Source organism: Filicampus tigris, chromosome 9, assembly GCF_054856515.1.
Source record: "Filicampus tigris isolate MCC_2025a chromosome 9, RoL_Ftig_1.0, whole genome shotgun sequence".
Lineage (NCBI taxonomy): Eukaryota > Metazoa > Chordata > Actinopteri > Syngnathiformes > Syngnathidae > Filicampus > Filicampus tigris.
The window spans coordinates 8,863,157-8,982,131 of record NC_141225.1 but is presented as its reverse complement, the minus strand read 5'-3'; the positions used below and the strand labels follow the sequence as shown (position 1 = coordinate 8,982,131).

At 40.1% G+C, this 118,975-nt stretch overlaps 1 protein-coding gene across 2 annotated transcripts; it reads right to left on the bottom strand.

The window, feature by feature from the left end:
* Positions 1–7,080: 7,080 nt before the first annotated feature.
* On the bottom strand, positions 7,081–118,527 carry tox2 (TOX high mobility group box family member 2). 2 transcript variants are annotated; one of them, XM_086041538.1, is made up of 10 exons: positions 118,394–118,527; positions 88,999–89,091; positions 69,262–69,321; positions 46,030–46,356; positions 24,349–24,654; positions 22,697–22,927; positions 15,350–15,430; positions 10,370–10,780; positions 10,144–10,301; positions 7,081–9,535 (listed from the first exon to the last, which is right to left on the bottom strand). In XM_086041538.1, the coding sequence occupies exons 1-10, from the start codon at positions 118,484–118,486 to the stop codon at positions 9,493–9,495; spliced, it is 1,803 nt and encodes a 600-aa protein (XP_085897664.1). In that variant the 5' UTR covers positions 118,487–118,527; the 3' UTR covers positions 7,081–9,492. The 2 variants fall into 2 exon arrangements, with proteins under 2 accessions (XP_085897664.1, XP_085897665.1); XM_086041539.1 differs by lacking the exon at positions 24,349–24,654.
* Positions 118,528–118,975: the final 448 nt, after the last annotated feature.

The following is a 118,975-nucleotide window of genomic DNA, read 5'->3' as shown; positions in this document are numbered from 1 at the left end:
TAACTTTCTGTTAACCCCCCACCATCCCCCGCCCACGCCCCCGCCTACAATTACAGACTGTAGCTTGACATTTTTGCCTGTTCCCCATCTAGTCTATTCCTTAGGATTGTTACTACTCCTGTGTGTCTTATAGGGAGCGGCTTGTTAAATATGCCAAAGCAAATTGTATTTTCGCACAAGTAAGCTCCTTGGAAATATTCCATCAGGGCACCCCCATAACCCCCCCCCACCCCCACCCACCTCACCCTCTAAATGTAGTTATGAATTTTAAAGTAGACTTGTATTACTGCAGCAGAGAGGTGTGTGTGATCGGAATACTGAGCACAAAGCGCCAGATTGGAATTCCTTGTTCTTGGGGCGGCTTTGAAGGGGCCGAGTGTGGTTGTGGTGGTGGTGGTGGGGGGGGGGGCTGTCAACATGGAAGGTGGAGTAAGAAAAAAAGGTGGAGGTTAATATTGGCTGCCAGGATGACAAGAACACTATTGTTCTTACTTCCGACAAGGAGGCGAAGTTTTAGGGTTATTAGTGTGTAAGTACAGACAGTGGTGTGAAAAAGGGGGCGGGGGGTTGGATGGAGAGAAGGCGGGAACTCAGGCATCCACCTGAGGTGGGGGTATCCACTCACCCACATTGAAGAAAAATGTTGAATGGGCAGCAAAATGACTTGGGTCAATACAGCAGACACGTGTATCGACAGCAAATGGACCCATTTTCCGTCCTCACCCCCTTGTCAACGAAAGTATTTTGTGGGGCAACGGCTTGATGCTGACAGGAATTTTCAAAATCTCTATCTAGTATACTTTAAAAGTATACAGTAATGTCATAATGAAATGCAATGTAAAGAAATTAAAAAGGTTTTGCCAGAGTTTTTGCCTCAATTCAATGGACATCCTTTTGGTATGCACGCCTTGAACAAAATGGCGGCAGTATGCCACCATAATAATATACTGCACATGAAGATGGTCTCAGCTCCTCAGTTAGCTCCAGTCAGGGCTGGACTGGCCATCTGGCTTTGAGGACAGATGCCCGGTGGGCCAGCTTTTTGGGGACGATGTGGTGCCATTTAATTATTTTTTCCTCCAATCCTTCCCTAAGTGACGGGCCCACAATTTAGAAGCAGCCCATTAATCCATTCACAATGTAGAAAGCAAACTGAACCAATCTATGGCGAATAAATAGATTTTTTTTGTGTCAGTCCACCCCTGGCTGCAGTAATTAGGCATTCACAACCTTGTGAGTATTTCTTTATTATATTGTTTTATTATAGTTCTACACGTGTTGCTTCACCATTTGTTTTCAAATGTCCTCTGCTTGAAAGATTTGGTGTATTGTCAGTCCATTCTTACGAAATGATTATCCATAAACCTGGCAGAAGGCATTCAGTTGTTTTTAACTTTAATTTTCCACTATTTGTGTCATGTAAGTCATTGTAAATCACCTTGATGTGCGCTCGTGATTAAAAAGAAGCGGTTAAAGAAACGAGCGAGTGAGGAGGCGTTTTAAAGGGCCAAAGCAAAGCCCATTTCACGCCTCTCACGCATACTTTCATACTTACTTAACTTTGCATAACATCATAGCCACATTGAGATATATTCACACTTTGCTTTCTGTTTCTATCCAGGGCTATTCATGAGCATATGTTCCCGTGTGAATTCCCCCTTCAATAAATATGCGCAGCCTTAATTGTTCGCCTTCGTAATTAGACGGCAGTTCTGTTCTTTTTGGCTCAGGTGTATTTTGAAAACGGCCTTCTTTTGTCTCTGTTTTCTGGGCTTTTGGCAGCTTCTGACAATTTCCATGGTAATAAGATAGATAGAGAGAGAGGGGTGAAAAACAGAGGCCCATCTCAATGTGAATGGCTTATTAATAGAGCCGCTCTCAGGCAAACAGATGGCAGCTGCCAAACACAAACACAGAAAATCACACACGCCACAGACACTAATTCAATTAGACAGGAATAGACATTCCTCAGCGCCGTTTCCATTCATTTGATTAATCCGCAAATAAAATCAAAATGTGACCCTACCCCCCGCCAAAAAATTTGAAAAATAAAAATGGGCCTTCTCCAGAATGTTTAACAGTGACAAGCGCAGAAACAAAGTCGGCGTGGGCGTGAGAGGAAAACGGGATTTCAGTCATTAGCGGCGAGCGGTTAACGAATGCAATTAGTGCACTAATGAGCGATTGGATTGATTTGAATTGATGCTAATGCTGTGAAGAGTTTATCACCGCACCGCTTTTGCTGTTTTGCAGCATCAGAGCTTGAAAGAAAAAGGCGCCATACGGGGCCGGTAAGATCTTTTGAATGGACAGACAGTAAGTACACTTCTTTGATGGATCAGCTGTATTCCATTGCAGTATTTTAGACGTAATAGCTGTCAACAAAAGTAAACCTTTCACTTATATACTTTAACAATAAATGAATCACTGACTAGTATTTAGTTTTGTAGAGACACACACACCTTTATACAAACTGACCCTTTTGCCTAAATGGAAAGTACATTAAATAACTTTCATTGAAGTAAAAATTGCCTTGGCGAGTAACAAATAAAAGTCTCAAAGTATCTGACATTTTCTGTATTTAAAGTGGAAGTCAACCCAAACATATTTTTTTCAATAATATGTTCTATGCAAGCCCACTAGTTGAAACGAGGCATTCTGATAAATATTGCGTTGATATTATATATTGTGGATTAAGAGTTCATCCACTCATTTTCAGCCATCTCTGGGGGCGGCCATTTTTTCACTTCTGTCGACTGAAAATGACATCACAGCTGCTCTGGGTTCAGATAACGACCAGTCATGGCTCATCTTCAGAAGGCAGGTGAGCTGTGATTGGTTGTTACCTGAGCCCTGAGTATTTGTGATGTCATTTTCAGTCGACAGAAGTGACAAAATGGACGCCCCCAGAGATGGCTGAAAAGGGGTGGATTTTGCTGCTTAACTCATATTCCACCAATGCAATATTAATCAGAATTCCGTGTTTCAACTAGTGGGCCTGCTGGGAGCAAAAAAAATATGTTTGGTTTGATTTCCCCCTTTAAGTACCAACATCATTTTCTGATCTTACCCTCTTCCCAGCCAGCCATTTTCAAAGCCGAGTTCACGATACAGTCAGCTGTTTTAGAGCATTTTGATTTCTCAACCTGCCAATGATACAGCACAAATGGATCGTCTGAAGCATTTAAAATGGGGGTGCTCCCTTATTTGTGACTTTCACATGGTGGTGGCGACTTGAATAGAGCTCTCCATTTGACTCATCTCCACTTGACGTCAACAAGTGCTGAGAGACAGAAAAGCTTGAGGCTCTATCATTTTCATTTTTACGCAGACAGACCTCACAGCAACTGGTGCTGTTCACTTTCTTACCCGAGATGTGGCCCCAGACTCCATGAGACATATGCTGAGAGAGAGTTCTCAAGTGCAATTAGCATTTGCATCTTGACGATATTTCCCGTTTCCACTGAAATTACTTTAAAACAATGCCGCAACAGCAGACCGCAGACGGTAAAATTCATTTTATTTCTTTTCAAAGCCACAGATCGGTAAAGAGGTCATCAGGCCGCAACTTCAACAGAAATGCGAGTCATACTGGAGCAGACGAATACATGTCGACTGAGAAAATGAAGTTGCACTTTACATCCAGTATCTGCATTTTTGAGCTTGGGAAAGAGGAGGCATATTTATTTATTATTATTATATTATATATATAATATATATAAATACATAATTACATTATTTTATTCGAGAAATATTTTTCATTTAAATCTTTATTTAGCATTTTTATGTATAAAATATGAACATTAATACGGCACTGAGGATGTATTCATTCTATTATCGTGTATTATTACAGTCATTTTATTAAAAATAAAAAATATAAAAAAATAAAGATATCAATCAGAATCAATGTCATGAATAAATAACCTAATCAATGTCATGATAAAAAATTTAATCCAGATCTTTTTTTATTTTAAGTATGGATTTAAAATGTCTTTTTTTTATGTATGCGATTTTTCATTCATATTTTATGTGTTATACCTTTTTAGTATTTTTAAAAAAATATAACTTCATCCAAAATTACTTAAAAGAATATGAATAATTTAGAAATAAATACTGTTTTTTTTTGTAATTCCTGCTTGTGCAACTTTAGTTAGTGAGGTTTAAAAAAAAAAGATTTGATATGCAGATACTCTCCTTGTCGTGTTCTTTATCTTCCTGAAACAAAGAATATAAATTGGTATTGAGGAAAATGCAGTCATAGAGAGAAAATTGTCTAAACCGCCTCATATAGTATATTATATTAACTTGAATATGTAAAATAGCATCCTGCTTGTCTCAAAAGACAAAAGCATCTACTTAAGACATTGCATGCAGTAGCTCGAATAGCCCAAAAGCATCAAATGGGACAATATTGAAATTGCTGTGTAGCACGTGCGGGAGGTTACGTCAAATGAGGAGATGCGAAACCACAAATGTGCTTTGAGCCTCGCATCTTACATCCTGTCCTCCGGTACATTTTGTCACCCCCTCAATGTAAGATGCAACTGCAACAAATGCTGCAAAAACATATCAAACATCACTTCATTATCATATTTTGGGAATTTCCTGCTACCAGATTAGTAACACAATAACAGATTGACAATGTGAGCTTTGTTCAAAATTTACCGTGCACACAAAAGTGCAACCTTTTTTCTTGTCAAAGCCGCCAGTATTTCCGTCTGCATGACGCTCTCACCGCAGAGGCACCAAAGACGCAACTGGAACAGTTTTGCCTGCTGCAGTCCTTCAAGGCGACACCCATGTGAAAGGGAACAACTTTATCTCTTCTCACGCTTAAACACTCAAATGATTTCAAGTTAGAGAAACATTTCACAAGTGCAGCATTTCATATACAGTAGTTACTGTTTGCCCTCTTTTGGACACAATAAATTCAGGTATGAATGACCTGAATACCTTTTTTTTTTTTTTTACACAGAATGAAAAAAACGTATAGTGATGCCTTCCACTAAATTGATATTTGGAGATTAAAAAATCCCAAACCAGTAAAATATACTCCAGAAATAAGAAAATCATATAGATTATTTTTTAGGGGTACCATTCTCCTTGGTAAATAAAGTGACTTCAATATTAATTGAATTTTAATTGTACAGAATTAAAATTGTACAGAATTAAAATTGATGACTGAGAAACAATTACGAAGTCCAGGATATTGGAATTCCAATGCAAGATGAGTAATTTATTAGGAAAATGAAATAATACGCGGCACGGTGGCCGACTAGTTAGCACGTCCGCTTCACAGTTCAGAGGTCGTGGGTTCGATCCTGGCTCCAGCCTCCCTGTGTGGAGTTTGCATGTTCTCCCCGTGCCTGCGTGGGTTTTCCCCGGGTACTCCGGTTTCCTCCCACATTCCAAAAACATGCATGGTAAGTCGATTGGACTCTCTAAATTGCTCCTAGGTGTGATTGTGAGTGCGGATGTTTGTCTTTGTGTGCCCTGCGATTGGCTGGCAACCAATTCAGGGTGTCCCCCGCCCACTGCCCGAAGACAGCTGGGATAGGCTCCAGCACGCCCCGCGACCCTTGTGAGGATAAGCGGTGTCGCTAATGGATGGATGGATGAAATAATAGACATTAATAATTATTTTAGAAATAGTGAAGAGTCTGCAAATGTTGTTTTAGGCGACATGTTACTGCTTTCTCTTCATGGAAAATGAAGCTCACAAATGCTAATGAACAAAGAATAAAGAGAAAGAATTTTTGATGAAGGTAACATACTTAATGAAAAATTGAATGTTTTGTCATCAAAGCAGGAGGAGTTGGCCAATTTGAGAGAAAATCAATTAATAAAATAATAAAAAGTTATGATTGTAAGAAAACAAACTGGATGAAAAATGATCATACATTTTCTAAGCCTTCAATCTAAAAAATATTCAAAAAGAATATGTCTTATGGTTACATCCTTGAAACATTTTACCAACACCAGTCTGATATTATAAATAAAATGGAAAACTACTTTAAAAAATGTACAGAATAAGTTGGTTTGCTGTTCAGCGGTTTCGTGCCGTCTTTGAATGGTCATTTATATTCAAGAGAGCCCTTTGGACTAGAAAAGATTTCAACAGAATGTGGTTATTTGTTGTTTGCTTCAAACCCTTTGTTGTTGGATTAGGATCGTTGATCTTTTATACATGCATTGAGAAATGTATTACGACAAAATGAAACACATTAAGAGCACAAATTGTGTCCATATTCAAAGTGTCATTTTTGTCATACGCCTGTTTCGGAATTACATGGCCCTCTGAGGCACTCCGGTAGCCGTGATGAAAAATTGTGGCCTCCTCCAGAATTTTTCCCACCCCTGATCTGCTTCAATTAGAGTTGTTAACTTACTAAACACTTGGACTTGCAGTATATAAAGCATTCACAATGACAACTTCACAAAACTCTATCAAAGACGATCTAGCTAATCAGCCATATTGGCATGTAGATTGACCAATCACTTGCATGAACAATGACTAATAAATACTACCAAAAGGAGAACATTTTCAAGGAAAACAGCTCACCCTAAACAATATTAAAAAAAAACAGCTGGGCAAGGAAATGGAACCTAAAGTGATACCTTGGTCACAACAAAATGGAAGAATACATGCAGACTAAAGTCATGAATTTTCAAAATTTGGCCACAAGCTCCAAAGTTTTCCTCAGAGGAGACCCACTGAAAAAGAGCTGTGAAAAGAGAATCTTAAGAGAAATCTGAATTTGAGCATAATGAAACAATATGTGCTGAATGTAGCGACACTGGTCACCCCAATTTTGTTCATTGCAAAACCTGAAAAGATGCCAGCCAATTTCTGTGGGGCGGGTTTTTTTTTTCTTCAGTTTGTGTTTGGCAGTGTTGTGACACACCCCAACATGAACCACTTACACAAGACAAGCCTCTCTCTCAGAAGTCTTTTTTTTTTTTTTTTTAGCTAGCAGTGGAAGAGCCTACCTAGCCCATAGCGCTTAATATACCCTAATCAAATCAATTCTAAGATTAGACAAGAACATAAATGAAAAAAAGTCAGGTGAGTCAAGTCAGTCAATTTTCAACATTTTTATTATCATCATCTTCATAATGCAGGTTGGAAAATAAAAAGAAGCATTGTGACACTAAAGAGATGCTGCAGCAGCTACAAATGTACAAAAGAAAGAAAAAGAAACATTTCGCTTAGGGCAAACCTCATGTCGGGGAGCATTAAAAATTCAAAACAAACAAACAAAAACAAAAATCAAACAAAAATAAAATAAAAAACATTAAAATACAATGAAACAAAAAATTTTAAGCAACAAAATGATAAGAATAAAATAAAGTGAATAAAAATCAAGATCACATAATGCATATTAAAATAAACTAAAATAACATAAAATAAAAACAAACAAATAAAAACAAATAAAAACCAAATTAAACAATACAAAATGAAAGTACAAAACAAAAAGATAAACCTTAAAACAAACCTAATAAAATACACCCCAAAATAATAAAACAAAATGTAAAACCATAAAACAAAATAGAATAAAACTATCAAAATACTAAAAAGTAAAATAAAACAAAACAAAATCAAATCAAATTAAACACAAAATGAAACTAAATAAACTGGAAAAAAAAAATACTACAAAATGTGTAAAAAGTAAAACAAATAAAACAAAAAATAAAACCCAAGAAAAGAACACAAAGAAAAATGAAAACAGAATGACGCCTATTTTAAACTGAGAAAAAAAAGTCATTGAATTTGTTCATAAATAAAATTCATAATTGGCTGATGGACAATTGGCAAATAAAGTTGACCATTTAAAATATTTATCATTACTGACTTTACAAATAATATATCCACAATCGGTTTTTTTGTCTTTATTATTATTTATTTAACTTTTTTTTTTTTTACACAACTTAAAATGGTCAGGGGATTAAAAAAATGTTTTTCAGTAAAATGCATTTAATGTCCATCACACAGGCGATAAAAAATATCAACACAACCAGAAACCTATAAAAAATAAAGAAAATAAAAATACTGTAAATTCTAAAATTGACTTCACGGGAGACAAAATATTTTTTTTTTCCCATATGAATTACTTGAGACAATGCATTATTAAGTTATTATTATTATTAATATTGTTATTTTTATGTCCTTCCATATAATGAAATCCGTGTTCAGTGAATTTAGTTTAAAAAAATAAAAAATAAAACAAATGCGCGCACACACACGCCCACTCCCATACACACACTCTCAATGACGTACATGTATTTTTTTTTTTTTAAAGACAAAGAACCCTACGTGAACGTCCTCATTTGATACCATAAAAGTTGTATTTACAATCACACTGTGTGACAGCTCATTGGACCTACACAGGTCTTTAATATTTAAAAATAATGATAAAAATATAAAAAAAAGACACATGATCTTTTTTGTAACAATTTGCAGGCCCTTAAAGGAGACATATTATGCATTTCCCCCCCACAATCTTAAAACGGTTCTCAGGTGTACCCCAAAAATGGACAATTCTAAGCTTTTCTTTAAATCTTTCATTACAGATTTTTACAACACATTTTTATTACAGCATATTTCTTGCCATGCTATGTACACTCTTCAAACAGCTGGGTTAAAGGTAAACCAAATCCAATCCTCAACCCAATCAGCTGAGTCAAAACCATTAACCCAACTTTGGGTACAATGAACCCAACCAGCTCAAAATTCACAGCTACCCATCGAGTGTGTTAGGAAACAAGTCCGCATTTTCTTAGGGTGTAAGAAGGTAATGTGTGCTAATGCTAATCTGCTACATCATTGGTGGATACATGTGGGGGCGGTTTTTATGCAAATTCGCTCCTGTTGTGACATCACAGTGGGGAAGACGTGCTTAAGGGCTCGCCCATGCAGATTTTCGAAAATAGGTAGATAATTAAGACTCACTTGCTCGTTTAATTTCACACTTGGTGCGTGGACAGGCACTCTAGAGACCCAACTATTTGTAATACAACCATTGAAAGTAAAATATGGCCACAATATGTCCCCTTTAAGCAAAAACAAATGTAGAAGTGGGAGTAGATATCTTCTGAGAGCAGAGGTGGGGGAAAAGCAAGGCAGAAATAAATAAAACGAGTAACAACAACAACAACAACAACAACAAGAACGAAGTTTCTCGAATTAAAGCTGGATGGGGTCCCTGAGGGGACAAAAAGGACGAGCGCTCCACAACCCGTCCTCGCCTGCCACGCAAGTTGGGGACGGGGGCCTCGTAAGTGCTGATACATGACGTCGCCCCTCCCCGTCGCCCCGCCCCTCACCCGGTCCCTCCCAAAAAGTCCCATCACGAGAGGAAACGATGGCGTGGAGTGGCATGTTTGTATGTTTAAGTACACGTAGTATGTACACGTATGTAAGGGAGAGGGAAGGGAGAGAGGAGACGGTCGGTCGAGCCGATTGGTGGCCGCTTTTGACATCCCGGTGGGGGCTCAGGTGAGGTAGAGGGGCTTGTCCCTGCCTATCATGCTGCCGCTGCAAAAGACATCATAAGCCAAAAAAATTAGACCGATTGACACAAATAAAAACAGGACAAGTCTCAAGAACACAAAGGCAGGAGCACAAGTGATTTGGGATTTTGCTGGATCAAAACTTACAAGCATATTTTCTTGATCCTCTGTGAAGACTGACTAATATTATTGCGGCTTTCTATTGAGAGACTGAAACTGTCTCCGTATATCCGTGTGTCAGTGCTATGCGGCCAGGTGGCCAAGGCAGGCACACCAGAAGGGGCAGCCCAATGTCCAGTGAATTGAAGCAAAACAGTGTCAAAAACAGATGAATTTCTTTACCGTCTATTTACTGATGTCATTTATGCACGTTTTTATAAAGTACGATATTACAGGGTGCTATTTAAAACACATTAGAAACATTTTTTCATCAATTACTTGTGGATATTCACTATTTGCTTCCTATCGCCTGTGAATAGTGGGGAACCACTGTGTACCGAATAGATTATGCAAGAACCCTATTAACCCTAACCTGACTAAAACTACAATACTGATAATCAGAGCAAGAAGTTGGGGCGTCACTCCTCAACAAACGATGAATTCTCCCAAATTGTTCCGCCCGTTTGCACTTACCTGCAGTGGTTGCCGCACTCCCGATTGCAGTATTCCCCATCCCAGTCATGGCCCGGAGCAACACCCGGACCTGGACCGGGACCGGGACCCCCGGGCCCTCCTGGAGACTGCGGCCCCCCGATGCTCTTCTGATACTCGGACTGGAGGTGGGGAAAGCCCTAAGGAAGATGGAAATTGCTGAATATACATCTGGGGACATTTGAGGTAAGAGCCAACCGATTGCTACCTGCTGGCCCGGAGGCGGGGAGTGAAGGGAGGCCTGCAGGCCCATCTGGTGAGAGATGATTGGTTGGGACTGGACTTGCTGCATGCGGATTGGTTGGTTGAGCAGCGAGCTCTGGTGCAGGGACAGCTGCTGGTGGGGGTGGAGCGGCGGGCTGATCTGGAAGGAGGAGGGCGGAGAGGCACTAATGCTGGGCAGCATCTGCGATTGGCTGAGCGTCTGCGAGAGGGCGTGGCGGGGGGCGTGGCCGGCGTAGCTCTGCAGATCGGCGAGGGGGAAGGCCCCCGGTCCCAGGTATGGGGAAGAAGGCTGGGGAGGGGGCGGAACGCTGTACAGGGAGGGGTTGGCGGGCAGCATGTGAGGAGACGCTTGGCTTGTTTGGGCACTTTTTGGCTCCACGGGGTCGTTGTATGTCTGCGGAGGACAACAACGACAGCACTAGGAATTGCTTGCTTTTCTTCATCATAAGTGCAGCTCATACTGTAGCATGTCCGTGAGTATTGTAATCGCTGTTTGTATGCGTTGCTTCACACACCTGAGGCACGCATGCACACACCTGATTCAAATGATCACGATTGTTATCCAGTTTGTGCAGACTTTGCTGACCTGCCCTCGTGGAACACGATTGGAATGTCTATGGCATTTCACATCATACGTTAGCGTTAAGCTAGCAGACTTTCCTTCGAAAAAATGATACCGTTTTCGTGAACGTTTTGGTTTTTAAATTACAATTTTTCATTTTCGGTGCTCGCAGATTGTTACTGCGTTTATATGGACAGCATTTCTTTAATCCGATCAGAGTTCGGATGAAAATTAAGATCGGATGCACTGTTTTCATGGGCGATAAAAATATTCGATTAGGACTTGCTTGTTCATTCATCACACTTTTGATCAGAACAAATTATTTTGACATGCGCAGATTGAAGAAATATACCTAACCACCCCTCTCGTTCTGAATAAAATCTTGATTGGAATGGGCTTGATCGGGTCAGATTATTCCGAATGGGGTGTGTAAATGAAACATTTCTATTCCGATCAGGTTTTTAATCTGAATAGATGTGTCCATAGAAACGTATAGCCAGTTTCACTTAGCAACATGAAATATGGAAGACACGTCTATCATAAACAGACCTACTAAAATTTCTCAAGAATATATGCTTGAAAATGCAAAGGAAGTCAGTAATTTCAATTTGATTTTAGGGTCATTTTTCAGGCATCCTTCAAAGGCAAACTCGTTTAATGATTTTGTCAGATTGCTGCTAAATTTGGATGCTAAATAACGCAAACAATTTGAAATTTGGCAATTGGTGTTGGCGGAGCATTGAAGCGAATTTTGATGACTCACCATAGAACATGAAACGCTAATAACGTCACTCCAAAATTCCACTTTGGGTTACGTGCTAACTATGACTGCTATTTTGAACTGTTCATAATTCCTTCCTCTCTGACTGAATCCTCGGAAGGCTGACTTCTGAGATGTTTTAGGAGGCCTTTCCTGACTTTTTTTTTTTCGCTTTCTAGTAGAAGCCTAGAGGTTTTGTGCTAACACTGACTGTTATTACGCTGGTTAGATGTTTTCTTTGGTGTCATTTACTGTTCATTTGTACAACAAAAAGGTGATTGACAACCACATGTCTGTTTCATTCTGTGAGCAGATGCTACAGTATATATTGTCTTTTCACTGTTCCATCAGGGCTTTTGTTTTTTTTCAGATGGCCGTTCATAGGTGCTTTTGTCACATTTGAGGATAGCCTTGTATATTTTGCAAGCGATTGTGCGACTGGCCTTATTTTTAGTAAAATATTGCCACATGCTTGAGGCACCGCTGCGAGTTTGCCGCAATAACAAATGACGATGAACTGAAATTAAACTATAATCATCATTGCGCAGTGGTAACGTTAAAGGCATCGACTAGTCGATTAGTCCGTCCAACTCCTTCGATTAGTCCGTCCAACTCCTTCAGTTGACCCACAGAAACATCTCACAGTCACACAGGAAGAAACCATTTTAGAGACATTTTCCGAGGGTCCTTCAAAGACGAACTTGTCCTTGAAGTTTGATGATGCTCCATAAAACACAAAACTGTAATACCTCAACTCCACAAGGTGAGAGCTTGATCAATTGTCTTTTGTGTCTCCCCCTTACAAAGTGTAGATGCAACAATTCTGCATCTGATGCTCAGACTTGCTTGCTAGTCTCTATGCAGTCTTTAAGGCTATTTTGCAACTCTGGCCTCTTCTACACAGCCCGTTCAAGTCCAAGTCAGTAGATCATGCGAGCCAAAACTATCTTAGTGTGTGATATTGTAACAGCAAAGTTTCAACGGTGTGAAATATGCCAGCGTGAGGCAGCGTGCCAGCATAAGGCGACTAAGCGCGACCAACAGCACGCTCCATTGTTCCAACAAACAATCACGTCTCTCTGCCAGCGTTATTACTGCTCGCCTCGTTTTTTTCTCCTTTCTATACATACACAAAACTAAAGCATACAACGCCCACATTCACTCACTGGATGAAACATTTCTACTGTAATATATTTACTTTGCAATAGTGCGCCTGGTAATTGAGTTAAGTATGGAACCGATCACGAGATGTATGTTCAAATAATTAAGTCATCATATACTGTATTTCCTTTGCTAATTTTTGCTTAAGCAATATATTTAAATAAGGGTTAGGGTCAAAATACAAATTCATCCCAACCTTGTAGCGAACTGATAAAAATAACAATAACATATTGTTAATTATACTACTAATAACAATAAAATGGTAAAAAGTAAATAAATAAATAATACAGTTTTACGGTGGCGCAGTGGTCGACTGGTTAGCACGTCCGTCTCACAGTTCAGAGGTTGTGGGTTTGATTCCGGACCCGGCCTCCCTGTGTGGAGTTTGCATGTTCTCCCCGTGCCTGTGTGGGTTTTCTCCAGGTACTCCGGTTTCCTCCCACATTCCAAAAACATGGATGGTAGGTTGATCGATCACTCTAAATTGCCCAAAGGTGTGATTGTGAGTGCGGATGTTTGTCTCTGTGTGCCCTGCGATTGGCTGGCAACCAGTTCAGGGTGTCCCCCGCCTACTGCCCAAAGACAGCTGGGATAGGCTGCAGCACTCCCCGCGACCCTCGTGAGGATAAGCAGTATAGATAATGGATGGATGGATGGATACAGTTTTCATTAAAAGGTCTTCGTCAAAACTGCATTAAAAATAATGTTACTTAAAAAAAAAATTAAAATACAATCAAAATTTAAAATGACAATAATTAATAATGATAATAATAATAATAATAATAATGCATAACTTTCAATAATTGGCCTTTGTAAAACTGCATTAAAAATCAAAAATAAATTTTGTTTTATAAAATGAAAATAGGAACTAAACTAAAGCTTTGCAATAATTTGCAAGTGTACCAAGTATTACAAAGAGCTATTCTTTTTTATTTTTATTTTTTTTATTTTAAACATTAATAATACCAAACAATAATAGCGTATATTGATTAATTGATTCACAATAAGAGCAAATAGAAAGCATCAACATTTATTCTAATGGTACAGCAAATTTGTATGTGATGTGATCATGATAAAAAGATGCCAAGCTGACTTTCTACTGAGAGATGAATGAACGAACAGCTCTGCGAACACACAAGCAAATGTGTGTTCATCCTTCTCTATTCCTTCAAACCTTCCGTGTGTGTGTGCGTATGACATACAAGCACTCCTTCTCATTAAATGTCAAGCGGTGTTGGAGTGATGTACACCCTACACCATTCCCTCGGAATAATCAATGCAAAGGCATGAAGGGATGGATGGATGGACAGGTGATGGCAGGGCCAAATGGAAAATGAAATAGTGACTTAAGAAATATGGCGAGAGGAATTTTTACTTAAAGGAGGATCGGTCATTCAATCGATTTCCAATTTATCCGGGGAAAACCATCCGAGGCTGAGAGTCATTTTTAAACCAGTGATGGTGAAAAGACTTTTCCCTCTGGATTCCTCGCACCAGAGAGCAGTTAGCGACATTTGTTGACGAAACAAAAAAAAAAAAAAAAGGCAACAGGTGCACGGCGAGGATGCGCAGCCACGATTACCTCCATATCCACTTAGAGTCAAAAGACTCATTTCAATCATCCCGCCATTTGATTGGCTGACAAAGTTTTTATTTTTGACTGGCAATCTTGTCAATGTATAGCGTCAATCAAGACGTAATTGATCTTAGGCAAGCAGCTCTGAGTCGAAAGCGCACCCGGCGTCAAGAGGCTGATGAATGGACTATTCATGCCTCAATCAAGGTGCTTGTTTCGGGGGAAAGGAAACGAGGCGCGCCGCGGACGGGTGGGGCTTAGTATGGAAATGTCACTTGGAGTCGCGTTTGAAAAGAAAACAATGCAGGAAGAACGTGGAGAAATGGAAGGTTTGAAAATGTTTCGTGAGGAAGTCACAAGTGGAAACGAAGATGAAAAAAACGGATTATGATGCATCGCATGTGATTATTTTCGGGGGGAAAAAAAATCTCTTTCCAAGATGTAAACAAATATATACATACAGATATATTAACATAAATGTGTATATTTATGTTCATTCGTTATTCAGTATATGTGGTCATTATACAGTATTCATTTAACTAACTTGCTAAGTAACAACTAACTATGTATTTACAAAATTACTAATAAAATGACAAATCTAAAGAAATAATGTTTGTATTTATTGCTGTTCATGGTTTTAACTGATTAGATTATTTACACCGTCGTACGTGGAAACATGGAGAAAGACGTTTATTTTCTGAAATGGTGTGGCGAGCAGAAGATGAACAAACAACAAACACCTGTATGTCCCATCACACACAAATACAAATGCCTCAGTGCAGCAAATGCTTCCTTTTCTTTCTCATGGTCTAATTTATCATCCTTTACATCACTGCTGACCCATGTATATCAAAGATATGACCTACACAGTCACACTTACAAACACATGCACACACTCAGTTACCTTGGAAACCAGACTGGCTCTGTAGGCAGCCAAGGCTTTCAGGTACTCCTTTTTAGCCGCCTCTGTTTTCCTCTTGTAGTTCTGTGAGAACAAACAACAACAACAGTGGCAGCTGATTATAAGGTGGACACACATCAAGAGGTCAATACGTGCTCAGACACAATTACGATGTCCCGTATGTATCATAATTAGGGTTGGGCATCGATAACCGGGAATCGTGTGGAACCGGGACCATTGTTCCAGTTCTCCCGGAATTGTTCAGATTTTAGAATGTTGATGCAAAATTTCGATTCCTAATTAGCCGCGCGGAAGAAACACGAACCAATTAGGACGGATAAAAAACGGCGCGCAGCCCCTCCTGCTGCCGAAGCTGCGGTGTGGGTGCAGCTCGCCCCCACTGGCTGCTCCTCTCGGTCAGACCCCTCTACCCGCTCCATAACGGCGAGCGCGGGCCGCGGTGGTGACTCTGGACTTTCGCCAGGCCTTTCCCGCGGATCTCCCGAGCTGCGGCGGTCGCTGGGACCCCGGGTTGGCAGCAGTCGCCCTTCACGGGTTCGATGATCCTGCCTGGGCCGGCCCCGTGGGCTGCCTCGGGCGGCGCATAGCCTTTGAACTGGTGCAGCTCCGGACCCAAAGTCATGATTGGCTAATTATGTCTAATGCCAACATTGAGCCAATAAGTAAAACTGGAACTAAAACAGAGAGTCAACACAAAAATGGACATACCTAGCTAATATTTAGATTATAGCATACACGGATGCAGCATATACATAGGTACATACATAATATACACATACAGCATATGGTGACATAGACTACATAGATTAAGATATATTTTCCTTGCTTGCCCTTAAAATGCAGCGTTGTGTTTGTCATATATATTTTTTCTTTCTACATAAAAAATATTTGGTGAGCCCATCAATCTGTGTACAGTAAAATGCTTTAAACTACCAATCACGGCTACCCTGTTTTCTGAAGATGAGCCGTGATTGGTCGTTACCTGAGCCCTGAGCAGTGGTGATGTCATTTTCAGTCGACAGAAGTGGCAAAGTGACCGCCCCCAGAGATGGCTAAAAACGGGTGGATTAACTCATATTCCACAAACGCAATATTAACCAGAATGCTGTTTTTCAACCAATGGGCCTGTTGGGAACATATTCCTGAAAAAAATATGATTGGGTTGATTTCCACTTTAAGTAATTGCTGCATTATTGTATTTTCTTGAGCTTTTCAAAAATAGCTAGCTAAACTAAACTAATGATGAGCTCAGACTACACGGTTGAAGCCCTATTTGTAACCGACAGACACGTTGCATACAAACGGTCGATTTTTTTTTGTTAGGAGTTGCGAAACAAGCAATGTTACTTCGTGTGGTGTGACATGATCCAAGACTGCTGATTTGACTCACTAAGAGACTATATAACTCTTCAAAGTTTCTCACTTCCTGCATGTAGTATGTCTGAATGTTGTTTCTAAGATTCCTGTCACAAAATGTTTTAAATAACGTGAGCAATAGTGGTAAATGAAAAGACCTTTTGATAAAATTGCATCCAAATCTCTTTTTTTCAGTGTGGTTCCATGTAGTGAAGTTGTCACGGGTAAGTAGTGATTCTACTCCGGAGCGCTGCGTGCGGCGGGGGGTCATTTTCTTTCCAAGAGGTGGTCTCGAATAACCATTAAGCATTCATGCGCTACGACTGCACGTCGTGTATGCTGTCAGCCACTACTAACACGGAAACAAACACGCACAGACACACTCCAACAAACAAGATGGATACAATCTCCCGCAAAACAGCTGATGTTTATCCTCTCACTCGGCTCTATTTACAACATGACTCTTTACCTTCCATGACATATGCACAGAATGTGACTATTTTTGGGAAAGACATTTGATTAAAGAAAAAATGATACCCTCCGATCACAAAATTGTCTAATCGAATTGCAATAATGTTAATATTTATCCGTAGTTTGCATACCTAACATTGAGAAATGATCATTATTTATTGATTAAGTTACTTAGTTATTTGAAGACACACACAAACAACAACAAAATTTTTATTCATCAAAGATTTTAAATTTCAATTTTAAAATACATTTTTTTAAAATTCTACTGGAATTTATATTCAAGACATTTTAAGTAACTCGAAAAAAAAAAAAAAAAAAAAAAAAAAAAAAAATATATATATATATATATATATATATATATATATATATATATATATATATTGTATCAACTCAACTCAACCTCCGTCCTTATTCATAAATTTATCATCCTCCGTCCCCGTCCATCCTTGTCCTTTTAAAGCACTTCCGTCCTTACATTTCAGCACCCCCCCCCCCCCCCCCCGATCCCCAGAGGACAAAAATAGAATAAATAAATAAACTGTCCGTGCATGACGACGTGGGAGAGAGGCTAACGGCAGAGGTCTCATAATTCATAAACATTATTTTAAGCTCATTAGCTGGCTAATGGCTCTATAAACCTCTGTGCACATTTTCTACTAGTGATGTTTAAAATAAATAAATAAATAAATGGGAACTCGTTTTCTTAAAGTAGAAAGCAACTGTAATATATTTATCTCACTCCCGCACATGTGCGCAAATGTTCACAAGTGTTTCAACAATGTTTAAAATGTTATTTTCTTATCAAACATATCCTAATATTTTGAATTAATAACATATTTTTACAAATTAGAAGTTGTTTTGTCAGTTTTAATTCTGCTGCTTTTTCTGCTTTTAGATTTTTGTCGAGGTACCGTTTCGGTACTGGCATCAAGGTATTCTTTCACAATTTTGGTATCGTGACAACGTACAGAAAGTATTCAGACCCTTTGAATTTTTCACTTTCTGTGTAATTGCAGCCATTTGCCCAGATCAAAAAAAGTTCATTTTATTTCTCATTAATGTGCACTCAGCACCCCATCTTGACAGAAAAAAAACAGAAATGTAGAAATGTTTGCAAATTTATAAAAAAAAGAAGCTGTAAATATATGTACATAACATGGATGTACCAGCCAGGACATTTTTCCTTGTGCTATCACTAGCATCAGTGTTAATGTTACAGCTTAACGTTGTTGGTATTAGAGACAAAATGATATTAAAGTTAACATACAGGCACGATGTGTCCATTTATATTTACCACAATGTAAATGACACTTCGCATCTGTAGGTGGACCGTAGGAGTGAATTTTTTCCCCCCGGCCACTTAAAATGAACGTCTCTCATGACTCCCAGCAGCTTTCGTTTCAAATTAATTTCAACACCGCAACGATTTGCACAGCGACACTGACTTTTTAAATAAATTACCCTTGCCTAAGGATGTCTAATTACCACAAAAAGAGCGGATTCATTAGCCGACGTCGGGAGGCTGCAGGTCAGCGCGAATTAAAGCCGCGAGAGGCGAACGTACGCCACCGTCGCCACCCCGACACAGAGGAGCACCGCTCGAATTAGCCTCTTAATTGTAGCTTAATGAAATGCGCTTGTTTGATAAGCACTTAATTACAGGAGACAATAACGTTGCACCCTGCTGACAGCCAGCTGAGTGATGAGCCCTGGGCATGAAGAAGAAACAACCTCAACTAACGATTAAAGCTGTGATGAACAAGCGCTCACACCTGCTTTTCCTTGGCGAATCATCAAGTGACATAAGCAAAAACTTTATAATTCAGCACATTCCATCTGTCTAGGATTTCTGCTTCCAATTGGGGCTAATTTTGGCAAATTTCCTATTTGGAGTTTGTCAAAGAATTGAATGGGGCCTGATCAATTCATTAGCTGGCACACACGCTTATCACAGTGTTCAATTTTTGAGCATGTTGAGGACCCGAAATGGGGGTAATAACCCGATATAAGCAGATAAAGAGCTTACAGAAAACAGATCCAGTATGACATTTAATAATAATATTTATCCTTCACCTTCACAATACTTCAGTAGCCACATTCTTTCCTGTGCTTCAAAAATAATGAAAACGTATCTTAACCCCAAACAAAAGAAAGTGCTTTAGTGCTTCTGGGGCGGTTTTAACATGACATCACCTTGAGGACAAAAACAACCCAAATAATTCATTGATCTCGCACTGCAAAGCCTCTGGGAATTAAAAGGAAGAAAGTATGGTGTTTTAACAATAATAAAAAGGCAAGTATAAACATAAACATGCTTAAAAGAAAACCCAAGGACAACACTGTCGACTACACAATCGCAAATCGAAAAAGGCCACAACAAAGAAACTTTTGTCATGGTTGAAAGAAAATAACAGCCCGCTGCAGCTAATTGGAAAGTGCTGTTAACACAGAGCAATTGACAGTGTCCTTGAACGCACCAAATAGCTACATTGGTAGCAAATGGAGCTGATTTAATTATTTACCATTGATTCATTCACTGTGGCTTTATTTATTACAATACATATGTTATCCTTTTAATTAAACAAAAACATTTGCATTTCCGTTAGGATTATTTGTGGGCTGTAGGTTCCGAACAGCTGTGTTGTCCAATAGTGGTGTTGTTCTCTATTAGGGGTGTGCATCTCTCCAATAAAAGATACATTGATACGTATCTCGATAGATAAGGGGTGATACAACTGAAAGACGGCTCAATTTGAATGTAGAACGATTTGATTTGGTTCGATTCAGTGGAATTTTGAATACATTCGATATGGTAGGTCACATTTCGAGGCGGTATGTTGCAATGAGTTTCTTCTTGTCGTTTTACATACATATGAATTAACTTGGCAGTACAGCAAATGTGGCATTTCCTTCAAAGACATCTCTGTCCAGTAAAATATGATTCGATATATATCTCGATATATTTTAAGTGGAAAGATTTAATCAATCTATCTATCTATCTATCTATCTATCTATCTATCTATCTATCTATCTATCTATCTATCTATCTATCTATCTATCTATCTATCTATCTATCTATATGCATCCATCCATCCATCCATCCATCCATCTATCCATTTAATAAGGATCATTTATGGGTATAAGTTTTAGCTTTTATGGCTCATGCCATAATCATTTGTCATGTTGGAATTTGCACTGCTGGACAGAATTCTTTTATGCTCTATTGTGATTTATTAATTCAAATGATTTACCTATTAGTCAGCTCTGGAAAGAGAGCAATCAGCACAACGATGGCCGAGGCACTTTCTCGCCATAATAACGCCATTAGTACAATGATGAGGTGACACATTTGATTAAACTGACAAATGAGCAAACAAAATGGGAAAAAAAAACTATCAGCGAAATGGCAGGTTTGTCCTTCTTTTCTCTCTCTCTTCCCAGGCAACGCCGTGAATGTTTTTGGAAGCATCCGGCAAGTGGCGGGTTAAGCATGGTGGCAAAACAATAACATTTTAGCAGCAGATGTCCTTGAGGCCAAACCAAGGACACGGATGCAATTGCTAATCTCGTATTCCCCGGCGTGATCAAATCACCCAGCAACACATATAAATAAAAGGACAGGAAATGAGGAATTCACATTCAGGGGTGTCAGACGCCCAAATGAAGATTCATGGCAAGGAGAAGCAATGGAGGCGGCAAAAATTAACTGCGAATAAAAGCGACGGACAGCCTCCAAAGTCCGGCACCTCGATGGTGTTTGGTCATACACAAATTTGTATTTGTGTACCACCAACTTGAGGTCTTTTGAGAGCTTTTACTCAAACTACAACTAAAAAATCTGTCAACAAGTAAAATCATCAGTTATGTTTTCTTCAGGATTTTTTCTCCCTTTTTTGTGAGTTTACTCATGATAGTCGTCAAACTAAATTTAATATGCTCAAGGATACATGCTTCGGGGGCCAAATGATGTTTTATAATGAGTCATCAAACTTCACCTCCATTTACCTGTAAATGGCAAAAATAATCCTAATAAGGTCGCTTCCAACCGAAATTCTCATGTCTTATCTAGCATGAGTCTTGAGACTTTTTTTGTGGGTCTACTCATGATGCAAGGTTCAAATTTGGACCCTATAGATGGCCATAATGGCAAACGTTCATTATGTTGTCGGACATAGTTGCTTCAGACTTTTTTGTGGGTCTGCTAATGACAAACATGCCAAACAAATTTAACGTGGCTAAAAGATACATGTTTTATAAGTCATCAAACTCACAATGGCAAAAACAAGTGTTGAAGAACAACCGGGAATTGCCAAAAACACCTTAAATTGGGTACCAATAGTTCAATTGAGGGCGGCGCGGTGGTTAGCACGTCCGCCTCACAGTTCAGAGGTCGTGGGTTCGATCCCGGCCCCGGCCTCCCTGTGTGGAGTTTGCATGTTCTCCCCGTGCCTGTGTGGCTTTTGGTTTGAACACACAGGAAATATTTATATAAATATATATAATATATACGCCCTGCAATTGGCTGGCAACCAATTCAGGGTGTCCCCCGCCTACTGCCCTAAGGCTCCCCGCGACCCTTGTGAGGGTAAGCTGTATAGATAATCCAGCGATAAGATTGTTATTATTTTTTTTTATTATTATATTCTTGGGCGGCACGGTGGTCGACTGGTTAGCACGTCCGCCTCACAGTTCAGAGGTCGTGGGTTCGATCCCGGCTCCGGCCTCCCTGTGTGGAGTTTGCATGTTCTCCCCGTGCCCGCGTGGGTTTTCTCCGGGCACTCCGGTTTCCTCCCACATTCCAAAAACATGCATGGTAAGTTGATTGGACACTCTAAATTGCCCCTATGTGTGATTGTCAGTGTGGATGTTTGTCTCTGTGTGCCCTGCGTTTGGCTGGCAACCAATTCAGGGTGTCCCCCGCCTACTGCCGGAAGACAGCTGGGATAGGCTCCAGCACGCCCCGCGACCCTTGTGAGGAGAAGCGGTATCGATAATGGATGGATGGATGTTTCAATTGATAGCAAATGGACTAAGTGCCTTGGTTCAAGTTGTTTATGAAAGACCCCTGGAAAAGGCCAAAGTCCCCCTTGAAATGCCAATGCAAACAAAAATGGTTGACTACCTGTGTCTTTTCGGGTATGGCTTCTTGAGACTTTTTGTGGGTTTACATGTCAACCAAATTTCCATTGCCAAAAGGATACAGGCTTTGCGGACTGAATTTTGAGAAAAAAAAGGCCAAAATTCCTCATGAAATGGACGCTGAAAAACAGATCGGTTGACTTCCTACATCTTTTCAGGCACGGCTTCTTGGGACTTTTTTGTGGGTCTACTCATGATAGACATTCCTACCAAATTCCAACTTGCTAAGTGAAACTAGTTTTGGGGGCTGAATTTTCAAAAATAATTCCAAGGTGAAGCGCCCAAACCAATTCTGGAGTGCTACACGGTTACATTTTCTGTTACCGTTGAGTAGTGCTGCTTTATCGTTCCAAGACAGCGTACCTGTTTTTGCTCCTCTCCGAGGCCGTCCCACATGGAAGCGACGATCTTGGACACGTCCCCAAACGTGGCGTTGGGATTCTGCCCCTTGATGGCCGCTTGGGTGTCCCTGAAGAAGAGCGCGTACGCCGACACGGGCTTGGTGGGTTCGTTGGGGTCCTTCTTCTTCTTCTTCTTCTGCGGTTTGGGCTTGGGCTTCATCATCTCGGAGGATGGCCGTTTTTCGCCCGTCATCTGGAAAAAAAAGAAAAACAAGGCGAATGAAAGCGCAGTTAAAAAAACCCACCTCCTCATCCACTATGTTCTGAAGAACTCTGAAGAGAAGCACTTGCCTATTGCTATACCAGCATGACGCAATAGCCAATTCCATTAAATCTTTTTCAACAAGTTATAAAAAAAATAAAAAATTGGACATTTCTGGGCAAGAGGAATTTTAAATCACCTGCTGGATCTGCTCCAGCTTTGATGGTGGTCTCACAAGCGAAGTGGAGAGTGCAAATGGAATTACTTACCGATAGCGAGCGCAAGAGAGATGCTAATCATTTTTATTCGCACACGCAGAGAAGGGGATAATATTCTGCGATAGTCTGCTCTTCTAATATCTAATAGTGCTAAGAGCGCCAAAGCGCTCATTTGCATCCAGCCATGTATGTGTAGCTCAGCGTGTTCTCTGATGAAAACAAAAGCGCATTCACTCACACACGTTGGCCAATAGGCAATTTACGACAACAGGTTTACAATTTAGCATTTGAATGAATGCAAAAAAAAAAGCACCCTTCGAGGTAACCCTTTCGATATGCAAAATACATATCAAGTTCTCCATCTGGGCCCATTATTATATTATGAGGATTTGCATTATCCGTCCATCCATTTTTCTTAGTAAAAGAAGCGGACGGGTTGACAATCAATCACAGGGTCCCTCCATCCATTTATTATACGACTTGTTCTCATTAGTGTTACAGCTGAGCTGGAGACTATTGCAGCTGACTTTTGATGAGAGAAGTGGCGGACACCCTTGACTGGTCGCGTGAATGGCAGGGCACATCGCAGACAAACAACCATTCCCACTCACATTCAACTGTATGGCTAATAAGAGTCTTCAATTAAGGAGCATCTGTTTGCAGTAGCAGGAAAACATACAAACTCAAACGCGGAACCTCTGACTGCGAGGCAGAAGCGCGAAACACACACTATTGTGCTGCTTGGAATGACATCGTAAATATGTATATCTGACTCATACACAACCACTTTCCTTTTACAAACACGTCATTATCAAACAGCCGTAGTGACATCAGGTTACCATTTCAGCAGCGAGGCACCTTGCAGTCAACAGTAAAAGCTGTGGATTTTGGCGGCGTCGAGCAGGATAAAAATACATCAAGTTGAAGTTGCTATTTGAAAACGTAAAATAATTGAACTCTTGACATAAAAAGATTGTACACGTTTTTGTTACGATAAATGCGGCATTTTCAATGGGATGTTCTTTTGTGTGCAGCCTTGCCCAATTTTAACGATGATGAATAACTTCTGCCGAACTGGACCTTTAATTCATTCGACAGATCCAAAATGCCTTGAACCCCCCCTGCCCAAAGATTGAATCGGACAAAAAGTCCCGACGACATCTTCAGGTTTGCTACCGCGAGCCACGTCAGTACCTTTGAATGAGGATCAGTCTCCTCCTCCTGATTGGAGCTGGAGGGGGAGGGCGTGGCCGATTTGCTTCCGGGAGGTGAGGGGGAACCGTGGGGAAGCACGCTGCGGCCCACCTGAGGGTTCAGCTGGGACAGCGCGCTCATTGGGTTGGCCAGTATTGTGGGCGAGCGGTTAATCAGGGCGTGGTTACGGGCGGGGTCGTAACGAACGGCGTCCGGGTGGTGCTGCTGGTGGTGGTGGTGATGGTGTTGTTGCTGTTGTTGGTGGAGGTGGTGGTGGTGGTGATGGTGCATAGCCATCTCGTGCATCTGGGGTGAGAGAAGAAGACCAGCTTTACTACAGTATCATCTTCTCTGCAGCCCAAGAATATGCAAATGCCAATCAGCCAAATATGCAAATCGACGAGGAAATGGCATTTGTCAATTTGTGAGAGGCTGGATAATGAATATGACAAAAGAATGTGAGCGTAAGGAGGGAAAAAAAAACCCTCTTACGGTACTGTAAGTGTGTCGCTGAACAGAGGCTGTGGGGTGCTGTTGGCATTTTTTTCCATTGACCTTCACATCAGGACAAAGTACTAATCTGGGGATATGGTAATTAATGTAGTAATTATCCCTAATGCTGTCTTTGAAGAGACTAAAATTGCAAATGCTGATACCTATCCCAGATAGTAACCAGCAGAGGTGGAAGAGTACACTGAAAATGTACACTGTATCTTCGGTTTTATGCCTGTGAATATTTTCCATTCATCAAGTTCATTGTATTCTCACGGCATTGAAATCGCCCCCCGAAAATTACAGTTGGCGACCCTGTTTTCCAGACCCTGTACCGGGTTTTGAGGTTCAACATACAATATGGACTGTATTATTTTTAACTGAACCACAAACACGTGGCGCGATTATCAAGGAAGAAGCGGATTGCCACAAAGAGAGGAAACGGGCAACAATAAAGGAGATAGTGTGAATATTTTTAAGAGGCCGTTGACAATGATTAATCGCCCCATTCGCTGGCTGCAATCGTGCTTTTCGGAGACAGAGACTCTCTACGCTTTGCTGTCTAAACACAAGGACGCATGAAAATATAAATCTAAGTATGACTGTAAAACACAGTAAATAGCTACACTATATTGTAATGGTCTGGTTAGGTAGGGTTAACTTCACTTTTTGTGAAAGCGTATGCATTTTTGATTGTCTGTTACATCGGCAACATTACTCTTCACAAGCGATTACAATTTTGAATCGCAGCAAAACCAGTGCGCTGACGAAAGCCCTGCAGACTGCGCATCAATTCAGTCGGGTTGGGCAGCATCGCTCAGTCCACACCTTGAACTTAAGCACAACAAAGAATGTTCTTCAGCCTCCATTTTTCCTTCAAGGGTGTCACAGAAGACTCTCACCGCGTCGTGCTCTTAGCGCTTTTAAAAGACCCCGAACAATAAGCACATCAAAAGCGTTTCTTGGAGATGCGTCGAGACAGAACGGCAGAGGGATGCTTTTAATGCGGCCATAAATGGGGAAACGTTTGGCAATTTACTCGATCAGAAAGTGATGAGCCAGCATTTGTAAGCGCTTTTTAGTTTTTTTTTTTTTTTTAAACATTTATGACTTAAATAATACATTGCACATTAGCGCCGGAGCTGGAAAAGATCAAATCGAAAGGCCGCTGCGTATATGAGGTCTTGATAAACACGAGTAGAGGTTTAAAGATGAAGGCTCTCTAATCATAATAGGCCTCCAGCGTATTGCCTGAGTAAAAAAAAAAAAAAAAAAAAAAAAGCACAACAACAAAGTGATGCCGCATGAGGCTCAAAGTCATCATTTTCTGTGTTTGCCGCCATGAACAAAGACATTCCTTTTGCATTTCGAATAACTTCCAATCATAATTCAAAACACTTTTTTTCAGCATGGTGAAATAGCCTCATGAAAATAAGTGAATAAAAGAGTAAAGGGGGGAGTAGGAAATAGAAACCCATTAATTTTCCATTTTTCATGGGCTTGCTCTTTATGGGTCCTCACAAGCCAAGAAGCGTTGAAAAACCAATTAATCAAACATGAATGGCCTATCATAGCCGCCGCGCTTCTATTTCCATAGCAACAGCCTCCTGGCGCACACAGAAAAAAATGGTCACCTTTTAATGGGTGCCACCATGTTTAATGTAAACAACAAGATCAGCTACTTGGAATAGAACAAACCAGCGTTACCGCACATTCACGTTGGCATAATTGTTCTTTCAGCAAATGTGTTTGACGTCGGAATTACTTTTGATTGGCTTCGATATATTCTCCATGCAGAAAGCAGAACAAACCCGCTCACTGTGCTGCTGCTGGTTTGTGAATCGCACATACATACATTTTTTTCCCTCCCCCCTCCCGCCATCATCATTCATGCTGGTTCTCATAGCTCACAGCATTCACTGTTTTTACATTCCAGTTGAGAGTCGTGCCCCATGACTAATGAAGCGGTTAGTCGTCGTGAAACTGAAAAAACAAGACTTTTGTGTGCGTGTCACACGCACGTCTGTGAGTCAAATAGCGGTAGAGGAATAAAGGAGAATGCAAGAACTGTATGCAGTTGCACTTTCCCTTTAAAATTCACTGAAAGGGTCAGCTTTACAGGTGCCATGTATGCTGTGCAGATGGTTTGTGTGGTGGAAAAGATGAGAAAAAGTCGAAAAAAAAGTCGGCTATATTTTTGTTTATGTTGAGGAGTTGCATTTATATTTTTTACATATATGTACACACTCAACCGCCCCTCCCCATACACACACAAATAATGAGCACTTTCTCCGCTTTAAATGTCAGCTTTACAGATGCCACACCTGCAGTGCAGCTGGTGTGTGTTGTGGTAGAGTTAAAAAAAAAAAAAAGTAAGAACAATTCCGGTTTGATGGCCAGTAAAGCTCATTGTTGTAATTGTGACATTGCCTCTATAAATATAGTAGTACTAGCTCTGAAAACCCATCTGTAGACATCATCTTGCCTTGCATGCAGTGAGTGTAGTTGTCAAGACTATCAAAGGTTTGTGCCTTTTAGTGTGCATTCACAAAGCTGTTGAGGTTTCCGGTATTTGGATAATTAGATGCGTGGTGACATCAGCGCTTTCAATTGCTTTCGACACAAACGGGCATGGGGCGGTGAGTCTTGAATGTTAGATGTATGGTATATTTTGGGGAAAATTAATTAATTTATTTATATATTTATAAGTTTGGCAAAGCAAAGAAGCCCAAAATAAACTGCCACCATTGGTTTTTCCCCCCGATAAGAAAGAAGGTACGGTTTGCTTCCAGTGTGAAAACACTGGTACACAGACACCTCAAATTCCCAACAACCTCCCGTCAGGTCATGTAATTGCGATAGATCTGGTGGATGGCTAATCAAGTTCATGTTTTTACTGAAAACTTACAGTCTTTATTTTGCAAACATGGCAAGCAGCCAGCCAGATTCCATTTGCTATATGTGCTCAGAAACATGATGGAAATACTCAGTTAGATTTTAGGGTAAAAACATACATACTCACAATAAGAGCCTTGTGGAACTCCCCAATTTGTCAACTCAACTCTGCCTGGCAAGTTGTTTGTTGCTTTTTGGTCTGTTGGGTCAGTGCCAATTTAGAAGACAGGACAACAGTGGTCCGTCTTTGTGTAATACATCATCACGAGTCATTACATTTAGCCAGAGACTTAAAAATCACTGTCACATTGTGATTAATTCATTAAAAGAATCTGCATTTAATTACTTTAAAATGAAAGGTGCATCATTATAAATCGGCGGCATTGAGCGGCAGCCATTTCAAGCCAGTCACAGACGACTGTACAAACATTATGAAAGACTGAGACAGAGGTTGCCAGTTGCCATAGGTACTGTATGCTAATTCATAATGGCATGGTTTTATTTCTGAGCGAGGAGACGAGGGAGAACATTGAGTTACAGGAATTTATCGGTCAGCGCGCTCTCTGCTTTTAGCATGAATGACTCTCTGGCACTGAGATGATTTCGCTCATAGCGGAAGCAAATGTCCCACAATGAAGCTGGCCCCTTTCAGCAGAGCTTTGAATACATTTCTATTGACATACATCAAATAAAAATCCATGAACAGCACCCTGCAAAGGCTTAAGCTACTGTGAAATCAGTGAATAATGGATAGAATAAGAAATGGAAGTTGAATTCCGATCCAGAACCGGTGAACACATTGTAAAAATAATTAGAGGTGCAACAATTAATCGACAATCAACTTAATCAACAACAATTTTGATCAATTACTCTTTTAGGGACGGAATTTCAGTCTCGCATTGCTGTAGTCCTACATGGAAGTGGACTGATTATCGTTGTGTTTAATCAAAATGACATTTTCAAACATTTCTGCTTTTACTTTGGAAAACAATGATCAACATTTTTGCCTCTTTTCTGATCTCTTACAGACCAAACCAGAAACTGAATGATAGACAATTTGTTTGTGCATTTTCTGCATTTTCTGTAATTTCAGGGAAATTACAAAGGTTTTTCTTTGAGTAAAACAATGCCTGAAAAACAATGCTACACAACAAATTAAAACCTGATCTGAGGGGGTATCAGCCTCTCAGCATGTTAAATTGGAGTCAAATTTGGAGCAGTCTTAATTCAATATAGTTGAAGTTTGCACTACACTGAAATTGGTTCAGAGTTGCTAGTTTTGTTCAACCTTTCATTTGACAATAGTATATTTTCTAAAACATTTTTTTTGCCTGAAAACACAAATGTTGAAAAACATGGATCGAGTGTTTGTTTACAAAGAGACATTGCTACCTACTGGCCTGGCATGCATATTACAGGATATTCTGTTACTAGTTAAGTAAACCATGTAACTAAATATTTGTTCAAATACATTCAATACATTTTGGTAAACGGATTTAAAACGTTATTTAAATCCCACTTAACTACTTTAACTTTTTTTCTTTTTTCATGATTGAAGACGATCTACTAACTAAGACTAAAACTGAGATTAGACTAAGACTATCTTTGTATCCCTTTAGGGTATATTCAATATATGGATTTTTTTTTGTTTTTCGTTTTTTTACCAAAATGTAATCTTTGTGGGAAAATAATTCATAGCTAAAAACCAAGGTTGATATAACCGAAAGACTAGGCACAAATAAACCCACAATCAAAACCCAACTTCCTCGACAGAGGTTTCATTCAATGGAAGAGAGAGTAGCCAAAGTACTCAGAAAAATTACCCAAAAATGACCGCATGACGTCAAATCCATCCTCCAAAGATAGTGAGCTAGGTAAATCGTTTGTCTATTGCGGTGGCGAGCGTCCAAGCGCGGCTAAACATGTGATGTAAAGGCAGGAAATGGGCGGTGAGCACGCTTCTCCTCCTCCGCCCGCCGCCGTCTTTACGCCTGTCGTGTTTGCATTCTTGCCTTGTACATCACAGTCAAATGGGAGTCAAATAACAAAAGGCTTTCCAATTATGTGCAGCACGTTGGGGGCCCGAGATGGAATATCACAAAGGCATTGTTCCCTTTTGCTCCGCGCCCGACCTCACCTCCAATTGCCTGCACCATTTGATTTAGCTAAGGGGATTTGACCAGCAGCACTGAGATGAGATGGCGGGGTGCAGGGTGCTATTCAGATACAAGGGGCTGAAAGATTTAAAGCAGAGTCTAAAACACCTCACCTTGGCGTGTCCTCCTGAGGAATAGCTTCTTCTCTTTATCCCCTCCCCCACAACTTATTAGCGTCATATATTTTTTATTCATTATTGACTGGAGTCCTTTCTGCCATGCCTCAATCAATCATCTTATTCCACATCAAACTGTAAAATGGGCGCTGAAAATGAAGTCCATTAATGATAAAACTACACATTATTCATTGTTTGGTCTGGTTTAATAAGCTCTGTCCAATTTTGTGTTGGTTTTTAATACACGGTGGTCATGTGACTATTCCCATGGATGTACCCGTCATATTTTGGTTAGAATATATACAACTGTGGGTAGTTTTACCAAAATAGGGTGGTAACAAAGAAAAAAAATACCAGTTGGAAATATACAAACAAATAAAATCACAACCAAAATGTTAACTTCCTTGGTGGAGGTTTCAGGTTTAATTATATGACAATATTGTAGTATATTATTAAAATGATGTGTGGAAAAAAAAATCAGTCCTCTTTGGCTACATCACCTCTAATTAGATTTTTAATAAATACCGCGCCAGAGGAAAAACAACCAATCAGAGACAGAAGGTGTGTCTGACATGGTGTCAATCAGTCCCATGAACTTGCAGGTACACTCACAGTGTGCAGAATCCCACAGCATCGCTCCGGTACCCATTACTTCTGGCTTGAGGAGCTTGGCCAAAACTGTCGCGGAATAGCCACCTCCGGTTTGGAACAAAATGCAAAATAAAGATTGGAGCTGGCTCTCCACAGGTATCTGAGAGGATTGAAAATCAACACTAAATTTGTAATCCTGCTTGTTAGGTAAGATGCCTTTCATGCAAATGGCGCGTATTTGATTCCTGCTCAGTGCACCAATACTGAACCACTACCGATTGCAAGCCCGGACATAAATGGATGGGTTGTGATTGTTCTACTGATAGCTTGAGCAGGTAGGTAAAGTGTTAAAGTGTATCATGGGAGTGTACAATGAAGTCCATTAATGACTCCACATTATTCACTGTTTGGACTGTTTTAATAAGCTCCGTCCCATCCTGCGTCTTTTTTGTATTTTTTTAAATACACGGTGATCATGTGACAGGGCGCACACAAACGCACACTCCGCCTCCTCCTGGCTGCTTGACTGGAGCCATCTTGTTTAGAGTGATGGCTCACTCGCGCAGGTTCACGGCCGCTATTGTAAAATCAGCCAGCGTTTAATTGAAACAAATGACTATAATAATAGAACATTATCCCTGCAGGCACCCAGCCGTGACAGCTTTAATTAGAGGAGCGCTCGGGAGCCATCCTTCAAAAAGCGCAGTAAACACGAGCCTGCGGGCTCAGGGGTTGTAGAGGGGAAGCTGTGCGCGTGTGTGGGGGTCCCTCGCAAGCTCCTCAAAGCTACTCGTCGTTTGCCCCCAGGGCACGGCGCGCTAACGATGTCAAGTCGCTGCCGCTGCCTCCTCATGCACCCTCTCCCCATCGTGTCTTTGCTTTATCAAGCTTTGCATGCCCACGGGGGTCATTTGCACTGAATTAATCTGCCAGCCGATTTATGAATCACACATTGGAAGCGAACGCTGCTTTTCCTTGTGACATCACGCAGATGCTGAGTCAAGACATACTGGTAGCTTAATTGGAGGCCATTTGAAGATGGATTTCAGTCCTACTGTATATATTAGGGCAATCAGCATTGAATATGATCCATGTTTCAGCCAAGTGGACTTCCATTTTCTTCCTTTATATTAAATAGTAGGGTTGTACTATATATATGGTATACATAACAGACGCTATAAATTTGGCCTATGATAGATTTGGACTCTACCAACCAATCGCAATAACGCTTGTTAGTGACATACGTCATCATATTTACTTCTGTGTGAAGATGTCTTCAACCACATCTGACAATGGAGCTGGAAGCACTGTTTTTAATCAACTAACATACACCTTAGCTTCAGAACTACCAAGGGAATGATAGATGCTAAGCTAACGTGCTGTGAGTCTGCACCACCTACAAGCTGTGGTTGGCTAGTTCGCGCGGCTAACACTGTCCTTTCACGGTGCGCAGCTGCCACTAAGCCTGGCCTTCATGGTGGCGGATAAGTTAGACTTATCACAAGTATCGTTATCAGTCAAGGAAGTAAGGGAGTAAGCAACAGGAGAAGAGGTAGAAGGCATGCTAACCGAGTTGCTAATGTGAAATGTAGACCACAATAAGTGCTTCGGTGGCACAATACACTTTTCAAAGAAGTCTGGGGAGGGTAATCAACTTTGAACAGCAAATCACCAGGTGAATTATTAAATCTCGAGAGAGAATGCTTTACAACAAGCTACACAGAAAACATAGACCTCCAAAAACCAAAATGAATCAATGTCAATGCTCATGTCAGCCAGGAGAGCTTCGCAATAACAAAACTGCATTCTATTTTTGGTTTTGTGTTTTTTTTTTCCAATTCATTTTTTATCAGTTAGGCTTTGTTAAGGGACTATATACTGCAACTCATTCAGAAAATACCTCCATTATAATTTTTACACTTAAGTTTATATTGCCATATATAGTGTACCGTTATCATGAAGGGATTTAGTTTATACCGCGATTACTGATGTACAATATGCAATTTCAGGCCATACAGCCGAGGCCTATTCCACAGTCAAAAATTGAGACAAGCAGCTAGGATTTTATTTTTCTTTATTTGGCTGCGTATCACGTGTGCAGCACCTGTGTGCGACGTATTACTGGTAAATCCAATTTCGACACCGTTTGGCTGACTCTGACCTGAAATACTGACGAAAGCTCACAGACGGACTAACGCACCGCCGAATGTCCACCTCTGGTACAATTAGAATCAATTATTTAACATATAATGCTTCACAAAGATAATGTGCCCTACAACCTGGTGTGCCTTATGTATGAAAATGTTTTAAAATAGTCCCGTTCATTCATATTGCACCTAATAATACGGTGCGCCTGGTAGTCTGAAAAGTACGGCACCTGTTACCCGTCGCTGTCTCACAGCTGTCTCCTCCATGTCCAGAAATGACTTTTTCAAATTTCTGATTGGCTGAAAAGGCCAAGGGTTATGCACTTGACACCCTGTCAACGTCAACACAAAATATAAATGATTTGGACTTTTTTTTTTTTTTTTAAATCAGCTTCTTACATGTGGACTGCAGTTCAGTTCAGTTCAACAGCCACAAGCAAAACAATAAAACACTTCTTGTACTCATGCTCAAATGTGATCACATGACATCATTCTGGCAGGCAAACAGAAATACCTCGCAAATGAGCAAAAACTGGACTGAATAGGCAATTTAGTCCAAGTATATCTCCAACTAGCCACACAGCTGAAATGGACCTTGACACAACAGTAGTCACAGCCAAGTCGATAACACGCCAACATTTTGTAAAAGACGGCTGGCTTTAAAGATGTGCCAGACACCCAAAAGCTGGTGTTTTTTTCTCGTTCTTTCTTTTTTTTTTCATCTTTTGTAGCTCTTGTACTGGTGGTTGTTTCGGTGTTGTGTCTGTTATGCTGTTTTTGCACAGGAGGCTGATGGTCACGGCTGTGATGAATGGCTTGTTTCATCCCGATGCAATGTTGTTATTACTAAAATGATTTTATTTCCTCCGCCAAGCTGGGTAACAACAAGAAAGAACGACTGTTTTGACTGCCATTTGTTAGGTTCATGCAAAACATGTACATTTTGGCACAAAGTTGGACGTAAAGCTTTAAATAATTGAGCTTTTTTAATTGTGCTTTTGTTGATATGAGTCACAAAGGACCTGTTGCACTGACACAAAATCACGCTTGTTAAATCGCAATGTTGATCTCCACAGACCAGGAAGTAAATAGTTACTGTGATGTAACAGTGGGGCTAATTTACAGGACATAACAACTGCCCCCACACCATGCATTGCCTCAGATGATGTGACCAGTTAGGCTGGGTGAAGATCCAAAGCCATTTTCAACTGTATGAAATACAATCATGAACAAACAACCCACAACCCCCACTGGTGTGACACCCTTGGTATTACGTCAAAGCCAAATGATAAGTAAAGCTGCATTGATTTTTTTTTGTTGGATGCACAGAGTAGCGTTTGCTAGCAGCATTAGCTTCTGATAAGTAGCACAAACTTGATTGCTTGTTGAAGTTGTCAACATGCCACGGTGGGCAATATTTGTGTTTGGTGTCATGTTCATGAGCTACATACATACGTACACAGCGTGTAGTGGCTGAAGTGCTGCCTCAAAGTGAAAACGCTTGTCTTTACGGGCACTTTTCTCCCGATTCTGGGCTCTGCTCCTGCAAGTACTGTATATGCCACCCTACTTGCAAAACTCAAGCTCTGCCCCTGGTCGTCATGACAACAAAACCCAGAGTATACAGTCGCTCACTTGCATGAGACAGCAGCCCCTAAAAGCCGGCTAATTTCAACCTGACAAAAATAAGTGTGTATAGCGTGCTATATTTCTTGATCCTTGGGTTATTATAACGAAGATATATCCCAGAAATGTTATTGACACACCTGGAGCCCTTTTTAAATAATTGTGAAAATGCATAATAGGTCTCCTTTAAATAGACTGATTGATTCCATGACTGATGTAGAATATGTCTCCAGGTGGTTATATCCAACCATCTAAGGACTTTAGGGGGTAGAGGGAGATGCTCAGGGCAACGTGACAACAAGGCAGGTAGTAATGTCATGATGTCCCCCTTGGCGACATCCTCCATGATGCTCATTACAGCTGATGTTAGAACCTCCTTATCTTTTATTTCTCTCTCCTCTTCCTCCCTTCCTTTCTTCTGTGCCCCCCCAAATCCCTCCCCCTGCCCGGGCGTGTCTCGGCACTCACCTCGCAAAAAGCGGGGCGCGCCTCCCGGAGAGAATCGCATGTCCCGTCTTACATGACAGTTGTGAGAAGGACGCACCAGCCCTGACAAGCAGACGGCACAAAAAGGATGCTCGGATAATGAGGCTCCTCACTGCCGTGTCAAACGCACTTTGAGTTTGACACCCCCTCACCATCACCCCTCAGATATAAACGGAAAAAATAAAAGTGAGCATAGATGCAGGAGTAATGAACAGGGAAAACAAAACAAAACAACAAAAAAAAGAGAGAAAAGTGCATCTAGATTCTTGCATAGAAGCAGAAGAGCTGATGTGATGCAGCTTTGGACATGTGCAATGACATACAAGCATGTATATTTCGTTCAAATTCACATAATTCAGGTTCCTGCCGATTTTCCGCCTGTCCATTCTCAGTTCCGCGGGGCCCCATTTTAGGGCCAAGCCTCAAAGTCAGAGGAAGTCTAACATTTTGATTCGAATGGCTGGTTGGATGATCACTACCTGCCCTCATTCAGGCTAGTGTCATCCTAACTAAGCCTTGTTGCGTGAACGGATGAAACCCGCTCGGATGAGAGGCGAAACGTCTTCTAAGACAATCAGAACATTCCAGTTGCGATCGCTTCAGTCAGAGGAGTTGAAAGTCTTCACATTCATTGCTTTTTAATCAAGTGTAAAAGTAATGGTTTCAAAACTACTGGAAGTATAAAAGCAAAAGAAATGCAAGGGGAAAATTGCATTAAGGACAAAAGCTTAGGCTATTGTGCACTACCCCAGCTCCCCACGCGTTTACCACTGAGCAGCAACGTGTTTCATGGAGTAGAAGATGTGATAACTAGTTACTTAAAATACTGTAATGGTACAAAATGTCAAACTTTAGCGGTGTGTTAACAATAATCTCTATTGGAAGGTAAGTGTGCATCCAAACTGTACTGCAGGAAACTGTGAGGCCCACAGACTTGAGATGACCACTGGCCAAAAGTAATGGAGATGGAAGAGATGAAGTAAAACGTAGGCTGAAAAATAAACACTCTAGTAAAGTATACTGTAAATACGCCAAATTTCAACTTAAGTAAGGTATACATTTTAGTTACTTGACACCTCTGGATTCAATGCCCTGAGAATGAAATGCCCTGGATAAATGAGTATTCACCCGCATGGACTGGAATTAAGGAGGATTTCTCCAAAATGTACATCTTGGTTACATAAATCATGTTGTACCTTGGGGCAGACTGAGTGTGTCCTCGAGATGACGGTTTGGTGGCACAGTAGGGGGTAGTAGAAGCTAGTAGCAGAGGTTGGTGGGCAGAGCGGCGCTCATTTCTGAGTGAGATGACATGGGCCGGCTATTCACCACCACCGGGGGCAGAATATTCCCGCTGATGAAAGCGGAATGAGGCGATAGGCCACAGTGCAATATGGACATGATTTCATGGCATGATAACACCCAGCAGGGGCCCTCGGCGGGCTCCAATATGAGACGCCTTATCTGCGCCATGTATCTGCCTCATAATGCCGGCGATCTGCCGCGGCCGCATCTGTTTCTTCTTCACTTGAGTGCCGCCGTTGATCACATCTGCGGCACGGAATGAAGATGGTGACGACGACGACAAAAACAACAACAACAACAGGTGTGCGGTAGCTCATCTTTCGCAACGTTGTTTTTGAAATGTGATGTGATGAATTATCTAAATTGAACATTTTCTTCCACAGAGATTATCCGCGATGGCCCAGATAAGCAACATTATTGCAAGTGCTTTTTTTTGGAGTGGTGCTAACATATTGAAGCCCGTGTTTGTACATAGGTTGAAATTACACTTGCGATGTGAAGGGAATGCAATTTAAAAGTTGGTTTCCTGCTTAATTTAATACGGCCTCTTTAGAATTTCTGATTAAAATGGAAGAAATGAAGTCAGGGCCCATATCCTCTGATTGCCTTAAGACATTAATTGACTTTTATAACACAAAAAAAGATGAGCCGCCAACCTAAGCGGCAATAAATATCCCTTTAAAATGATGAGAATGGAAAATAACCGCTATTTCTTAATGTACAACTACAGTTTCATATCACACTGCCGGGAAGAAGAAGAAGAAAAAAAAATAAGCCACTTTCTCCTGGGAGATGAGAAAAGAATTGAATTCTTCCTTATCGGTCATCTATTTTTCCACAGAATGCTATTACTCGCTGCCTGCCGTCGCTAGGCAACAGGACATATTAATAGGAGCCTTTTATTAGCCAGGCTTTACCAGTGCAGTACTAAAATGAGGAAGTGAAAAACATGAATGTGTTACATAAATCTAGGGATCCTTTCTTGGTTTGTACAATTTCTGTCTTTGGCCATTCAGGCTTCATATATGGGGGACGGACATGCAAAAATAAATAATCAAATATTTAATACGTCATACAATATCATCTATAACACAATACAATTTATAATACGTAGATAGACATACAGACATAACCATACATTTACATCATATAATTTCTATGGCACCTCGTCTAATCTTGAATGTAAGATTCTGATCTAATCTAACATAATAGATTAGTAGTATAGCATAATGTAAATAAAATCATATACTATCATACAATACAATACATTAGTAATATATGATATATCCATCCATCCATTATCTGAGTCGCTTATCCTCACGAGGGTAATCTTATAATAATATGTACAAAATAAAATGTACAATATTACAATAATGTACAGTCGACCCTTGCGCAGTCACAGTTTGGCACATACAGATTTGCAAATTCGCTGATTAAAAAAACATTTTTTTTTTCAATGTTTTAAAAATATTTTGGAGTGTTTTTTTGGGGGGGGCGTACCCCCCCACCCCCCAATATACATGGAAAGAAAGAATAGAATATTTATCAGAATTTTTTGCTGATTTTTATCGGGTTTTGAAGTTTCCCCCCCCCCACAATTATATGCAGATTTTCGCTATTTGGGGGTTGGGCCCTACCCTGGCGAATAGCCAGGTTAGACTGTAATGAATTATAAGGTAGTACAATACGAAATAATAAATATAATATAATACAATATAATATAATATAATATAATATAATATAATATAATATAATATAATATAATATAATATAATATAATATAATATAATATAATATAATATAATATCATATAATATCATATAATATAATATCATATAATATAATACAATACAATATAATATAATATAATATAATATAATATAATATAATATAATATAATATAATATAATATAATATAATAACATCAACAATAACAGTACTACCTGCACTACTATCAATAGAACAACAATAACAACAACAACTACTGCTACTACTACTACTACCAATCAATCTGAAAAATATTTAAATATACTGTATATACAACTACTGTTTTACAGGAATGGCCCAGGCGTTTGTTATTCCAAGTGAGCAATCAACATTGGAATAACTAATAAAGTTCCGCTCTGTTGCTGAGACTCAATGAACAGTAGAGAAAAGCACCAGACGTTCACCATCATTTTTCTGCATATGCTTTCTAATCCCCGACACCAAATGACTTCAAAGAACATTTTTTTTCATTCCTCATTTGAAAGGAAGGGAAAGAAAGTCTAGAAAAAGCAAAAGAATATTCAAAATGCAGAAAGTCCATCAAGTAATATTGCACTTTGAAATTGGAAAAGTCTCATGCAATTCTCTTTTTTGTGTCATTAGCTTCTCTTCAATCCGCCACGTTTCTTGTTTGCAGAAACATTGATAGTGAAGAAGTATGCGTTCACACACACCTCTGTCCATTTTATTCCTCATTAATTCACAGCAGCTTGTCTGTGACAAGTTCACTTGACATCGCCGCTCAAATTTCATTCGCGCCGGCTCAACTGATGCGCCAACACCTGCCAGGAGCACTTCATTGCTCACCAGGAAAAATAAAGCCATTGTGGAGAAGAAAAAATAAAAAAATAAAAGCATGTGGCAATTTAACGCGACAATCAAGATGGGATTAATTATCAGTGACCGCCATCAATGAACCATTTCTCACATGCAACCAAAGACAAATTTTAAAAATATCCATCCATCCATCCATTATCTGTACCGCTTCTCCTCACAAGGGTCGCGGGGCGTGCTGGAGCCTATCCCAGCTGTCTTTGGGCAGTAGGCGGGGGACACCCTGAACTGGTTGCCAGCCAATCGCAGGGCACACAGAGACAAACATCCGCACTCACAATCACACCTAGGGACAATTTAGAGTATCCAATCAACTTACCATGCATGTTTTTGGAATGTGGGAGGAAACCGGAGTTTCCCGGAGAAAACCCACGCAGGCACGGGGAGAACATGCAAACTCCACACAGGGAGGCCGGAGCCGGGATCGAACCCACGACCTCTGAACTGTGAGGCGGACGTGCTAACCAGTCGACCACCGTGCCGCCTATTTTAAAAATATGTTGTATTGTTATGTGACCCCTTCAATTGGCTGGCAACCAGTTCAAGGTGTACCGCGCCTACTGCCCGATGACAGCTGGGATAGGCTCCAGCACGCCCGCGACCCTTGTGAGGATATACCTTTGTGAAATACACAATGATGAAGAATTACAGCATATTGTACACACACACTCATTTTGTCTTTCTAAAATCAGCACGAGCCACCTAGCCCACAGCTGGACCAAGGGCAAGTGTGGCTTTTATTTCCATGGCAACCGGAGGCAGCGTCTTGCAACCGGAATGGTGTGCACATGCGAGCGAGCTCAGAGTGTGGAGAGCAACAAAAGTGAGCGCCCGTAAAGACAATAGAACCATTTTTAAGACTTTCCCATACCATTAGAAATTCAATTTAATACTAATTTCACAATGTTCCCTTGTTTTTAGATTCATGGATGAAACCCTGGCATTTCTTCTCCCGTTAAATACTTGTTCTCCTTTCGTGTAAATGATACTTGTCGGTCGCTTATTCGCCACTATGAAGGTGAAGATTAGGGACTTTTAGAGGAGCGGCTGCTGTTTAGCTGCTACATTAGCCAAACAGCTAGCCGCGGACTCATGGAGTTGCGAAGCTACTTATGTAAACGGCGATGACGTCAACAAATATTATCGCAATTGGTTGGCTGGTAGGGTGCATATGCCAGCCAATCATAAACTGTGATAGATTCAGATTCACTTGAAAACTCAAAGTTTATCTCCCGCGCATTTCCGGACTATTTTAGAAATACAAATACCAACAGCTCGTAACAAATACGGCCAACCAGGAACACCTGGCATCTCTGTATAAAGTCAAATAAACAAAACACGATGACACCTGCGACGGCACTGCGTTGACGGCGTCTGCTAATATGTAGCAGTCTATGCGTGGACATCTCCCAGTATGATTATACATTCATCATCTGCTCCGTATTCAAACGAGCACACTGGAGGCACTCTGACGAGAGCTAATATCTCACGCGCCATTGAGCAAAAGAGGCTGAGGCCATTTAAATTTCTTTTTCAATAACGCCTAATAGAAAATGAAGCGCTCCCATTCAAATAGACGGTGGCCAGCACAATTGTGAGGTTATGCACAGCCGTATGACATATATATGGGTTGTGTTCTCTTTTTTGTTGTTGTTGTCAAAGTCCAGACTAACAGACAAAAAAGAAGACCACTCAGTAAGTCCGGCAGAGATGAGCATCTCCGCCCGGCTGCTTTGATAAGATCAGTGCAACTTGAGCACGGCTATTAAATGTCTAATGTGTTTTGGAATCTGGAGATGCAATGACAGTGGGGCATGGACAGAGAGGTCCCGTCGAGGGCAGCGGAGCGTCACGGACACGGAGCTCGTATGAAGGCCACATATCAGCTTCTAACCCCAAAAAATAAAATAGGATTAACTATTCACAAAATTAAGGCATTTGTGGTTTTGTTGATGTTTTGGGGGTTATTGGGAGTTAACAGAAGAGAGATAACGGAGATGACGATGTTGTACGATTGGTCGTTATATTCCAAATTCAGTGATATTGCTCATTCTTACTATGAAAGCAAAAATCCTTAAAATGAGCAATCTTTGATGCCTTAGGCAAAAATAGCTTGCCGATTTAGCAATGCCCATCTGTCCTGGATCCATCCATCCATCCATTATCGATACCGCTTATCCTCACAAGGGTTGCGGGGCGCGCTGGAGCCTATCCCAGCTGTCTTCGGGCAGTAGGCGGGGGACACCCTGAATTGGTTGCCAGCCAATCGCAGTCCTGGATACATGCAAAGTCAAAGCCTTCGAGCCCTGGAATTCATCCACAATGGATGGTTCAAACCAAAATGGCTGACTTCCTGCGCAGTTTCAGGTATGTGCCCTTGATACCTTTTTCCTACATGACAGACATGTACAACTACTTTTGTTTTGATTGTTAAAACTGATGTGATATTTTTTTTCCCCTAACTTTCCAGGGAGCACGACTGAGCGAGTTTTGTGGGGTCGTTTCCTAAACCCCTAAAATACATACATTTTCACGAGGATACAAGCATGCACCAAAGTTGCATGCAAAGAATGTTAACATAAAAGCTGATCCTCTAGTTGGCTATGAGAAAAGTGTCTGTGTCGTCATGGCAACCATGGATCACCCTTTTCTAAGGGTTTTAAACATGCCAGGACGCTTCTTGTCTGTTAGCTTCTATGCTAATGTTATTATTCAGAGTCATGTACGATGTTTCACCATTGCACTCTGTTTGGCAGATATCCGATACACATTCTATTTTTCTCCATATTTGGCCGAGACTTTATTTCGATGTGAAGATACCACATTCCATCCATTTCCTATTAACGTATATCCAAATAGTGCCCCTTGAGAGTCCAAAAATGTGATTGTGTCATGAACCATGGAGTGTACATCCAGCCAGAGAAAAGTCAATATAAACTCTGTTTAGTTCAGCAATCTAAACATGCGCTGCCTCTTGTGCATCTAATAGCTCCCCGAATGTTTACCTATCACCGCAATAGGTCTCCTCTCATTCTTCCACTCAATTCTCTGCATAATTAGCCCATTTACTTTATGCTTTTATGCGAGCACCTGCGACGAAACACTCTCATCGCCCTTGTACAAGCACCATACCGAGCTCGATGTTATTTCACTCAAGTGAATTACTTCTAAAATACACAATGATGAAATCCACATATGCTCATTTAGAGTCACCTCTTTGCAATTTCTTCTTTTTCACCCCACCCTTCCATCTCCATTCTCTCCATCCAAGTCTATTGCACTCTTCTTTTCATTGCCCAGCTCACGTATTGAATCTGCCTGATGAAAACAGATCTCACTGCAGCACCACAATAGAATGGCTGATGCAGGAAAGATGAACCCTAATGGATTTTTTTCAACGTGCTCAAGATTGAATATAAGCCCCTGACCTCCAGATGTAGTGGATCCATTTCAACAGCAGAGATATTGTTTATGGTGCTCACACACACACGCATAGACATACAGGGGCACAGAGCAGCGTCCACCTAGGCAAAATGAAATGATCTCATCTCGGAGAGACCAAAATTAAGAATGAACCCTCTTTACTGTCCGTCGTGCTACTCGTATCGACGGCGTCTTGTGTTTGAACTTTGGAGTTTGCTTAATTACTCCGGTCGACTGAGTGTGTCAAGGTGAGGCAGACATTTAATAGAAATTCCTTCTCCGCACAAATGAACCTTGCTCCGCTACGCTTTGGTAGCTTCGCCAGGCAGCAGACTATTTGATTTAGACCTTTGTGATTTTCAGCAGCAAAGCTTGAAAGCTCAAAAAAAGAAATGTGTGCGCCGAGGAAACATCAAGAAGCTATTTAAAGTATCCAAATTGCTGTCAGCTATACCTTCCTTTCATTTGGATCAATCTATCTCTAAAAATGCCAAACAAATGATGGTTATCACCGGATATGAGAACGACAAATCTGCATATGCAGTACACATACTGAAATGAAAGCTCTTACACTGCCACCTAATCGGGTATTGCATCTATACACTTCTGGTTACAGCTATGATTTGCCCACAAACAATGACAAAAATCAAACCTTCTTGCATTTAGCATCACCCATTTGTACAGTATTTTTGGTTGAAATTTGGTAGCTCATTCTTGAACGGCACTTGTAGATGGCCCGACTCACCCTGAAATGGCTTCTTCAAAACCAAATAGCAGAACTCAGAAGAACAAAATGTATTCAAGAATGAAAAAAAAACACCACCAATTTTAATATTTTCAATTTGTAAAGTTTTAGTGGCAAAATGCCACCATTTGGGGGCCGTCTGGAGCCCTGCACTAAGTGAAGTTCCAGTGCCTATATTTTGGAGTGATGTTAGAGTTTATGTTTTATGGCGAATTATCAAAATTCTCCATCATGCATCACCGACACACCCTGACGAAAATTCGAATTCTTCGCAATCTTACGCCCGCCCAGTATGCATGGATCATAATGAACAGAAATTGGACGAAATCTCTAGGATGGATTTGTCTTTAAAGGCCAAAATAACTTTTCATAATGACCAAATCAAACAGATTTGGCTTCTTGTCACTTTTTTTTTTTTTCTTTTCATCTACGCTTGATAGACATGCCGACCAAAGTTCATGTTGCTAAGTGAATCTGGCTTCGGGGGCAGAATTTTGGAGTGACATTATTAGAGTTTTGTATTTTATGGTGATCTTTGCGTCCATGCTCTGGCAACAGTCTATGACAATAATTGTTGTTCTTCCCAATCTAGCCTTGAGCATCCATCTACTATGCACATTTCAAATTTATCAGCCATCGGATAAAATCTCTGGGGTCCGTTTCTTTTTTTGAGGACCTGTGGAAACGGCTAAAATGACCTTATATTGGCCGCTTCCAACCAAAACGGCCGTCTTCCTGTGCCTTTCATGGCCGGACTTCTTGAGACTTTTTTGTGTAACTACTCATGAGAGATATGTCTATCAAAGTTCATGTTGCTAAGTGAATTTGGCTTCGGGGGTGGAATTTTGGATTGAAGTTAGATGTTTTGACTTTCATGGCAAGTCATCAAACTTCGAACTTTGACAGTTTGGAGGTGGAAATGTCTAAAATGACCGTCTAATGACCACTACCAACTAAAACTGCAGACATACCATGTCTGTTCAGGCATAGCTCCTTGAGACATTTTAATTCATCTACTCATGATAGACATGCATACCCAATTTCATGTCGCTTGTGAAATTGTCTCCAAGGGTTGAATTATAAAAATATATAAAATCCACTAGGTGCTACGGAGCATATTTTGGGGGTTATTTCTACTAATAAATGCAATCTTAACATTATTCATGATACGGAGCTTTAGTGCAAATGCCTGCACTATGTTTTTCGTGGCGTTAAAAAATACCCTGAGTCGCAGATGAAGCACTGTCTCTGGTAAAGGTCACAACCAAAATGTGACTTGTGCATTAAGATAAATGACATGAATCCAATTCCCCAGGTGGTGGTGGGGGCTTTTTACCGATATTCCACATAATCTACAGCACCGTAGTTATATTTTAGATATATATCAAGCTATGTGCTGACTGCTGTTTGGCTCTATATCACATCTGCGCATAAAAAAACGCTCCAATACATTCTGCTTGACCTTGATCTGAATCTGTGTGTATATATACTGTACAATGTACCCTCTTTTCTTTTCATTAGCAGGCTGCTCACTCAAAACAATATGCTGGCTGGGATAATATGAAGCACCGTTAAGCCAATAAACTGATAGCAAAGCCTGAGAATCAAGGATCATCATATTAGATTTTTTTTTCTACTATCGGTCAATCCTGGTGGTACAGAACCACCCTTAACTCCCTTCCATAACAGTGTGTGTGGCTTTTTTGTGTTTTTTTTTTCTCACTACAGAAGGAGGACAGTTATGTCTACTAGAAAAAAATGTGATGATACCATAGCTGGAATTTAAGCAAAATTGTCTATACAGAAGGGTATTGCCTAAAATAATATTTCCAGTATTTGTTATTCTTTTTTCGCAGAGTTTCATCAGCAGGTTGAACAGAGATGCAGAGAGACTTGAAGAGTGAGTAAGAGAATGGCGTATAGTAGATGTGGACATCCTTGGAAATGTAATGGTGGACTGAATAATAAATACAGCTTGACTAAAAAACTATAAATAATAGGGATGTAACGATTCACTCAAGCCCCGATTCGATTTGATTTTCAGTTCCCGATTTTCGATTCGATTAATAATATATATATTAATAAACATATAAAATGCAAAATATATAATATATTTTATATTTAGCCATAACTACCTTGTAAAGGAGCATAAATATATCCAAAACATCACACAAAAAAAAGGCCACTAAATTTTTGGAATTTATCTTAGCGAGAGGTCCCCACTTTTAAGTTGACTTTGCTTGTATACAAATATTGGGGTCTGAAGTGTCTGCCACTAGTTATGCGTGACATTACATAACCAAATCAGTCGGTTGTGAGTTGCTTATTTCTGAAAATGTAAACATAATACAGCCCCCACACAGAGTTTCTCCTGCCCACGACTCGGCAGTTAGGCTTGGGGAAGATCCTAAGCCATGACCAGATGATGCGTAAATGCTATACAAGTAACAAAATCTAAGCAGAGGTGCAGCAAGTGTGGTTGGAAGCAAATCTTAGCTTTAGCAGCCTTAGCTTCTGATAACAAACCAATGTTAGGCTTTCTCAAACTCTTAACTGCGCCCCAGGAGACACCACAGTAGAGAGTGATTGGATGGACAGTTGCTCATTAAACGGGACCACCCCCCTCAAAAGATGTTTCACTGTAAATGTAATCAGGTATCAAGGTGAAGCTGTCCAAATCATAACGCAAACTCAACCCTCTAGTCCAGCGTTTCCAAGCCTGTACTGAGCCAAGGTATATTTTACATTAGAAAAGCAAAAATGTCAGAAAAAGTAAATGTACTAAAATAATAATGATACTGCCTCAATGCACTCACAAGTTTACTTACTCAATGAAAAATATGTTTATCAGAACATGTATGAATGGCAACAGGTGGATACACTGACTCATTGGCCTTTCTACCATCTCGCAGAAGAGAATTCAATTGTTCTGCCTGTCTCTATATGCCCCTGGCATAGATAGATGAATGTAGCAGTGAATTGGAGTCAATATAATCGGATCAATTGTGAAAGTAAAATTGGTCAGTTTCCTGGCGCATTGTGGTTGGGAATCACTGGTCTATCCGGGGTCTGAGTCCATGTACAGTATCTGTACTCACCGAGGGCATCTGGCTGGAGACCAGTTGGCCATCTTGCGCCAGCATGTTGGACATCATGAGTGTGGGCAGCTCCGGGTAGGAATAAGGGTTGATGAGGCCGTTGTGCGACAGCGAGTGGCAGAGGTAGCCAGTGGAGTCGTGCTCCATCAGGTGTAGGAGAGGAGGCTCCGGGTGGTTGGGCGGAGTAATGGGGGGGATCTCGTAGTCTTCGTCCCCGGCTCCGTTGCCACTGGCCGTTCCACCACTGCTGCCACCGCCGCCTCCGCCACCGCCTCCCGCTCCTCCGCCGTTGCTGCCGCTACCGCCACCAGTTTGAGCTGTGTAATTCTGAGAAAGACAGAGACATGTTTGAATAGTAGAAAAAAATGTGTTTTAGGGACAGTTTTACCTACAGATGGATAAAAGTGAGATGAAGCTTATCCCAGCTGACTCTTGGCAAGAGAAGCAGTGTTCACAGTGGACTGTTCGCCAGAGTCTTTGTAAGATGTTTATATGATGTGGGAGTAAATCGCAGTACCCAGATAAAAGACACTCTAACATGACAACTCAAATTCCAAACTCCACACAACTCGACTCTCATGACTGCAAGACAAACTTTGCATATGTTCATCATTACTCCACTGTGCTGCCTTAATAGAAATATCCATATGTTTTGTTATACCACACATCCTCATGAGATTAGGGTGGTGGGAGGCTATCGTATTTGACGTTTGGCAAGAGAAACCGGATCTACCCTGGACTGGTCACATGTCAATCTCCAGGCACATATAGACAAACACATATTCACACTTACATTCACACCTATAACCAATTTAGAGTCTTCAATGAACCAGACGTGCAAAATTTTGGAATGTAGGAAGAAGCTGGAGTACCAGGGATGCTGGAGATGACTTTTGAACCCCGAATGCTAACCCAAACTGTGAGGCAGACTTGCTAACCACCAGGCTTGAATGGAAACGCTACTCTTAAAGATCCATGTTTTTGAATGTTTCCAGTTTTCACCCAAACACACAACCAAAACAAACCATGTTTCATCTGTTTTCAGTTAAGAAAAGTCTAAAGGGCCCCTCAAGCTACGAACCCTATGTATACTATCCAAAATGAACTGCAGACTCCAGAAAATCATAACAAAAGTAATGGATTATACAATACAAAATAACAACATGCTCGCTAAAAAGTGTTTTTTTTTCTTGCTCTACATAAGCATTCATGATGAGTTCGTAGAGTGGGTGTAACAAAAAAACAATTTGAATTGGAAAATCATATTTTGATTTAAAAGATGCAAGTGCATTGAATCGAACCAAATTGATACATATCGAATCGTACATTTATTTATTTATTTGAAGAAAATGTCGCATTTACACTACTGACAAGTTCATTCAAATGTATGTAAAATAACAACAAAAAAAGTAATTGGATCATACCCTCTCGAACAGAGCATATCGAGTCGAACCGAATTGAATCGATCCACTTCCTAATCGAACTGTTGTTGAATCGTTTCACACACCATGTACCGAAAAACGTTATTGAATCGTTTTCGTGAAGAGAAATGCCCACCCCTATGATTTAGGCATAAGTCATTCAGTTTTACGAGCAGATAAAGAAGGAACATTTACTTTTAACACATCCCACACTACAAGATAATTGCTCAGGATAATCTTTTACAGACATCTGCTATTCAGGCGTTTGCTGACTCCCCGGAAGTGGGGAAAATGCTCAAATTCGGTCAGATTATTGGTATGTAAGCAATTCGTTCTTTCAATTATTCATCAGTCTTGCGTGATCCTGTACAACTCCTCCTGAGGTATTTTGAAGACTGCTGCACTTCTCAAAAACCAGAGCTGGGCAGTTCGTCCCTGGGCCGGACCAGTCGGACTCTCCAGCCCGGCCGGATGCCCATTTTGGTGGCAGGGGAGCGGGGGGTGACACATTTTAAAAAATGGCTGAACTAAGCATGGCTGGAAGTGGATTTTAGTCCGGCCTACTAATTGGCCCTCATGCGTTTGACGTGGTCGCGAGGCGTCCAAATTTCATCTCAGCCTACTCAGTGAAAGTCTTATTTTTAGGCTTCTTCTACTCCCGCGTCGGCGCGAGCGACATTATGTCACATGAGAGGGGGAGAGAGAGGATGCAGTACGCAGCTCGTTGCTGCTAGAAAAGCAAACTAGTTTGGCAATAAAATTAAATGCATAGTCTAGTCATCTCGGTCCCTTTATGGTTGTAGCAGGTACGTTATCCATTGTTGTCGCTGTCTTTTTGAAGCGATGCCCCCCGACTTGGAATGTAACTGTTTCAAAACAACTTGTGTCCGGGAGTATATTAAGCTGCGCACAGCACTCAAGTATGACGCTGCCACATCAAGGTGGAGTTCATGCACTTCTTCTGGCCTCTTCTACTTCCGGAAATACGCCATAGCAAACCTGCTATGTATAGTGGTTTGCTGGTATGCTTTTATTTTGAAGGCCGTGAACGAAGGGAAGTGTGGAAAATAACTTGTTGAATGCGACTTCTGGCCGTCTGTTGGACTCAAATAATTATACAATATGACAAAACCAACCCCGGGGCTCGCAATGGAAGTAAGCACATGCATTTGGGTAAGTAAGGTAAGGTAACACTGAAAATTTCCCCACTATGGGATCAATGAAGGCCTTCTTAAGTAGTAAAGTACTAGTGGCGCATTTGAAGCGTGTCCACAGCGGGTTCGAATAGTAAATTAGCCAGATAATGATCCTTAAAAAGCTTCTGCCGTTAGCATCCCTCCCGCGGCAGCGTCAATCACGGACACTTTTTTTGGGGGGGGCCGGAGGGCTGAAAGGGGCGGGGGGTGATAATGTTTATGAATAAGGGCGAGGGGTCGCAGTCGGAAGGGTGCCCAGGTCAAGGGTGGAGGGTCGCGGCCGGACCGGCAAAAAACAGTCAAGTGCCCAGCTCTGTCAAAAACCTTTAGTCACGCTTTCAATTCAAATTTTGTTTAATGTAATTCGTTGCAAAAAACAAAGTGGAAAAAAAAAACCCCAAAACAAAACATATTTGAACGTTAACACGGCGTGTCCAATCAGCTCTACAAAGAGACCCGGAGAGAAAAAATAGCCAAGCGAGTCAACAGGGAACGAAAAAGCAATCTCGAGTTGAAACGACTCCCATTGTAATGACTGTGTCAAATTAATCATCACAAATAATATTCCGGTGTCAGCCATTCAAGAGTTTTTTAATAGAATTTTTATGATTCACGTCATGCGGCATACATCAAACAGTCAGTCCGGCAACATTTCTCAAATCAATTCAATATCATCTTTGTGTAGGCTGTCATGCTCGGCGGCAGAGTGGTCATTTATCTCGGCGGCAGATACTTTTAGGAGGAGAAGAAGAAGAAGATGGGTGTGAGAGAGAGAGAGGGAGAGAGAGACAGAGAGAAAGAGAAAACAATGTGAGGCGTTGTCATTCTTCCTCAAGGTGAGCGCATTGTTCACCGGGTTCAACTGTTCCACTGTGTAATACCTTGAAATACAATCTAAAATTAACATCTTATATGAATTAAAAATACAATGAATACTGTTGTGACTGGTTGTTACTTGATGTATTAGTTGCTGTTCAGTTGCTATGGACCTTTTATGCTTTGTCCTTTATTATGTCATATAGGCCTGATGTCTTACTGTTTATAAGCGTGAGTTACTCAGTGACACGTTGTTGTCAGTACGTCAAACCTTCTTCCAGTGAGGATGCAAACTCTCTTCCAGTCAAGCTCTTTGTATTTACTTTGTATTTTTTTTTTGATAAAGACTTAACTTTTCAACTTCCGTGTCACGTCTGCGCATGGGTCCAAATCTCTCTCTCTCGCTCTCTCTCTTTATATATATATATATATATATATATATAAATATATGTATATATATATATATATATATATATATATATATATATATATATATATATATATATATATATATATATATATATATATATATATATATATATATATATATATATATATATATACACACGCCCCCCCCCCCCCCCCCCCCACACACACACACACAGTGGTTGACTGTGTTCGATTCCTGCCCCGGAACATGCATAGTAGATTGGTTGGACACTCTAAATTGCCCCTAGGTGTGATTGTGAGTGTGTATGTTTGTTTGTCTCTGTGTGCCATGTGATTGACTGGCAACCAGTTCAGGGTGTACCCCGCCCACTGCCTGGTGACAGCTGAGATAGGCTCCAGGCCAGCACGCCCGCGACCCTTGTGAGGATGAGTGGTATTGATAATGGATGGATGGATGGATGGAGATACACGCCTGTAGTCAATTAAGATTTGTAAAACACAACGGTAAACTATTGAGTGTTTCAAGAGAGCTCTCTGCTATATGGTTCATTGGCCATCCAATGAAAAAACAAAAACACAACAAACAAAACAGCCGCACAATTTTACACACACAAGAGGGAGCATGGTGTAGCTTTGAGCAGAATTGAAATCCATTTGAAATCCTTAGAATCAGACTTTTAATTCGACATTTTTATCCTTTTCCCTGACACTTAATGAGAAATAAAAAAGGTGATCACCTCAAATCTCCAGATAGGTTGACATGAATTTTGGGACGCCGTCCTTTGAAGACAGATTTTTAAATTTTTTTGGTGCAAACCTTTGGGGATTACTTGTGTTATTGTTTGGTCTAATGGATGAGAAAAGCAACATTTCCTGAGATTCAATATCCCTCATAATTGTTGGAAGGAAATGGGATTGTCCGCTGTAAACATCCAAGCCATTGTGTGCGTCCATCGCCATTGTGCTCCAACGGGTGCCATCTTTGAATGATCATGGAGCATGTTCACCAACCTTTTTTGCTTGCCATTTGTCCAAGTGTGTATCTACAGAACCAGCGATAGTTTCCTGCTTTGGATGAGGACGACTGCAAAGTCTCATCTATTGCCCTTGATGATAAAATGGAAATATGCCAAGGACATCCCCAGTTGGATTGTGGCTGGATACATCATTCATTTCTCCTCATTTGGAATACACGTTTTTTGGTTCTTTTTTTTTTTTTCATTAAATGCATATTCTGTGCTGTACTCAACTGTATACAGAAGGAGCTTTAAAACTATACTCCAAACAAAGGAAAAGCATTTGGATGTACCCTTGCTGTACTCGGAAAATTATTTTTATTTTGCAATGAAATTAAGATGAATGAAATTAAATGGAAATCAATGAAATTAAGATAATTGAAATATTAATTGAAAATCAGTTAGATGTTCAAAACTTTTTACATTTTATATATATATACAGGATATACAGTATTTAAAATAAATGAAATACGTCAAACTACAGCCTTAACTCTGTGGATGTCGGCCATATTTGTGGAATGAGTCGCCATTCATGACTTTGGTCAGTGTTGTGTGTTTCTAGGTATGCTAGCTATAAAACATTAACTTCACAAAAATTACAAATAAAAAGTAAAAATTTAAAAAATGCATTACAATAATCTCAAATGCATTTTTTTAATGATAAAACCATGATTGCAAATTGATTATACTTGAACAGTGTGTTAAACGTCATCATGTATATTTCCCCATATAGAAAATGAGAATTAATAAACAATTTTTACGGCACCGTTCGCTTATATACGATATGGGTTATTATTTGACTGGGGACTGGGGAACTTGGCTTCCACAGTGGGAGCTGCAGTGGCCGCTTGTAACATTTTAATTAAGCGCCGCGTCTCTGGACCGTAACAGTTGCATTGCAGCGCACCTTCCGTCGGAGGGAAACAGATGAAGAGACAGTTGGCGTGGGACCGAGCGAGGAAATATCATTGATTGGGGAGCGCTCCAGCTTGTCTTTTTATTTTGGCACACATCTAATCCTCCCTCTGTAGCCTTGCCTGCGCAGTCAAGGCCTTCTGGAGATGATATTGACTGTGGCTAATGGCTCATTAGCTGCACTTTTTTTCCCTTATTAGATTATTGTTAGGATGCTTGCACGTACCGGCATCCAGGACAAAACGCGATTACACCGTATAATAATTCTATCATGTTATATTTACAGCAATAATGCATAAAAATTGAGTTGAAAATAGATTTACATGTTCAAACAAGCAATAAAGAATGTTAATCTGTCAAGTGCTGTACATGTGACTGGATATAAAGCCAGATAGCTAGCAAGATAGCTAGCTAGCAAGACAGACAGACAGACAGACAGAGAGAAAGACAGAAAACTAGATAGAGATATAGATAGAGAGCGAGAGATCGATAGTGATATAGCGATAGAAAGACAAGATAGAGGCAGCTAAATGAGAGATAGAGGGTAGATAAATAGAGAGCAAGACAGAGCTACTGTAGGGATGGATAGAGAGATTGTGATGGAGCAATTGAGGGAGGAAAGGATAGAGGGAGGGATGCAGCGATAGAGGAATAGAGAGCTAGATAGCCTTAGAGAGTGATAGAACTAGAGAGACGGAGAAAGGAAGAGAGACAGACAGTGAGCTAGAGAGACAGAGAGATAGACAGAAAAAAAGGGATAGCAAGGAAAAATAGAAAGCAATAGAGGGACTAGAGAGATACGGAGCAATAGAGAAACCGAGATACAGTACAGGGAGAGAAAAAGAGCACTAGAGAACGCGAGACCAACGGATAGAAGGAAAGGGAAACATACGGTAAATAGAGGATATACTCAGAGAGTGTTATACAGACAGACAGACAGATAGATATAACATTGAGGAGCAACCACACGTCAGTCAACTGCAATGGTTAAAAAAGAAACACCCTCTACGCATAACATGAGATCATCGTTGACAGTGCGAAGGGAACTCGTTCAAGTCAAAGTTCCTTGTTGTGGCGTTGCTCGGTAGGTACTGCTGTTATGGTAAGCAGCAGAACTTAAATGGCATAACTTCACACTTATTTCGGTTGTTAATTGGCAATCGTTTGATGAGTGAGTGAGTCAGTCGCTTGGAACTGACAGGGACACCAAGAGTAGCAATGACCCGACAAAGACTGAAAGGAAGCAGGGAACTAAATTCAAGCAAACTGACGAGACAACAATGAACACCTGGACAAGGCACAACGTGTTGGAGGGAGCTGATTGGTTAACACATGGGACCAGTATGAATGAGAACAGGTGGAAACAAAACCTAATGAGGAAGAGAAAAGCATACAAGAAAACAACATGAAACAAAACCAAATGTAATCTAAAGATCAAATCACAATCATGACAGCATCAAAATTTTCCGGATTATCGGTATATGTTCCCAATTTAAGGCTCTTTTCTAGCCACTTCCATTCAACGAGGTGGCAACGCAAGCTCTTTCTTCAGGTTTGGGTTACATGCACACAACAGATTTTGCTCGACACTTAAAATTTGACAAAATAAAGTACCCTTCATTACTTCTGTTAGGAGTGGGGCAGATCTGCCTTAACACTAGTGTGCACTTTTCTGCCTATTGAAAGGCTTCGTCACACTGCTGAATTACACTTCAAACCCCACTCACGCTTCCATTACCTCTGATGCTACGCTACCAGATTCCAAAGAGGCAACCAGACAAAGTCGGGCACTCTTTATCTCATCTTTTTTCCCGTTTATTTACAAATGGTCTTGTTTATAGTGTTCCTAGAGTCCCACTTTACATGGAACAGAGAGAGGCCCATTCTACAACACCATCCATCTCTGTACGCTGTCAAGTCGGGCTTAATTAAAGCCAGAGCTGATCTTCTGCCACGCGATCATGTCAGAGGCACTACAAAGGCTATCCTGGCAGGAGTACAGCAAAGGGTGACGAGTGCCAGGCGTCCGCTTACAGCTACTCTATACCTTCCTTGCTTCTCCTGCTTCCCTTCTGTTGCCTGATCTACACTCTAATGCCGCTATCTCTCCAACGCTGACCACAGGGCCTTGTGAAGAAATGATGTGGCCCCGTGGCTTGAGTGGTTTCATAAGAGGGAGCATATGAAGGCAATAATGGTGCAATAATTAAAGGGAATGATCTAAGTATGCAGATGTCCACATTCACCCTCTTGCTTACAAATTAAGAAGCAATAGAAATAGAAGAAGCTAGGCAAATTGGTCTGTTATCTGTTTCGGTTGAAAACCCCTTTTTTGGTCATTTTAATTGTGGTGAATTACTTGGGAGACGCCTAATACAAACAATTATAAGCGCTCGAAATATTTATTTTTAATTTGCAAAGCAGTTTTTCGAATCAACGACTTTATTTGAGGAGCAACTTTATCATTTTTGGGAGATTTTTTATTTTTTTGCAGGTCCCAGGGACCTGAAGCAAGGGTTTTTTAAACAATAAGAATACAGGACGTCCTCGAATTACGACGTATGCGACCTATGACGTTTTGACTTTACGACGCCCATGCCTCTTCCTCTTCTCTTTTGTCCCCAGCACCATAGTGACTTCATTTACATGCAGTCACTATTCGGGTTAAGGTCAAAATTCAGATTTCTGAAACATTCTGAATATCCCGTTTACATGAAAGAGCGGACAGAGTTGCTCCGGCATTTGAATAAGTGAATAATTGTGAAGGCGCCGCATGATGTCGTGACTGAAATGGACGTCATTTCCGCATGGTACTTTCAACTGTCAGTAAAACACTTGATTTTTATGTCACCCACCACATGAATGAAGCGGACGGTTTCCTTCTTGCTCCAAAAGTGTGCTTTCGTGCTGCATGTCTGAGCTTATTTACCTCTGCTTGTGTATTTGCGGTGGTTGTGCGCCAAGCACCGCACTTCCGCATACAAGCACTTCCTGTACTACAAAGACCAGCATTCCTTGCGGTTGAGCAATGAGCATGCGCAGAGTGTCTCGATCGTGCCTGTTTGCGCTCCTCTCCTCTTTCTCCATCCACTTCTCAGCAGTAATGCTAACTATAGAATCTTATGTTTTTATTTTAATGTATTTTTGTTTTTTTTATAGCAGTCATTTTGATGTAAATTTCAACTTTAACGGTGAAATCTGACATACACGGAAATTCAGGTTACATCTGTGTAGTGTAGGAACGGAACTCATTCGTAAATTGAGGACTTCCTATGACAATATAATGAATGAACAATATGTTTTCTTTTTTATATAATCAAGAGTTTTTATTTCTTAAATGCACACTGTGTATAAGAGCAAACTGTAGTTAGTTATCTAGAAGCATCGCTAAATTGATTTAAAAAAAAAAGATAAGACCTGCTTTAATATAATGTGAGAACATTTATTGTGCAGACCTCAAAAGTTAAAATAAAAAATTAGGACACTGTTGTGTCAACTAACAAATAATATTAATGATATTATAAATACTTTATACTATTATATTTTTAACCTTATAGGCCGCTGACTGCCGAATGGTGTAGCATACCGTAATTCATTCCCAGTTAATGTTCGGTTTAGCGAACAGATTTTTATCTCTCAAGTCTAGACACTTTTTATGACAGCTATATTGCTATTCAAAGTTGGATGTTTTCCACTTTAAGCCAGACGTCTATGAAAAATTGACTCGATCACTCCAAGCACTTGATTCCTGTGTTAAATACACTTGCCGTGTCGGTTTTAGGTTATCTTAACAATTAGCATGGCTTTTCCATCTTTCCTCATCATCAAATATGTGTTTCTGAGTTTTACTATTCACTGTGTTTGAATGAGGTACAAAATGCAAATTTTGACCCACAAACTGCAATGTGAAACTGCTTATTTCAAGCTCTGAATTAAGACAATCATTTGCTCCTCTATTTCTTTCGCGCTACTACGTGAGCTTCAGGTCGCTTTCTGATGGGCTATCGTTCCCATTCAAGTCACAATATTGGAGTCTGTGGCACAGCAAACTCAGTGTTGACCACAAATAAGAATTTGGAATCCTAGAATCAAAAGTTTAACCTTTACGATTGTGGGCCCGACCATTTTATAAATAGATCCAGGAGGAAAAATTACTCTGAACACACAACACACTATAAGATAATTGCCTAGAATAATCTCTTAGCGACATGCGATAAACTAAACGTTGCTGACTTTGATCGGAAGGAAGGGAAAATGCTTAAATTCGGCCCACAATCTTGTTCGGTTTTATGTCAACCATCCATGACTCAGTGGAACCCGATGTTAACCACACCAGTAAGGATTTGCAATGGTAAATATACTAAACAGGTTTAACATTTTCGATTGTCCGTGACCAGGAGGAAAAATCACTCTTAGAGCCCCACAACACAGGATAATCACTCGAGATAATCTTTTAGAGACACCTGACTATCGGGCCTTCGCTGATTTGTGATTTAAGTCACCAGATTTTCAGATTTGTGTACCGCGCTTAAGCTCTCTGCGACAAAAATAAAGCTGTTTTGATTTCATATATCATCTGCCACCAAAGGTTTCTGTCTTCTTATGTCTTCTCTCCATCTTCTCGGCGTTGCATCCTGTTCCCACCGCTCGACTCACTTGTCAGATGGGTTCACGGGGTCGCCGCCATCTGATGGCGCGTCAGGGCCGATTAGCGTCAGCTGCGTTTGCGCCATGTCATATTTCATTATGCGTCCGGTGAGTCAGGAGGGGTCGGCGTGATTTGATTGGATGACAGAAATGATATAATTTGTCTTTAACCTCCGGCGGTACGAGACTCTGAGTGGCGTACTAATGCATGTTGTGAAAAGATGAGGGCGGGCCATCTCTCACTCCGCTGGCAACTAATTTAAAGTGGCACACAGCCGAGCTGATGCCGAGCCAGGGCGATTGCCCAACATGTGCCGAGGTTACGAGAGAGGCCTTATCAAATAATAAACACAAGCTCCCATGTACTTCTGTTGATGCTCTAGCTTCCTCTCTCTGATTAGTGTTTAGCAGGAACACAGATATTTATAAGATCCATCTATTGATTCTACATACAGTACAGTAGGACAGGGCCCATGATGTAGTGCTAACATTATGGCCCAAACTTCTCCCCAACGTTCAGAGATTCTGTTCAAAGTTGTGAGGATCTGTGCCTATGCCAGCTAACATGAAAGGAAAACTGCTGGACTGGTCGCAAGTCAATCACAGGGCACATGTAGAGACAGACAACAATTCATACTGTCACTAGACCGTGACATAATTGAGATTAGAGAGTGTCGAGACCGAGACAAGACCAATACTTTTGGAAGTTGAGATTGAGATAAGAGCAAGACGTTTGGAGGATGAGACCGAGACGACCAAGACTGTATAAAAAAACAAAACAACAATATATTCCTAGATGAGACCAAGACCCTTAAAAAGGTGTCTTGAGACCGAACTACAACACTAATACATACGAACCGAACTGAAGTCAGATGACAGAACTTCTACAACACTGGTGGCCTACATTTAGAATATACCGGTAATTGATTAAATGTGAAAATGAGTGGTGGCAGAAGGCAAAATTGTCACGTTTGATTCGCCTGTCTGGACTAAAGATACAGAGATATTATCTGCATCATAACACATTCGCTGCAGAGATCGTGCACACATTTTCTGACAATGATCCGAAGGAAGGGAACATGCTTAAGGTCAACGCGATTGGTGGTGTGTGTACCCCGCATAAGTGGGGATTGTTCTGTCTCATGCCACAATCACAGGGTCCGTGACTACGCAGACCTCAGTTCTGACCACACGCGAGTATTTCTAATAGTAAATACTCAATACATTTACTATTTATGGTGTTTTTCCTACTGTTTTCCAAGCTGATCAGCAATGAAAACACAACCCTTATCAAAAGACAAAGGGACATTTGATAATCAGGCCTTTGCTGACCTTTCCTGGAACTGGTGTAAAAATATTCAACGGACCAATTATCAGTCTTCTCCGCGCTATGATTGCCGGCCCAACCGTTTTCTGACCACTCCATGGAGGAAAAATCCAGCCTACCGCACAACACACCACAGGATAATCACTTAGGATAATGTTTTTAGAGATTCTTGATAATTAGGGCCTTTGACCATTTTCCGAGCAGATCAGGGATGAAAAATCCTTATTAACACATCCGGCATGACAGGATAATATAGCTCAGGATAAGACCTTTGATAAATTTGATCGGAAAAGGTGAAAAGGCTCAAATTTGGCCCGATTATGGGAAAGTCTTCTCATTTTTAAACTTAACTGTGATGAAAGCAAACCACGACTCGGCTCTGTCGTGTAGAGTGACGGTCAAGTTGAGACTCCTGTGTCTTTAGCGCGCAGGCACAGGAAGGAAGTGGATATTTCAAATGAGAAGCAAAATCACAGTCACTGCCTGACATGGTGCATTTAGGATTACATTGGCAGACGTACAATTTTATTCCCCCTTTCCCTTTACTCCTCTTCCGTTTCTTTAACTTATTGGCGGCTATCTGCTTTACACAGCAGGCACTCAAACATACAATCCAAATAAAATAATAAAAATCTTTTAAAGCGAGTTTAGTCATCTGCTTTTCTTCCTCCCACCGCCTAACTGGCTATTAGCATGCGCACAATGGCGCTACTGTGTGTGCACGACAAAACAAATTATTGTTGCAAGAAAAGGTAAATGGAGAATACAAAAAAAATGTACAAAAAAAGCCTGCTGCGTGTGGACTGAGTGACTGGAACAATGTGGAAAATAACAAAGGGAGCGCTGATGGCGCAGTCACGCAGACAAACCGGCATTATTCGCAGAATTGTTAGGATCCTGTCACCCACAAATAACTGTGCTTTAAACAAACGGAGGGGTGTTAAATCCTCGGCCCGTTCCTGTGAGCGTAATAGCCTTTGAAAGGCTTTTGTGAATGCACATTTCATACATATGCCTGAAATTTTTCCCCCTCTTCTAGTATACATTTAACTCGCAGTGTTTGGCTGAGTGTCACTGTGCGCTTAAGTCGTCTCCCGCCTTCCGAGGCTGAGAGTCCATGAAGCTGTGTATCAGAGGCTGGCAGAGCTGGTGCCAGCAGTACGCTAACATCTGTGCCCTTGTGTTCATAGTTGTCATTGTTGGCCGCAAGGCTGGCGGTGAGCGGAGGCGACGGCTCGCCGGTGGTGTCAATGAACTCCCCTGTTTGCGTGTTTTGGCAGGCATGAATCCAAATGATCCCCATCACTGAAGACATTAAGATTTCGATACAGTGAACCCTTGATGTATGTTTGTCAACTCTGGGCTGCCTTTTATTTATAAATCTATTCTTGGACTTCTACTTACTATATTTGTGTTCACAAGTGTAGAAACATCAGCTGATATGGCCTTCGTTCTCAGGACATCATAACAGATGCAGGTCCGGAAAGTCAGAACTGGACTGGGCAAAAAGGATTTTACATTTTTTTAGCTAGTCTACCTATAACTTGCAATTAACACATTTTATATAAGGCAAATATAAAAGGCAGAGAAACAAGTACAATTGTATCTTGTGGTTCTAGCGTGTCATCATGTAATCACATTCTTGTCTTTCTGTAGTGTGTGATCATATTTGTATGTTGTGTGTGTTTTGCTGAACCCGTTTTGATTTTGTGCTGCTGTCTTGGTTAGGTCACTGTTGGAAAAGAGGTTTTAAATCAAAATGAGTCTTTTACCTGGTTAACGAAGCAATATTAATATTGATTTCGACAGTTTCTCCATGAAATACAGTACTTCCTACTTCAAAAGCTCAAAGAATTCTCGTAGTGACCAAACCATTTCATTTGGCACGTAATGGCCGAGTAAATAAGAAAGCAAGGTGAATAGCGCAAAGGATGATATTAGCATTCAAACTTTACAATTTCTGTAGTTTAAATTAGTGAGGTGTCAGCCAAACACAAAATGTTTTAGCTAGGTAAATCAATTCCAAGGGAGATGGAACACCAGCCATAAAAGTCATATTTGGTGAAAATTGAGACATGGTGAACACAATCATTAACGGATTGGCTAATTAAATGACTTTTCTGTTGCTAGGATTAATGGCCCAGTTCTGGCCTCTTGATGCTGAAATGGATAGCAGACTGTCATCTACTCACAGGCTAGCAATTATGTTTCGCTTAATTACTCATAGACAACCCAACCATTTGCCACCTGCACGCACATCTTATGATCTTCTCTGTTCAACTATGTGCAACATCCACGTCATTCTTCATTCTCAATCACAGGAACCACCGGATAATTCTTTTTTAACCTAAACATTTTGAGGAAACCAAACCGGTTTTTCAAACTCTAATGGCCAGATGATGAAGATGGGTTAGACATTATAAAAATGTGTTTTAGGATCATGATTTGTGGTATATTTATGGTTTAATGTAGGGACATTTATTAGGGATAAGGGAATTTTAAACATGTTTTTTTTTGTGGCAGGGCTCGATCCCTGTACCCCACGAATATCAGGCTTTAATGTAAAATTGTTTCAAATTCATCTTACAAAATTACCTTTAAGAGCAATTTTCTCTCAGCGAACAGTTGTTAGATCCTCCAGACAAAACGCATTTGTGTTTATATTGTTGCAAATTTAAAATGTCACTCTCCCAGTCCAACAAAGCTTCAGATTTGTCACTCTTATTTTTTTCCTTTCCCGATTTCCTGACTATAAAATGTATTTAATGCGTTGCGGCTATCCTTTTCACAGTTTTAACCCTCAGAATTTCCCAGCATTTTCTGATTTAGAAGATAAGGCACAATTGTTACCTGACTTGTTTCTCACAGTTTTTCTGCCCTCGCAGTGTTGGTTAAGGTCTCCCCTCCCCCGTGTGTGTCTCATCTTCCCACCATATGTTTCTGATGAGCCATTGTAGAACATGATCCCTGAACTCTTTTATGTCCAACCTTTAACAAATCTATCACATTTGTGCCTCCATGTTCTGAATTAAAGTCCCATTCCAACCTTTCCAGTCGGGATGAGTAATACTCTTGTTGGCAGCCGCCCAGAGTCCAAAAAAAGCCGGGGACGCCGGGATACTTCGATGTGCGATTGGTCCAGCTTCAGCCGTGTGTGACTGACAGGAAGGGAAGTGATTGGGGAGGGGGGCGATGGTATCTTTGGATCGGCGCGCTGATTAAAGCGCTTGCGTTTTGTAAACTCCCGCCATTCGGCGCCCCGCGCCAGCGTTCGGGCCCTGCTGGTCTGAATTACAGCTTGGCCACATTAAGTTGATTTACAGCTTCCTCCTGCTGTTTAGATTGAAAGGGGGGGGGGGGGGGGGATCTGGAGTGGTTGCCCCCGTCTCTTTTTCATTGATTCCTCACCCCAATTCCTCCCTTCACCTGACTCACCTCATCTGCACATTGATCTCTTTCCTCCCATTCTATTGGTTTTGATTTTTCCTCCTCCCCACAACCAATTCCGTCCCCTTTCCATTCCGCTTTTGCTTAAATGTCCGCCTGACTTGACGTGGTCTCTCTACACCGTTTCCCACAGACTGCACCTTCCCTCCCCCGCATCTCTTCCCCCCCCCAGATACATCTTTTGTGAAAATGAAAACAACCAGCAGCCTGCCAAAATATTTCTATAGCCCGCGTGCTGACAATGCAGGGACAGGGAGACAAAGCAAAAAGATGCGCAGGCATATTTGTGGCGGCAGTAGAGAGATGGAAAGCGCTCTCTCTCACTCTCATTTTTGCTTTCTCTCCATGGCCTTGCTGCAGTCATTTACAAGCCCCCTTTCAATGCATCATGTCCATTTAAAAGCTCTCCTTAAAAAAAAAAAAATACTGGTCCTACATGGCACCATACATGGGCGTATATTTGTGTGAGGCCCTCTTCTCAAACACTCCCGTCAGCAACCCGGTGATGAGATGAAGAAACTAATGGCAACCTTAATGTGTTTGTGTAGGCCCTCGCATCCTATTGGCCATAATTGTGGACAGACACAGTACTCACATCACAAGGCAATGTTAGACATGTTAGTTAGAAACTCTGTGATTGTTAAATTCGTCTATCTATCCATACTCTATACCCCTGTGCTTGTCCGCAATGGGTTTGAGGGTGAGCTGGGCTGAGCCTATCCCAGGCTCTTTTGGTGAGAAAAGCTAGGTAAACCCTGGACTAGTCCAACTGTTCACAATTACACCTATGGACGAGTAAGAGTCTTCAATTAACCTAAGAAGGATACTTTTGAGCATGCCAGGTCCAGAGCAGAGATTCAAACACAGGACCTCTTAATTGTAAAGCAGACGTGCTAGCCACTTGACCGCCATGCTGCCTGCCTATTAAATCCCGATTAATTATTAAACCACTGGTGCAGTACCCCTCACTGTGGTGACATGCTCTGATTAGTTTTTCTCCTAGCTATCAATAGTTTATGTGATCAATCCTATTTTGATTGAACTGGCTGAGTAGCGGAAAAGATAGTGTGTTGTTTAATTTCACACTTGATGGGTGGGTAGGCACAATCCTATACAAAAAATTAAAAAGTAAATGTTCCAAAATATGTCTTCTTTAATGTGGAAGTCAACCCAAACATATTTTTAGAGTATATGTTCTATGCAAGCCCACTAGTTGAAACAAGGCATTCGGATAAATATTTCGTTTGTGGAATAAGAGTTAATCGACCTGTTTTTAGCTATCTCTGGGGGCGGCCATTTTGTCACTTCTGTCGACTGAAACTCAGGTAACGACCAATCACGGCTGACCTGTTTTCAGAAGTTGATCCGTGATTGGTCGTTACCTGAGCTCTGAGCAGTTGTGATGTCATTTTTAATCGCCAGAAGTGATAAAATGGCTGAGATGGCTAAAAAGTGGTGGATTCTGCTGCTTAACTCATATTCCACAACAGCAATTCATCAGAATGCCGTGTTTCAACTAGTGGCCCTGCTGGAAACATATTCTTGAAAAAAAACATGTTTGGGTTGATTTCCACTTTAAGAACAGTGGATCCCAACATATTTGCAGTGCGACATTTGTGAATTGATTTTGTTTTTTTTGGACGCTATTCTCAATTATTCATAGCTAACTCACCAATGCATGATTTTCTGTAATGTGGCAAAAATAGTCCGAACATTATAATTTTTTATATTCATGGCAAAATACTATCTACAGTATTATGGCCTTCATTGTAGCGTCCCTTTGATTGAGACAAAGAATGGTTACTGCCAGCTGAAAACACGTCCAAAAATCAAACTAGTGCCGCTCATACACGTTTTCGGAAGACAGAAGGCTGATGTGTGCGAAGTCTGAAGTTCCGTTCAGTCATAAAATCACAAATATAACAGTAGTGTAGTGTTAGATTTGTGAGTGAAAGTCAGCTGAAGTGGCTAGATGGTGTTGCCCATGTCTGCTTGAGGTCACAACGGTTTCACCAAACTAGGACTAGTCCTGGCCTTAAAACTAGTAGGATATGTCACAACAACTCAGGAAAATGTCGATAAAACATCGCCACCTCAGCTACGACCACCAATTATTGTTGTTACTGCATGTATCCAGGGGTTACTGAACCGACACCGTTGTTTTAGTCCGGACTGCACTACGACAGTACTTCATCATCATCATCATCATCACCAGAATTGTTGACATATACTGTACATACCAATACTGTATATTGTGAATATTACGGTACTTTTAAGTTTATGTTTGAAGAACTTTGCAAATGAAAAGCTAGTCAAGTGTTTTAGGATCATTGTTTGCGGTGTATTTATATGTCACTTATTTGCGGGAATCTGCCATTCGTAGTTGGCCTCGGTCGTCCACTGTACACTCTTACTAAAGCGGTGCAATAAATTCCATATGACCAAAATGATTCCTTACCGGGTCTTTTAATATACATGAAAGCATCACTGTGAGTTGCCACATCTGCTTACTGTAGCAGTAATTAAAGACAAATCGAAGCAAACGAGCCACTAAAACATAAATTCAATCATTCACAACCAGATGTTTCCTTTTTGTACCTGTGTTTTACTTGGAGGGCAACGCATTAACTTAAAAGTGAAAGAAATATGCAAATGTGGTCCTTTCAACTCGGCAATCCATAATGTTCTCGCTTTGATGCCGTGAGCCGGATGGGTAATCCGAACTAGTGAGGCTGGCTGGCTGAGCGAAACCAGCCACACGTAGTGCATGCAAAAACCACATGCGGTGTTTTTTTGGCTGCAAAGACTACAGCGGCAGCCAATCAATAAAACCTTGTTACACTAATTGCAAGATCATAATCTCCGATTCCTACTTCAGCTGAATATCCAAACAGTCACTCCATTAGTGGAATTATTCCCCCGTGCAGTTCATCCGATTCGCTCAGCCTCCTCCCTTCCATTTGCTCATTTTCCTTCAACCCACCCCCATGACATATTCCTCTCAAACGGCGGTTTTGTTAAACGGATTCATAAGTCAGAGAAGAAGACATCAAAGCAAAGAATCGTCAAGGTAAAGTGCTGATGAAGTTTCTTTTCCAGTTCGCCTGCGATGCCATGAGAACACTACCATTGAATGCGCCTGCTGTTCTACTCACAATCAGCAAGTGAAATCCCACTTCAGTCGAAGGTCTTGCAAGGAGGGGAAAAGAGGCACTCCAAATTCATTGCTCATATTAAACCGTCAACTATGAGATTTTTATGTTTAAGGGTTTGTGGGATGGTATTTTCCTGCTTGTCTGGAGAGGCTGAATGATCACATGGGAAGACAAAGTACGGGATCCAATGATTCTGTGTCACCCAATGCCCACCAATGCCCACGAGAGGGAATGAACCTGAGGAAAACCCCAACAAGGAATACGCGGAGTGACCCAATGTCCGTCCATTTTTTGTTTTCAACTTGGTACTCCCGTAGTGCTAGGGTTAGGGGGAATGGATTCCAATTGAGTGACTGACCAAAAAGCTACAGTATGTGTATGTTCCATCCACCCATTTCCTTTTAAATCACGCTTGTCCTCATCATAGGTCGGTGTTTTACTAAATTCTGCTTGCCCGTCATTTGTCAGCGGCCTGGGTACCCGTCCGTCATTCGTCAGTCCGTCATTTTTCATGACGAAACGAATTGTAATCGTCATTTGGTCAGTCAGTCAGTCAGTCAGTCCGTCAGTTAGTCCGTCAGAAGTCCATTGGTCTGTCAGTCGGTCCACCAAAAATAACGTCAGCAAAACTGGCATCCATCGGCACTGATGTTCTGTCACGCGGTTAGTGAGGATTACTCTGATGGACGAAAATCCACTTCCATCAGTGCTTAGTTCGTCACTTATATGCACGCAATATGCCCACCCCAGTTCGCAATACAGTTAACCCCAACGTAGATAAAACCAATGAACAACAAAAGAAAGACGTGGCCAAATTCATGCAGTAGGGCAAAAGAAAGGTGTGGCCAGATTCACACAGTGGAGTGCAGTTTTGAACATCCTGTGCAAAAGCACATATTCGCATTCACACTTTCTACACAATGTGCACACGGAGCTCCTGACCCAAATGCATTTCAATGCAATGAGGTGTGAAAGAGAAAGAGAGGAACTAGTGAAAAAAGGAGCCAGTGAGGGGGAGTCAAAGAACTAGAAGAAAATAAAGCAGCTAACACAGGAAAGTGAGCTTTAGGCACTACGGTTTTGTTTTTGTTGTTGTCGTTTTTCTTAAGCCACTGCATGTCAGCAATACAGTTGTTGTGCACAGGGTAGGGTTTTTCTCAAGAATTAAACAAATATATACAAATATCCCCGCAGCTCTCTCATTTCTCAGTATGCTAATTTTCATTGCATGGTCATGTTTTTTTTTTAAAATTTAGTTTGCAATTGAGCTAACAAAGAAAATGACAATGAGGCAATAAGAAAATAAAGGTAGCATATTATAAAAAAAATAAATAAAAAAAGTTTCTGTGAGAAAGCTGTTCTGAATTTTCCCAAATTGGTTCCTAACAGTGCAGCTACTCTACATAATACCACCCCCACACAATGAGTTTTTCCACTCATGATTTGGGTGGATGAAGAGCAGCAATTTTAAGCAAGGTGCTACTGCAAAAACAAAATCACTCTTAACTATATTACAGATCACATGGAAAGACTAATGCTACGGTCAAACCGAATGCAAGTTTAGCGCTTCTTGCGGTGTGATTCCATATGAAATCAATGCAGTTCACGCAGGAGCAGGAACCAGTGCCGGGAGGTGCAGATGACGCATTTGCTGCGACGCGAGGGGGCTACCTCGCTACCCTTTCAAAATGTGACAGCCAATGGGCGTAGAGAATGCAATAACTAAGCCACACACAGCGTAGCGTGCACACATACAGCATGGATGAAATAAACAATGCGTGGCCATATAATCATTGGCTCTGTGGGCAACGAGACCTAAACAACACAGTTAGCTTCCAATAACGTCCGGGACCAAGCCAAACAGGAGCAGGCTTGGAGAATGCAGAGTGAGGAAGTTGGCCTACCGATGAGTGCATTGACTTGTTCACAGCTGTTGAACTGTGACTCAAGACAGCATTTAGCAACCAAAGTAGCACAACCACCGGCCATCAGCTTGACTAGCAATGTTCAAACTTGTTTTTTTCTTTTTCTTTTTACTTCCCTCATGAACAATAGCACGCGAGGTTCACAGGGAGTTGCAATATTTCGTTCTCGTCCTGAAAGTAGCACAACATTTCCAAGCCAAAAGCTAAGTAGTCTTCATATAAGCGACACAGTCTTGACTGTTTGGTTAAGCAGTGACTTGAAAAAAAAAGGATGGTCAGACAAGTTTTGGAATTCTTGATCCTTTTAGGTATTGTGACAAAAGAATGCCATAGATAGAGACAGACTTGGTAATCATTCCACATGCTTTGTGGAACAAAAGTCGTGAGCAAGGACCTCAAAACATGCTAATTTAGAAAAAGTGGGTGAGAAGTGCACGGTATTTCTTGATCCTCTGGGTATTTAAGATATATTAGATACGCTCTTTTGCAATTATTGGGGGATAGGGAGCAAACCCTAATGGGCATAGCAAAAATCCCCAAATCCAAAAAGTTTTTTTAATTACTTCCAAATGCTGCAAGATTGGGTCAAAACACTTAAAAGTTTTGTATTCTGTATTGTATTAGTATTCTGTTTGGATTGATTAATTTATTGTGGTCAATACATCACAGGCAAAGAATAATCACCAAAGCATCGACAGCATGCAACTAGAATGTACACAATTATGAACCCATATTACGTGAACTCCTGTATTCAGTAGTAACATTATTCAACACAAACAAACCACCATCACATGAGGTTCATCAATAGTATTAGCTAGCATACTAGCATTTTAGCCCGAACCGACGTGACATCACCCATAGGTAAACAACGATGCGCACGAGCAAGCGGATTACATGTCACAGATTGTTCGCAATTTGCCCCTCAGAGGGCCCTATCCGACTCGAGCTGTCAGCTGGAAGGAGAGGATAGAACTTGGTGAAACCGCAAACAGAGCAAGACATATGTCAAATATAAGGTCATTGGGAGTAAACAGAGAATAGCACGTGGCAAAGTGAAGTCGTCGGTTTCATGCCATTTGACTCTCTGGGTGAACCCCTACCTTTCTGCCCCTGTCAATCATCTGCGCCACATTTGCAAGGCTTTTATCTGTTCGCCAGTAAGACGGCAAAAACGCAGAGTGCACATCAGCACATCTTGTAATCACTCAGTGGCAAGTGCTGTAAGAAGCTGAATTCCAAATGGATAATAAAAGCTGCGGATCTAAAGAGTTCTTTGACAGCCAGGGAAATGTGTCGGATAACAGCGTTAAAAAACTCTCTGACATGCGTCTATTTATTACAAGGGATCTCCAAATTGACTCTATAAATCATAGGCCAAGAGAAAAAATGAAGCCGCATGATCAACTCTCTTCTCTCATTCTGGGCTCTGAGCCACGCTTTTAATAAATCAGCGCATTAAGAAATTAACCAACCCCAAAAAAGCAGTAAATTCAACAGAAACGTAAAACTAGTGTAGGCTGTGAGTCGGCTGCAGTAATTACAATTGACAGAGACAAATTCCCAACTCCCCCGTGGATGTCAGATGGGCTTATTTCCCAAACTCCGACAAATCTGCCTGTCCAAACACAACCATATGCTCACCCAGTTGTTCGGGACCAGCTGTGCTGCTGCAGAGATTCTAGCCGGGCAGGGTTGCCATGCACATAACCCCTGCCTCCCCCCCCTCCCCCACGCCCCCTCCTCCTCCATTGTAACTGCCACTGCAATAAGGCCCGAACCACTCAAAAGCAAAGCCGTGCTTCATGACGACTAAACAATTCAAATGAAGTGAATGTGAAAGTCAGAGTTAGCTCCATGGTTGCTGCTCATATTTAGTTTTTGTCCATTAAAAGGACCGCTGCTTGAAGTTCTGAAAAAAAAAAAAAAAATACTGAAAAAAAATAAAAATGAAAAAAACAGCAAGGTGGCGGCACGGTGGTCGACTGGTTAGCACGTCCGCCTCACAGTTCAGAGGTCGTGGGTTCGATCCCGGCTCCGGCCTCCCTGTGTGGAGTTTGCATGTTCTCCCCGTGCCTGCGTGGGTTTTCTCCGGGCACTCCGGTTTCCTCCCACATTCCAAAAACATGCATGGTAAGTTGATTGGATACTCTAAATTGCCCCTAGGTGTGATTGTGAGTGCGGATGTTTGTCTCTGTGTGCCCTGCGATTGGCTGGCAACCAGTTCAGGGTGTCCCCCGCCTACTGCCCAAAGACAGCTGGGATAGGCTCCAGCACGCCCCGCGACCCTTGTGAGGAGAAGCGGTACAGATAATGGATGGATGGAAAACAGCAAGGTATGTAAAAGAGATAAAACACAAATGTTGTTTCCTCATATCGTGGCAATGGCTATTCATTTACCTAAGTGAAAAAAGTTGTAAAGTTAGTCGCGGGGGGAGTCTAATAGACAATTACCTAGAGCAGGGGTTGCCAACATGGTGCCCACTTGCACCACGTAGTGCTCAAGGACTAAAGTAGTGGCCTGTTCTAAAAATAGCTTATCAGTGATGGGACATTGTGATTTCCTAGGAATTTTGTAGCAACAAATTTGGACAAACAATATAACAACACTCAGGCATATATTCTTTATCCTCTGTGAAAAACAACCAATATTAGTGCAGTTTACCAAGTCACTTAGGATACGTTCACACTGCAGTGCGTGATGCTCAATTCAGATTTTTTTGTGAAACGCCATCTATTTTGGATTCATTCACATTACAAAAACGAATGCGACTTCTAATGCGAACGCAATACGTCCGTGATGTGACACGCATGCGCAACCAGCTAAATTTAGCTAATCCCTGACATGCGAAGATCATGTCTGTCGAGATGTATCACCTCAACATACTTCCTTGACACCAATTACTTTCTTTTACTCATCACGGGCAGTCGCGGCTGTAGACGACGAGATGTCGACAAGACGAAACATGCGTGAACTCACCTGGCCGGGCGGGAGGAACTCATGGCTGTTTTCATTCATGTACATGTTGTCACCATCAAACTGCAAAGAGAGGAGGAAACAATTAGACAAGCGGGAGTCTGAGGCATCCCAACAGGGAGCGGCAAACATCTCCCCAGTCAGTCGGCGGAGAAACAATGGCGACACAGCAGCCTAATGACTACAAGTCGTCAGCTTACGGACCTCGGCGCTCTGGTGCGTGGCAGTAATTACAGTTCATTAGAGACACGCATAATTAGGCCTTGTCAAAGCTTGTGTAACTCACACTTTTCCTCTCAGCGTGCCTCAAGCTTCAAACTGTGTGTGTGTGTGCGTGTGCGCGTGCACTAGTTACAAAGTGACAAAGGCATAACAGAGCGATAAGCTGTCAGAGAGCATTTCACTCCTCTTGCAGTGTTTCTCACTTCAGGTTTATTTCTTAATACAGGACTTGAAGTTACTTTGAGCACACACGCTACAAAAATATGGTTTTCGCACTAGAACATTTTATAGAAAAATAATGAGTGACCATTCTTGTATTTTACTCATTTTTTTGTTGAACAAAAAGTAGGATTTTATTCTTATGACTTTTCTTGGAAAAATAAACACACACACACATACATATATATTTTACAAAGTATATGATTTTTTTTCTCGTGAGATTATGAATTTATTCTAAAAAAATACATCTTGACTCATATAGTACTAGAATTTTAAGAAATTTTATACATAATATATTTTATTTATTTATTTATATAGTCTCTAGATACGTACGTTTTTTTTCTTCTTCACTTTATTTCAACATATAAGAAAAAAATAAATAAAAATAAAATAAGAAAAAATAAACAACAACAAAAAAGTAGTGTAATTTAAGTGCATAAAAAAGACAGACATTCATTACATGTTCGAAAAGTAGTAGGAAGAAGTATATGTCTACTGTACTTTTATATTCCTACCCCTTTTATCTCCATTTCATCAACAAGAGATTACAATACTTTCCAATTTTCCGCAAATTCTATAACAAGAAATTATTATTATTATTATATATAATAGAAACTACAGGCAATACACTTCCATATCCATTAACTGATTACTATATTAAATGCTGTTAAGTGTAGTTCACTATTCGATTATACTGGATTCTGTTAATATGGATTGGTACACCAATTATTAGAAATATGGGCAAATGGGTAAATGGATTTACATAATCCCACAAGATATAAAATAATATAATAATATTTCTACAACTCTATCAGCCCCTCTTCATCTTTATATTACTCTAAAATATTTCGTTTTGGACTGATGAATGTTTGGGCATTGCTGTAGATCAGTACTACACATATAGATACAGAAAATCTTTTCATTGTCGTGCGTGAGTACTTTGTCTTTAAATTATGTGTTCCCCTTCAGTGCTTCAGTGCTTAAGAAATGCAGTCCCCATATTTATGAATCTAACCCAGGGGTACTCACACTTTTTCAGCATTCAAGCTGATTATAAAATGACCAAGTCAAAATGATCTACCTTCCGGGTAGAGTATGTTTTGCATTTCTGTAGTAGGTAGGTCCTACCCTCTACAAAAATGCCAAACAAATATTTATTTTCAAATATATTGAGGATTCTTTATATGCACAATGTATGTTGATGTACCTTGCATAACCGCATGAGCCAATGTTGCACAACACAACATAATTGACTATGAGCATCTTTTTTTTTTTTTTTTAATGTCATGCGATCTACCAATACTACCTTTACGATCGACTGGTAGATCGCGATCGACGTATTGAGCACCCCTGATCTAACCTAACTGATATGATATAATATATAACAATCTGAAATTGTTTAATGTAATACAGATTCATTTATTGCTTGAGTTGAGAAAAAATACATGGGAAGAGGTCATTGAAAAAAAAATCGCACCTTAAATCGCAATTGCAATATTGAGTGAAAAAAAAAATCAGTAAAAAAGACATCTATACATCTTCATGTATCTGGTTGGCTAAACTGAACAATCAGGTATAGCGCCACCCTGTTCTTCGACATGGCTCAACAGCTTGAAGACGGTGATTGTTTTTTTGTTTTTTCCAGAAATGCCTACGCAATTATTCGTGGTTGAGTCAAACCCGTCTAGTTCTGCGACATAACAGTCTAAGCTGTATTTCATTTTAGCCTCTACAAGCCATCACGGGCATTGCGTTCTGTTTCCTTGTAAGTGGCGGCTGCCAAAAAGTGTGACACAGACACATGGCCGGACATCTGGTCCAATGTCTGCGTTGTGTTGCTGCGTCTGTCTTTCATGCATGCTGCGGGCATCTTTCTGCGACCTCGCCGTTAATCGCACAATAGCCAAATAAACCGCAGGGCTCTGTCGCCACTTTCGTCTCTGTTCTCGCAGAACACCCACTTAAACATTCACCCACTCGCTGGTTTTTCATTTAGCTCAGGGGTACACCTCTGTTTTCTCGGTAAGACCTCAAAGCTCGGTTATGTTTAATCGGGAGCTGTGAATCACCAGCATTGGCCTTTTGTCATCCGTATGGCAAAGTGCAAAAATTGTTCCAGGCTCACTCGCACATTTTTGGGCTTGATGGCGAGTTGGAAAAGGTTTGGAGAGGCTTTTGCTCTTGTGAGAAAATGCTGCATAAGCCACTTGGCTAACTGCCTGGACCAATAATCCAAAATGGCAATACAAGAATGAAACTATTATTAAAAGACAAATATTACAAGAGTGAAGTTGGACATTTATGAGAAAAAGGGTTTGATGTTATAAGTAAAGTATTTTTTGTGTACATAAAATGAGATTCAGGCTGAGAGAAATTAATCTTACATTAAAAAAATGTTTTGTTGTTTTGAAAAAGAAAAAAGTCAGAATTTCTTCAAAAAGTTGTAATTTTACAAGAACCTTTTTTATGAAACATGTTTAAAATGACATTGGCAAAAAAAAACCTATACTTGAAATCAAGTTATATTTTTTATCCAAGAAAAAAGCAATGAGTAATATTTCAGAAACAAAACAGTATACTTTTTGTAATATTTTGAGATTTTTATTTATTTAATTTTGGGGGGGTGAAGTAATATAATAACTAAAAAAGCAGCATTATTTTCTACCCCAAAAAGTCATAGGAGAATAAAAAGTCTATTATTCAAGGACAATGTGGGGAAAAAGTTTTTTTTTTTTCTCATACGAGTCATACGACAAAAAGAAAAATTTGGGGAGAAAAGTCAATATTACAAGAAAAATGAACTAGAATGAATCTGGGAATTTACATAAAAATCAGTATAGTGTGACAATAAAGACGTTTTATAGTAAAATTACACTTCTAACTTCTAAGATGAAATTGTTCTTTTTTTTTAAGAAGATAAAATCTTACCATAAAAACATTTATTTACCATATTGTAATATTACAAAAAAATATGTATTATTATTATTATTATTATTATTATTATTATTATTATTTATCTATTTATTTATTAGAAAAAATCTCACAGCAAAACAATATACCGTTAAATAAAAATAAAAGCACAAAAGTCATAACCTTACAAGAATTTTTTTCAAGTGCAAAGTCGTAATCTCATGTCACAATGACTGCGTTGCAAGTGCACATATCTCTTTGCTTGTGTGTAATCTTATGTCATGTTATTTAGGATGGAAAGATAGCTAATCCTACTGGTGGGCCTAATATGAAGGTGGCTTGTTTGCGTTGAATTTCGATTGTAGTATTACAAGGAAATGTGATGAAAAGCTCCAAAGACACTCGGAGCCACAAACAAGCAACCCAGTTTGTTGCGACATTATTCAAATTAAATTCTCAATTTCATTTCCATGTTATCATTGGCCCTGTGATGGAAGTGTTCCCTGAACAGCGAATGGTTTCATTCTGAGAGCACCGTTAGTTGACGTCGGGAGCAATCATCACATTCTGCATCAGGTTTGGGGGTAAAAAAGAAAGGAAATCACTTCCTTTGTTGCTCTCGAAAAACGACTTCACACAGCGTCCTTAACGCGTGGTCATGGAGCCGACGGTGTCTGCGAATGGCCTATTTTCACACCTGCGAATTGTCGCTCAATGGGCAATGCAGAAAAAATAGTAGCAGATAATTATACAGCCCGGCGAGAAGCAAAGTGGAGTCACTGAGGGCAGAATAACACACAATATCTACATTGAGGGGGGCAAAAAATGTGCCTGTCTCTCTGTGGTCACAAAGCGGTCATTTGGGCTAAGTGGGCTGTAATTATGTTACAGTACGGATACAGTCGGGATCTCTGCATGGAATGAAAGCTGCACAGGTTAGTTGTGTTTACCCACTGCTAAATTGAATTTAATAGTCTGACGTCAATGTGGGCAATGGCTTATTCTCTTATTTCCACATGCTCCAAGTATCTTTTTTGTTTTTCTTAGAACACGCAAACTTTTGTTTTGCTTCGTAAAAGCAGCAAGCTACTCCATGCTCTTACACAGCCTGTCTCGCTCACCCCCTCCCTCCTGCCAATCAGTCACCGGCCCCTCCCCCTCCACTCTCACAGCCGCTGCTGGTACTCTAAAACGACATGGAGGAGCAAGAGATGACGGCAGAAGCTGCAGTGGATTTAGTCCCCAAAAGAAAGTCAACATCCGAAATCTAAAAAGGAAGACTCAGAACAAAAAAAACATCTTTTGCCAACAATGTCTCACCGTTGTTGCTGCAATCGCCATCACAAGACCCTGTATTACCAGTTCAAACTAAAAAGTGGGACCCGAGGTGAAGCTTCATCTACTCGAAAAACTATCACAGACGCCTTCACCAGCATAACTCCTTATGAGAAGAAGTCCAAACAGCACCGAAAAATCACGGATGCAATATGTTTTAGTTATTGTTATATTTTTGTGAACAACTCAGGGGACTAATGCACCTGCGCTTTCATTTTTAATATTTTTGTTCTAATTTGTTTACAACTTTGCTGCAGTTTCATAACGTTTTTTTTTATCTTAATGTTATATTTTTGTAAACAACTCAGGCGCTTGTACACCTGCTTTTTATTTTTTTAATATTTTATAGTTTCGTTTAAAGATGTTTATAACTCTGATTCTGGTTTAGAGGTTTTTTATTTTATTCTATTTTTTTAAATGCCTCAAGGGACTAGTGCACCTGCTCTTTTATTTATTTATTTTTGTTTAAAATAGGTTTCATATTTTGCTGCTGTTTACATTGAAGTGTGAAATACAATGTTAAATAATCTATTATGTTACAGAGACATGGCCTCCGTGATCCCTTTTTTTTTACATCAATCCTTAGTCTGGATTAAACGATATTATATGAATACAATGATGTCATGGTGAGTTAACCAAATTATTCCCAAACAAATCTATTCCAGTCCTCTGGTGAAAATTCTTCAATTTTTAATATCGCAATATATATCGCAAACCCCCCAAAAATCGCAATGTCATTTTTTTCCAATATCGTGCAGCGCTAATCTTAGCTGAGCATTAACGCAGAAGAAAAAAAAAATCCATCAAGGGTTGACCAAGACATGACATAACACCAAGAGATTCAATATGAAAGGGCTGAAGCTACAACAGAGAATCAGAGCAAAATTATACTGCGAGAAATAAGTACGAATTTTATGTGGGGAGGAGCAATCTTATATGAGAAAAATGCTGAAAAATGAGAAAATGTTTTTTTTTATATTGTGTAATATTATAAGAAAACTATTATATTTTAAGGAAACATTATGCTATTATATTATTTTAAAAAAAGGAGTGCTTTTTTTTTTTTTACAAAAAAAATATTCTATTCACATTTTTTCCATATTTATATTAAAAAAAATAATCTGACAAGAATAAAATATATTTGTCAATTATTTATTATCATACAGAAAATTATGAGAAAGTTTGTACATACAGTGGATCTTCTAATACCCGCAGTTCAGCAAAGTATGTTTATACGGGTAAATTGCAAGATCTCCCCTTGCGGATGAAGTAGTCGGCCACGCATGTGACGCCGGTAAATTGAAATCCACTTGCACTTATGATCGCATGTCGGTGTGTGACATTGCCTCCCCATTCCTCCATAGTTGTGCTGTGCAGTCAGGGGGGTGCTATTAAAATAGTTTTAATATTGTCATGATAATAATTAATTTAATTAATTGATTTGTAGGATAATTCCGACGTGTTATCCCATGAATGAGATATGATGACGGGTCACATTACCTTCGCCACCACTTAGACCTGCTTTTAACAAGTCTAAAATGTAGTCTATTTTGTGTCACCAATTTGCCAGGTGCTCCCGGGGCGTGCCGTCAGCTGGAATGCGCAGTGAGGCGTAACTCTGGCAATAAATTCACAAACACGCTAAACTAGACTTGCCCCGGCACAAAAATGAAGATGCACCTGTTATTATGCTGTGTGCACGGGCGCCTGTCTACAAAAATAGGGCACAAAAATGCTGTCATATAATGAGAAAAAACAATGCTGTGAAAAATGTAGCATGAACAAAAAAAGATCATCATCTTTACCATAAAAGTGTTGGATTGGTATGAGACAAAAGTATTAATTTTTTTTAGTCATGAATAGAATTGTGCATTTAAAAAAAAAATCTAGTGATATTAAACCTTCATTCATCACAATACTGTCTTTTTTTCTAATATTAAAATTATTTTATAAGATTATGACTTTAAAAAAAGGTGTTTTAACTTTTCCCTTGCAATATTTTGACTTGTGATACAAGATTACAATTTATTGTTCCGCGTGCTATGACTTTATTCACTACCCTTTTTGTGCCTTTTCTGAACTTTTTTTTTTTTTACACTAAACTCTAAAAAAATTGGCTCCTTTTTACTCATAAAATTCTAAATTGTAGCCATCACATCATTCCTCAAGTAAAGACTGAATCATATTGGTTACTAGGTGACCTCAATAATTGACACTACTGTACAGGAACAATGTGTGTCTCTGACAAAAACTGCAGTGTATAGATATTTTCTCCGGTTGTCCCAACGTACTTGCTGTGAACCTGTAGACTCATGGCAAAGAGCGAATGGCACAGCTCGTTGTTTCATTGTGTGTTTGCCTTCCCTGGGCTTAGAGGTCATCAATCACAGCGTTCAACACAATGGAGGGGAAGAAAACAGACATGCAGAGAAGGATGGATGGCTGAATAGATAGACGGATGGATGGAGGTGAAATGCTCCAGTGAAGACATTTAGAGGAAGGCCATGAACAAGCGACACCACAGACGCTTGCTTGTTTGCATAGGAACAATGCAAATAGAGGGGTTAAAATAATAAAATTGCAGATATGCTATACATATACAAAAAAATATGTGATGCAGGAAGTGTAGCTCAGTCATAGAGAAGTCAGCGACAAAATACTCATTAGGGGAATAAAAACACTACGAGTATCTTTCTTACTCGTTTGCTGATCTGACGTTGAGCCGGTCAAACACGGATTAAGCGTTAAGAAAACAACACAGAGAACCGTAATTGTCATTTGAAAGCATGTGTATCCCACTTCCCCCTCAAATGCAGTACCGCCGCTACTTGACAGTACGATGCAAAGTGACAGCAGTCCAAATACCTGTGTCAGGACTGTGGACATGAGAGCATTCACAGAGACTGGCTGCACACACACACACACACATGCACACACAGAAATGCATGCATAACCAAACAGAGAGAAATGGGGGCTGGTGCACTGCACAGTAGATATGGATTGCCTTTGTGAATATATCCACTGCTGCATTTCACCTCTATGTGTGTGTGCGCGTGTCCGTGCCTTATGTGCATGTTCAATGTGATATATTCTCTGCAAACACCACCGCACTGTTTGTGTAATAGGACCTGACTAATAATACACAGCGCTGATCCCTGCCAGATGAAGATAACACTTCCTATGGTATTTATTTTTTTCCCATAGCCAAAACCACACCCACAGGTCCTACGGAGCACAGAGAAATATGGTCTTCATTAGTTTTAAACCAGAGGGGGAAAAAAATCAAGTGTGATTACATAAATGATTAAAACAGTAAATGTCAGTAGAAAATGATTAAATTGATAAAAAAATGTGCTTCTTTCAGTAAATAAAACAATCGAAAAATTAGAACTAATAACTACAAAATAATACAATAAAACACCTCAGATTTTTCCACAACAAAAAAATAGTAAAAAGGGGGATATGAATAATAATATTTCAAAAAATGTATGATTATGATCATTATTATTATTTCCAAAAATAAAAACTTAAAATAATTGAAACAAAATAGTCCTCAGATACTTTATATGCCAAATATTGCCAAAAGTGTAAGTTGAACAAAAAGAGTGATTTGAATGAAAAAAAATGGCTCTTTCACTCAAGAAAATAAAACCAAAGAAATAAAATGCTAATGATAAATATAACAAAAACAATGGTTCTCTGAGTTATTTTCCCGTCTTTTATGACAAAAATGGCAAAAAGGAGCAGGTGTAAAAATGTATACATCTATTAATAAACATACAAAATAAAACCAAACAAGGTTACAATCTCTCAGTAAAAAACTCATTTTAAAAAAAAGGCAGTTAATAAAATCAAATGTGCCACATGACAAGTAGAGGTAGGACAAATAAGAAATGAGGGAGGGAGATGCAAGCAAACAGGAAATCAAACAATAAATAGAAGACATGAGCTCCATTTGTACTGGACTGTCAGCTGCGAGCTGAGAGGAGAAATGAAAAGAAGGCAAGCGAGTGAACGACTCCCCGGAGAAGACGCCTTCCCCCCTCTTGCTTATGATGGACTTAATTGCCTCTATCAGTGGTAAGATGTAACATTCGTCTTAGCTTTATTGCCAGGCTTTATGGTCTTGTCCATCACGCTGAGGGGGCTTTCAAGAGGCAGCAAATGACGCCTTGACATAACGAGGTAGGTTACAGAGCCATAGAGGAGGGTGGGGGGATTATATTTAGAGAATCAGAGTAGGCAAGGCGACATTGTTTTGATGGACAAGTTGACGCTTTCAGCTTCTTCCAACTGGAAGGCGTGCGCTTCCACCTGACCTGTGCCGGGCAAGGTGTAGGGTTTCACAATCGCACCATTGTGCTGCTGTTAACATAATGAAAACAATGCAAATGCACTGCTGATAATAGGTTATCCCCCCCCTCTGCCACTCCTGAACCCCCTCATTCAGTTATACACAACCTTGATTCAGGGTATGGTGAAAAAGCTATGTTTTTAATCTGGTTTCAAAGTGGAAGTCAACCCAAAAATGTTCTATGCGGCCCCACTAGTCGAAACACGGCATTCTGATTAATATTGCATCTGTGAAATATGAGTTATGCAGAAAACCCCATCTGTTTTTGTCGATCACAGGGGGCAGCCAATTTGCCACTTGCTGTCGACTGAAAATGACATCATAGTTGCTCAGGGTTCAGGTAATAACCAATCATGGCTGAGCTTCAAAAAAACAGGTGAGCCGTGATTGGTTGTTATCCGAGCCCTGAGCAACTGCGATGTCATTTTCAATCGATAGAAGTGACAAAATGGCCGACTCATGAGATGGCTAAAAACGGGCAGATTTGACTTCTTTACTCATATTTGACAAACGCAATATTAATCAGAATACCATGTTTAGATTAGTGACGGCGCATAGAACATTTTATTGCCAAAATGTTTTGGGGGCTTGACTTAAAAGTAATTGCACTTTGTGCTGAATTCACTTCTGTTGGCAGCTTATTCCATTGGCATGCAGCATAACAGCCAAATGCCACATCACCATGTTTACTTTGAACTTTGGGTTCCACTAATTGCCCCAAGTCTGCAGACTTCAAAGCCCTACTGGGTTTATATTCAATTACCCTGTATTCAGGACCTAAACCATTCAGTGATTTATAGACCAGTAGCGGAACTATAAAGTGTATTCTACAACTGACTGGTAGCCTAACATTCATGCTTTTGGAGTCTGGTAGCAAGCCGGAGTAGCAGAAAATTTGAACCCTGAACTTCTTGATGATGAGGCAGTTGCGCTAACCACTAGCGAACCAAGGTAAGCAATGTATTATATGATTAACATGCTGCTACTCACCACAATGCTAACGTTATGCTGCAAGCTTCATTTCTGAGTGGTAGAAAACCGTGGAGCCCCATACTTGAATTTATGCCTTCATTTTCTTTCATAAGCAGTCAATTTGTAAACATAACCATCAATGTTCACCCTTCCAGTGTAGCAAAGAAACAGTAAGCCATACAAACAAGTGTATTTATTGAATGTGAGGTGCCCTCATTTACTCCCCCAATACCATTTCTTTCTACGGTTGTGCTCTTTCATCCTGAAGACAAATTATTTTACTTCACTAGACCTTGAGAAAGAGGGAGAAAAAAGAAGAAATATGACTCTTCTCCTATTCTGCTTTGGTTTCTTCTCGACTTGATTGCACTCTGATCCACACACAGTCAAACAAAAAATGACATGGGGGCTCTGGCTGAATTAGTGGACTTCACTGGGGAAGAGAGAAATGGGTGGGGGGGGGCCTTTGTCGGCATCCTCTGGGGGAATGGAGGGGGGTTGGGGGCTTGAAAGGTTCCCATTGTGCGCCCAGTGTGATGATATATGCAAGTGGATTGGATGGATTTAATGAAACATGGGCTCAAGTCATCACGTGAGCGCAAGATGGAGAAATTGAAATGATAAGTCACAGTCACGCGTGGAATTTGAGCTCGCAGCTCCATTATTCATGTGTGGTTTCCACAAACATAGGGTCACTTTTTATTTACTTGTCCACTGTCGCAATAAAATGCTGAATGTTGTTTTTTTGATTGTCGGGCACATATTTTCTTGGCTGCGTGTAATAAATTAATGTATGAAGCACCTCCGGATGGAAACGTGGTGTATAAGTAAAAAGTTCCCTGTCTTTGACATGCGAGCTCCAGTTAGCCATATCCGACCCTCGGCATCACACTCAAGTTAAAATCAAGAAAGTAAAATATGAATGGACTATGACAATAATGAGTCTGCTAAAAAGATAAAGTAGTCCTAAGACGGTTGATCAACGATAATGTATGCACTGCACGAGAGTATTCGTTCACTTACATTGTATGAACATTGATAAAGTATGTGTATCAACAATACTGCTTTGGGGTAGCGCCTAATGCAAATAAGCATTTACAATCCACTGGTGCACATTACGCTGCATAACGATGTACACAAAACAGTTAACTGTTGTATTCTTTTAAATGGGTTTAAAACGAAATCAATAATTATCAATATTGATCGATATAAAATGCTCAAGATTGTGACAGTTTTTTCAGATATATCGACCAGCCCTACTAAGCACATTGTTTAAAATGGAGTTTATTTCATCTTTATATTCACCAGTTTATTTCACTCTTTCATAGTTACATTGACCTCTTATTACAGCTTAAGTATTATGTTAAAATAAAATATCTCTAAAATATCGGGTCTTTATTTTCAATCGTGAAAAAAAGAAGAAAAATATCAATATGTATCGATATCGACCAATATGAAACACTTATATTGTGATATACTTTTCAGTTATATCGTCCAGCCTTAATTTAATATACAGAATTGTTACAGATGTGTTTGTTGTTACAGTTATAAAGAAATAAAGTTGAGTTGAGTTGAATTCCCGAGTAGTTTGCCAAGTAAAATACCCTGAAATTCACCCAAAACTGCAGACGTCTGGTTTAATTTCACGCATAGGTCCTTAAGACTTATTCATGCATCCTGTTGTGATAGACATGTCCACTCAATTTCATGTTGACCGAAGAAACTGGTGTCAGAGGCATTTTTTTTCTAACTTTCCACCGGGTGCAACTGAATGAATTTTGGGGGTTTGTTTTCGATACCCATTAGGATACACATCCTTCATTGACTGACACCATCCATAAGTTATTCTACTAGTGCACACAGTGGTGTTTAAAACAACAAACAGTCTGTAGTATTTTTAAAACCTAAATGCTGCATCCAGATGTGTCAACAGAATACATTCTGAGACTCAGGATACATTGGATGTTCTCTCCATCACTGCCATGCTCGCATCCGCACGGAATATTCTATTACCAATCTAATTGCACACGCTGGCCCTGACAAGAGCTCATTAAAGCGTAATTATACACATGTTGTTTTCTACAAACACCTCCATTTGAGTCTCACTGCCTTGTAATTGTTCAGCGGGGACGAGCGGCGCAGATTTTTGCAGATTGGAGACGAGAGGAAGAGAAAGCACTACACAGAGAGAGAGAAAGTGGAAGTAGGTCATGCCTCTCCATAAACAAGGCATGGTTTCTAAAATAATATAGCCATCCAGTGGAAGTAATGCCAAACAAGTGAGCGAATGCAGAGCTCATGTAATATTTACAGAGCACTAATACATAGATGGTGGCTTGGCTTTTCTTTTTCTGGGGAAGGCCCCTCCCCTTCTAAGCCAGAGGTTTCTTTCTCCTTTTTCATCATCTTTGGCTCTTTTTCTCCCCCCTCCCATCCCTCGCTTCTTGCCATTTGAATTTCAGAGAGAGCCAACTACATTGATATGGCAGGGAATGCGTGCATGTGTGTGTGTGTGTATATACTGTGTTCCTTTCTGCTCCTCCCCCCCTCCATCCTTTATGCTCATTGGCTTCCTCTCCTCCGTGCAGTTTTTTTTTGCAGGGCCCTATTTGCAGCATGGCCGATGATACCACCGCAGAGAATTGGCCGTTTAAATAAGTCTTCAAGGCCCAGCTGGTGCTGTGAGGTCACCATGCACTTGTTCAGTGTCGGAGGCCCAGCGTGTAGCCCCCCCCGAGTGCCAGGGCTAACTGACTGTGTCGACTTCAGGCCATGGCTCTCGGTGGGGGGGGGGGGGGTGGGGGGGGGGTGTCGGGGGCGGATGGTGGTTCAGCTGGTTATAAGGTAGCTGTGCGACGGGAAAAGAGCGTGAAGGAACAGGTCTTCGCTGTTTGCGGCGGGAAAAATATTAGTTCCCTGTTGGATTGTCTTTGGGGGGTTGGGGGGGTTGGGGGGGGGTTATGAATTGCTGCTGTCCAATGAAATGCATTTATTTTTTTCCTTTTATCCAATACACAAATGCAAATGTATATTTTTAATGAGTAAAATGGATAGAAGGAATAAAATTATATAAAAGAATGACATGTTAAAAAAATTAATTAAGTTTATGTAAAAAAAAATAATTAAGTTTAATAATAATAATAATAATGAGTTTTAATAAATGTTTCTGTATATATATATATATATATATATATATATATATATATATATATATATATATATATATCACCCTTTTTAGCATTATCTGCTAGCATTATTAGCTCATATTTGTTTCTTTACACCCACGAAATAAACTAAATAAAAAGTTTTTTAGCAAACTATATTGCAGTTGAATGAAATTGAATAAAACAACTAAAAATAAATCAAGCTTTTCAAAATGAAATCATGTTAAAGCACTCTTTTTTTACTGTTACATATCTTTCAAACAAAGAACATAAATATAAAAATCCATGTCATTTTTTTTGGTAACGAGAAAAAAAAAACGTTTCACATATTAACATAAATTTTATTTTACTTTATTTTAAATATGCTTGACTTTTGGGGCATTTTTTTTTTTTTTACCCAAGATTGGTTGAAATTGTGAGACTTGCCTGCAAATTTTCCTATAAATGAAGTTAAAATTGCTTGACGTTTGGCATAAATTTTCCCAAATTGTGTTGAAACTGTTTGACTTTTGATGTGCATTTCCCCCACATAATTTGGGTTGTTTGGGCATTTGTTTGAAATTTGACACATATTTTCTTCCAGAATTGCTTTTTATTTTGTTTATTTTTTCCAGACATGTAGTGTACCAAATATAGTATGCAAATCTTTAATGGGTGACAAAAATATTGTTTGTGTCTTTTTTACAGTATGTGGTTAGAGTACACCGGAAATCTTGATTTTTTAAGGTTTTTTTGAATTAGTACACTGTAGAAAGCGTTTGATTACAATTCCTTGCTTTTTAACAATCTTCTTCGGCCTGAAATGAGCCGTCAATCACTGGCCATCCGGCATCAGTGCCACTTAGGAGCCCAAATCCAAGCCTGTCACTGAGGATGTGTATGCATCAGACAGAGAAAATAAATATCCTATCATCTCATCGTTCCCGCTTTGATGTATCACAGTCATATCTGGGACTTGTTTTTTTGGGGGTTAGTTGATTGTCTACTTTTTGCTTTGTTTGTTTATACTCTTGACTGCCTGAAATACTCCATTCTTTGCACAATTAAAGCGGTACATCACTCAGCCCGGCTGGCCGAGTAAAAGGAAAATTGAGGCACATCCTATTATAATCTGGAATACACTAATTAAAACAACCTGCTTATGGGTGCTATGGAGGAATGTACTTACAGTGTGCATGTGTGTCACATTTTTCCTGCCTCCTTAATAGGCTCTCTCTCTTAGATATTCGCTACAGAACAGCTCTCATGCAATATTAATATCCCACCAAAATATGGAATACAGTGCCCCAACTGTCTCTCTCGCTCTCTTTCTCTCTCAACATAATTGACTATGCAAGGCTCCAAATCATCTTGGAAAGAGACAGCAAGAGAGAGGCATATGTAGGATCCAATGCAAGAAAAGCAATCCTTAGATGATCCCGTCCTCTTATCACTGCAGCACATTGTGAACTTCCACCCCCACGTATCAAATGTGTGTAAAGCCACAACAACAACAACAGAAATATATAAACATACAGAAAATAAACCTGTGCACGAAGAAGTTTTTTTTTCACAACACATAGCTCCAAAAACAAACTACCACTTGCCTAACAGTGGAGTGGGACACTTAAAGATTTTGTTTTGTACCCCGGAAATATACAAACCATTACCCTGGAGTCCGATGGGGTACATTAGTGGTATTGGACGCCTCTTTAACACTGGCCATCCGAGCCGGCTTTTTAATCTACCAAATGTATCTCACTGTAAATGGAGTGATTTGTAATGCAATTGAGGTGAATCACAAGGTAATTGAAGTCATTCATATGACAGCTGCAGTGAACCAAATTGTAACTTACACAAAATCACATTGTATCATATTTCAAAACGGATTCATAACAAATATATGGTGAACCATACGATATCGTAACTAAAGTGAATCTCATCGTATCATATTATATTTAGAGTGATTCGTGATCGTAACTAAGTCAATGACATCATGTTGTAATTAAAGTTAATCGCATTGTAATTAAATCGATTCATAGCAGTGAATTGTATCGTATCGTAGCTGAAGTGAATCACGTGGTACTTGGAGTGATTAGTTGTAGTTGTATCGCAGTGATTTGTATCGTAGTTGCAGTAAAGTATCATAGTATCAAGTATCATATCGCAACTGAAGTAATTCATATTGTAAGTTATTGTAATTTGAGTAAATCGCTATGTAGTTAAAGTGATTCGTATCGTAGCTGAAATGAAACTGTATTGCATCATAACTGAAGTGAAGTGCATCACATCTTATCAAAATTAAAGTAAATTGCATTGTAAACTGAAGCGGTTTATATCGCAACCGGAATATCACAATTGGAGTGAACCACATCAAACTGTAACTGGAATGAATTGTGTTTTATCGTAACTAAAGTGATTTGTATTGTAACTGAAAGGAATCATAGTGTAATTTGTAACTGGAGTGAATCGTACCATATTGTAATCGGAGTGAACAGTAAAACTTTCTGAATGAAATGAATTACATCGGAATTGGAGTGAATCCTCTTGTAGTGGAAGTGAATTGGAGAAAATCATATTGTAATCGAAAGGAATCGCATTGCAAGTGGAGTAAACCATAAACAGGGGTGTCAAACTCAATTTAGTCGCAGGCCACATTGTGGTTAAAGTTTCCCTCGGAGTGGCCGCTGTGACTGTGAGAACAAATACTGTACATTTCACCACATACATTATTATATTCAGTACAATACAAATTGAAGGATGGATCGTTTTGAAATCAGAAGTCAAGAAAATAGTTTGTTCAACTTTTGTTCAAGTTACTGTAATAACGTAACAAGAAAATGAAAATGTCTAATTGTAATTGGAGTGAATTGCATAGTACTGTTATACTCTGTCATCACTACGATACAACTACAACAACTACAAATAGTATCATAATTTAAGTGAATCGCATTGTATCGTATCCCAATATAACTGTAGGACAGTTGAAAATACTTACAAATTTGTCTGTAAAGTTAAATTTTTCTAAGATGGTGACAAACCTGATTGATTCAATTTCCATTATTTCCAATGGAAACCAATTGCTTCAAATCAAACTGGAGGTTGACCAGCATCCCGGAATGTATCCAGTTTGACTTTGAAGGTTGCACTGTATTGAACACAGATGAAATTCCCTGAAGTATGTTCTTATTGTCTCACGAGGAAACATCGAGGGCAGGCATCTGCACTCAGTGGGTGAGGTTTGGTATCAGCCACCTTGACAGGAAATGAGGAGGTGTTGGAGATGGAGGTTTTCGAAACAAAGTAGGCGGCTGCGGCGGAAGTGCCGAGCCCACTTTTAACTGAACTGGTGGTGGCTGGTGTTAGCGCTGGTGGTTGTGGACAGAGATCCAGATCAGGGAAATACAAAAGAGGAAGGAAGAAGGAGGACTGGGGGAGGGCACAGAAGGGGCGGCTAGCGCACCTTGACTCTGGCTCAGCGCCTGTTAAGTGCAATGGAAAAACCTCTTCCTTCTGCATGTTAAGTGCTTTGCATTGCTCTGTATGCAGGCTCCATGCAAGCCGATACTTTCCTTACGACGGACCTTAATAGACGTACACTAACCTCATTCTGTGAGACTGGATGACTTCCAAGTTGTTCTGATTTTAAAATACATATTCCTAGTGGGGGAAATACTCATGTACAACAAATTAATTTGTTCCAGGCTCAAAACATTTTTTACAGAAAGCTGAGCTTCAATTTTGATGGCATATTGTGCTGAAGTTCTTGTTGACATTGAATTTTGAAGGATAGAGTGGGGGCTTGATATGCAGAGCTGGGGATTTGACTCAAATGTGCCAGTCCGTGTATCGCCTTCCGTTTGCAGCCTAGGTACCCTTTTGCCGTCTGTCTATTCGCTTTTTTGCTAAGCCGGGCCAAACAGTAAACGCCTACAGGTTGGTCCGACTATCATTTTAAGCGGGCTTTTGTTAGCGTTTCCTTCGCCCAACTTCAGCCAATGTTTGGTGAGATTGTTTTTTCTTTTTTTCTTTTGAGGGATATTTTTCTTAAAAATGTTGGTTGAAACTGACTTTTGAGGCACATTTTGCAATTTTTGGGTGTGATATTTATTGATTTATTATTTTCAGCCAAAATTTAGTTGAAATTGTCCCAAAATGTTATTGCAATTGTTTGACTTTGTGCATATATTCATAACATTTTTGTTTACTTTTTTATTTATCTATTCACTTCCAAGCCTTTGAGGATATGTTTGCCTCAGATCTAGTTTTTTTTGTTGTTTTTGTTTCCATTTTGAGACATATTGAAATAGCTTGACTTTTGGGGTGTATTTGCTCCCAAAATTCTGAAGCACTCTTTTCCCCCCCACACAATGTTAGATTAAGTTGCTTTATTTTTGTAAAGCTTTGAGGAGGCTTTGAAATGTTTTGATATTGGCATGTTTCCCCAAATCTGTTCTGCAATTAGTAGATTTTTGGCTCCATGGAGGCATTAAACAAGAGCACCAATGGCATCTCTTTACACTAGCACTAAATTTGTATCTATCAATTTTTAAGATGTGAAGATGCATGGCTTTATGTTCGACTTGTGCGCTCGATTTGCATGCGGACTTTGAGGATTTTAGAATCCACTGGATACATATCTTTGCAACATCACACGTCTTTGACACAGAACTCATCGCCGTGATTTGCGAGCGTCTCTCTCGGTCTTAACGACTAACAGTATTCACTTTAGATATGGAGTAGGTGGCTTTCTTAGAAATGCTTTGTTAGCACTCTTGCTCTCTCTTGCTTCATAAATAATGTAGGGCATGAAACATCAATACGATTTCTGCTGTAATTAAAAAAAAAAGGTGGGCACTAACAATCTGTATTGATGCAGTCACAGCCCCCCACGTTCCCCGAAGCAGCCGGCAGATAATTCAAAAAGCGCTTGCGACGAGTGCAACGCCAGATGAAATTAAATTGTCTCTTTTTGCTGTATTGTTCCTGCTATTGTCTCTCCTTTGTCACATAAAAGCAAGGCAAGCTAGATGGTAATTATGATTCGCACGCAATACTAAAAGATGTCCTAAAGAGAGTGGTGGTGTTTAGAGCGGAAAGTAGTGTTGCAGCACTTTGTCAAAGTCAAAGTATTTGCAAGTGCAGCATCACTAAAACTTCAATGAGTGGCAGTGCAATCCATTTCGGAAAAACTCTGTAATTAAATATTTCATGCTTTGATGCCCCCAAAACAGCTGGGATAGAAAAAATAGACTACATAAGAGTTGGTCGCCTATTGGCTTCACACCTATGCAAAGCTGCCAAGCAGGCAGACACCACACACAAAAACAAAGAGAAGTCGAGATGGCTGCTTTATCGGAAGCCTTGCGGCAGTCCACGGTGGTGAAGTTTGCGGTGGTGAAAGTTCACAAAGTTGAACGCTTTAAATTTGGCTTTAATCGCCTTGTAATGGCCTAAATGCCATACATGATTTACAGCCGGTTCCATGAGCATTTAGTTGGATTTTGTATGAAAATATGACAAATTGCAATTCCCCCACAGAGAGCCTAAACTGCCACGGAAAGAAATTGATTGATGGTAGTAAGATACATTGTGGCTTATAAGAGCAGCAATCTCCAGACAGACAAGGTCCAGACTAGATGCCATTTTCCTGTAAATAGTGGCCAGGGGTGTTTCTTGAAGGTGTTTCTTGATTTTGTATTCTGAAATTTTGCTCGAAATTGCTTGACTTTTAAGAAATTTTCTCCAACATTTTGGGCCCTATTTTGGTAGACTGGTGCCTATGTGCTTGGCGTAAAAAAGGACGAAACTTTATTTTCATGCCAGCGCATGTCTAGTAGTGTGTTTGGGTAGGTGTTACACCTCTTTGGGCGTTCCAGTGCATAAAGTTACCTCGCCCCCAACTCATCTGACAGTCTGGCAACAGAAAGTTGTCTGCGCACGGCGCAAAAACAGGTGCATCGTCATTTTGTGTAATCTCATTAGTTATTTGAATTTTGAGGCACTTTACCCCCCAAATTAGTTTGAGATTATTTGAGGAATATCCAAAACTATGCCCCCACCCACCCCCAAAAAAGAAAAAAAAAAACGATCTCCTTTTTCCTTGAATACCCTTTACCCTGAAACTTTGGTTGAAAAATGACGTTTGCCACATATTTTTTTCAAAATTTTAGTTTTAACCTGTTGCAATTTTACGGCACAATCATCCACCCCCGATCCCTCCTGCACCCCACCGCCCCACCCCGCATCCAAAAAAAGGGGAATTTTGAGGGATTTTCCTCCCCCCAAATTTTGTTGGAAACTGTCACTTTTGAGGCATGTTTTCCTTGAAGGTTTTGGTTGGAATTCTTAAGATTAATGGGGCATATTTTTGCTCAGAATTTTATCAAAATACTTTGAAGCGAACTTCTCAGAGATTTTGGCTGATATTGTTTGACTTTCGGAATAACATTTAATCTATGAGGGGGGACATTTCCTATTTTAACATCACAATTGAAGAATCTGCTCCCGTTTCTGGCCCATGTCAGGATCTCAAGCCCACAAATAGACCATGCATGACAAAATGCAATATGCGGCAAGACTTACCCCAGAGGATGGCAGTCTCTTGCCGTCAGGGTTGGGGCGCATGGGCAGAGAACTGTAGAGCCTCACCCCTCGATCTGCACCGCTGTATCTGCTCTGAGAGAGCAAAACAACAGACAAAAGGTTTTAAGTATCATAGCTTTCATAAGCCAAGAATGGAGGTTCGACAATTATTGCTAGCACCTTATGTGAAGTTAGGATTCTAACTGTTAAAGTAGAAAGTGCAAGGCTAAATCGGTACTATCTGGCTCATACTATCAAGCTGAAAAAGGAAGTACATGAAACACTCCCTGATTCAAGACCTCTGCAGAACAAGGTGCCTATTTGTTTATTTTTGAGTTCTTTCTGTAGTTTAAGAGAATGCAAGCAGTAAGTTCAAATCCATGCTTACTGCCATCATTGGCTAGCCTAACAATGGTTTGAACACACAGGAAATATTTAGATAAATATATATAATATATACGCCCTGCGATTGGCTGGCAACCAATTCAGGGTGTCCCCCGCCTACTGCCCTAAGGCTCCCCGCGACCCTTGTGAGGGTAAGCTGTATAGATAATCCAGCGATAAGATTGTTATTATTTTTTTTTATTATTATATTCTTGGGCGGCACGGTGGTCGACTGGTTAGCACGTCCGCCTCACAGTTCAGAGGTCGTGGGTTCGATCCCGGCTCCGGCCTCCCTGTGTGGAGTTTGCATGTTCTCCCCGTGCCCGCGTGGGTTTTCTCCGGGCACTCCGGTTTCCTCCCACATTCCAAAAACATGCATGGTAAGTTGATTGGATACTCTAAATTGCCCCTAGGTGTGATTGTGAGTGCGGTTGTTTGTCTCTGTGTGCCCTGCGATTGGCTGGCAACCAGTTCAGGGTGTCCCCCGCCTACTGCCCAAAGACAGCTGGGATAGGCTCCAGCACGCCCCGCGACCCTTGTGAGGAGAAGCGGTACAGATAATGGATGGATGGATATTATATTCTTATTTAATAAGATTTTTTAAACAAAAATAAATGTAAAAGACTACAATGTAAATAAAATAAACGTATGATTTAAAATAAAAACAAATACAATTTCCACCCATTTTCCATACCTGCTTGTCCTTTTTAGGGTCATGGGTCACTGGAGCCTATACCCCACAAAGAAAGACTACGCCCTGGACTGATCACCAGTCAATCAAGGGGCGCATAAAGAATCAGACAAGCATGCATACTCACGCCGTCAATGAGTAGGGGAACCGAACCCACGCTGCCTGCGCGGAAGTCAGGCGAGTGACTGTAAATATAACTGGATAGTGGGTACATTCATTTCAAATGAGCTGCATCCTGCACTTGCACAGAAGCAGCTTGCTTGTTCTTGATTAATGCAATCGTAAACCGATCGTTATGTGGATAGCGAACAGTTTAACTTATACAGCAAAAACATACAGTATGTTTAACAAAGAAAAGGTGACACACACTCACGCGCACACACATGCATTCAGATTGCTTTTCAGTGAGAAAACAGTCCATACACAAGCATAAGCAGCCTCACTCGCTGTATATATTATATGTGCTATAAACAGATTGTGTTTATGGGCCTGCTGTGAATGCACAGTGATTACCATGCAATTACTGTGCAGCAAAACCCACAAGCAATGTATGCCAAAGCTTATTTCCCATACCATGCATGGAAGATAATGGGCCAGGGGATAAAAGCAACAGTATGCTATATACACTAACCTATTAGCAGTGATGGAATAATGTGCATATTAACAGGATGCTGAGCTAATGGAGCTGAGCCATCGTATACAACAAGTGGACTTACTACAATGAAAGGTGATGATTTCCATATACTGTATGTTTGGTGTACCACGTTGTTAGCGCGCAGGCTAACTGTCCACGCTTGCCTCTTAGCAGCCGACAAAGGCTTCGCTAGGGCCGAGCAGCGGGACTTGATCTTGAATTTACTTTACCATGCATTTGTAATTATTTGTTCTTTTACCAGCGGTGTGTTTGATGATTTATGAACGCTTGGATTTTGTACACTTACAAATACTGGTTGGAAGCTAATAAATTCTTTCTTCTCACTGTAGGCTAATGGTGCAGACTAAAATTATTTCTGCAAGCATCTATTAAGCAGTGCAACACTTTTACTATTCCAACAATGGCTTTGCCTTGCACTGTAAAGCCGCCAGGCACAGCTGAGGGGATATAGTTACCTGTAACGTTAGCCGTTTCACGTTATAGTGCGCGGCATGCAGATGTGGCACACTTAATGCAACACATGTGTTTTCCTTAGGCAACATTCTTCCAGGCTTAACTAAAAAAAAAAAACTTGAACACATCACACCACACTGATGAGAGGAATGTGCTGCCCCAGACAAGGGGAAATCCCATCACTCAACAATTGTATACATGCTGTGTGTATACATTATGGAGACCGCTTTGTATGTACAGTGTGCACTCAGCAATGCATGCCCAATGAATGACATTAGTGCAAGAGTAGAAAACATTGCTGATATTTATGAAACTAAATCACGTTACACTGACAGTTGGGTTGCAGAACAGCAGTAGTTAATGAAGTGTGAAGAAATTGGCTTTAAAACTGAAATGTTTTCCATGATTTTAATTGTTTTATTTGATTAGAAATACTACAGCGGTGCCACGGTGACCGACTGGTTAGCACATCGGCCTCACAGTATAGAGGTCGAGCGTTCAATTCAAAGCTTATTTCCAGGCTTCCGGTGTGGAGTTTGCATGTTCTCCCCGTGCCTGCATGGGTTTTCTCCCGACACTCCGGTTTCCTCCCACATTCCAAAAACATGCATGGTAGGTTAACTGAACACTCTAAATTGTCCTTGGGTCTGATTGTGAGATTGTAGAGTTGTAGTTGTAGTTGACTTTGTGTGCCGTGCAATTGTCTGGCGACCAATTCAGGGTGTACCCTGCCTACTGCATGAAGGCGGCTGGGATGGGCTCCAGCATGCCGCGACCCTTGAAAGTGGTATAGACAATGGATGGATGGATAAATATTATATTATTGTTTTAGGTTTTATATATGAATGCATTATTGTTATTATTTACTTACAATTACTTTGTGTTTTTTGTCTGCATGTATATGTGGTCTTAAAGACAGGTAAAGACAAATGCATATAAAATGCATTTTTGTCCTGGAGCAAACAAGGTTAATTTTTTTAATAAATACAATATGTGTTACAGGTGAAACCTCACTTTTGAATGTGCTTTACCGCCACCTACAGGACTGGAGTGTAACTTATTTTTCCAACAACTGGACACGTTTAGGACTTAGCAATGGTTGGCCCTAAAGTGAATGAAATTCTACTTGTTGCCCAAATTTCTCCCACACAGTCTAAAGAAAAGAGGATAGAGTTTTCATTTTCATTCATGTGTGGCGTTGAAAACCGCTCGTCTGTTTTTCACGAGGCGGTTTGCCGACAACAACGCCGTTACAACAACGCAACAACCGCCCAGCGCAGCCAAACAAAACCTCGGCCGCTGGCTGGCTGGCTGGCGGCGCCGAAAGACAACAGATGGCTGCCAGGAGATTTAGACATTTCTTCTTTTTAACTACCTGCAGCATCTGGAGAGAATGAATCTTGGAGAAAATGACTTGAATAGGAAATCCTGTGACTGTAATGTTATCTCGTTTCCTTGAACACATCGCACACCATCTGCATGGCGTCATACGGCTCTTTAGCGTTATGGAAAGAGATGGGGGGGAAATGACATTCAGAAAGTGTTTGCTTGGCATCTGAGGAGTAACAAACCAACAAATAAAGAAAGCCTAATCACAAACTGCAACGGCTCTCCTTATGTGTGATAATTTGCAGTACTTTCAGATGCATATTTACAGGTGAAACCATTCATTCCAATTTAAAAAATGTTTAATATATTTTCAAGCCACGGTGGGTACACATTTTGACTGCAGTAACCACAGGACCTACTCTAAATGTAGTTCTTGGGTAAATTATTGTAGGCCAAAATAATAATCTATTGTTCTATTGTTGTGCATTTTTGCTGCAGGAACTTTATCCCAGAACTAGGAACTTCACAAACGCCCATTGCGCATTTGGACCAAAGAATTGTCCGACTAGTTCTGAGGTAATTTATCATGGGCTTATAGAATACCCTGCTAGCGTGGTGTAGTACTTTTAACATGCCCAGGTACCTTTGGGATCAGGTTGCAGCGCGTCTCCTAATTACAAACCAGTGTAGCGTAACACATATTCAGATATTTGAAAGGGAAGTCAACCCAAACATATTTTTTTCAAGAATATGTTCTATGCAAGACCGCTAGTGAAACAAGTTATTCTGATAAATATTTCATTTGTGTGGAATAAATTAATCCACCTGATTTTCGCCATCTCTGGGGGCGGCCATTTTCTGACTTCTGTCGACTGAAAATGACATAAAAACTGCTCCGGGCTCAGGTAACGACCAATCACAGCAGAGCTGTTTTCTGAAGCTGAGTCATGATTGGTCGTTAAAATGAATGAGACTCCACTTTACCTAACCGTTGGCGGATATTGCTTCGATTGGTGCATTTTTGTTGTATTTTTTTTCACTCAGGTTGTTGCCAATAGCGAGAATCACGTCAAGTTCAGAGGCTAAACTTAGAGGGCAAATCAACCCAAACATATGTTCCCAGCAGTCAAACTAGTTGAAACATGGCATTCTGATTAATATTGCATTTGTGTAATATGAGTTAAGCAGCAAAATCCACCTGAGCCCACCTTACCTGAGCCCTGAGCAGTTGTTATGTCAATTTCAGTCGACAGAAGTGACAAAATGGCCGCCCCCTGAGATAGCTGAAAATATATTCCACAAACACAATATTAATCAGAATGCCGTGTTTCAACTGGTGGGCCTACATACAAAATATTCTTGGAAAAAATATGTTTGGGTTGACTTCCGCTTTAATGCCAATTTCTATACATAGTGAGTTTAACACACGCCCTACATTACTGCTGGTGGTGGCCATTGGCAATTAAAATTGCATATAAACAGAAAGGGAGTGATGTAGAGGAGCAGGAGACAGTGTGATTGAGGTGAAGATAACAAGCAGGAGGAAGAGATGACGCGGAGGAGGAAGAGTTGATGTGCTGACGGCAGCCACTTGATTTGGTTTCAGAGAGAACTGTTATGCCGCTTTGAATTAAAGAGTCCAATTGTGAGATTTGACTGCGGCCGCTGAGCTCAGCTGAATCCTCTCTGCTTTATCAGTGTGTGGGGGTGGGTGTGCGTGTGTGTGTGCATGTGAGTGCGCGCTTCATAGCTTTTATATACCTACTGCTCTAATACAGTACGTATGTGCAAAAATTGTAAAAATAAATACATAAACTCAAACTTAATATTATTTAATATCATGAGAATAAAATCATATTTTAAGATTAAAGCACCATTTTTCAAATGACTGAAATCAAATGACTTTAATGTAAAAAAACATGACATTTTTGTATTTGTTTAAATAACTAACAACCTTATATTACTATTTTAATTTAAAAAAAAATAAAAATGATGACCTTGTAGTATTACACCACTGAAGAAAATACACCATAAAAGTAAACTCATAATATTAGAGAATAAAGTTGCATTTTCAAGTGAGTTCATTTTCAACTTTTTATCTCCCAAAAGACATGTATCCAATAATTATAGCCCTTTTTTGTAATACTGCTACTTAATCTTGAAAACAAACTACTTTTTATAATCTCAAATTAATCTAAAAAAAAGACTTTTTTCTCTCAAAACTAAGACATTTTGAAAATAGTCTCGTAATAGTTTTACTTTAATCTAGAAAAAAACATCAAATTTTTGATTTGGAAAATAACTCACTTGTTATAGATATTCTTAAAGATATATCATTACTCTCATAACATTGTCATCTTCAGTCTCAACCATTTTGCTGTTTTAGGAGCTACAACGGGATATCCCCCGCCTGCCAGCGAAACAGCTTTCCTAAAATATCAACTCATCTGCAAAATTTAACAAATGATTTATTTTTGTCACAGCAAGACTGTGATTGGTTTTGTGTGCAATCTGACACAAGTTGGCTGAAATCGCTATTTCCTAAAGGAGCACTTCTGCTTTTCTTCTATCCATTTACAACTCTATTTCTTTTTATTCTCCTGTGTTTCTCCCCATCTTGAGTGCCTCACCCTAATTAGAATCACCCTCCTCCTCATACAGCCAACTGAAATTGAATTGCCCATCATTTATATAATGATACCTCAATAGGGGATGATGAAATCAGCAATCACTTGAGAGAGTGACCAAGGCCTGGGTAGGCGGTGAGTGCTCATTGGTGGGGATAAGATCGAGGCAGAAAATGGTGAGAAAGTGAACATTAAATGGCCTCGCACTGATTTTTTTTTTTTTTTTACCCTGGCGCAACCAAATAGCCACTGTCACGGGATACCCCAACTAGACACAACAAATACATGGAACAATGGAACACTATTATTTGGATTTATCTGCACCTTAAAGCGGAAGTCAACCCAAACATATTTTTTCCAGAATATGTTCTATGCAGGGTCACTGACAGTGTAGTGGTACACACGCCTGAGTTGTGTGCGGGCAGCATGGGATTGATTCCCGCTCAGTGACAGTGTCTATGTCTGCCCTGCGACTGGCTGGCGACCAGTTCGGGGTGTAGTCTGCCTTCGCTCATTGACGGCTGGGATAGGCTCCAGCAAATCCCCGCGACCCTGTATAGGATAAACGGTTTGGAAGATGACATGACATGACATGTTCTATGCAGGTGGAGTAGTCTAAACACGGCATTCTGATTAATATTGCGTTTGTGGAATATGAGAAAGCCACACGTTTTTAGCTAGCTCAGAGGGCAGCCAATTTTTCACTTCTGTCGACTGAAGATGACGTCGAAGTTGCTCAGGGCTCAGATCATCAATCATGGCTCACCTGTTTTCTAAAGCTGAGCCATGATTGGTCATGAGATGGCTAAAGATGGTTGCTGCTTAACTTATACGTATTCCACAAACGCAATATTAATCAGAATGCCGTATTTCAACTAGTGGGCCTGCATAAAACTATGGAAAACACTATGTTTGGGTGACTTCCACTTTAATGCTGATGTGTTATACGCCTTTAAGCAACAGCTATTTGAACACACACACAGCAGAGCAAACCACGTATACCGACAATTTAACAATACTCACAGGTATATAATCTTTATCCTTGGGGAAGAATTACTAATATTATTGCAGTTTACTGAATCATTTGTGAAACTGTTCCATCTCTCTCTGAATTATGCTGCCCCCCCAGGTGGCCAAAGCACATGCACTAGGAGGTACCAGTAACTGTTTAATTCTTTAAATTCTATTTAATTGTCATTACTGTATGTTTTTATAGCACAATGTAATAAAGTGCTTTTTTCCTTATTAAAAACACATAACAAAATCATTTTGGAGGGCGAGCCTAGAACGGATTAATGGCATTACCATTCATTTTAATGGGGAAAGATGATTTGAGATACAAGTGTCTTAAGTTATGAGCGTAGTAGTAAGGGAACGAAATAAACACGTTCTTCAGGGCACCACTGTACAGGATAACCTTGCTGTATTTTGTTGTTTTTTGTTATCGTTTCTCATTCTAACTGATGCAATTTACAGGTACTCCTATTTTAGAAGTGGAAAACCACCCCAAGGACAGACGAGAAGAACCAATACACTGTAATGATTTTGAAGGGTTTCTGAATGGAATCTTCCACCTCAGTTGTCACAGGAAATGAATGCACAGAAATTAAATGGGACACATTAGAGAAAAAAAGTACGAATAAGTAAGTGAATCTTTTCATTTCTGCCTATTTCTGTAAATGTGTCTGTGAGCAAGCGCTTCCAACCCCCTGTGACTTACAGTAACAGTGGGGCTAATTTACATCATAACAATCCTCCACATGAAGTTTGGAGGCCCATGACAGCTATGCTGGGTGAATATTCAGAGCCACTTTCAAGGAGTGCAATGTCTGAAACACTGTAATGTAAAAGCACGATCATGCAGAAACACAAGCATTGGTGGTGGGTGAGGGAGTGGGGGGGGGGGGGGTCTGTGTTTTGGGGATGTGTTCCATTTTGGGACAAAAAAAAAGTTTCCTTCGACAATCACTGCCACTAGTCGCGTTCTATTGTTTGTGATTTTTTTTTCTAAGGAGTTGATGTTGGGCGTAATTGGTTGACAGTGAACGTTTTGTCAGTTCCAAGATTTCCTGTGACTTCCTGTGACTCACCTCATGCAAGGTACACCCTGGGCTGGTTGCCAGCTAATCACAGGGCACATACTGTGTAGACAAACAACAATTCACACTTCCAATAAAAATGGACACCACGCTCGACACGTAAACTACTCAGTCGTTGCGGGATGAACAAAAAAGTTTATTAATCATGTTAACGTTGTATTTTAAAGAGAAACAACTGAACCTTCGGTTTCAGTTTCTCAAGTAGTACCAGCAGAGGCATAAGGTTAAGTACAGTTGTAAATCGGCGCAGGTACCTTCTGGACTAAAAATGAAAAGAACCGTGATGGAATGTTTTTCTGTCAACATATTGTCACATTATAGACAGTGTGAACCAGGGATTCAAACTCAAACATGCTAACCAGTGCATCACCATGCTGTGCCAGAAATAAAACTAGACCTAGATTAAAACTAGTTTTAGTGTGGTGATGGGTCCACTTAAGTATCCAAAACCAACTTGCTGCTGCAGGTCCTTTGGTCCTAGTTACTGGACTCAAAAACACAAATCAAATGAACTTCTCATACCACTCAATCAGTGTATCCAATCCCTCAATCGGGTCTTCCTCTGTCAATGTGTACGCGCATGACGAGCGATCACATGTGGCATGTTGCAGTCAGCCGGCCCAGACAGGAGGGAGTTAAGTCCCTTATCTCTGCTCCCCAGAAGAAATTCCGACTTGAGGCCTCGCTCTGCTGGTTTCCTGCCTTCTTGCCCAATGCCCTATTTATACTCATCGGGGCTCTAGAATACCACGGGCAGCTTTTTCCCTTGTCACCAACATGTTTCCTGCCATTCTCCCACTGATATTTCTCCCCTGGCTTGGGTCGGTACCCCTCTTTGCAGGTCATAACCCTTGCAGTCAGGGGTGGGGGGTGTACGGATTCAAATTTGACTTGGGGATAGTGGGGGTGCAGTTGGCCTGTCTGTCATTGTGGTTTTAACAGCATGGGTTGTCCGCAAAGTCAGTTGTAAGTGCCCGACGTCCCAAAAAAAAAAAAAGCAAATCGTTAAAACTTGGATACGTTTTTCTTCAAGTTATGGGCAGGACTGTAGGTAATTTAGCCCTGCAAGCCCCTAAGTTAGGTTTGAAGTTCCCAACCACCGCCGAGCAGTAATAATAAAATAGGTTCCTCGTGCCACGTTTTTCATGGCAAATCCTCAAAATTATCAAATTAAGATGCCATGCTCTGCCCAAAATAGATGGCATAGGTAAGAAAAGATTCACATTTCGGTGTCACCTATCTGTCAAGTGTACCTGATTCTGATTGGGCCTCTTTTGAGCAAATTCCCTAAATGTTCCTGGATATTTCCCAAAATCAATGAAACGGGTGTCAGAAATTTTTTCTCCAACTTTACAAGGATTCTAATTACTAAGTTTATGGGGGCTCTCATGTTCACAATCCCTAAAATGCACACATATTCACCAGGGTGCACATGCTTGAAAACACTAGGCAAGTTGAGGCCCCCAAAACACAACATTTCCAAGAGGATGTTTGTCCAATCGCCCAAGTTTTATTTGAAAGCACTTGTCTAAACAATTTCTCCTGGATTCCTAAAACAAACCATCTGGCACATCAGGTTACCTTCATAACCCGATCGTGCAATACATCTGTGCCCCGAGGACATACCAATCCTTTTTCAGTCATCACCTTAGTGCAGACATCCAAAACGAGACGGGTCTGATAAGCTATCAGTGCTTCACTGTTGTTGCGTATTCAAGAGTTACACATCAAGAGGGTGGTCTTATGACATGTTTTCCATCTCACTCGAAGCGTTACATAATCGGCCTGATTGACAAGGTGAACACATCGACTGTGTGAAGCCCGGTGAGTAACACTTCGAGACACGACACTGTGACTCGCCATCACATTTGTACGCAAGCATGCCCCGAAAAGCAGGTGGATTGATGCCATTTGGGAACATTGATGACGCAGCCTTTGTCGCCAAGGTCTAATCACCCCCGACACTGTTAATGCAGCCCTTCGACTTGCGGCCGAGGCTGCGGTCCAGGGTGCTGTTTTGGCCTCTCACTCATTCTAACTGGCAGCTTATTGGATTCTGATCAGTTCAGTCTGAATAGTTCACACTTGTGGATCCCTTCCCTGAGTCTGAGGTCCATCATTAATGAGCATCGGCTGTTGCAAAAGGCAGACTAGCGTGAAGAGAAATAGTGAAACGTCAATGTAAAGCACTAAATGTGCTTCGCTGTTGGTTAAACATTGACTACTAACCTCAGTCAAACATCAGAAAAGCTTGCGATGCCTTAATGAGAAAAGAATTAACTTTGGGCATGGCCTTTGGAGTTTTGTCTTATGTTTTAGTACATGAATTTTAACATCTTAACCGCACATGACAAGGGAAAAAAAATCAACGGATTGGCTAACTTGCTCAACAAGGATTACAGTGTTAGTGTTAGGGCTGTCATGAGCAAATGTTTTTAGAATCGATTATTGTATTGATTATTTATTCCGCTACATTACAATGATGAGTATTACAAAATCATTTGTTTCTCTGATTACTGTTTATTTAATTATTGTTGCTTATCTGTAATTGTTTAGTGATTACAAAAAAAAAAACATTCAGCAATATCACACAAGCGGGACTGATGCTGTACTCACCGACCTGTTTGAAACTGATTCAATTGCAACTTTGATGGTTTTCCAAAGTAAAAGCAAACGTTTGAAAATGTCTCATTTTGATTAAACACAAGATAATCAGTCTGCTTTCATAAAGGACTACAGAAATAAGAGAATAATCACTGTTACCGGACTGAAATCACATGATTTGAACTATTTTCAGTTAAACAAAGGTTCTAAATGATTACTCCATTATTAAACTAGTTTTCCATTAAATTTGATAATCAATTGATTTGTAGTCGATTAATTGCTTAACTGAAAGCTCAAATTAGTGTCCTGGACAATGGGACAATTCAGGTTTTTCCCACAGATATGCTTCAAATTACAGTTAAGTGGGGAACACAACACACATACTGATTTGTAACATCTTAACCGATTTCCGAAATGTGAGCAACCCACACGATGAGGGGTGTTCTGGTGATGACCAACACAGCGCACAGAACGATTCCTCCACCAACAATCGTAAGTGTCCTCCTCCAAACCAGATATCTGTCGTAGTACAAAGACTGACCTGTGAGACGCAGCGTGGTACTCGGGGGCATCCAGAATAAAGCAAACAATCAAGAAAGATTGGTTGTAGAAGATTAAATAGAAGAAGCTAGGCTAGCTGTTAGCTTATATTATATATGCTAAAATGTGGCTTTAAAAATGTGCCTGTAAGCCCCTACCCCACTGAGGGGTGAACATTTCAGAGTGTTGGCGAAGATATGAAAATGCGCAGTCACGTCAGAGTTCATTCAAGGTCGCATGGCTCACCTGTTTTCTGAAGCTGAGCCATGATTGGTCATCATCTGAACCTGAGCAACTTCAATGTCATCTTCAGTCAACAGAAGTGACAAAACGGCCACCCTCTGAGCTAGCTAAAAACGGGTAGATATTTCATATTCCACAAATGCAATAGTAATCAGAATGCTGTGTTTAGACTAGTGGGCCTGCATAGAATGTATTCTGGAAAAAAATATGTTTGGGTTGACTTTACTTTTATAAAGTTTTTTTCATGGGCAGTTTGACACTGGGCATTAGTCTACAGTCTCTCTACAGATTCTGCGGATCTCCTAGCACACTATATACAGTATTAGCGAACATACAACCATGCTATTTTACTTGCTTTACCAGAAAATAAACCAGCAGATCAATGAAAAATGTGCTTCGCCTTATCAAAGCCCGTGGGGGAAAAAAAATCAGTCTTCAACAGATCACTGCACTCCTTCGAGAAGATGTTCATGAAAGCTCCTGCCTGTGAAATTTGTGCTGTGGTGTGCGTTTTTAAAAGCAACTCAGAGCTATAAATTCATCTTTTAAACAAGAACAAGAAAGGGCGGTGGGGGGGGGCGGGAGAAAACAACTTTTTGAGGGTGAAATGCAGATTTCCAATCAAACATCAGCCACATGTGCCCACATGTTTGCAAACACTTCCACTGCACATTTGTTACGGCTGTACAGGCAGACACCTGGCATGCCGTGATGTGGTGATAACCGTGAGGGGGGCCCATTTGTATCCCCTGTGAAATTATCCAACATCTGGGAGCTGACATGCACTAAACCACGGCAACCCGATGGATGGGTGTGCACTGAAGCTAATAAAAGCTAATACTGTGCATAAAAAACACTCTCCATGCAATACAATTACAATATACAATAATAATGATAAATGATTTACTGTAATATAAATACAAAATATCTTCAATTATAATACAAATCAATCTACAAACTATTCACTCAAATTACAATATTATGAAATATGAGTCACAATCGCAATGCAATCACTCAATCTGTGATACGCTCGAGTCCAATATCGATACAAATCACTTTAATTACGATACAATTAATTGTCATTTCAATAAAATTTTATTAATGTGAGTCATATTAAGATATGATACGAATCTTAAATTATCCGACACCTTATGATTCACTCCAGTCAAGCTTCGGACCTTCACTGATTCATCCAAATTGAGATACCACAAAGTACATGCATTTTTTTCTCCTAAACCCGTGGTAGAGACTACTATGAAGCCACTAAAAAGTATATATAGAAATACCGCATGCTGGTCATCCTGCCGCAGCTTGTTCAGCAGAAAGTTCTTCAAAAAGATCAGGCGATCAAGGGGGGGAAAAAAGTTCTCTCTCATTATTTTAATGAGAATTACTTTTGCGCTAAAATAATTTCCAGCCAGGGAGGTTCAACTCAGGCCAAGTATACTTGTGTGCAGAATTCCACTGCAATAGCCTGTTTGGAATGGGAAAAGCATCTGAGAAAACAGATTCTTAGTGAAGGAGATCGGTCCAACGAGGCTGCTGTGTTGATCTTGACATAAACGAATTCATAACGAGAGCCCAAAGTGAGCCAAAGAAAGCACCCTGAACACATTCATTTGGGATAAAGGGAACCATAGAGGAGAGGAAACAATTCATTAGTTACAGTAATGTCAAATAAAGCTGGGTATATGGCTACATTTACAATTAAAATAAACGTTTTTATAAGTTTTTTTTTTTTTTTTTTTCTACTTCATTAGATGCAATGAAAATCAACTGAATGGTTATGGCGACTAGAGCACTGCTTAGTGGACTGAATGTAGATTTGCTCTTGCTTAAAACAACAAATAATAGCTGAAATTTGGAGGAAGGAAACTGGAGTAAAGTATTTATTAATACTAGCGTTTGAATGTCCTGCACTGCTGGTGAGCAAAATAATGTTGAGTTGGAAAGAATTGTGCTGTTTACTCTCAGAAAAAGGAGCACTGTAGGGGGCCGTTTTTGTTCTTCAAAGTACACATTTTAGTGATGTATCCTGTAGGGTTCACAATTGAACCTCTAGGTACAAATAAGTACTGTATATGGTTAGAAAAGGTACGAAAACGAGCAAAGGGACAATTTCGGTACGGTACCTTTCTGTAAGAGTACAAACAACTGCTTGGCCTATGTGAATGTGTTTCAAAAGAGCCCACTATTGTACGGAATCCGGTTTTAAGAAATAAACAGTTAACAGTAGTAAATCCAAACCAGGATGGGAAAATTATTGCAGTTTGTGCACTTTTAACCAACTGACAACAGTTCTTGTGAAGAAAAAAAAAAGATTTGTTTTTTTTGTATACTTTTGTACTTTTCGGCAACTCTTTGCTTCCCAGGATAGATTGTGGCATGCAATACTGAACTTTTTGTCTCATTAGGTCTATAATCATTATCGTCATTATTGTTGAAGTGTGTTTATGATACTCATAGTTTGTTGAATGTGTGTCTTACAGCAATTAACTGGTACATATGTGCCTACAGATAAACAAACCGTGAGGGTCCCGATATAAGGCATGTTTAAAAGGTACAATGCTGCCCTATAGTGACAAGCCACTGGACCCTTAAAGGTACAAATTTATCACATTTTTTTCTGACAGTATAGCATGGATGTAACTAATTCTGCTGGTTGCAGCCTCCAAATTGCCTCAAATGTTCGGCGTAATCAACAGTCAAATCCAAGCAATGGCGGGGACAATCAATCTTGTTTTGTTTTTTTTTTCCTTTTGAAACTTAATAGTAAACAGTTTTGTGTATTATGAAGCCCAAACAATCTTTTTAATTATGGCTCCTGCCAAAATTGAATAATCCGTCCTCGTTTAGTTTTCCATGTAATTTAATGAGCCGCCAAAAGAAGAAACAAGAAAACGGCATGTGACTTAGGGGAAGAATTAGCATTTTTAATCACACGACATGCGCTTTAATAACGCCATAAATCTGCGGCAGCTGGAACATCAGAGAGTGTTGTCATAGGCACTTAGTTGTGCGCTGGCGACTAACGCGAGCTGACGAGTAGCAGCCCGGAGAGAAGAAGGATGAAGAGAGGGAGAATCCTACCGAGCGACACGAGGAGGAAGTCAGAAACGTTTTGGAAGACTTTCCAGGCAGGCATTTGATGGCACATTACGATCGCAACGACAACAGTAATTATGTCCAAGTTGGTTGTGCTTGGCGTACGATACATATTCCTATGTTGGATATTTCAATTTTTAGAAAAATTTTATCACATCATTGTTTTCATTGGCATTAGACTGAATGCACAGAAACAGCATTTTAGTGAGCATTCCAAACCACCAATCGGCGATGTGACGCTGTAATTAGCCTTAAAGAATAACTGCCAGGGTAGTTTTGGTTTTACTTTTTTTTCCTCTCCATTTTATCAATCCATAATCTATCAATTTAAAGGGGCTTATCACGTAACACTTACCTATACCCGCACAGACATGTGCTAACTAGTTAGCTATATAAGCTAGCTTCATTTAAACACACAATTTTAACTTCTGCTTCCATCTACAAAATAGAGACTAGCCAGCTAACAAGCTACTATTGTTGGTATTTTAAGATAGAAATGAATGAAAACGCATTTGTTTCTGTTTATGTTAGAATGCATCAACCATTGAGCTAGCTGGCTAACAAGATTATTAGCTTATCTACATTGCCATACGCTAAGTAGGTAACTTACTAGCTATCTTAATTAAAGCAATCTAGTGCTCAAATAATGATTTACCCTTGTAAAAAAAAATAAAAAAATCCAGCATCGACCAGCATGGATTCTTTGTTGGTATAAAATGGTTAAGGCTGTGCTGGTCTGATGCTGGTGTAACGAGTGGACCAGCATGGCGGTGATGGTCAATCAACATGTGATGTTTTTAATGTTAATTCCAGCATCAATTTTGATCAATAATGATTCATGACCATGTTTCAAATTGAGCAGGTTAATAGTTACAAATAGCAATTCAAGCAAATAACAAATACCACTCTATTTAGCCTTAACCAAAGAGGACTATGGATTATGGAGAGTTTGGATGTGTTAATGCATACATATGGCCAGGGAAACAGTCTCAGAAAATGAGAAAAGGGCTTAGCTATTTCTATTATTTCTATTTCATGTGTCCAAAATACAGTATATTCTACATTTTATTTCTATTTAAGGCAATGAATGAGAACACATTTACATTCACATTCAAGTAGTTTTATCTTTAATTGTACTTTTTAATTTGTGAAATTTCTGCTTATTCTCTCTTTTTTTTTTTTTTTTTATAATAATGCTTTTGTGACTTTATCTTATTGTCTGACTCCTATTAATATAGAATGTTGCTCAACACTGGTTGACAAAACTTAAGAGAATCTATCTATGGACACCAGCAAGACCAGCACGCTAGTCAAAAACAACCTGGATAAACCAGCATATCGTCGCTTTCCTGTGGAAAACACTCATGTCATTTTTTTAACATTTATATAGTAAAGTATTAGTTTATTTAAGAAAAGATCAGTCAAGGCTTGAGTAACATACCCACAAAGTACAGTATTATGCCTGAAAACAGTGATTTACTAACTCACAGATGGAGTGGCATGGCTCGGGTAGTATAATGTCTCTCAACCTGCAGTTTGTGGGTTCAAACCTCCAACTTTGAGTGCCTTTTTTTATAAACTGATACTATGCACGTAAAATTTACACAAAAAAACTCTTCTTGTAAACTCTCCTCGTAAAATGTACTGTAAAAAAACTTTCCTATGTATTGTCAAGTAAATATAACTCCAGATTTTTTTCAGTGAAGAAACCGAGCATAGACTAGCATGAATGCTCACCAGCATATCGTCACTGTTCTGTGAAAAACATATATGTCCATTTTTTTCTTTTTTTAAAAAATCTTTACGTGAATGGGGTTTTCTGCGTTACAGACATACCATTAACGTGAACATTTAAAAAAATTACAAAATTGGACATACATGTTTTTCACAGGACAGCAACTATAAGATGGTCTTGCTGGTGCTACCAATATAGACCATCACGAAAACACAACAAAAATAGCATATCATCACTGTCCTGTGAAAAACACTTAGGTCCATTTTTTTTTTTTCATTTTTTCTTATTTTTACATGAGAGGACAGCGGCGATGGGCTGGTTTGTATTGGCGGGCATCCATGCGGGTCTAGTTTTTAGTTGTTGTTGTTTTTAGCATGGTATATCCATCCACTGTCAATTTGCAACCTTTGCTCTTGTTTAAACCTAGCTCTGGCTTGAAACCATGGTTTGATAACTCTCACTACAAATCCTAACCAAGGCTTGAAAAACTGTTTTGATGTAATAAATGTAAATATGACAAAATGAAAAAAAAACATAAAGTGTATACCTACTTGTCTCTCCCCCTTCATACAGTGCTTTATTTACCTGAACTTTTAGTGTTTTATTGAATACACACCACCCTTTTTAAATCGCTAATGCACATTTCTCATCTTGTAATTATTTTGCCTGTGAAGCGATAAAGCAGCTGGTGTGAAATCTGCTGCTTATTTTCAGCTGATGTGTGTGAAAACATTCTCTGCGAGGCGTTTGATGTGCAAACCGGCGGCTCTGATTTCACTGCTGTCGACTGTTTCGAGATCATTTGAAAGCATTTTCTTTTCCATGCATACATATAAACTTTGTGCAAGTTTGTACACCTCACAATAAGATTTCTATAAAAATATTACTGCAAAGCATTTTTTGCTCAGCCAGTCAGCCAACGGCAGGGAAGCCAATTGAGGCTTTATAACCCCACTTTAAAAACTGCAGTAAATCTTCAAAAGCGGCGTAGCTTTGAAATGTCAAACAGGGGAAAACCACAGCACGGGAGTCACATCAAAACTCATTTTAAGCCGCACCATATTTGGTGGACTAGTGGTTATCACGTATGCTTAATGGTCAACAGGTAGGATTTCTTCCCACACTCCACAAACAGGCATGTTAGGATCATTTCAGGGCTTCTCTTGCCAAAAGTCAAAATAGATAATAGATGGATTGATGGCATGCACATTACATTAGAAATATTCCACACCCAGCCTGCGGGTATAATGCAGCCAAACAAATGATTGGCAAGCAGCTGAACAAATTTAACAACATTTCATTTGGGTGCAGTCTTCACAACAGCTATCAACAACCATCTAAGCATTGCTCATTGAAATCCCTACAAAAATGAATCAAAAAAATCCAACGGGCGGAGCAGGGCTGTGTAAATGAGCCACTTTGGCCAATTTGTAACTCCATCAGCACTTTCTGTGAAGTCCATTAAAAGAATATTAGGTGATGCATACCTAAAAAGAAAAAGCTTGTGCCAAAAAAAAAACAAAAAAAACTGCTGATTAGCCACAACCGAGCCTTCTTTCACCATCTAAAAACATGCAAGTGCTTCATTTGATGCGTGTCATACTAAATTGTGCAAAGCTATAACTTTCCAAAGTCAGGCAAAAAGAAAGAGATCCTGGCTCAGCCACACTGCTACTCTGTAAACAAACTAGCCATATATGCCTATATATCATCAACCTTTTCTTGAAAACCACTTCTTGAAAAAGCAGGGGTAATCTCAATATAATTTACAAGCGAATAAAAAACAAACAGAAAAACAAAATACATTTCATATATATATATATATATATATATATATATATATATATATATATATATATATATATATATATATATATATATATATATATATATATATACATATATATAGATATATAGATATATATAATACGATTAATCGCGATTAATTATGGATAATGTTGCAATTAATTAGTTTTGAAAATGTAATAGTTTGACATCACTAATATATATATATATAAAATAACTTTTAACCATAGAGTCCGAACAATTACATTTCATACAATAGATTTAAAATGTCTACACTCTGGTTCAAATGGCAAAATGTTAAAAAAAAAACCTGATATAAAAAAATGAGACCATCATTTCAAAACTCGAATGAAAAAAAATTATATGTCAGGGGAAATAGTAAGTAAATTGAGCGAATTTTTGCAAAAGCGTGCACTCCTTAGAACTGGGGATGTGGCTATGTTAACAATTAACAAATTACATTCAAATTCACATTAAATGTGAGTCAGCACACACCTGCCACTGTTTAACATGCCTCTAATGAACCCCAAATAAAGTTCAGCTGTTCTAGTCGCCCTTTCCTCACGTTTTTTACTTCCTACCAGAAGCCTGAGTTTTTGTGTGAACACTGACCACTCTTTGGAACTGTTCATAATTCCCTACACCTTAACTAAAGCCAGTTCCAGTTGAAGATAAATAGCCTCAAAGCATAATGCCGCCACCACGCTCCACTGTATGTACCATTTGGACAATTACCCCACTGTTTATGTACACGTAGCTCACAAGGCCACATGCCTGGGCAGTCTGTGTGTCATTGCCGTGCTATGTTTACACAGTGAGGACACGGAACACATCGCGTCGTCAGTTATAGCGACAGACACAAAGCCTTTTTTGTGCATCCACGATCAATACGGGAAAGGGAGGTGACTTTGAACGCACCTCCAGCACTGCTACGCATTCGTGAAAGCAAACATTCATCTGAAGGCATCTTTATGGATCATCTGGAAACATTTGGTCAGCATCCAGTGCATACAGTACGATATACAGTATTTAGCATTTACAGGCTATTTATACAGTAGTCCTATTGTTCTAGTTTACTGGTTATACAGTATGTGCTGCTGTCTTTTTTGGCCAGGTCACACTTGTACTATTATGTATTATGTATAACTGTTATGTATTATGTCTACCCGTATTATCCTGCATGGTTAAATATAATAAAATAAACAGTCAAACAAAGTTTTTAAAAATTAAAAAAAACAGAGAATACTATGAAATAATACATTAATTTTCCATGCCGCTAGTTTCATGAGTGTCGTGGGTAAACTGGAGCCTAATTGCTTGTGCCTCTCCTGGCCTGATGGACTAATATTCCAATACCTAAAAAATTGAAATGAAAAGTAAACTGAACTAGAGTAAATTGATTCATCATTGTATCATTATTTGGTTCTTTTTCTTCATTTCCTTGTTGTTATTTGTGTTACAGGTGAGCTGGAGCCTATCCCAGCTAACTCGTCACCATCAAGGCAGGAAAACAAAAAGCAAGTAATAATGGTGTAAGCAAAAAAAAAAAAAAAAAATTACGTGAAAAAAATATATATTAACATACTAAATTTGCCTTCAATCGTTGTGCATCAATATCATCATGTGACCATATTTTAAAATGAGCAAAGAACAAAAAGCTCTTGGGCTTTGAGATGTACATATCAACATGAGTAAACATGCAAAAAGTTGGAGATAAAGATTCAAAAACGCCTAAATTCACCCTCTCCTGGTGCTATTACTGTGAGTCACAGCGACTCTGCCGCTCAGCGACTATCAGCGCACAACAAATGGAATTCCTGGAGAGTCATGCAGCGAAGCCACGACGAAAAACCTTGCGAACAAAGCCCAAAAGTGCCCGGGGTGGTGCGGTTGGTAGACTGTGGTGGTAAGGGGCCCTCGGGGAAGGGGCTGTGACTCAGGGACACATCCACCAACCCAACCCACACAGGTCTCATATTTACATACACACACCCGCAATCACAGAAAAGCAGACACAAAAAAGTCCCAGCTCATTTATTGACAAAAATGTGTTATCCATTAACACGGTGAGTTTCAGCTGCACAATTACATGAGAAAGGTTGTTCATTTACATCACGCGTGTGGAGGCAAGTTGCATCTACTTTATGTCTACCTGTGAGAAAGTGTGCACATCTCTGAGTGAGTGAGTGAGTGAGTGAGTGAGTGAGTGGGTGAGTGAGTGAGTGAGTGAGCGAGCGAGCGTGTACCCGGCATGGACATGAAGCAGTCATCTCGGTTTTGTTTGCACAGGACATGCCTGAGGACGCTAAGACAACCGCTGCCGTTTGCCCAGGCTTGCGATCGCCACGCCTAATACACCCGACGGGTGCATTCTTACTCCACTTTTAGATGTCATTTTTTATCACCGTTTTTATACGTGATGCAAAATACGGTCAGGTCTGACACGACCGAGCGTGCCGCAGACATTTTTGATTGTGTGTGATTATTCTTAGTGTTTATTTATAATGTACAAGTTAATAACTTGCATTACAGTAACCATACTGCACTTTTGTCTTACGTGCGCATGCATGTGCCAGCGCATCATCAAGCATACAGTGAACTTTTGACTGTAAATTATTTCTAGTGTGTTTGTTTGTAAAGTGCACCGAGGTGGTGGTTATCGGGCTGTGCAATTAATCGAAATTCAATTATTATACACTTCAATTACTAAATTGGCATAATCGTAAATAACGATTATATATTCATTTCTATCCAATGTTTGTTTACACAAGGAAATCATACTTGAATTAATATAATATAATATAATGTAAGAAATCTGGCTTATGCCAGTTGTGTTTATCATTAGTTCATGCAAAGTTCATGTCAATCTTAAGGCAATACATGCGATTTGTAGTCGTTCTGCTCCCAGGGAGGAACCGCATTTCTAATTTGAGCTGAAAAAAAAAAGGGGTTGGGAAAGCCTGCTTTAAACATTATAATAAAGTCTCCTGACCTATAAGCATGCTAAATGTCAACAATAACTTCTGCGGTCACCCATCCCGCACTGGCCATAAAGTTACTTAACACAAATTGAGAGCACTTTGAATATGTTGTCATTATAAATGTATATAGTCTCTTGCCTCTGTGTATAGGCAGGCAGCACTTATCTCCAGTGGAGCATGCACACTGTACTTCTCCTGTTTGTTTTTCATTGCTAAGTGAAAGGCATCACTCAGCGTTTTCCGCAGGTCGGGTTCGAACCACACCAAAGACTGCAGAATAATAAACGTATGTCTTTCAAGACCTTATCGAGGTTGGAACACATCTGGCGGCCGGGGGTTGTTTTATTTATTTATTTTCGTTTCCACGTCGCTGAATGACATTATATACCGTGCCATTCTCCTGACTCACTACCCCCCCCCCCCCCCCCCAGAACCAATCAAGAATATACTGTAAAAGAGCACCCTGGCATCGTGGACGCCAGAATCAAGGCCGACTGTACCACGTGGGCTTCAAGGGGGGTCAGAGATGGTAATTAGGGTTAATGTGATTTAATGAGGGCCACCAGTCGGGCCAGCCAGGGCGGGCTTCCGCTCGCAATCAGCGTCAAAACTGTAATTACTCCGACGTCCTAGGATGTGATGCGACGTGGCCGTGTCGCTTTTGCATGCAGTTGGTTGTCACATGAGTCTGTGAGCCTCCAAGTCACTGAGGTGGCTGAAGACGTTTTAAAGCAACAGCTGTACCCTAAAATAACAACAACAAAGCCATATTGATGGTACAATGGCCTTTGTTGTGGTCAACTCCTCATCACCCAATTTACTGTCTCATAATATTTGTGGACCAGCCAGGGCTTCACTTTTTAGCACTAGCATTGTTGCTAAACATGGATTTTAACACGTTATTTTTTAGCAAATACATTAAAAGGGTGATTTGCAATTTTCTAAACAATCCATTTTTGTCAAATTAATTAAAACTGTCAGTATGACCGCTTAGTAGAGTAAAATGATCAGTGATGAAAAAAAAAAATGAGCCCGCTCTGGCCCCATCTTGGACCTGTAATTTGATGTTTAAAAAACGAGTTTGCCCGAGGATAAACAGCCAATCAGACAGGTGTGACCAACGAAGTGTCAAGCATTTCTCGTGCACATACAAAGCACTAGCAAGGTTGTACTGTTACTTTTCATCAACTTTGCCAACATGTTTCAACGCAGGTTTTCTTATAATTCAACACACAGTAAGTGTTATCGTTAAAGCAATATTTTCAGCAATTTTACCCTACATACTAGCGTACCTGTACACAGGCTTGCAATGAGGTGAATGACACCTTGTCATGACCCGAGATGACCTACTATTTAATAATTGTAAAAATTGTGGGTCAGTCAGGACATTGCTTCTTAACACTAGCATTATTGCTAAAGTTACTTTTACCTCCACGGCCACATAAAGTCTTATGTTATTGTTTACCGTGAACATTAGAACACACACCAGTTTCAAGTGATCAGGATCGTTATCTTCTGATCACTTCTGCAGATCTTGATGATTATCTGATTATTTGAATCTGGTGTGTTGCAGCAGGGAGAGATGGAATTAAGGCAACACCGGCCCTCGAGGAACAGGATTGAAGACCACTAACTTAAAGGAGCAATGTGGGGTCCAGTAGATTGAAACAAGGAAAATAGTATCTTTGGTGTTGCTATGGGAACCCCAACTCCCCCGGCTGGATCCTCATTGCTTGTTAGCATCAAGCTGAACAGTGCTCTCAACACTAGCGTTATGTTATCTGTCTACATGTGTTGCTCCACAGTTTGTGTTCAAATATCCATAGCTTAAAGCGTTCTAAGACCGCGAAACTGATGCTATTTACATTGTTTGTTAGCATTAAGCTAAACACACTTATCTAAAGCAAAGCAATAACGTAATTCTTTCTAGTTCAAGCGTAAACTTCAACCCTCTTTTTTGAAGGATTGTGTACTATCTGCCAAACTGCTGCTATGGAGTTGAGTTTTGCTCGCAAGTTAAAGTAAAAATAAATAAACATATCAGTCGAACGACAACTTGTTTCTCAAAATGTGTGTAAGTCGGGTCACTCTTATCTCAAGGCACCACTGTACTATTCAGGGAAATACGGTCCATCAAGTTCAAGGACACAATTTAAACAAGTAAAAATGCACTCCATCGAGAATTTCCATGTGATGCATTCTGCATGAAAGTGCATTGAAAATGGTGCAACTTTCTCCCAGTGTTAAGGTGCAACTACTTATTAACTAAAACACACCATGAGCCTCAGGGCCATGCAGCTTGTCCACGTGACCTTTTTACATTACTTCTGGGAACATAAAAGAAAAACGGACCTGATTGCTAGAAAGCTTTAACAACCACTAAACGCTATAATCAAGGCATCGTTATACGCCTCCGCAAACGCACCACATTGTCATTTCCGCATCCCATCCACGCATGGGTTAACATTCAGCCAGTAGAGTCAGTACTGGCCAGTCAGCAGAATGTTATGAATGGGCACAATGTGAAAACCCCCAAAACGTCTGTGTCCAAGGCTGCCGACGGAAGAATGCTCGCCTCCGTGTAATTAACTTCTTCATCTGTGAGAATACGAGGAGGCGCTGCTGGGAATTTTCTGTTTCTGTCGCAGTCATGTTTGGGCTCCAAACATAACAAACACACACATTCAAAGGGCATATATAGACTGGCTTGGGCCATAATCTCAAGTAAAGCATGACTAATTCAGTGATAGAGAGACTAGTGGATACAGAGCTCTAAAAGCAATGATACTGTATGTAACAATTCCACGCCAAAATACGCCTGCTAATTAGCATCTATATGTTGCAGTGCTAGATTCCTTTCAGCAATGGTTTGATCACAAAAGGTGCAGCAACACGTGTACAAAGACATTAACAGTATGCAGTCAAATATTCTTTATCATCTGCAAAGAACAACACATATTAGTGCCGTACTGAAGACGTCTCAATGAAGAGTATATCTATCTGTCCATCTTATACCGCCACCAGGTGGCCAAGGCGGGCACACCAAAAGCGATTAATGCTGCCCAAAAAATAAACTTGCTTGGAAAAAAAAAAGCTGCATAGCTTGTTTGATATCAGGAGGAAATAAAGAAAATCCCAGAAGGGGAAAAAAGCTAAACTTTCTACAAGCGAAAGCTATAAACACATTAATTAAGGTCAGTAATCGGAGTGTTGCCCGTGGGGCTTGGAGGGGCGTTGCGGGGCTGTGGGTTGTTTTAGCCACTTACCTCAAAATTAACATCTTTGTGTTGGTGATACAACGTCTTCTAATAAGAATACTGCAACTCTTAATGCTCATGCTTGGTTGAAATCCAATTTTTGAGTGTAAGTGTTCACATTACATATAATTGTGACTTCAGTCTGTCTCCCGCGGCAACTCCCGCGTGTGGGGCATTGTTCTTTTCCAACCGAAATATTAATTAAATCTAAAACCTTGCTTCCCTTCCACAGCCAGGTTACCGAGCATGAGAGTCAATGCTAATGTTAGCAATCAGAGTTATTGTATAAACCACTCACCATAATGTTCATTTTAAGTCATGTATCAAGTAAAATACCAAAACTGCCTGCTGTTAGCATGTTAGTGCGTACATTCATTCTGTTTGTCTCTGCCAGTCAGGTCACAGCTCTCATTGTTATCACTAGCGCTAATGCTAACATTAACGTAAAGAGTTGTACATGTTACTCATACAAAAAAATGTTTCAAGTCATGATGTTATAAACACAGATGATTTCTGTTAGAACCTTAGCATGTACATTTACACACTGTTTCTGCCAGATAGGACACATCTCCCATTAGTAAGAACTTGCATCACTGCTGACGTTATCGTTCAGAGTTGAGTCCAGTGCTTTTTCAACTTGTTTGAATTACATTTATTTCAAGTCATGATAAACACAAATGATTTTGGTTAGCACGTTAGCACACATATTCACATAAATGGTATCTTTAGCCTCCTACCCCTGTTTCTGCCCAACAAAAGACTCCATTATTCCGTGTATTTATTTTATTTATTAACATTATCACTTTGTATAATAATGCTAGATACAAAAAAATGCTTACAAGCACGCATTAAAAATGAAAAGTAAGCACTATCTAAAAAAATTAAATGTCTTAACAATATTAAAATGACCACATAATTTATAGCTAGCACAAAGGACAATTTTACAACAGTAGCAGGCAACTTATTGGCTCGGTGAGGACAAAAGGGCTAAGCAAAAATTAATTCTAGAATTTGCATCTTTATCCAGAGTCTTAACAAAATCTGCTATTTACTGTGTCAACGGGGCTGCAGTAACTACTGTAGGTATTGATAAAATTAGGCACAGAATATGTGTGTGTGTGTATATATATATATATATATATATATATATATATATATATATATATATATATATATATATATATATATATATATATATATATATATATATATATATATATATATATATACGCATGCATACATACACACACACACAAATACACATGTTCATAACAGTGTAATTTTAGAGGGCCTCCTTCTCTCAGAGAGAAGGATGGGAGGTGGAGAGAGCGAGAGAATGAGGGTGCAGTAGCTCCAGTAATCTATCCAACTTCACATCACAGCCGAGTGATTGAGCCTGGGGGGAAGTGTGGGGCGGTATATGCACAAGTCATAATGCATTTGACAAATAGTCAGCCCCGCTGCTAAAACAGGCATTTTTATAGAGAAAGTGGCCTTCAGCGCTGGCAAACAAGCCTCCCACTCGGGGAGGACGCGCGGGGGCTTCACAAAGATTAGGAGGGATCTCAGGGCCCGATGTAAAGATGACTCACAGTGATTGTGCGAGCAGCAGCGGACAAGTTGGACGCAGCTGAGAGGAGCTCGCAATGCCCTCTGGGTGAAAAAAAAAAAAAAAGTTTTTTTTAACTCAGCTTTTTGTAAAAATGTGCATAAAATAGTAAGGCCGAGTGCATATTGATTATATCCATTGACAGTCAAGAAATCATGCACTCCCATTTCCTTTTATACCTTCCTCCATCAAACACAACATGAGAGCATAAAATCACATTGGCAGACGCTCCCTGACAAAACACAGAAAATGTGGGCTTTTACAGCTGGATTATGACATGCAAAGACATATGGAATGTGGACCATATCATGTTCACATCCTGGTTGACATACACTACACACAGCTACAAACACAAAATTAGGTGCACCACCACTACTTATACGGTAGAGCTGCTGCCAAGTACTGTACAATCAGGCTGAACGACTTCGAAAAATCATACATTACAATTGTGATTTAATTTTTCACAAACACTACCAATAAATTAATCTGTATTACAGTCAACAGTATCAGATTTGTTATACATAAATGTTTTGGTTTTATGGGTTAGGCTTACATTAAACTAAAGGCATATGAACCATGAATTAAAATGAAATACAGTTTATTTCTGTACTTTAATTATAGTTGTTAACTAAACACTTTGACTTGCAGTTTTTCAAGTGTTCACCAAAACAAGCAAGGGAAGAACATGCAAAAGCCATACAGGAAGAGATTGAGCCAAGATTTGAACCCACAACCTGAGAACTGTGAAGCCGACCTGCTCACTACACATCCACCGTTTGTTCCACCATAATCGAAAAGAAAAAGAAAATTTTAATAAATCCTATCAATTAACGACACTCAATTCAACCTGACGCAACATCCTCCCCTTTGCATAGAGGATCTCCGCTCAGCGAAAGGTCACAACAAGCCGGGGCGCATCATTATTCAACAGTTACGCAGTTGTAGGCACAGTCACAGCTGTTACTTCAAGTAATACGACACTGTCGTGTACCTGCCTGCCTGCCTCATAACAGCAACTGTACAGGTTATGTAACTCAACCAGTACACAAAAATATTGACAAGTGTGTCTTTTTATTCCTTTTTTTTTTTTTTAAATACACCATTGGCTCACGAACCAAAAGACCATGCAGGAAGAGCATCATGCATTACCTTTTTGATCCCTGCTACAAAACCTGAATTTCCTATTAAGGGACAAGCAATCCGTCATCCCCCAGGGTGCTTTAAAACACCTTTACACATACTGTGATTGTCAGTACCACTCAAGATTGCATACATAGGGCCCTGTAAAGTAAATGTTCTGCTTCTGAGAGCCAATAAAGTGCAATGATAAATAAAAAGCACACCTTCTATTTGTGTTTATATGAAGACAAATACTAACAAACCCCCCATCTTATATTTTCATAAGAAAAAAAATCCTGACGTGTACGGTGACCAACGTGTCAAACGAGCAACCAAAGTAGCCATATAACAACATCTGGAGGAATTGACGCATGTTTACTGGTTCTAGAGCAGATGGGGCGCATGCATACAGAATGTTTAAACTTCAAACCACTTTTGAGCGGCGTAGCAAATCAATTTGTATATTATACAAATGTTAATTATTAGACATTTGTGTGCCTCGATCAACACAGATAGCACAATGGGGCCAACAAATCCTCTAATGTTATCTTTAAGGCGGTTAAGAGCCCAAACTCCTTCAGAGCCTCGTTAGTAAACTTTAACCCAAAAATGTAAACTTCTATGTGGCAAAAGTGAAAAAAAAGAGATAATAAATAACAGTGTAGCTGTAAAACAACATCGACAGGAGTCAATCCATGCTTACGGGCTCTTAATACTACAACCATGTGACACCAATTGAGACAATCAAAACCAACCGTTTCCTATCAGAGGGACAATTACAGCAAAAATGCAACTATGGAAATTAGACAGTGGTGCCTTGAGATACAGTTTAAATATGTTCCATGACCACACTTGCAACTGAAAACTTTAATCATTTTTCACGGAGGAAAAAACTAAAAATGTCAGTAATCCTTTCCAGCCTTCCATCAAAAAACAGCAAATTGTTGTAAAGTGTAATTTATTGAGAAAAAAATGCACTCCATAATATTGTACTTTATAAAAGCAAAGAGTAATGACAAAATTAAATGGAATGTAGTCTGTCCGCCTTGGCCACAAGGGGACAGTATCAGTCAAACAGGCCACTTTATTGTTCATTGAGGCGGTATTAGGAATCCCACCAAGTTCTAGGCACATATATTGCAGTGGGGTGTGTCCTGTCTAAAAATCAAGTGGAATTCATAACACCATCTCAATTCCTCTCTCACCTCATCAGTACGGCACTGTGAGTGGTTTTACACAGAGAATGAAGACTATATGACTGTGAGCACCGTTACATTGTCCATGTAATGTTGGTGCTGAACTGTTTGTGTGCAAGATGCTGCATGAAGGTTAAAAGAACTGCAACGTGGATGATAATTACTATTATCACTACTATCATTCAGCTAACGTAGCCTTTCCTTGGACAGCTGTTTGTTTCAAGTGCACAAGAAGTAATTATCTTTCTTTTGTTTAGTTTGACAGTAAACTTCAATCTGCAAATTGGTTGACTGATGGTTCATAATGTAAAAAATTTGCAAGTTGAGTCACCCGTTTCTATCTCAAGGCACCGCTGTACATTTAGGAGCTTGTTTTGTGGCTTTTACCTACAGTCCACTGCGATTGGCTGGCAACCAGTTCAGGGTGTACCCCGCCTACTGCCCGAAGACAGCTGGGATAGGCTCCAGTGCGACCCTTGTGAGGATAAGCGGATTGGATAATGGATGGATACCTACAGTCCATATATGACCCTCGAGCTATAGGCTGCCCACCCTGGAGTACAAGGTGGGAGTGCATACAGTACATTCGTGTCCCTCAGTCAGCACTAATAGCACAAATGGCTAATTATTGGACTTCCAAGTTAGTTGGAAAAGCAAGAAATCACGCATTCAATGCATTTGAATACTTGAACTATAACTCATACTAAAAGATGCATTCAGGGTCGTAACGGAAAATTGAGTGCAGCTGGTTGAGTGATCCCTGAAGCACTGCGCAGCGGATAAACGCTAAAACAGGTGCATGGGGCGGGGGATTACTTTATATTATACAAAACACAAAGTTATGGCGCCAATGCAAGCCCTGCGCAGTTGTTTCTTGGAAGAAAAGAAAGTGGAACACTTGTCACGGTTGCGATGGATGCCACGCACAATGAGGTGGAAAGTAAAAAGAGTTGTTGTTTTACCTTGTTGGAGTGGTAATAGTCCAAAGTGGAGTCAGGCGCTAACGTGCACGCACCCACGCTGGAGGGGGGAGTCGGATAGAACCTGACGTCCATAGCAGGGTCCGCGGGACTGGCGAGAGTAGAGATCCAGTCGAATGTGCAACTCTCTCTCTCTCTCTCTCTCTCTCTCTCTCTCTCTCTCTCTCTCTCTCTCTCTCTCTCTCTCTCTGTATCTGTGTGTGTGTGTCTCTCTCTCTCTCTCTCTCTGCTTTTCGCCACCCTCTCTCTCTCGCTCTCTTGCTGTACTGATGCAGTTGGAGAGCGCGCCTTCCTCCTCCACGGGCCTGGCAAACTGCGACCTCTTCCGGCCAAATGGGGAATTCGTCTCCTTAATTGAATCAGACAGAAATCATCCAATTTGAAGGATAAAAGACCAAAATATAGAATTGGCAACTATTAATTTAGTCACGCATTATTGGTTGTCACCGGGCCGTTGGTTTTGGCCAGTTTGTCATTAAAAAACTTGGTAAAAAGTAGGCCGGGACAAAATAATTCAATTAATAATTATTATTCTAATTTAGAAAACAATATTGAGCAGTGTTA

What these genes read in the sequence shown, in the direction of transcription:
- tox2 (XM_086041538.1), bottom strand. Translation starts at nt 118,486, where the DNA reads ATGGACGTCAGGTTCTATCCGACTCCCCCCTCCAGCGTGGGTGCGTGC. An exon ending in ACTATTACCACTCCAACAAG is followed by an intron (nt 89,092 to 118,393) that starts GTAAAACAACAA and finishes TTGCTCTCTCAG; the next exon opens with AGCAGATACAGCGGTGCAGA. An exon ending in AGAGACTGCCATCCTCTGGG is followed by an intron (nt 69,322 to 88,998) that starts GTAAGTCTTGCC and finishes CTCTCTTTGCAG; the next exon opens with TTTGATGGTGACAACATGTA.